Source organism: Mesoplodon mirus (genome assembly GCF_964341445.2).
Source record: "Mesoplodon mirus genome assembly, chromosome: 3".
Taxonomy (NCBI): domain Eukaryota; kingdom Metazoa; phylum Chordata; class Mammalia; order Artiodactyla; family Ziphiidae; genus Mesoplodon; species Mesoplodon mirus.
The window spans coordinates 103,511,106-103,652,685 of record NC_138978.1 but is presented as its reverse complement, the minus strand read 5'-3'; the positions used below and the strand labels follow the sequence as shown (position 1 = coordinate 103,652,685).

The 141,580-nt window shown below is 51.6% G+C and overlaps 3 protein-coding genes across 7 annotated transcripts; 1 reads left to right on the top strand and 2 right to left on the bottom strand.

Moving 5' to 3' along the window:
• Positions 1-27,883: 27,883 nt before the first annotated feature.
• On the top strand, positions 27,884-28,721 carry LOC309801117 (large ribosomal subunit protein uL22-like). The gene has a single exon (XM_082615563.1). The coding sequence runs from the start codon at positions 28,016-28,018 to the stop codon at positions 28,454-28,456; it is 441 nt and encodes a 146-aa protein (XP_082471689.1). The 5' UTR covers positions 27,884-28,015; the 3' UTR covers positions 28,457-28,721.
• Positions 28,722-35,977: 7,256 nt separating this feature from the next.
• Positions 35,978-58,106, bottom strand: KCNC4 (potassium voltage-gated channel subfamily C member 4). Of its 3 annotated transcripts, none has more exons than XM_082615355.1 (4): positions 57,142-58,106; positions 45,279-46,215; positions 43,046-43,249; positions 35,978-37,066 (listed from the first exon to the last, which is right to left on the bottom strand). In XM_082615355.1, exons 1-4 carry the CDS (start codon positions 57,808-57,810, stop codon positions 37,005-37,007), a joined length of 1,872 nt encoding a protein of 623 aa, XP_082471481.1. In that variant the 5' UTR covers positions 57,811-58,106; the 3' UTR covers positions 35,978-37,004. The 3 variants fall into 3 exon arrangements, with proteins under 3 accessions (XP_082471481.1, XP_082471482.1, XP_082471480.1); XM_082615356.1 differs by having other exon boundaries at positions 36,994-37,128; XM_082615354.1 differs by lacking the exon at positions 35,978-37,066 and adding an exon at positions 38,296-38,655.
• Positions 58,107-67,407: 9,301 nt separating this feature from the next.
• SLC6A17 (solute carrier family 6 member 17) lies at positions 67,408-122,223 on the bottom strand. 3 transcript variants are annotated; one of them, XM_082616447.1, is made up of 12 exons: positions 121,849-122,223; positions 103,271-103,632; positions 99,724-99,881; positions 97,935-98,061; positions 96,991-97,172; positions 95,182-95,292; positions 77,679-77,920; positions 77,195-77,387; positions 74,778-74,970; positions 74,033-74,192; positions 71,982-72,144; positions 67,408-71,276 (listed from the first exon to the last, which is right to left on the bottom strand). In XM_082616447.1, the coding sequence occupies exons 2-12, from the start codon at positions 103,542-103,544 to the stop codon at positions 70,908-70,910; spliced, it is 2,172 nt and encodes a 723-aa protein (XP_082472573.1). In that variant the 5' UTR covers positions 103,545-103,632; positions 121,849-122,223; the 3' UTR covers positions 67,408-70,907. The 3 variants fall into 3 exon arrangements, with proteins under 3 accessions (XP_082472573.1, XP_082472575.1, XP_082472574.1); XM_082616449.1 differs by having other exon boundaries at positions 67,408-71,120; XM_082616448.1 differs by lacking the exon at positions 95,182-95,292.
• Between the last annotated feature and the right edge of the window lie 19,357 nt (positions 122,224-141,580).

The window sequence follows — 141,580 nt, the reverse complement described above, 5'->3', positions numbered from 1 at the left end:
TAGTGCGTTTTTTCTCCTGTTAATCTGTCTTGTGTCAATTTAATTAATAGACCAGCCAAAGAACCAAGAAGGGAAAAGGGGAAAAGGTTTCCTCCCCTACACCAGCCAATAGATAGTTCAACATTGAGACAGGATCTGATTCTGGTCCAATCAGCTGTAGTTGGGGGTTGGGGGTGGGGGTGGGAGGTGGAGTCACATGGGACAAATATGGCAGCTTGAGCTTGTCCCTTCTGTAGGGTTTATAGAACAAGAAAGAGCTTGGCGTGGGGCGGGGCGGGGGGAGTTCTCCAGAAAAAAAATAACTATGTTAGATCCATCTTGAGGTCATTAAAGGTCCACAACTTTAGGGAAAATCATGGCAGAAGAGGGGACATGTCCAGGTCATGGTGTAGATAATTTAAAGAAACGTAAGGTAATTGCGAGCGATTGTGTGGTTTGGCTTCAGGTCACTCTTAGCCTTTTATGTGTGAGCAGAGCCTCCTCCTCCACCACCAGCTGCCTCCCTGAGTCACTGTACAACTGTCAGTGAGAGGGAAGATTCCTGAAGCATGTGGCAGGGACAGTCTCCTCCTCCATCCCATAACCCGCCCCCCTTCTGCCATGCCCTAAACTAGAAACAACCCCACATGGTTGTCTGCTTTCTGGCAAATCTGGGCCTAAATATTTCCAGGAACAGCTAGCCCTCTTTTCATTGCAATGTCCTCTAAAGAAGGAGAAACTGTCCCCTTGCACCACACTCGCAGGCTTAAACCCCTGTAGCCAGAGGCTACACAAGGGCAGGTATTTGGGGTAGGAATGAACCAGTCCAAACAGATCTGAGCCCAAACGCGTTTTGCTTCCTATTATTAGCTTTTTGCTCTTCAAGAGAAGTTTTCTATACTGGATTTTCCTGATGAACAGGCAGGTTTCTGGATTCAACACTCTTCTAAGAGTCCAGAGACCTAGGTTCCAGTTTTATCGCTATTACGTTAGTCATGTGACCAGGGCCAAGTCCCTTCCCCACCCTAGACATCAGATTCTTCATCTCTAGGAGAGGGAATTTGGAGTAGGTGATCTCTACGTCTCTTTTCTTCTTGACCATCAGTTGCCCAGCCTTTACCGGGACCACACGTCAGTACTCAGCCTCCTTACCTCAGCAGGTCACCCTGAACTCACAGCCGCCCCACCTCTGAAGGTTTAACTGCTCTCTTCTCTGCTTAATTTCTCTGGCACCCGGGTGGCCTCTGACCCTTGGAGCCTGCACAAGGGGATCGGAATGCTCTTGACTCTGGGGAGTTACTCCTTGCTTTGTTTTTCTGCCATTTCTACCCTCCTGCAGGACTGCAGTCTTCAACATCCCTCTGCTTGCCCCCATGCCCTCTTGAAAAGATCCTTCAAGAGTTCCATTCAGCTCCCTGGTGTCTACACCTACTGAAGGGCTGATCTTCCATAGCAATAGACTCCTCCGTTGTCCCAGATTGTGTAACTCTGAACTGAGGTGACTGCAGAGCCGCAGAGTCTGCAGAGGATGAAGGATGCACTGCAGCTGCCAGGCTAGGCCCCGCATCCTGCAGTCAGGCCCTCAGGGCCCTGATTGGCTGCTGCCCTCTGATGTTGTGTGGGTGGATCAGAGGACCCAGGCCTACTCTAGCAGGCAATCCCTCCCCCACTTGCAGCCTTGGTCCCCCATCACATAGTGCTTCTGCTTGTCTTCCTTGTTTCTCTGGGAGTGCATTTGTTCACACTCCCAGTTTGTGCTCAGACCCTCCAATGAGCAGCTTATCTCACTGAAGAAGCCCAGTGGCCACACTGTGGGATGACTCACAGGACTCATGGTGAATGTGTGGATTCAGGGTCATCAGGCTGCTGGGCTGCCTCTCTCTCAGTCCACCCTGAGGTATCAGTATATCCTCACCCAGCTCCTTGGCTTTGGTTTGAACTTTCCTGGCAGAAGCATCTGTCCTTCATTATAGTTCCCTCTTAATCCCACAGTCCTCATATCTCCCCAGTAGCTCGTCCTCTGGGGGACCCACTGGCCGTACCTGGTACTGGAGGGTCTCTCTACATTCAGTTTATTCTCAAAGGAATGAGGCTAATAAGTGGGCAGTACCCTAAGAGAAAGGGACCAGGAGGGGACTGTGTGGGTGGCATGACTTCAAGAAGGGGTGAGGAAGAGGTGGACCAGGTATGGCCCCATCACTGGAGGGGAGGTTGTCAAATCACAGTTTTCCAGGTGAGAGTGATGGAGCATCAATAGCTCTGTCCTCTAGAAACTTCCAAGCAACCTGGAAAGTGTTCATTCATTCATTCATTCATCCATTCAAGATTTACTGAGCTCCTGCCCTGATGTAGTTTGTGTAGGTAATGTAGAAATAAACAGATCCCATCTCCTGCCTTCTAGGCTGCCACTTGAGGTCAAGAAACACAGAGATAGATGATTAAAGTACCATGTAGCACATCTTTAGCATGGAGGAGGGTGGGCTGGGGAAACTGGCAATACCTGATACTGGTGAGGGTGTGGAGCAACTGGGTCTTTCACACAACACTGGTAGAAATGCAAAATAATACAGTCACTTTGGAAGACAGTTTGGCAGTTTCTTAAAAGTTAAATATATGCTTACCTTACAACTCAGAAATCCCATTCCTAGGTATTTACCCAAGAAAAATGAAAACATATGTCCACATAAAAATCTCTACATGAATGTTTATAGCAGTTTTATTCATAATTGTCTAAAACTGGCAACAACCCAAATGTCCTTCAGCTGACAAATGGATACACAAACTGTGGTACATCCATACTTTGGAATACTACCTAGCATTAAAAAGGAATAGATTTCAGATACATGCAACAACTTGGATGAATCTCAAAAGGATTATGCTGAATGAAAGAAACCAGGCTCCAGATTCCATTCATGTGACATTTTGGAAAAGGTAAACTAGAAGGGAAAAAATAAAGCCCACCCAGATTGGTGGTTGTGAGAGGCTGGGGGTGGGAGATGTGGTTGACTACAAAGGTGTACGAGAGAACCTTTTGGGGTGATGGAACTGTTCTGTATCTTGATTGTGGTGATGGCTACACAATCATTTGTGTTTGTCAAAAATCGTACAGCAGTACACTAAAAAGGGTATATTTTACTCTGTGTAAATTGCACCCCAATAAAACTGACTAGAAAAAATATGATATGGTTTAGATACTATGCTATAGGAAGACCTGGGGGTGTTTGCTTCCTCAGAAGGTGGGTGGCCCTGTCCTGGAGGTGAGGTAGATGGGAAGTGTGTCAAGGAGGATTAAAAATGGCCACTGAATTTAGAGGGTCACATCCTGCTAACAGGAAGAGAACAAGATCGTGGCTAATGGCATGGCCAATCCTAAGAGAGGCTGAAATGAAATTTCCCTATTCAGGGAAGGAAGCAGGAGCCAGATTCTACGTGTATTTAGGAGTGTGTTCCTGGGGGGCGTGGGGAGACTGGTAGTATCTGGAATGTACAGATTTAGGAAGGACCCATGTCCATAAGCAGTGAGGGGTGGTGGGTAAGGATGGGCCTTGGATCAGCTGAACCCATGTGTGTGAGCACAGCAATGAGTCAGAAATGTACTTTCGTGCCTCAGAGTTTACCGCTGCTTCAAAGAAAACCCCTAGACAGCACCTGCGGTATAAATAGCAAACAAGCAAACACGACATTCTTCCACATCAGAATGGAGCAAAGATGTTGGCACTGAAGCAGCCTGAAGGGGTCCAAGAGCAGCCCCACTCATCCCCAACCCCTCCCAGTTGCCCCCTCAGCTCCCAAAAAGCTAGCGTCCCTCATCCCAGCAGACCCCACCCCACATGGGCTCCCGAGCCACCTGCAGCCAAACAAGTGATGAATGGCAGCCCTCCCCAAGGGCGCTGCCTGCGGAGGCTTGCAGGCTGCTTGCTAAGTGGAAGCTTCAGAGGCCTCTGGGGCTGCTGCCGTTTGTTTTGCTACAGGCCCCTTGGCGGATGTTGTTTGCTTGGTCTGCCCAGTGAGCCAAGGAGAGAAAGTGGGGTGCCCTGGGGGGACTAACCAGGCGATGGTGAGGGGACCTCAAAAGGAGCAAATGCCGCCATGACAACAGTGCATCAAGGCCTGGGGACCTCAGGGGTGAGGGAAGCCAAGATTTCAGATATCTCCCAGTAGTGAGGTCCTTTGGGGTACAAATGCCAAGGACTTCAGGGGGAGAATCGGGGCCCATCACCAAGAGGGAATTTTAGCAAAGGGGCCAATCCGGGCCAGGAATAGGAACAACAGCTGTGAAAGTGTCAACAATAGCTGAGAGTAGACTGGAGCTAGGCTGCTTGAGTCCAAACCCCAGCCCTGTCCCCTATGGGGTTTTTGCCCCTAATGCCCCGAGGCAAGTTGTTTAACGAGTCTCCGTTTTCCTCATTGGCAACATGAGGATAGTCATAGCACCTACCACCCAGGGCGGCTGGGGAGACAAATGAGTTATCCTGTGGAAAGTGCTTAGAGCAAACCCAGCCAATAAGAAGGACCCAAGGAGGGTTATCCACAACGAAGGATGATGCTGGTGGAGGAGTTCCAAGCACATTCAGGAGTTGGATTTATTTGTGGGACCAGATTTGTTCTGCACTGTGGCCCCCCACCCCTACCCCAGGCTATGAATATTTCAAGGTCTGTTCAGTTCAGTTCAGCCTGCAGCAGTGTGGGAATCTGGAGGACACAAAGCCTGATCGGCTACTTAAATTTCTTAGCTCGTCCTTTCTCCCCGCTGTTCCACAGGCTGGAACCAATCGAGTGAATTGCACTTAAGCATAGGAGTGCCTGCTCCATGGTGCTCCTTCTGTCCTCACGCAGAGCTGGGGAGCCAGTCCCCATTCTGTCCCTAGCTAATACCCCTGCACCACAGCCTTGCATCACCATGTTTTCAGGAGGAGAGGGTCTAGTTCTGGGCAGGACCTAACCTGTCCTACCCACCTCCCAGGGCCTCTCTGAGTTCTTCTTTGGGGCCCAGAACAGGCTCCCTGGTGCCGAATGGAAAATGATGTTTCTTTGGGTTCTCTCCCCAAACCAGTGAAGGTTAACATTTTGACATATGCATGTCATAATCCAAGGAGCTTCAAGCAGCCAGAACAGTGCAGGGTGAGCATGCCCAGTGCTGCCTGGGGAGAGGGGACCAGATGAGCCTCTTGGGCAGCCCTGTCTAAAAGCCCCTTTGGGCTTTTCCAGAAGCCTTCTGTCCCAATGGCTAGGGGCTGTCCTCTGGGTGGGATGGCTTTTTTTTTCCTGCTGCTGGAGACCCATCAAGACTGATCATTCTCCTGTTTACCCACCTGCCATTTACAAACCTGTTTTCCAAGGCTTCCAGCTTAAGACGAGCCTAAACACTACAAAGGAGAGATTTTTCTAGGGATTTTCAAAGGAGTTGGGGGGAAGGCACAGGGTAACACAAGTTCTAGTATAGCATCAATAAATTATATTTGGATATTACAACTGTTTGTGTACTTATTTTCTTTTCCCCTTCTACTTTTTAAAAAATTTTTTGGTCAAATCCCTTTTAGAATTTCAACCAGCCTCATTGTACTGAGTCCAATTCATCTGACCAGGAGAATGGGGTAGTTTTGTACTCAAAGGGGAGGCAAAGCCCAGAGGTAAAGAGATGCTTGCAAGGTGGCCTCTTCCGCACCTCCCCTTCATTGATCACCTTCCCTCACTCAAAGCTCCAAAGAGCTTGGTTTTGTTTTAGGAAGGAAGACTGTTCCCTTACAGACCTTCTTTCTTCCCCCAAAGTAGACCTCCCCACTAGAAGAGCTGTTTCTTATTCTATGCCTAAAATTAGATTTTGAACCTATCAGTCCCCCACATGAAATGTCCCCCTCTGACTGGTCTCCTTTGTGTAAGGGCCACTAGGAACACCAGAAACAACCGTGGGTCAGATGATGGCCTGGTTTGGCGTGGCCCACATATTTCTGGGCGTCTGTCTGTCTGTGTCACCCAGACGTGCTCCTACTTACCCTTGGTAATCCTTTCTGGACCAAGAGTGTCAAAATAAATATCACTCATTCTATCTCCAGCAGCAATCTTAGATGGCCAAGGAAACGTCAGCCTTGGAAAATAAACAGCCCTAATATTATCCCAGACATGTGGACATGTTTCCCCAGCAGGAGTGGAAAAAAAAAACCCTTAAATTCTCATGTATTTTTTAAAGCATGCCTCCTGCACCCAAACCTCCCATGGTGTCACTAAATGTATTTTGGCCCAAACAACAGTAACTCTTAGCCAAGGGACGAGCCAGCATCCAGCCCTCAGTTCCTTGGGCTCAGGGCAGGCAGCTGTCCCCAGAACAGTTTGAGCAGTTCACGTCTTCTGAACCCACATGTCCCCTCTGCTGGTGGGGGGCAGGGTGCAGCAATTCTAGGGTCATGGCACATGGCCTCTCCCTCCATCGTAGAAAAATGTACAAGTGACAGATGAAGACAGGTCACTGTGAGGATCCCAGACGGCACGCTGTCACCAATGAGCACTCACTGCATACAATAGCAGTCATGCACAGTGAGTCATGAGGCCTGGGTGCAGCATGTGCCATTGTTCACAGGGCTCTGTTCTCAGCACGGAGGCTCTATAGAGGCTCACAGCCCAGTGTTCATAGGTCTGACAGCCCAGTTGAAGCAGCAGGACATCCTTATCATGATAAGAGCTGATAGTGCCTGACTGTGCACATAAGTGCTGGAGAAAAGCTCTCAGAGGAGGGGCAGCCCAGGGAGGACTGCAGAGGCCAGGGCCAATGAGGGGCAAAAAAGAAATGAGATCTGAGGTCTCAGTGCAAACCTAGACCTCAAGTAAGTAGGGAAGAAGAAGGTGCCTAGAGCAGAATCAGGAGAGGCAGTTTTTTTTTGGGGGGGTTGTTTTTGTTTTGTGGTACACGGGCCTCTCACTGTTGTGGCCTCTCCCGTTGCGGAGCACAGGCTCTGGACGTGCAGGCTCAGCGGCCATGGCTCACGGGCCCAGCCGCTCCACCGCATGTGGGATCTTCCCGGACCGGGGCACGAACCCGTGTCCCCTGCATCGGCAGGCGGGCTCTCAACCACTGCGCCACCAGGGAAGCCTCAGGAGAGGCAATTTTGATGAGTCTAATAGAAACCAGGTAAGGCAGAAGCACAGCACTACTATTGGGTTGGCCCAAAAGTTCGTTCGGGTTTTTTCCCTAAGTTGGTACATGGAAGCTAGACTTTATCCTGTAGACAACAGGGGGTCAGAGTAGGTTCAAGAGACAGGTCTCAGAATGTAGGCTACAAGACTCAGGCAGTCCCTGCTGGCCTGAACTTGACGTTTGCATTAACAGAGAGGCACCTGCAGAACAATGGTAGGCACCAGGGCAAAGGTGGAAGGAGAAAGGGGAGAGGAGAGGCCAGGAAAGGAGAACATGTATATAAGAAACAGCAAGCTTCCAGTTAGGTCAGAAGACAAAGAGCACTCCCATGGGGTAAGACAACCAACAGTATAAGGCAGTATACAATAAGCGTCACATAATTGTTATAGTACCCAAAATCTGTTCTTTTAAGCAAGCAGAAACACTTTTAAAATAATTTATTATATATTATATAATTATTATATTTTTATAATTTTAATAGCATGGAGTCAAAACTTACGGAACTTTCTTATTTAAATAATTTTAAAACAAGTTAGAAAATTAGAACATTCTGTTCTAAAACAAATTAGAAAATTTCTAAAACAAATTAGAAAATTCTGTTTCCAATTCTTTTTAAAGTGTACAGATACGAGAGATTTAAAGGTATTACAAGCAGGGCTTTAGTCAAAACGGTGTAACAATGGAAACATCCAAACGTGTTTTCAAGTGCTCTTTCCTTAGCATTGAGTTTATTTTTTGAGAGGATAAAGCGTCACTTTTATCTTGAAGGGACAGATCAAGAGTGCTTATTAAAAAAATCTGACAGCCATTTGTCATCCCAGAGAAGGGTAATAAAAATCGAACATTTGTCTGCATAAGAAAAACGTGATCCATCTGTAAGCCTGGTAACTCTCTTAAGCAACTGTTTTGAGAAAACTGGAGAACTTCTATGTGATATGAAAGATCTTCCTGTTCACTCCATATCCCATTCCAAAGTAATGTAAAGACTCTATTACATTTTAAAGGCCTTATTTTTACAAATTAACAACATCAGTGATAACACTTCACCTTTTGTGCACGTCTGGCTTGAACTTCTTTGCTGTTGAGTGAATGTCTATCAGGTGTGTTTCTATCTTTGTTAACATCGCCCCAGGTTCCACTTTTTATTCCAGTTAATAGTTATTATTACTAACAAATAATAAAGCACTTTTTAAGGAAATAATTTATCTTCTCTCACACGTTTTTCCTTTAGTGGTTCAAAAATAGTCCTTTCTCCTGTGTTTCTAGTATTTAAACAAAATCTAGCAAATTCTATTAACTGAGATGTTAGAAATCTCTATACTTTTAACCAAACAAAAAGCAAACTTCCTATAAGGCATATTTTGCCTTAATATTTATTTCTTTTTAAATTTCTTTTAAAATTAATTTTTATTATTTTTTATAGTTGCTTTACAATTAATATTTATTTCTTAAAATTTTCAGCAATGTTTTCTATGCATCTTTCAATAACCATATTTTTTTTGTGCCATATAATTTTTTGTGCATTATTTCAGTCTTTTTTCATGGTAGAAAAAGCAAAGGTTTTCCTAAGGGCACGTGGGATTTTTGTGTTTTGCAATTACTAAGAAAGACCCAAAGACTCATATATGTTTATCATTACATTTAATGAAATCTGAAGTACTGGGGTAAGTATTGTAATAACTTTGAGCATCAATGAAATAATTAAGGAAGTTTATGTTCATGGTCTAGATGCTTAGTTTTTAAATAGCTTACTAATTGGATAGCTTTCTACTATCATTAGCTAATATCTCAAGGTAAAAACTCTTAGGTCAATAACCTTTATTAACAATAATAAATGTCAAACATATTTCAGGGATTTATTGCTTCATATCCAATTAGTTGTCATTGCTTTTGCCTTATAACTAAGAAAGAGCTTAACCAAGAGGAGAAAGGCCATTCCAAACATTTTCTTATTGTTTCTTATGTTTGCATTATTGATAATATCTCTAATCAGGTTCCTTGGCAGGTATCTTTTAAAGCATTTGCTCATTTGTGAAGATTATATATATACATAGTAGGCACTCAAAAAGATGGTGGTTGAACTGAGGAAAATCTGACAGATGATACAGTCATCAAGTCATCATTTCCTCCTTAAAAAGCCTTAAGTCCTTACAGATCCCAAAGGGTTGAGATTCATGTTCGACGGAGCCATCAGTGGGGAGCCATCTCATACCATCAATGGTTTGAAACAGGGAGAGAAAAGATTCTATCCCTGGGTTTGGGAAGATCAACTTTTTAATTCTCAGGGACTTTTCAGCCAAGAAGCATTTTCCTGGATGCTATATTCTCCCATGGGAGGAGTAAAAGCAGTTCATGAGGCTTAATTCTTCACTTTCCCCCTGAGTGATATATACAGATGAACAATGGAGGAAGAGCTTGGCCGAGGCTGAGATGCACGCCCAGGCCAGCTGTGAGTTCTGCGGGGAGAATTCAGCTGCAGTTTCACTCCCTGATAAATAGGGTGACCTGATCCGAGCTGACCCGGAGGAAGTGAGCCTAGGGACAGAACCAAGACGGGAACTGCATATTGGTTGGCAAGGCTTCGAACACACAAAAAGGCACAGCCCTCTGGCAATCTTCAGGCAACAGTTAGGATTATATTTGCCTTCCTGTGTAACAGAAACCCATGTTGGCTTACCCAAATTGGGCTTTTATTTTTGTCACATAACAAGAAGTCAGGAAGTAGGGAGTCCAGGGATGATGTCAAGAAATTCCCGAAGGACCTCAGAGCATTCCAGCTTCCGGCTCTGCCATCCTAGCGTGAGGCTCTTCTTCCCAGAGTCATGAGCCAGCTGCTCCATTCCCACTCATCTCCTCATTCCAGGCAGAAAGAAGGGGGTGGGGGCTGAGGCCCAAATGCAGTCTTCTTCTCTTGGGCCCTTGCCTTTTATTAAGGGATGGACAGCCTTCCCAGGGACATTTACCTGTATCTTATTATCTGTCCCTGTGTAAATCTGCAAGTGAGCCTGAGAGATCAGATATTTCAACTGAGCACATTACTGCCCCCAAATAAAACTGGTGTTCTTTTAGCAAAGATTAAGGGGAGAATGGATTCTAGATACACTAGGAGGGTCTGGGCTATCTCGTGAGGGGACCACCCATACTTCAATTCCATACTGAACAGACCAACCCTTGCTTTTCCACAGTCCCCTCTCAAAAACCTTTTCCTCATGCCTTGGACAACATATTACTTTAAAATCTTGTCAAGAAGCACCACATGGGGAGAAAGTCTTGCAGGGGGCTCCCAGTGGGTCCAGTCATGCCCCTGTGTTGACCCGTGAATCACTCCTGAAATATTTCCGGGGCCGTGGCAGGAGACGGGATGCCTGGACCCAGGCTTTGGTTTACTGTGGGCCTCGTCCGTGTCCCCAACCTACCTTGCAATTCCTTGAGGAGGACAGCTCCAGTTCACAGATAACTGGAGCCACCTGCGAGAGGCTGGGCAAAGGCTGAGCCTTCCTGGCAGACCCACAGGGCCCACCCCTGCTGTTCAGCAGGCTCCAGGCGGGCGTGCAGCCCAGCAGCCCCAGAGGGCATTAGGTTTCAGCGTCCAGGAGACTGTGTGTGGGAGGCGCTCCCAGACAAGATGACCTGGGGGCTGGCAGCAGTGGAGGCTCAGGACCGAGGGGCTAGCGTTGCATAAAGCTATGATTTTCTCCAGCTCCTTGGTGGATTGCCGCTTCTACTCCAAGCCCCTTCCAAGGGTGATATCTGCAAAATCTGTAGTTTGCTGTAACTGAATTGAATTGATATTAAGTTTGTTCAAACACTGTTTTAAGAATTTTTGCTCTATCTTCATGAAAGTAGCATAACATAGATGACTCTGAGCCTGGCTAATAATCACCCATGTGGATAATTAAAAGAGGGATGATGGGTAGTGGTTTTTTTCCTCATTGTCAAATAAATATATACACACACTGCTGAAAATTTAGAAAGTACAGAAAAGTTTTAAGAAGCAGGAAACAAAAACCCTTTATAAATCTTAGGACCAATATGTAGCATGTATACACACACATATGGATATGTATATCTATGTATGTGTGTGAGTGTGTGTGTGTGTGTATATATACTGTTTGTGTGTGTGTGTTGTATTCCCATACAGTGCCTAGAAAAATTCTGCTCCCAATATCATTCTCCCATTCTTCATTCCTACCATAACTCCAATGTTATTTAGGGTGCAATGTACCCGGGTAAAAGATAACATTTCTTAACCTTCCTCCCTTACAATTGGCAAGTGCTAATGGGTTATAAATGGAACTTAGATGGGCTTTCAAGAAGACCCCTAAAGGAGAGGAGGGGGCAGACAGGGCTTGCATGTATGCACTTTTGTTCCTTTCCTATCTCCCTTTTCCTTCCTGGAATGTGGATATAATGGCTAGCACTCCAGCAGCCATCTTGGGTGTTTTAGGATTGAACTGTGTGCTAACAACAGTGATGCAGAAAGCTAGAAGGAACCTGTATGACTGATGACCTTGTTGACCTATCATACAGCCCTGGAATACCTGCTTCTGGACTTCTTCTATGAAAGAGGATAAACGCTTAGTTTTTTAAGTCATTGTGATCTCGTCTCTGTTAACAACAACCAAAAGAAATTCTTAGCTGATCCAGTGCCTGACACAGAGCGAGCGTCCTGTAAAAATTTGGGACAGCACATTTCCCTAGAAAGAGCTTCTGATGATGAGAAGCAGAGTGGGCAAAGAACCGTGGCCCTTGCTCTATCATCAGCTCTCTGAGTGACCAAGTTTCACACTCTCTCTGGGCCTCAGTTTATTTTCCGTGAAGTTCAAGGATCAGGCTAAATGCTCTCTAAGAACTCCTTTGAGCTCTTATCCCTCTGAATCTATGGACTGGACAGAACTGGGGGTTCTTCTGGTTCTACCTCTTACCAGTTTTGTAACTGTCTGTGGGTCACTTAGCCTCTTGTAGCCTCAGATTTTTAAATCTCGGTTGCCTAGCATATCTGGTACACAGGAAATATTTGTTGAATGAATGGGAAAATTGGGGACCATGCTACCTGTCTTGGCTGCCTCCCTGCATGATATCAAGGATAAAATAAGATAATCCTACCCAGTGCCACTGGAAGAGTGGGTTCCTATGATTCAAATGGTTCCAGGACTGGGTTGACCTGGCCTCCCCAAGCCCCACACAGAGCTTGTGTCTAGGTATTTGCCAGAACTGGCCTCTACTACAAAATGGCCCTGCCACCTTCCTCCCCAAGCAGTTTCCAGACTTCTTTTTGGATGGCCAAAGTCCTTGGGCAATGGAACACAGAGAGAACTAAATCAATCCTATGACAGGTGTGAGGGAGAAATAGAATCAGTATCAATCCCCTCCTGAATGAAGTTCCAGACACAGCATCCTCTGTCTCCCCGCTAACCCCTTCTGAGAATACCAGGGACTCTGCAATCATTTGCCTTCAGGAGAAGAAGCTGTGGCCATCCATGGAGCTCCTTGATTCCCATTGGCCCAGAGCTTTACCTGTGCCGCTCTTTCCCAACAGGAAGTTCAGTTGCCCTGCAGCTCAATCTCCATGGCAACCCTTGCTTTTGAGACACTGAATGGAAACTGCTGGTGTGGGGAGGCCAGTAGCAGAATACTGATTTGCCAGGGTGTCTGTAACAACGACTGCATCTCAATACCTTTCCAGATACCCAAAGAGCTAAAAATACATCCGGCTCTGTCTAGGGCTCTCCAGCCAGGCTAAGCATCTTAAAGTGCATCTGTGCTGACTCTGACCTGCTAACGTTAGTTATCTTTGGTAACCTGGGCTTGGGGGACAGGGAGTGGAGAGCTGAATGCAAAATTGCAGAGCACAGGTCTGGGGGTGCGTGGTATGTTAGAGAGAAAAAGGTAGAGGAGTGAGGAGGATCTCCTGAGAGGAAACCAAGGGGTTGTGGAGGGACAGCCAGCAGAGCACATTGAATCCTGACTCTCTGCAGAGCGCCCGTGAACTAGCTGGCCCAACTCAGATGATCCAGGCATTTGTTCATTTGTTCATTCAGCAAACGTACATTAAGTCATACTCCGTTCCAGACTCTGTGTCAGGCACAGGGCTTACAGGTGTGAAAAAGAATGCATATGCTCCCTGTTTTTAGCAGAATTTACAGAATGTTTTGAGATTATCCTGGAAAGTGCAGACATACTACACGTACACCTGGAGTGAGCTTCTTCAACTTGAAGATTATTTTATCAATACATATAACCTTGGCAGTGTTCCCAGCATATAGCAGGTGGTGAGTGAATACTGGATCGAATGTCGTGGGATGGAATCTAACGGCGTTGCTGCCGTGGCTGTGGCCTGTTTACCCCAGTGCAGCAGCCCTCTTTGTGGGCCTCCCCGAGTCTCTGGCCCGCTCTGCAATATGCGCTCGGGCTATGGCTATGATGTACTGTACTGGGGATAGATGAGGTGACTGCACCAGTCACCTGCTAAGGGAACTCAGTGTAAGTGACAGGTTGAATTAATTCCTGGTCTCCTTGGCAGGATCTACAGACAGTCCTCCCCTCACCCCATTGCTTTCCCATAATCACTGCACACGTCATTCAGTTAATCCTGCATTTCCCAGAGCAGGAATCTGTGCAAAGTTTTTAGCAAGCAGTTCATGCCAGGGCTGCTCTCAAAAAGCAGGTGTCACATACCCAGCCCTGGTCCCCGCTCCAACACTGGCCTCCTCCACAAGGCAGATAAGCCACAGACGGAGAAATGGAAGGTGAACACAACTCTTTGGGGCTGTTCTTGGATACACAGTAGGGGCTAAGCAGTCATATGAAGAGCCCACAAATGATGCACCAGATCATGTGAGGATGCCACCATGACCCTTACTGCCTTCCTGAGCCTTAGGGGGTCAGATCTTGCAGCTGACTGGTTGGCTTGGAGCAGAGAGAAGGGGCTGCGTTCCTGGATGCCGCCCAGACCCTTTGGGCTGTCTGGCTGAGAATGTAACCATGTAACCTAATTCTCTTTTTTGGCAAAGCAGCTCTGAATATGCCCGATGGGAGCATCCACTGCCCGAGGGAGCAGCTCTGCTTCTGGTTCCCTCCTGCAACTCTGTGGACAAAACCGCAGTGGCGTCTCCTTCCGCCTTATTTCCTCTTATGTGTGAGGTGATAGCAGGTCTTGGAGGGTTTTCCTTCCCCACCCCCTGCCCCCCGCTGGAGGAAGCATCCTGTGGCTACCTGGGGATTGGTCTGGAACTGATCACCTGTGCTTACTGGTGGCTCCCTGCAGGGCCATGGGGTGGGACAGGGACCCTGCAGACCAAGACCCAGCATGAACCTTTGGGGGTTACTGGGAGGGTCCTCACTTGGACCAGGACCTCAGCCCTGCCAGTTGCTAGACTCACTGGGGGCTTCACCTGAGATGTTTCTTACCACCCCCCACTCGCTGACTCAAGCTGCCCTCAGAGCCAGTCTGATGACACCCTCAATAAGACACCAGCAGGACCCTTCTCATGGCTGGGGTCCTGGGGTGGAGGAAGAAGCAGTAGAGAAAACTCAGCTGACCAGGGATACCATTTCAGGAAACAGATGATCCTATATCTGTGGCCTGGCAGAGGAAAGAGCCCTCCACATGGGAACAGAAAATCTGAGTCCCAGTCCTGCTCTTCAACTAACCAGCTAGTCACCTTAGCTACAGCTAGTCCCTCAGAGCCTGTATACCCACCTCACAAGGTTCTCAGGAAAATTCATCAATCCAATGGATACCCAAATGCTTTGAACAGTAACACACAAATGTGTGGAATTTATTCAACACCTGTTTTGTGGTTGGCACTGTGCTGGATGATATGGTAGATACTTGTAATATCTAGAGTTGACTTCTCAGGGCTGTAAGCAACATGACATCTCAGATGATTGGTTGTTGCTCTTTATGAAACCACACTCCTTCTACAGTGGGACTTGAATCCACAATCCCTGACTTAGGAGGAGACTCGAACTCACTGTGTTTTGTTTTGTATTTTTTAACATCTTTATTGGAGTATAATTGCTTTACAGTGTTGTGTTAGTTTCTGCTGTATAACAAAGTGAATCAGCTATATGTATCTCCAAATATCCTCCCTCTTGTGTCTCCCTCCCATCCTCCCTATCCCACCCCTCTAGGTGGTCACAAAGCACCAAGCTGATCTCCCTGTGTGATGCAGCTGCTTCCCACTAGCTATCTATTTTACATTTGGTAGTGTATATATGCCCATGCCACTCTCTCACTTTGTCCCAGCTTACCCTTCCCCCTCCCTGTGTCCTCAAGTCCATTCTCTATGTCTGCATCTTTATTCCTGTCCTGCCCCAGGTTCTTCAGAAACACTTTTTTTCTTAGATTCCATATATATGTGTTAGCATACAGTATTTGTTTTTCTCTTTCTGACTTACTTCACTCTGTAGGACAGACTCGAGCTCCATCCACCTCACTACTACTAACTCAATTTCGTTTCTTTTTATGTCTGAGTAATATTCCATTGTATATATGTGCCACATCTTCTTTATCCATTCATCTGTCGATGGACACTTAGGTTGCTTCCATGTCCTGGCTACTGTAAATAAAGCTGCAATGAACATTGTGGTACATGACTCTTTTTGAATTATGGTTTTCTCAGGGTATATGCCCAGTAGTGGGATTGCTGGGTCATATGGTAGTTCTATTTTTAGTTTTTTAAGGAACTTCCATACCATTCTCTCTACTGGCTGTATCAATTTACATTCCCACCAACAGTGCAGGAGGGTTCCCTTTTCTCCACACCCTCTCCAGCATTTATTGTTTGTAGATTTTTTGGTGATGACAATTCTGACTGATGTGAGGTGATACCTCACTGTAGTTTTGATTTGCATTTCTCTAATGATTAGTGATGTTGAGCATCCTTTCATGTGTTTGTGGGCAATCTGTATATCTTCTTTGGAGAAATGTCTATTTAGGTCTTCTGCCCATTTTTGGATTGGGTTGTTTGTTTTTTTGATATTGAGCTGCATGAGCTGCTTGTATATTTTGGAGATTAATCCTTTTTAAGTTGCTTCATTTGCAAATATTTTCTCCCATTCTGGGGGTTGTCTTTTCATCTTGTTTATGGTTTCCTTTGCTGTGCAAAAGCTTTTAAGTTTCATTAGGTCCCATTTGTTTACTTTTGTTTTTATTTCCATTTCTCTAGGAGGTGGGTCAGAAAGGATCTTGCTGTGATGTATGTCATAGAGTGTTCTTCCTATGTTTTCCTCTAAGAGTTTTATAGTGTCTGGCCTTACATTTAGCTGTTTACTCCATTTTGAGTTTATTTTTGTATATGGTATTAGGAAGTGTTCTAATTTCATTCTTTTACATGTAGCTGTCCAGTTTTCCCAGCACCACTTATTGAACAGGCTTTCTTTTCTCCACTGTATATTCTTGCCTCCTTTATCAAAGATAAGGTGACCATATGTGCAGAACTCATGGTTCTTTTAATTGAAACCGCTCACCTGTGTCAGAACTTACTGAAGCTCAGGTTCTTTTGTCTTGGTGCAGAAAGAATTCAGCAAGAGGCAAAGTGGCAGGCAAAGAGTGAATTTATTACCATAGGATGCTCGTGAGAAATACAAGCGGGCAGGTGAGAAGGCTTTGCCCCAAGGACTGAGAGGACTTTATTTTTATAAACAAAAGAAAAGTGGGAAGGGGGGAAGACCACTTCTTCCTCATTCTTGGGCAGACATCAAAGCTTACATCATTAGTTCCTCCTTTGACCCTACATGGTTTGAACAGGACTGTCATGGCGCTATTTAAATCATATGTATATTAGCAAAAGAGTGGTGACATATACTAAAATATGGTAATTCACCTCAGGTTTTGGAATAATGTCCCCTTTCCCCCTTTTTTTTCCCCTTCACCTATATTTCTGTCTTGGCTACATGCAGAAATGCTGCTCTTCAAGGACTATTAACTCCCTGACTTCACGTACAAGATTCTCACCCCAAATCTATTGTCTTGTGTTTTAACTATCAGGGTTTGTGGCTTGAGTGTGCCTGGTGCTTGGATGCACCTGGTCTCCCTTCAAGGCAGTGTAGATTGTTGCTAGGTTACTGGATTCTTTTCTTGAGTGGTCATTAGCTTACAAAAGTCTCCGAAACTCCCTTAAAACTCCCTTTCTGTCCTTAATCCCCTAGTGGGATTTCTAAACTGACTATTTCATTATCCTACTCTATCCCTATCATTTAGGGAAGGCAAGAGGGGGCAGGAACAAGGCCTACACATGTGAAGTAAGCCAAAGCCATAATGAAGTGCCCTTATGTTTAATAAAAACAATGGGAGATTGGGAAGGAGAGAAAGGGAGAGATGGACATGGCCCAAAATGTCAGGGAAGGTTTTGTGGAGAAGCCCGTTTGAAACTGGGCTGTGAAGATACTCAGTGTTGGCTTCAGCGATCTGGCTGAGAGGATGGGGGTGGGAGAAGGGTGTGAGGGTGGAGAGACCTAGTGAGCACAGGTAAGGGTGCTGTGAGGGAAGACAGCCTGCCCAGCAAGGAGACAAGACTGTAAAGGCTAGGCTTTGGTTCTGACTTCAGGTCTCTCTGTCAGCAGTTGTTTGCCTTGGACGAGCTTAATTAGGCTTAGTCTCAGTTTCTTGACTGAGGAAAAAGTTGCTAACAATACCTGCCTGAAATGACCAGTGTGAGGAGTATGTTAGATCCAGGCCACAGTTCTGCGGCTCACTAGCTGCCTGACCCACACAAGATCACTTCTCTGAACCTCAGACTCCTCGTCTTTAGAGAGGGGATCACACCTCCTCCAGAGGGTGATGTTAGGACTAAAGGAGCTAATGTCATGAAATATTTGGCAGAATAAATGTCCAGTGAATGTGATAAGACACCAGATTCACTCCAGGGAGGTGGGCTGTTGGAAAGTTTTTGATCAGCGAGGAAGGGTTTGAGTCGAGCCCTCCTCCCTCCCCGCTATGACCCAGGGAGAGCATTTCTGAGTGTCCAGGAGGGAAAGCCCAGTGAGTAGCAGAGCTGCTGTCCACCCCATCCCAGGCGGAAGCCAGCAAGTTAACCAGGCCAACCGCAGTCCTGCAGGGCGCACTCTCATCCCCTGAACCCAAGTGACCAATTTAATGACTGTAACCAACGCAGGAAAGGAATTCAGAGCAGACTGTCCTCTGGCAGTCACTGTTGGATTACATTTCTTTGTTGGAAGAAAAAAGAAATCATTCTGGTGGATTTATTTTCCTGCCGGCACACTGAATCACAGAACCTGGACAGCCTTTCCCAGCCATGAAGCCTCTGAGTTCAACGAGTGCCCCTACTGAGACCTGGGAAAAGCAATGCACTCAAGCTGCCGGGGCCACTGGACTCTGGGCACCTGGACCAAGAGCGGAGGTGGGGGCAGTGGGCTGCACAAGCCCCAGGTTGATGCAGAGCCTGTCCTCCTCGCCCTCCCTTTCCTGTGACCACTCCTCAGAGAGCCACCCATAGTGGGCTTGGTCTCAAAGTCCCCCTGATGGGGGTTCCCCCCTTTCCCTCACTGGGTCAGGAGAGGCAGCCTGAGGTGAACATGGACCCTGGACCCAGAAACACTGATGTCAAATCTCCCTTACTGATGAAGTATGGAGTGACCAGCGAGAGCCTTAACCTTTCCGTGCTCCGTTTTCTTTGCCTGCACAATGGGATGCTGTCCTGCCCTGCTCGTCTCATGGGGTTGACATGGGGACCATTTGGGTTAATGCTGTCTGTCATCCTATCACCTTACAAATAATCATGAATGACCAAGTCACTTAAGTGCTTCCTTCTCTCTTAGGCAAATAATCCCAAATCCTTGCCCTCCAATCAAATTTGAATCCTGTCTCTCTGCAAAACATTTTCCTGTTTGTGACCTGTGGAGCTTGAAGCCCTCTAAACAGACAGCCCTCTAAGCCAAGCTGGACTAGTGCACGGTTGGGGGTGGGGTGGCGGATGGCTTCACAGGGAGGTCCTGCCGTGACTCTGGCCTGGGCTCCCCTACCTGCTGGCACTTCCCCCTACCCTCTGGCTGTGGGCAGCTGCCACCCCAGATAGCCGGCTCTTTCTCTCTCTTTGCCCACCGCTCCAGCTCCCTCCCTGCCTGCTGTGTGGTCCTCATCCACTTGTCCTGACATCAAAGACTGGAGTGTTAGCCAAGCCTGCAGGTGAGGCCAGCGCATCCTGACAATCCAGGGACTTGGCTTCAGGAGCAGCCACTTGCCTCCCTGCCCATGGGCTGGCTTGAGCCTCCCTTTCCTCCTCCTAGAGAAGCCCCGTGTCCCTCCCCGGGGACGTGGCTTCCCCTGGCTGAGCACCTCAGGAGAGGGTCCTACTTTCCTCTTTTCCCTCAGGTTCGAGCACGGTGTCCAGGTGCGTGCCTCCCTCAGAGGAAGTGTGTGTCTGTGGGATGACTGGGTGAATGAATAATTGTGCTGAAGGCCTCACAAAGAATTCCCCCCCTCCTTGGGATCTGGTTTTCCTCAGACATGAAATTCCGACCAACACTGAAAGCCCCTCCTCCCCTTCCTTGGGCCAGCCATGTGGGCATATTTCTCCAAGAGGATAATTCCATTGCTTTTCCTGGGAGTTTCCAACCCCAAAATGGCTCAGGCTTGCGCAGTGATGCCAAATGTAGCACAAAAATTATTCTGAGCAACTCACAGCCTGGTCTTACACAAATAGTGAAGTAGAGGAGGATGATTCTGGCTTTCTCTTTCTTCGTTCCTGTCTTCCGTACTGTCACTGATTGAGTGAATCACTCATTGAATCATTGATTTAGTTACAGAGCCCCAGGCACTGGTAGGTATAGGTTATACAAAGGGACGACGGAAACTGCGAAGCCAGGAGGGAGTTTGTCTATAAACCAATAGAACAAAGTTCAGGGCTGCCTACTCCAGGGAGGCCCAGAAGCCCAGGGAGGCAAGGAGGAGGGACCCCTCCTGGGGATGTGGCTGGGAAGACTTCTGGGTGGAGAAGAGTCTTTCGGGGCAGGCGGTCATGTGGGCCTAGCCAATGAATGAGGGAGGTCTGGTGATGTGGGAGGGGAAAGGGTGGGAGACCAGGGAGAGAGGAGCTGTCTGGGAACCATCTGGAAGACAGGTTTTTGTTTGACAGGACAAAAGGGGGAGTGATGACCCATTCTTCTGTCAGCAACTGATTCCTGCTAAGGTGTTAACTGCTCATTAAGGAAAGTGTTAAATGTTAATTAAAGGTGTAATTGTGAATTAAGCTTTAAGGTGTGGCGTCCTTTTGAGGACTGTATTTGTTTTCATCACCTGCTGCCTGGGAAGAATGTGGCCTTGGAATCAAGCCGACCTGGGTTCGAATTTGATTGCAGTCACTACCTATAACCTTGAGCACATCATTTAGTTTCTGGAACCTTCACTTTCTATAAAGTGGAGACAATAGTCTTCACCCCATAGGATGGTTTTGTGGGTTAAATGAGATGTCATATGGAACCTAGCTCACAGCTAGTACAACACAGGTACTCAGAAATCTTGCTTTTACCTCAAAAAATTAAATACAGAATTACTATATGATCCAGCAATTCCGCTTCTGGGAACATACCCAGAAGAACTGAAAGTTGAAGAGATATTCACACACTTATTATTCACAAGAGCCAGAAGGGTGGAAGCAACCCAAGTGTTCATCAGTGGATGAAGGGATAAACAAAATGAAACAAAATGTGAGATCTCTCTCTCTCTCACACACACACACTGGAGTTTTTTCAGCCTTAAAAAGGAAGAAAATTCTGACACATGCTACAATATGGATGAACTTTGAGGACATTACGTTAAAATAATCACAAAAGGACAAATACCGCATGATTCCACTTAAATGAGGTACACTGAGTAGTCAAGTTCATAGAGACAGAAAGTAGGGTGGTGGTTGCCAGGGCTGGGGGGCGGGTGGAATGGGAAGTTGTTGTTTAATGGGTACAGAGTTTCAGTTTGGGGTGATGGAAAATTTCTGGAGATGGATAGTGGTGACGGTCGTACAACAATGTGAATGTATTATACTTAATGCCACTGAACTATACACTTAAAATAATAAATTTTGTTGTGTATATTTTATTACAATTTTAAAAAGAGCAATGTTGCTTCTATTCTTATTCTCCAGCAGCAGAACCTCTACCAACTTCTCTTTTCTTTGTAAGGAAAGTGGACTAGGACAGGCCTGGTGTGACACTTCTAGAAGGTCACTAACCTGAGCTTGATGCCTAATTCTCAAGGGATCCTGCCCAGACTCCCAGAGGGGATTGATGAATCAATGTTCTGTCGAGGCTAAGGAGTCTATAGATCAGGCTCACTGGAAGGAAGCTGGCTGCAGGCTGGAGTAAAGCTGAGGGAGGGGAGGTGGATGAGCATTCACGGAGTGTCCACTGTGCGCTGGGCAGAGCACTCAGCAGGTGCTATGCATGCAAATGACAAGCTTCTGCCCTCAAGGAATTCACAGTCAACTTTCACCTTTACCTGCCGGCTGGACTTCCCCACTGTGGAGATGGCCAGGAGGGTGAAGGGGAAGAGACACCATTTTGCAATTGTCTACCTGGACTCAGGGCCCAGAGATTTAACCAGGGCCCCCTAAAGACTTGGCTTCTGAGGCTAGAAGTCCTCTGTGTCCAGACCCTAAGGAGTAGTCAGAGTTGTCTGGGGGGATCTTCACAGTGCTGAGTCTGGCAGGAGCCCAGGCCATGGGGCAGCAAGGGAAGGGAAACCTACCTGGACGCCCTGCTTCCTGCAGCACTCTGGGTGGGTGGGGCTGGGAGGACCTCCCCTTGAGCTGATTGAAGGAACTTGCTTTGGCCAGCATCCACTTAGGATCACAGGCCCCAAGAATCGAAAATCTTCGTGGAGATCACCTAAATAGTTCAAGGTCCTGGAAAGATCTCATTTTTCCTACATCCCCAACTTCCTGGCATATGGCAGATAAAGACCCTACTGCAAAGTGTAGTTGGCAGTTTAAACATAAGGTCCCAATTCTATGCAACTGCTTTTTATTAATTCAACAAACATTTATTGAGCCCCTACTTAATACCCGGCATGTTAATAATTCAGTCTCTATACTTAAGCTGTACAAAAGATAAGAGATATAAGTATAATTTCCAAAAAGTTAAAAGCACAAGTCTCATACAGATATAAAATGAACATGTGTCAAAGACTTTACTAAACTCACTAACTAACGAGGGAACCAATAAGATGACAAAGCTGGTTCAAAGAGCATTTAAGGGACTGAGCTTTAAAGGAAAGGCACACCAAAATAAAATTTTTTTTTAAGTTAGAGACAAATCTGGTAAATATCCTACAGGGTAATAAAACAGGGATTATCTCTCTTATTAGACAGAAGTCATTTGAATCTCTACCAGCAAAAATCTACAAGTTAACATGTATTTCACGGTCTGAGCCCTTCATTAATAATAGCAAATGACAGGGCTTCCCTGGTGGCGCAGTGGTTGGGAGTCCACCTGCCGATGCAGGGGACGCGGGTTCATGCCCCGGTCCGGGAAGATCACACATGCTGCAGAGCGGCTGGGCCCGTGAGCCATGGCCACTGAGCCTGTGCTCCGCAACGGGAGAGGCCACAACAGTGAGAGGCCCGCGTACCGCAAAAAAAAAAAAAAAAAAAAAAGAGCAAATGACAAAGTCAAACGATGAACTTGTCTTCTAGAGCAGTGCTATCTGACAGTATGTAACGTGGGTCAGGTCTATAATTTAAGTTTTTCTAGTAGCCACATTAAAAATTAAAAGCAAATAGCTGAAACTAATTTTAAGAATATATTTTATTTAATCCAATATGTCCAAGATATTGTCAGTTTGACATATGGTATTAGCCACATTTCAAGGGCTCGATAGCCATGTGTTGATAGCACAGTTCTAGACAAATAATCTTCCTGTAGGTCTGTTATACAAAGCTTCAGTATGACACTGAAGGAACATACAGTCATCCTCTTGACCTTATCTAAATTTCAGATAATTTTTCCCAACATACCTACTTAGGTCCCTGTGACCTAGTTGGCAGGGGTATGGGAAAGGTGAGTCCAAACAGTGGCCCTTAAAAGACAGCCATATAACCATCCAGTGCAACAAATGGTCTTGGACAGGTGTATGGGGGCCGTGAGGGCCCAAAGTTTTGCAGGTGGGATGGGATGGATCAGAAAAGACTTCACAAAGGATAAGTGGCTTTCACTCCAAGCAAGGGGGAGAGTGTAACCAAAAGCAGGACAGTGCACAGGTCAAAGAACAGTCTTGCTCAGGTGTGTAGGCAGGGAGGGCAGGGACTGAGCCTCAAAGTTAGGCTGGGACCAGATGGTCAAGGGTCTTGGGCATCTCACCTCTACCCAACAGGGAGCCATAGAAGGGTTTTCTGAAAAGGAGGGACGTGCCCAGACTCATCTTTTAGGAAGACACCTCAAGGAGCTGTTGGCCCTGTGGCTGGCAGAATCTTCTCCAATTCCCTACCCTCTCATTGCCCCAGTTGTGAATAGGGAAGAAGTCATGGTTGGTAGCTAAAAATATTTCCTAGGCTCAAGTTCCAGATATGATGCCAAATCCAGAGTGAAGAAAGCATTGGTGAAGGAGGCAAGGATGGATTAAGACTCCTCTGGGTCTGAGGAAGGCTGCAAGATGACTTTTATGGATTGGTGATTCAGTCGCTGATAACCTGGCAGCCTTTAGGGCGAACTTAGTACAAGCTAAGAGAGATCTCAGCATGGAATTAACTCAGCCACTGGCCAAATGAGGCAAGAGAGGGCACGGGTTTGGCTGTTTTGATTCCCATCCTCTGGATAGAGATAAGAGCTGGCTTTGATTTCTCTTTCCCTTTACATCTTGAGAAGTTCAGAGTACTTCACGGGCATGCCCTAAGATGCTGTCTCTCAGTCCTGCAAGAGGCAGGTCAAACAAGGGCAGAGAAAGCTGGAACAGGCACGGATAGTACAAAGAAGAGCTCTTGAATCTTCTGAAACTTCCTCCCTGGTCCCCCACCGCACCAATGTCAGAGAAGAGCGACCTGACTTCCTTAACTTCTGGTTCTACCTGAAATGCACAGAATAAGCTACTTCAGGCTGAGAGCCTCTGGCCTACAGGAAGAGGAGAGGCAGTGTGGGGAAGGAGGGATTTGGGGATAGCTCTTCAATCAAGTCATCTCTCTTGGTGGTGTATACAGGGGCCGAGGGGTCTTAAATCAGCTATTTTACAGCTGATGTGTTTCCAAGTGACCAGTCTGAGAAGGCAGACAACTCTAGGGTCCTATTTCCACTGGGGGTTATATAATCACCATGTGCAGGACTAACCACCCAGTCACACAGGAAAATTCTAATCTAATCTCCTTGGAGATAAGACTTCCCCTGGCTTTTTGCCATGAATTGATCACCAGCTGGGGCTTCGTGTGAATGTCTTCTGATGAAAACTGAAGCCCAGAGCAGCAGAGAACTGAACTGGAACTTAGGAAATGGACCCAGCCCCCAGCCTCCTATTTAGAAATGAGCTGGACAAAATGTCAAATATTTGGTTAAAGCCAAAATCCAGTCTGATAACCAGCTGTGTTCCAAATATCAGATAGGGGTTTGGTTGCCTCTCTGCCACAGTGGGGACCTTCTGCTTACTCAGACCTCCCTCTCCCAATCCTCCACCAGATCTAACCCTCCAGCCCCAGCTCCTCGTGGGCTGTGATCTCCTGTGTTCTCTCTCTCCCCAGTTTAGTTCTCCTCAAAGGTCCTATGGTGGAGTCTACGTATTAAATGTAGAAAGAGCCTTAGAGTTCATCCAGGAAAGAAGGAAGAGAGGAAGCAAGGACATTAAGCTTCATGAAATGTTAGTGGCTAAGCTAAGTCATAGAGACATGGGATCTCACTTGAGCCTTGTGAGAAACTGCTAAGGTGGGCAGTATTATCCCCAAGTTTAAAAATGGAGAACTGCCGCTCAGCCAAGTTCAGCAAGTTGCCAAGGATTGCACAGCCAGTGGTGGATGCGAGGCTGGAGCTCTGGTCCCCTCATTCCTGTCCACATTCAGTCCCAAGTAGAGCTGATCTGAGCTTGAGAGAAAACGGCGATGGAGCAAAAGTCCCAAAGTGAGAGGGATTCCTTGGGCCAGGCTAAAAAGCCGTGCCAAGGGCCACCTGGCTCCAGCTGCCTTCATGGCCTGTGCTGGCCCAACATCTAACTGCTAGACTAAGAGTTCTTTGTATTGGCAGGGGGATTGGCAGGGGGTGGGGTGGGAGGTGGGTGCAAACTCCTCCGAGAATCTGATGAAAGCTCCGGATCCTGTCTCTAGAAAACGTACATTCACCCTCACACACATACAGCTTCGGCTGCAAGTTCAGGGGGTTCCTGGGCCCCAGAAGTCAGCCATTCTCTCTGAAACCCCAGAGTCTCCATGGGGGCCAAGGTGGGGAAAGAGGGAAAGGGTTTGGAAGCGCAGAGGAAGATTGAAACAGTGTGCTCTGCGGGGTGGGGGGAGGTGAAGGAGCAAAGAGGTGGGGTGGAGAGTGGTCAGGGAAGGAGGCGCCCACAGCAGAAGTTCAGGAGGCCTGGGCACTTCCCGGGGTGACATTTGCTACCATGGAGTGAGCTCATCGAAGGGCATGGTGGTGCTCTGGGAGGGCTGAGGCAGATGGGCCCCCAGGCCAGTCCTGACCCATCCCAGAGCTGGGTTTTGTTCTAATAAGGGAAGTGGGATTCTGTGACACAGCTCAGATTCCGAAATCTCCATTTGGAAAGTGAATTCAGATCCCTTCGCCTGAAGCCAGCAGCGTCCACAGTTAGAATAAAAACCCACAGTAGTCTTGGTCTCAAAGTAACCAAACCTTCCACCTGCCAAGGACAGGGTGGCGTCAGGCTAATGCAGCCACCAAGCCAGCCTGTTAAAAATAATGGTTATATAAAGAAAACATCCTCAGAAAAGAACCCTGACTAATCTGGTCTGGGCTAGAATAAACGTCTCCTGTTCTGACCTACCCTTGAGGTGATGATTTATTTCTTCCTTGAATTACTCCCCCAGTGTCTGCGCATTCACATGCTTGCTCAGCAGACCCCCAAACAGAGCATTTTGGGTTTGCCCAGCTGTTCCATTTCCAGCCTGTTCAGTTCATGTCAGGTTCCACCGCTGGGCTTGGTCCCTCCTTCTCCCTGCCCCCTCGTCTTCCCCTTCCTGGTTTTTCTCTCCCTCCTCCTTTCTCCCTCTTCTTCCTCCTTCTCCTCCTGCTCTGAGATCCCCGATTGGCCTCCCTTCCAGGCTGCCTCTCACCTTACCGCCTCCTTGGCTCCCATTCCCAGGGGCCCACAGGTGTGTGGAAACGCCCTGGGGGCAGCTCCTGATCCTGGGCCTTGAAGGAGAGACGAGGAAGGGAAGCTGGAAGAGGCACCGGCAGCAGGCTGCTCTCTGATTTCTCACTGCTTTGGGGAACAAGCACGCGGGTATCACCGTGTCACCAAGAGGGAAATGGCCATGCCAGTGAGTCATCTCACGAGCATCCATATCCCCAGCGCCTGCATCAAACAGGACACTGCCTCCATCCCATCATCCCACAGTGAGTGGCCCTAGCAAGGCATTTCTGGAAAAGGGTTTCTGGTGTTTTCTGTTGTGGAAGTCAGCCTTGCCACCCCGCTCCCGCCCCCCCGCCCCCCCGCGCTCCCCTGTTTCCCTACATGTAAATGGGGCAGGACACTCGTTGAGTACCATTCACCTGCCTGAGTCGGGCTAGCTGTTTCACGTATTCATCCTCCAGTGATTCCTCCTGGTAAAATTTGCAGGAGATGTAGGATTATTCCCATTTCCTGGATGAGAGACCATGCTCAGAGAGGTTGTCATTTGCCCAAGGTTGCACAGCTCATAAGTGGCAAAGCCAGTGACAGCCAGAATCAGCATTCTGAGTGTGAGTAGTAAATTGATGGCAGTGGTAGTCCTGGTGCTGAGGGGCCAGCTGCTACCTGTGACTGTGTGAGGCCATAGAGCCAGTGGTCAGGAGCATGGGGCCAGGGCCCAGCTGAATGAGTTCAGGTCAAACTCAGGCTGTGATGTCCACTATCTGTGGGACCTCTGAGCCTTGATTTCTTCATCCATAAATGGGAGTGTTTAAAAGAGCCCTTTCGGGCTTCCCTGGTGGCGCAGTGGTTGAGAGTCTGCCCACCGATGGAGGGGACACGGGTCCGTGCCCCGGTCCGGGAAGATCCCACATGCCGCGGAGCGGCTGGGCCCGTGAGCCATGGCCGCTGAGCCTGCGCATCCGGAGCCTGTGCTCCGCAACAGGAGAGGCCACAGCAGTGAGAGGCCCGCGTACCGCAAAAAAATAAAATAAAATAAAAGAGCCCTTTCCTCCTGGGTTTGTTCTGAGGATTAATCCACATATACGGCTTAGAGCAGTGCTTGGCCCGCATAAGCACTGGGTGCTAGCTATCACTACTTCCAGAGGCACCGACGCTTTGATTCTGGAGGAATACCCCAGCCTCTGAGAGAAGGTTGGAGGAATGATAACTTTCACTTCAGGTAGTGCTTTAGAGGATCCAGAGGCCCCATCCACTGACTTTCTCGTTCAATCTTTATAACTCCCTTGGATAAGGGCAGGGTTGGTTTAATTCCCATGTCACAGATGTGAGCTTGAAGCCCAGCAATATCATGGGACGTGACTGGGTCCCTGCAGAAACAACTCCTACCAGCCTCTCTCTATATGGCTTATTTTGTGGCAGGACTTGTGCCCAAGAGTGCACACCTGAGCAACCAGACTGGCACTCAGAGAATTGGGGAGGGCATGAGGCTCATAAAAGAACACCCTGATGCTTTTCCGGTCAGCGGCCTGAGGTGACCTCTAAAAATGGTTCGCTATTCACTTGACCCAGAAAACCCCACATAATCATGCAAGTCGAGAGGTTCAAATCTTCGTGTTCACTTTAAGAACACTCATGAAACTGCCCAGGCCATTAAGGGTATGCATATCCAAAAAGCCACCAAGTATCTGAAGGATGTCACTTTAAAGAAGCAATGTGTGCCATTCCGTCATTACAATGGTGGAGTTGGTAGGTGTGCCCAGGCCAAACAGTGGGGCTGGACGCAGGGTTGGTGGCCCAAAAAGAGTGCTGAATTTTTACTGCACATGCTCAAAAATGCAGAGAGTAATGCTGAACCTAAGGGCTTAGATGTAGATTCTCTGATCATCGAGCATATCCAGGTGAACAAAGCCCCCAAGATGCGGTGCAGGACTTATAGAGCTCATGGTCGGATCAACCCATACATGAGCTCTCCCTGCCACACTGAGATGATCCTTACTGAAAAAGAACAGATTGTTCCTAAACCAGAAGAGGAGGTTGCCCAGAAGAAAAAGATATCCCGGAAGAAATTGAAGAAGCAAAAACTTATGGCCCGGGAATAAATGCTGCAAAAAATAAATGCAAATAAAAGTAAAAAAAAAAAAAAGAACACCCTGATGAAGGCTGAGAAGAAAGATGGAGAAGAAACCAGAACATAAGCCCCTGGCCCTTCCAAGTGGACTCCACTGCCAATCTAAGCCATTAATGTCAGGAAGGAAAAACCCAGCTGGTCACAAACAGGGAAGCCGAAAGGAGTGGAGGACAGTGGATGGGAGCCCTGGTGGCAGGGGAGGAGGTGGGGAGACTTGGCTGGCACAACCAAGGAGCCCAACATTCCAGGGAATTGTTCTGGACAAATTCTGGAACCAGACATGGGTTAGAATGACAGGTGTGAAAGACAAGAGTCAGCAATGAGCAGCTAATTCTTTTGCTTTCTACCCCTTCCTCCCATCCTCCCTCCCTTCCTTCCTTCCTTCCACATTGAGCTCCTAAGCCCTGAGCAGGGGCTGGAGATAAAAGTGTTAAAAAGGTGAAGCATCCATAACTGAGTAAACAAGCAACAAGCTATACTGTGATAAGTACTATAATGGAGGGGCAAACAAGGAGCAGTGAGAGCATAAAGGAAGAATCCAAGAAGGCTTCTCAGAGGAGGTGACAGCTGTATGGACCTTGAGAGATGAATAAGAGTTTGCCAGGAAGAGGACTCAATATTGGAATGTGGAAGGGGGCAAAAAAGAGAGAGAGGATCTTCTGTCTAGAAGCAATTCCTATTGCTTACCACTTCAGATTTCCCTTTTGTGTTCCATTTTCTTTTTTGTTAATCAGAGCCAAAGCAGAATTCCTTATAGAGCCCTGGCCTCTAATTTACCTCACACAAGAAGCTCCTGCTTTGCTTCTCCTCTGAACAACACAATTATCTACCCTGTTTGGCACTCTCTGGTGCTAGGGTTTCCTATAACAGAGAACAAGGCTCTCATTCCATAAGCTGAGATGAGGTGTAGTAATCCTACATCCTGAGAAGTAAAGTATACATGGACTCTAATTTACACTAGAGTGTGGATGACTGACACAAGATACTTACCTATGCATAGATGAGAACACAAAGAGAGAGTGAAGAGAACAGAAGGACCCTGGAAGTATGCGTGTGTCATTAAAGGGGAAACAGTAGTGAGAGCCCCTGACAAGGGTGGAGAAGAACCCAGGAAGAGAGATGGTGAGTACTAGATTAACAGTCACAGTCCAGCACACTGAGACCCAGAGGGAGAGTGGTACCCTCTGGAGCCTTCTTACTTGCCCCCTACTCTCACAATCCCACCCCCAGACTCCCTGGCAAATGATCGCTACCTCCAGTGGGGTCCTGAGAGAAAGGAGGTCCCTAATTGACCTGCCAGGAGTACGGCATTGTCCCTTCAGGGGAGAAGGCGGTCCCAAGGCATGAGGCTGGATGCAGGTGGGGCACTGGGAAGGACGCTGGTTCCGTCCTGTTCCTTGGTCCTGTGTCTGCCTGGTGGACTGAGAGGACGGCACAGGCTGGCCCCCAGGCCAACCAGCCAGCAGCCTAGGAAGGGTTAAGGATCCCAGGCAGCTTCTACACAGAGCTGGTGGTGGCAGTGGCACAACTCTGCTCTCCACAGCACCTTGGGTACCACCACCCCTGGGAGGGCCACCATGGCAACAGCTAGTGTGGGAACAGGTCCTCTGGGTCTCCCTGCCTCCTGGGCTCGCCCAGGTCCTCCCGAGGGGCAGCTGGCCCGGCCTGGGCCATGAGGGAGAGGCAGGCCACCTCCTCTCTGAACCCCTCTGGGGCCGAGGGCTGAAGGCATGGAGGAAAGTCTGGTTTTGTTTGTTTCCCTTTGTTTGCTCTGAACTTTTGATCACTGATACTGCGTTGGAAGTAACTGTCCTTAGACCTGGGGTCTAAAGATGAGGAATTGTGGGGGGAGATTTAACGGGGAATCTCTGGGGACATTAGGAATGGAGTCGTGCCACAGGTTGAGGAATCCCAGCCTCTGGTCCCTGCAGAGGTCCCCTCGGGGCTGGTCACCCCCAGGAGGCCTGAGCAGGATCCGGAGGCTCAGAGTTCAGGAAGGAGCCCATGGGAGGTGAGGGGGGCACTGGCATGAAGGCCAAGCTGGGCCAGCAACTCCTGCCTCAAGGTTTTCCTTCTTTCCCTCCATCCCAACCCCACTCCCTCCATCGGTCTTTCCTCTCTTCATCACCCCTTCCTGCCTCTTGCTCCCCTTGCCTTCTCTTCTTCCTCACTCTTCTTCCTTTTCCATCTTCATTCACTTAAACATTTCCCTGAGCACCTACTATGCAGGGAGCGCTGGGCTAAGCCCTGAGGGGGCGCCGGGATGAATCAGCTCGCTGGGGTAGCTCACAGTCAGGGGAGGGGAATTCGACAAGCATCCAAAACACCAGGAAGAGATGGTTAAGTTCTGAAAGGAAGAGCTATGGGAACTCTCCTCTCAGTCCCTCTCTTCAGCCCTCCTCATTATTCTAACAGTTTCTCAGGCAGGAAATGCATAATGTAAAGAGAAGAGCTTTCACGTCGTTATTCCCCAAGGACTCCCAGGAACGCCCTAGAAGTGAGGTGCCAGCCAGAGACATTTAGGAGGGATAAGGGAGGACACAGTTGAGCACTTACTCATGCCAGGCCCACCTCTGCCCCTTCATTCATTCATAAAACATTTATTTCACACGGTGCTAGGCCCCAGGTACTTACAGGAAGGCAGGCAATAGACAAATACAGTTACAAGAAAGTACCATGAAAAAAATGAGCAGCTGCAGTGACAGAAAACAACACAGAGGTAGCGGCAGGGGGCAGGGGGCAGGGGGCGGGGGGGGGGAATCACCAGGGAAGAGACACTTAAAGCCGGACCCAAAGAGTGAGAACTCAGCCAATCAAACGGGTCGGGAGAGGTGGGGCACAGTGGTCTACATGAGGGAACAGCGTGTGTAAACTACTAAAGGTGGAAGAGGCTGGTACGGGTAAGAAAGTTTCCCGGGGGCAGAGGGAGGGGCAGGAATGATTTGCTGAGGCAGGAAGAGGCCTGATGAACAGCAGGGCCTTGAGGGCTCGCCTTTCTTTGAAGAAGTCTGGATTTTATTTGAAATACAGTGGGAATCCAGCCACTGACGGTTTTAGGCAGGGGTAGCACGATCTGGTTTCTGTTTTAAGAAGCTCTCTCTGTCTGCTGGGTGGAGGCTGGGTGGTAGATGTCAGTGGGACCCAGGGAGACCAGGAAAGAGGAGATGAAGCCCACCTTCAGAGTTGGAGGGGAGAGAGTGGGAGATGGAGAACGTGTGAAACACATTTCAGAGCTTGGAATGATAGAACTCGCTAATGGCTTGGAATGGGGGCAGGGTATTGTTAGATATTTTAATCTACTGGTCTTTTGGCCTACCTCCTCTATTAGAATGTAAGCTTCATGAGGGCAGGGATTCCGTTGGTCTTGCTCACTATTGGTTCCCCAGGACAGAGTATAGGCATTTAATACAGATGTAATGCACGGCGAGTGAGTTGAATTAAGGAATGAGAGGGTGGGATTCATGATGACACCTCAGTTTCTGGCTCAGCCTCAGGGAGAGGAGCCACCCCCTCTCTCCACACCAGGTATTGCTGATTTAGGAAGCAGAGACCCTAAGCCAGCAAAAAGCAGAGCCCTGCAGTTCCAGGAGACTTTTATGGAATAGCCCTAGAAGTAGGCAAATATGGCAGGCGGGGGCCTGACAGAGCTATGGGGAAAGGAGAGGCTTCCAGCACCAGCAACAGAAGGCCCCTCTGACCTGGAGCCACAGCTGTCCTCCTGGCTCCCTCTCAGCCCATGATGTTGTGTTCAAAGCCAACTGTGGTCTCCCAGGACAGAGCAGGTCTCAGAACCCCTGGCAGCCCTCGTCGGCCTCTGGAACAACGTAGGCAGTTGTGGCATGGGTGTGCTTACCACAGCCTGAGGTGACTGAGCCCACTCGTGTGCCCCCTGTTGTGTGGGTACCAGGGTGGACACGCTCAGGGGCCTGCAACTGGGAGATGAAGGTGGGTGCTCGCTGTGGTGATGCTGTCGGGGCCCCGGGGGGCTATAGGGGTGGGCGCTGGGTACATGTCGTCAACACCGAGTCACTCTGGACTGGATGCACCACAGATGCTGGTCTCTGCTCCAGCCTGTGCAGAGGGGAAGGGAAGAGGCAGACAGGGAGTCTTCTACCCTAGAGTTAAGGACTTTGAGGAAAATCATGCTGGGAAACGAGCTTATCTGAGTCCTGTTCAGAAGACCTGGGTTCTGGACCTGTCCCCACCATTAACAGCTGTGTGGCCCCATGTAAGTCAGACCATCTTAGAACTGGAAGGGGCCTTCTAATTCCACCTTCCAGGCTGGGCAGAAATTCCTCCCACGAACCCCTGGCACACAATCATTCGGGGTCTCTCTAAACTTCCAGGATGGGAACTCCACTCCAGGACAGCCCATTCCTTTAGGAGTTTTGTTAGGAAGCCTCTCTTTTCCAAGAGGCCTGGAAGGACCCAACACCAGAGGTTAACAGTGTCACCTCCAGGGAGGACAGTGGGATTGAGGGTGATGAGGCTTCCCTGTTGACTTGGTTTGGGATGCTTTCGGTACCATGTGTTAACTTTGTAATGGCAAGGAAAACAACAAAAAAGTCAGGTTTTTCTTGATTTGAAGCCAATCTGCCTTCCTAACATTTCCACCTACTGGTTCTAGGTCTGCTCTCTGGGATCAGAGAATAATCTAAACCTACTTCCCCTCCGATACCCTTCAAATACGTGAACTTGATCCCCATCAAATTTCCAATAAGCCATTTCCAGGTTGAGCTGCTCCTCATGTAACTTGGTTTCCAGACCAGTCCCCATCCAAGTACCTCCCTTCGGAGCATCAGAAAATAAAACTCAGTGAGTTGCAGAAGGAAGGAATCAGTCACTCCAGTTGGGTGTTACCTTATGCTAATTAATTAACGAGGCTGAGAAGACATCCTTCTCCCTTTTCTGTGTGCATGTGGGGGCATGATCAAATCACTTACTTCCTCAAGCCTTGGTTTTCTTACCTATAAAAGGGGAAAACAATACCTTTGCTATGAGAATCAACAGAGGTTAAGGAAATGAAAAACATTAAAAAGCACGAATCTATACTTTAGGTATGATGACCTAGGAGCCTCATTCCATTTAGACAGCAGCTAGGTGTAGGGCTCACAGAGCCAGATGGCTTGGGTTCAAATCCCAGCTTTACCGCTTATTGGCTGTGTGACCTTGGAGAAATGACCTAACATTGCTGTGCTACAGTTTTCTCCTCTGAAACAAGGACGATGATAACACCAAGCCCAGAATGGGTGTTTAGGAGCATTAGATGTATTGCCTGGCACTTAGTAAAGGTTAGCTGTTTGGTATTATCCCCCGACTCTTATTCCTTCACAGGGAGATAAGGGGCTCACCGAAACGAGGCGAATTCATGGCACCTATCTGAAACGTGAGGCCATCAAACCAAAGCGGTCATTTGTCACTGGAGAGAGTCGCTCCCCCGGCCAAGTACTTGTAAACAATGTTTTGTGCTAGGTGCTGTGCTAAGGGTGTCACAGGCCCTGCCTCACTGAACTCTCCCAACAGCTTCATGAGGCAGATACCATTATTGCTCCCATTTTACAGATGAGGAAATAGAGGTTCACACAGATTAATTAACTTACCCAAAGTCACATAACCAGGAAGTGAAGGAGCCATGAGTCAGACTCCCAGAGTCAGTCTCCATCACTATAGCATCCTGCTCTTTTAACCAGCTCCCTAGTTTGGGTTCCACTCCAGCTTCGGGGACCAGAGGGAGCCAGAGCCTTTGCTTCCTTGACAGCATTGCCTGCTGTTTCTGTGAGGTGGGGAGGAGGGGCGGTCCCCTGCTTCTCTCACTGAACTCTGCCCTCCTGCACACTGCCCCCTCCCCCTTCCCCTCCAGGGGTCTGAGGGTGTCATCGGTGACCCCAACTGCATCTCCTTGGGTCCCCTCAGGCCCCCCGGCATTGAGTACCCTTGGGCTGCCTGCTGGGTTCTCAGCCCCTGGCCATGAAACTGTTCCACATTGATCAACAACAACAACAATAAAAGTAAAAGAAAAAGAAAAAAACCCCAAAATACCCAAACACCACTTTGGACATGGGCCCTGATGCATAATATCATTATGGAGTCAGCAGCGCATCCCATCCTCTTATTGCCCAGCCAAGCTTCTCTGAGGCGAGCCTGGCTGCAAATGGCTTTCTCCTGTCTTGGGGGGGCGGTAGCCTCTACTTGCCCTCCACTGCTGGAGGAGAGATTTTATCTTTAATTGACAACTGGCTGCCTGCCATCGCCTTGCCTCTGCTGGCCCAGGCTCCAAGCGCGATATTCTCTTTGCTTCAGGGACAGGCTTCCCCTTACTTCTCCCCTCCCCTCAGCCCTGCCGTCCTCACCCCCTGCTCCCTGGTGTGCTCTTGTCCTTTCCTGGCGTGACTGGACCAGGCAATCTCAGAAATGTGGGGAGAAAAGCTGAGAGCAACAGGAAATGGGTGAGGAGGGAGCTAACACTTACTGTGCATCTAGTGCATGCCACATGCAGACAGATGACACTGGGCCAGGCCTTTACACTCACTGGCTCTGAGACAGGGGCTATCATTATCCCCATGCTACAGGCAGGGAAACTTGAGGTTTGGCCAGTTGCCCCAAGTTACCCAGCTGGGAAGTGGCAGATCAAGACCCTGAACTGAGGCCCCTTTGACGTTAAGTTTACACCTGGGATAAAGAGTAAAGAGAGCACCCACGTGCCCAGGCCTGGCTACATAATCCGCAGAGCCCAGTGCAAAATGAAAACACAGGGCCCTTCTTCAAAAATTATCAGTAACTTTAAGATGGCAACCGCTGAGCATTCAGTCAGCTGTGGGCCCTTCTGAGTGACTGCACGGGTGGCACGGCCCTGAAGCCAGCCCTGCTCATGCCCTTGTGTGAGTGTGAGAGGGACAAGAGCGAGGGATGACGTCTGAGCATCACTCACCGCCACCCCCATCCTATCTAGGCCCAGGACCATTTACTCCCCAGCCCTAAGTGGTCCCAGTTGTGCTCCCAGCCCCTTGTCGGCCTCAGTTCATCAGCCATCCATCCAGTCATCACAACGACTTCGGCATCCCCAGGGCCTTGGCCAACATAGAACGGGTGCAATTTCAGGGAAGAGAAGATGCCCCCTGAAAAACAAGCAGGAATACAGTGGAACCCCCTAAACAAACCACAGTCTCTTCTTCCATGTTACTGCTGGGGGTGGTGGTGGGGCGGTGGCAGCAGTGGAGATCACTGCCCAGAAGCCCGGGGTCCCAGGTTAGTCCTCTTGGCGTGACCTTGGCCAGATCACTTTTCATCTCGAGCATTCAGGTCTGGCTCTAAATGCAGGGGTTGGGCTGCACTGGTAATTCCTGGTGGGGGCGGGTTAGGAGTGTGTTGCATTTCTCGGGTGTTGGGGGGGAAGCCCGGGGAGGTCCCCACAGATACAGAAAGGAGAGGCGGAGGCAGTCACTCACACAGCGAGCACGGCAGGACGCTCCAGATGTCTTTATTGGGGCTTGAGCACAGCATGACAGTCAAAGGCATGCAGACAGGGCGGCAGGGCCCAGCCTAGGCATGCCTCAGACACACGAGGGGACAGCTTTAGAAAAGGACGACCAACACCAGGGAGGGGCAGGGCGGGCTGGGAGTGGGGAGGGAGGGCCGACACAGGGGCAGAGGCCAAGGTCGAAGGGGGCACCTGGCCTCGGCTATTGCACGCATACTCTGGCCACCAGCCAGGAAGTACTGTATTGCAACTGGTCTCCGCTCGCCCACAGCATTCCCTTCTCGGACCCCTGAGCCAGATGGGCAGACAGACCCCTTCCCTGCCCGTCTGCCCAGCAGCATCTTTGGAAACAAACGGACGAAGGCGACAGAACAAAAAACCAGAAATAAAAAAAGACAAAACACCCCCTCAGTCAAGGACACAGGGAAGGTGGAGAAAGGAGTGGAAGAAGGTGCAGCGGGAAGTCCCCCAACAACTGGGGCGTGGGGTGGGAGGTAGAGCCCCAATCTGGGATGGGGTGAGGCTAGTGGGAGCAGTGGCTCCAGGGGGCAATCTGGCCTTCCACAGGCCTCTGGCCCACAGGGGAAACACTTCCAAGAGGGAGAGTCTAGCCGGGGACCACCCAGCTGGACTGGCAGTTCCCAGGTACACTTTTCCTGGGATATTTCACACACATATTCAGCAGAAACAAGGAATCAGTGAAGGGGAAGGGAGTGAGGGTGGGGGCGGGGCGAGGGCCTGGGGAGACACAGCCTAACGAAGAAGACAGACCACCAAGAGCACATGCACTACACACGATAGTATAGTATGTATGAATATAGACACTATATGTGCATATATATCTCTTCAATGTACAACAGAACAAGAACATCAGACCCAATGGCTCTGGGCCCCGAGGGTCACATGGGAGGTTTCCCATCAGTCCTGTGCAATCAAGGATATCTGAGTCTTTCCCAGCGAAAGATTCTTGCCTGGGTTCCAGAGTTGCCCTAAGCCTCTGGCTTTCTGTCTGTCTGCCTGTCTCTCTCACGTTGGTGCCGCTTTAAGAGAGGGTGAGGACTTCAGCCTGGGCATAGTTGGACGAGAGGGCATCTTGGCAGGTCTCTGTGTTTAAAGAGCACAGGTGTGAGACACTTGGACACACACTTTCGGCTCAACATTGCCTTCTTGGGGGGGTTGGGGGGGTAAGGAGTTCAGCAAAAGAAAGGGAGAAACAAAGAATGAGATGTTAGAAGGAAGGCAGCTGCTGACCTATAGGCGGTGGGCTGAGGAGTAGGCCAGGAGCGGAGCTGGAAGGCATGGGGCCCAGAGCTAAGAGTCCAGGAAGAGTGGGGATAGGGAGGAAAGGGGGTGAGCCCTTCATCACCCCTCTGCCAACCCAGCACTGGGCCACGGTGACCCATAGGTGATGTTACAGCTTATCTCCGTGCCTGTTAGGTAATGAGCTCCAGGAACCAGGAGACCTCAGGTCCTCAAAGCTGTAGTGCAGTGGGAAGAGGGACCACAGTTCTGCAGCCTGGCATGGAGGCAGTGGGAGAGGTTCCTGGCAGGGTGGTGGCTCACAGCCCACAGGCCATCACCTGGGCTGCTGCCTGCCCAGCCTGTGCTCCCCCCTGACACAGCTCCATCTGCCATCACCACCTGGGGCTAGTCCATTGTCCCAGGGGGCTGGTGAGGAAGGCTCCTGAGTGTGCTGCCGTGTCATGCCCAGTCCCCTTCCTCAATCTGGCAGGAACAGAGTCCCAGCAGCTGGAGGGTGGATGCTGAAGGGGAAGGTCAGGGAGGATGACTGTGCCCATCTCAGGAGAGACAGCAGGAGACCCAAGCCCTCAGTGAGCCCTTCTTGGCGTCTCCGCCTTAGCCTGGGACGGCAGTGGCCTGGGCCTTCCCTTCCCCTACCTTCTCAACTGGGGCACAGGTAGGGCAGGCAGGAGGCTGCTGTGGGGGCAGGCATTATGCCAGAGAAGGCGATGTTCTCTGGCCAGGGCAGAGGAGGCCCTCGTCTTCCAGAAAGCTCTGTGAAAGGGCAGCCGGAGCTGTTATGCAGCCTCCCCTCTGACTCCCATGCAGTCTGGGCTCTGGGCTGAACAGGTACCTTCCCCTCTGGCTCCAGCTCCCAGCCACCCCTCTCAGAAGCCCTGGGGGCTGAGAAGTGGGCTCTAGGGTTGTCAGCAGCCCTGGTACAAACTGGAGGGGCAACAACTCTTAACCGGGCTGCTTCCCTGCTCTGCGGGGAGTGGCTGGGCCCCAGCTGCAGGGGAAAGGCTGTTAGAAGCCAAAGTAATGGGTGGAGGTCCAAGTCCAGATCCAAGGTAAAGCAAACTGCACTCTCAGGTTGTGGGTGGGAGGGAGAGCCCTCTCCTGAGGAGGGAGGCCCGAGGCCTGGGCAAGCCTGAGGCCCATGCAGGCAGCCGCCTCCCCAGGCAGGGCCTGGTGTACAGTGGGGCTCTGTAAACTCCAGGGCTCACTTTGCCCTTGCCAAGGGCCCTGAGAGGAGCTGGGGCAGGCAGCCTACTCAGCTCTCCCGTCAGCTTACGCTCAATCCTGTGTCAACCCTACAGAAGCCAGAGAGACAGGAGGGGTGTGTGGGAGCCCATCTCCCAAGGCACTAGGGGCTCCAGCCTGGCACTCCTGCATCATGTCGCCCAGAGACATCTGTGCCCACCACGGGGGTGCCGTGAGCATGCCCGTCCCTGTGGGAGGGAAGAGAGGGAAGGAGGCGGTGGGTGCCGTGGAAACTTGGGCTCCTGACAACTTGAGGGCTGCCACAGAAATAGCCGCCTCAGTTCCCTGAACCAGAAAGACAAGTGAGAGGAGAAAATAGCTGTGGTGCCCATGCTACACCGGACACCCAGCTCATTGTGCCCGTGTCAGAGCCAGGACCCCTGCACCAGGGAGCCCAGCAGGAGCAGGACCGAACTCATCCTCCCGGAAGAGAAGCTGGGTTCTCAGACTGGGCTGGAGGGGTAGAAGGTGCCCTGCTCCCATCCTGCTCCCCAGGGCTTCCCTGTCCGTGTCCCCTTCTGAGGGGCAGTGGCATGGATACCCCTGTATCTTCTCAGCTCTTCTTCTCGTCATTCTGAAAGCAAGCAGGAGGCAGGCCCCACCGACCACAGCAGGGCTGGGGGAGCCCAGGACCCACCTTGAATAGACTTTTCTGGAAGGGATACTCCTGTGTCTGCCCAAGGCTGAAGAAGGCACTGAAATGGGAATGTTCCTGGAACAGGCTCTTCATCACCCCTCCAACCCCATGAAATTGTCGGACCTTTCTGTCCAGCTCACCTTTTGGGGTGGCCTCCAGAGTCCCCAGCCTCCTGCCAAGTTCCAAAATGCTGTCTGGCGGTACCTATCTCTGCCCACTCTGGAAGGAGCAGACATGGACTTTCCTTAGTCATTCCCTCGACAAAGTTGCATAATCTGACTCTAAAAATTGCCAGGCACACGGCTCTGCTGTCAGGTCTAATTCCCGTCAGGTGAAACAGGCAATGTCTTGGCTGAGCTGTTCTGAGTTCCTGGGCTGAGGAGGTCCTGGAGAGCCTGGCTGGTGCGCTGGGGAGGGGCCCCCTGTGGCTCGGCCCACCCTGGGCGCAGCAGGCTGCCCGTCAGGGAGCTGGTGGGGGCAGGATGGCTTCAGTCCCTACACTTCCCCTCAGCTGCCCCTGCCCAGGGTGCACCCCTGCTCACTCAATGACTCACAGACCTGTTGTGCTCCCTGGCTCGTTAGGTAAATGAATACACTTAATTATAGAAATTAGATGAGTCTCCGGTTCTGGCAGCGATACAGAGCACAGAGGCTGGGTGGGAGCGGCAGGTGACTCAGAGGCAGGGCTGGGAGCTGGAGGGAGCAGCAGAGGAAGAAGAATTGTCGGGGAAGCAGAGGAAGCAGCGTGGCAAGCGATACTGCAGCTCGGGGTGCAGATGGGATGCTGGGCTCCGCTGCTGGGCGCCACCCCGAGAGGAGGACATCCCCGCACCTACGCAGCCAATCCTGGGGCTCTGACTCTAGGAACTCCCACCTGCACCCCACGGCAGGGCTGGAGAACATCAGGTGGCACCGCTCCCCCAAGGAGTCAAGCCCTCACACACCGGCAGAGATGCCCCAGGGGACAGCCTTAGTCCTGGCCGGTCTGGGTGTGGGATTGACAGACAGACAGACAGAGATGTTCAGTTGCAGGCTGTTTGGTTACTGGTTGAAGGCCCCGTGGGATGGAAATGCATTTGCTGTGATCTAGGTGGGACCCTGATGGGCGAGGCAGGGCCCAGAGACACAGTCCTGGGGGTGACGGCACCCTCAGCTCAGGACGGGAGTGAGCGGAATAGAAGGCCTGCAGGTAATCTCTCCCTCACTCTCAGGTCCCAGAGCTGAACATTTTGGGGAGCTGGGTGCTGTGGAGGAGAGGCCTCGGGGCCTGAATTCTCCTGCATCCTGCCTGGCTTCCGCAGGCCCCAGGAGGAACGAGGGCTGGAGGCATGTGAGTGTGCCTGTTTGCGCGCGTGCGCCCAGGGGCGGGGCGAGCCGAGGGTGCAGCTACAGGGCTGAGTGTCCAGGGGGTGGGCTGGTGAGGGGGTGGAAGGGGTGGGCGAGCAGGAGCTTTCTTGGAGGGTAGGGTGAGCTGTACTGCGATGCCAGCTGAGATAGCCCCAGACTGGTTCCAGCAGCTCCTGCTGTGTTGTTTAGACTCCGGCACTTTTCACAGCCTTGGTGAAGAAAAGGCACGTGGGTCAGAGGGGCGCAGCTCCTTGCCTGAGATGCTCCATGGGATCCGCGTGCCGGGAACCCTGCAGGGCGGGCAGCCCCGGGACTGGGTGGAAGGATCTGGTCCACCTGGGAAAGGCTCCCTGACTTTCTCTGGTCTCTGGATGGACCCCTGGGCCCCACACTCAGCTGACCTTTGCCCTACCATTGTCCCCAGGTAGGTTCCCCTCCAGCTGCATGAAGCCCCTACAGCCCTCAGTACCCTCCTTGCTCAACCCTAAGACGCCCTAATTAGCACTCACCAGTTTCCTTCCAGGGAGCTCACCTTCAGTCACACGTACCTACAGGGTCACATGGGGTCTGTGCTGGTGGCCGGAGGAGGCCTGGGCCCACTGACTCCTGGGCCTGAATGTAGCCCAAGTGCAGAGAAGTGTGGCGTGGTCTGGCACAGGGAAAGTTGCCGAGCGCGCGCTGGGAGTTTGGCGATGCTAACTGCCACGCTTACTTAGCAGGACCTGTTTCCCAGCAACCCACCTGTTCCCTCTCGAAGGTCACTCTAATTGGCTGAGCTACATGCTTGTTGCCAAGAAGCGGTGTGGAGGCATCTTGAAAATAGAGCAGCCGGGCCCCACAAGCAGCCAGAGAGATACGACATGGTAGGACGCAGGCTCCCCAGCCCCATGCACGCACACACACAGTCCCCTCCTCAGACGGGACCTGTTCCCCAGGCCCTCATGGTCCCTGCTCTGACTTGCAATCTCACAGCCTCCTGCACTCCACTACTTCCACTGAGCCCCTCACCACTCTGGATGAAAACAGGGGTGATCAGGACTCAGTTCTGTTTGCTCAAGTCCTACAGGGGGGTGGGGTCCCCTTCACCCCACCTTCTACACCACCCGCTTAGCATGCTCCAGCCAGAGCAAGACTCTGAGCCTGAACTAGGACGCAGTGGAAGCCACAGCATGTTTGGGGTGGGGGCAGGAGGGAGAGGCACATCCAGAGCCCAAGGAGTGGGCTACACAGAGGCCAGGGGTGACCAGAAGAACACAGAAGAGGGTGTGAGGAGTCTGAGCACTGTCCATCTGCAGCCCTTTAGCTGAGCCTCCGGGCCACCTCCAGATTCCAGGTTGCTGCTCCTGCTTCTGCCACCCAATAGGACACGTGCCCAGCAAAGCAGGATGCATACCTCTCAGGTCTTAGTTAGGGTCAGGGTGCCCTGGGGATCCCTTGGGGACAGTGGCGCTGAGCAAGCCAGGGAAAGGGCCTGGGAAGGTGTCCCTGGAGGCTGCCTGGGCTGGGCAGGCCAAGGGACATCCTGCGGGGACAGAGACATCACAGGCTATTCCTACAGCAGCCACTGCCCCTGCCTCACTCAACCTGCCTTTGGTCTGGGGTTTGGGGATGGTGGGAAGTGGAGGCGGGATGTTGGGCTGAAAGAAGGTTAGTTAGGAAGTGGCCTGCAAACCCAGGGAAGAGCTTTTTGCGGGGAGAGTTGGGGTTTATCCTGAAACTAGGCAGGCTGTTTAGAGAGATTAGGTCACAGGGACAAGGCAGGAAAAACAAAAAAGTGATGAGGAGCTGGGCAGAAGGGACACTTGGCCTTGAGAGCCCTGGCTCTCAGCCACTACTGGCTCTCAACCATCCCTAATCATTTCGGTCCCACTCTTTCAGGCCAGGAATCCCTAGCTCCACTGACCAGCTTCTGCACGGGGTCTGCTAATGGAATTTCAGCCTTCCCTTGAACTCGCCAAATCCTTCAGAATGCACTTCAGAGGGGACCCACTCTCCCTGTCCACCCCTCCCCCTGGTCACCCTTCTGGCTCTACCCGGAGTGAACAGTCCCATCTCAGGGGCTTACAGATTTGGGCTGCAGAACCCCCAGTGTAGGGCAGAGGAGGTGGGGCCTGAGCCAGGCTCTCTGAAGACCTCACACCAGCACCCCATTCTTACCCTGCTTCCTGAATGTGTTGGCATCCCCCAGGACTACTTACTTGGGGAAGCCTGAGCTGTGTTTAAGGGAGGCCTAGGGGAAGGCTGCCAATGGCCATGAGGCACCAGGCCTGAACACCACTGCAGCAACCAGAGGAAGAGAGGCAATAAAATGGAGGGGACGGCAGGAGCCATGATCTGGGGTCCCCTCACCCTCTAGCACTTGTCTTCCCCGTGGGCACCCAGGGGGCTCTGTGTATCTTCTGGGGATGCTGCAGGCCTTTCTAATCCGGGAACTGGAATATCAGGGGACCCATCCTAAAAGCGAGGGTGCATCTGAGGCAGAGGAGATGGTGTCCATGGCCTCAGAGGAGGAGGGGACCTCAAGCTCCATGGGGGACACTGGGGAGACTCAGCTCCGTGGGGGCTACACCCCTGCCCAGCCTGGGGAGCCATACCTTTCCGGACACTACCATCGGCACAGGCAAAGTCCCCAGCGCTGAGCAGGAAGCAGGCAGCTGCCTTCTTGTTTCTGTCTCGGGTGCCGGAGCGTCGCAGGGCCCGGCGCTCCTCCGGGGTGCGGGCGGAGGCCAGGGGCTGGGTGAGGCCGGCTCCCTCCTCGTCTGACAGCACCGCACTGGCATCGCCGTTCTGCTTGGAGTCTAAAGGGGCAGACAGAAAGAAGGCTGCATGAGGGCTGATCCCAGACCTAAAGCATCACTTACCCAACCTGAGGGGAGAGTGTTGCCAGAGCCAGGGAGTGGGTCTGGTCCTGGGGGGCAGGGGACAGGATGCGGGCTTCCCTCCCAGCCTTGGCCAGGGCCACAGATACCCTAAAAGCAGGGATTCCCCAAGTTGGCCCTTTGAGATCAGTCCAAGGCAGGCAGCAGAGTCAGCTTCTTCCTTGGGTCTGGCTCAGGCTGACACTCGGATGAGTCTGCATTCCCTAGGAGAATGCCTGGCTTATTGGGGTGAGGGGTAGCACTGTCAGGGCTGAACTGTTAGTGTGGCTTCTGCAGCTGTCTTCCTGGACCACCCGAAGGCACTTATTCTTGTTCACCAGGATCCAAGCCAGAGTCAGTGCCTGAAGGATTTAGAGCCCTCTGCTCTCGGGGCTCCCCTGTGTCTGGGGGGGGGCGCTCCCCTGTGTCTGGGGAAGCCCCGAGGGGAAGAGGCTCCAATTCAGCTCCTACTGCTGTGGGCTCTTAGTCCCAACCCTGCTCTGCCAGGCACGCAGCAGCACAGATGAAGCTGAGCCCTGGGATCTGGAGAAGGGGGGGCTCCTTGGTCTGAAGGCAGTGGCCAGGAATGCCCTTTCTGTGACCGAGCAGTTAGGATCAGGCTAAGGAATGGCTCATGGCGCCATAGGTATTGTGGAGCCAGCCTAGGGACTTTTACATTTTGATATTAAGTTACCCTCTGAGCCCTGAATGGACCTCAGGGTACAGCTGAAATTCCCTGGGGTACTGGCTGGGAGATTTATGTTCAGGGATTGGGGAAGAGGGTACCATTTTGGTGGGGGAGAAGAGGGGGGCCTAATGGGTGCTGTTCCATCAAGGTCTTTGAAAGACCCGGGCCCTTGAATGACCCCAGGGAGTGAGTGGCTCCAGCATGTAGGATGGGCACCCACCAACAGGCCACAGGTGAATGTCCCAAGTCAGGCACCTCCCCACAAGGACGAGTCCCAATTTGCCCTCAGAGCCAAGACAGGAGCTGCTACCTTAGTCTCCTGGTACCCCCCCAGCTCCCCAATGGCCTGGCATCCGATGGCCCCCCATGCCCCATACCTCCCTCAGGAGCCCATCCAATACCTAACAGTTGGATTCCTACTCTTCAACCTAACTTCACATTGCTGTGGGTGAAGCCAATTTCCTTTCACTCTTGACTCAGGTAGAAGGAAGCTTTCCTGGGGTGGCCTTTCTCATCCTTGAAGAGCACGATTCAGACCCTCAGGTCCTCCCGTTCCAGGATGCAGCTATCGGTTTCTTCCACCTTTCCTTTCCCCTCTCCCAACACTGTCTGGGCTGCTCCCTCTTGGTTCCCTTCTGTCCTATGTTAAACCCCGAGCCCAGGACTCAGTCTAGCTTGTGCCAAGCAGAAGGCAGACTCCCACTGCCATTACGTTATCACATTTATCAGGCCAAGAGACACTAGACTGGAACGTTTGGAAAGAAATGATTCATGTGTTGATTCTCCTCAGAAGAACAGCTGCCCTACTCTCCAGCTAATAATGACAGCGCCTGATATTTGTAAAGTGGTTTTAACTTCTTAAAGGACTTTCATATCCATCATTCGTTTGGGTCTCGTCAAAGTCGGGGTAAGGCATTGACAGCATTCCTGTTTTACAGGTGAGGAGTCTATGCCCAGAGAGGGTGAGTAACTGGCCTACGGGCACACAGCACAATGGCCAAGATGGGATTAGAAACCCAGGCTTCTAATTTACAGCCCCATGCGCTGCCCATAGCAGCCTAAATTTAGGGGGATACTCATTCCACAGAGCCTGATGTTCAGGAAGCTATCAGAGAATAGATATTCAGCCTCAATACTGTGCCCTCATAAAGGCACGCCTTATATTTAGGGAAGCCCAGGGCAATAAAAGCACAATCCCAAATTCCAAGGGCTGAGTTTCACCTGGGAACTCCCCTGGCCACTGGGGGAGAGGTGGCTTTCCTTCCCAACCCCCAATCTCACCTGCCCGTTTCCTCTCAACCACACCCTCTTCTGGGGCAGGGGGGCTGGCATCACTGTAGGTACTGTCCCTGGGCGAGGTCTCCTGCGACTTGCAGTACATGGGCGACTCCAGCTGGGGCGGCCGAGGTACGTGCTTCTTCCGTTTCTTGGGCAGCTTCTGCTTGGCCATGGCCAGAGAGTAGTACATGCCGAAGTTGTTGACAATGACAGGCACGGGCATGGCAATGGTGAGCACGCCGGCCAGTGCACACAGCGCCCCCACCAGCATGCCTGACCACGTCTTAGGGTACATGTCCCCATAGCCCAGCGTCGTCATGGTGACCACGGCCCACCAGAAGCCGATGGGGATGTTCTTGAAGTCGGTGTGATCATTGCCCCGCGGGTCGGAAGGCCTGGCGCCGATGCGCTCCGCGTAGTAGATCATGGTGGCGAAGATAAGCACGCCCAGGGCCAGGAAGATGATGAGCAGCAGGAACTCGTTGGTGCTGGCGCGCAGGGTGTGGCCCAGCACACGCAGCCCCACGAAGTGGCGCGTAAGCTTGAAGATGCGCAGGATGCGCACGAAGCGCACGACGCGCAGGAAGCCCAGAACGTCGCGAGCCGCCTTGGACGACAGGCCGCTCAGCCCCACCTCCAGGTAGAAGGGCAGGATGGCCACGAAGTCGATGATGTTGAGCAGGTTCTTAACGAAGTCCAGTGTGTCGGGGCAGCACACGATGCGCACCAGGAACTCCAGCGTGAACCACAGCACGCACACTCCCTCGATGTAGGTCAGGATGGGCTCCGTTTCCACCTCCCGCCGGAAGCGCACACTGGTAGTATTCCCCACTCTGTGGATCTCTGTCACGTTGCGGTCGATGTTGAAGGCCTCGTGGGTCTCCAGGCAGAAGGTGGTGATGGACACCAGGATGAAGAAGAGAGAGGCAAAGGCCACCACCTATGGGCGGGGAGGAGAGTGAAGGCAGCTGTCAGGGACAGATGCACCCAGCAGGGACAGGGCCCTCAGCCTGTAGAGGGTGGGGCCGTGGGTCACGAGGCAGTCTGTTAGGTGGTGAGAGGTGGGATTAAGGTACACGGTCAGGGGCTGGAATTCCCTCCCCAAAGGGTCTTTATCCCTCTGCTTGCGTGCTTTAAGGCAATACGTCCCAATCCTTGTCATGGTGCACAGAAGTTAGAGGCTGCCTTTGGCTGGAAGGAACTGAACAGAGGACTGTAGCTGCCTGGCCCTGCCTACTGCCTAGCTCTGCCCACCTCTAACCTGACCGTGCTTTGAGGCTTCTCAAACTGGAATGGCTGTATAAATCCTCTGGGAACCTTGTTAAAATGCCATTCTGATTCAGGAGGTCTGGGGCAGGGCCTGTGATTCTGCATTTCTAACAAGCTTTCAGGTGAGGCTGCTTGTCCACAGGCCACACCTCAAGTAACTAGGCTTTAAGGCAGTATTCCGCAAAGTGAGGACCTGGACCAGCAGCATAAGCATCACCTGGGAACTAGTTAGAAATGCAAAGTCTCGGGCCCCCCCAAACCTACTGAATGACAAATGCTGGGCAGAGGGTCCAGTAATGTTTCAACAATCCTTCCAGGTAATTCTGATACACACTAAATTGCAAGGGCCACTACATTAAGGGATATGCCTAGAGGCAGGGGGCTGGCATTCTACCTATTAAGCTCCGGCCGTGACCCACCTCCTCAAGCCCCAGGTCCCAGCCCCTCCTGACTGCCTCTCACCCTAGGATGTCTGAGCCGACTGCCCAGACAGTGAGAAGCGTCTGAAGAAAGACAACCTGCTCCAGGGCAGGAGACAGGGTAGTCTGCCCAGAATAGCCACCCTCCCCTTCCCGAGAACTGACATTTCCTGGGACACTGAGCGCCAACAAAAAATAAACTGCACCCATTGGGATCAGAGTGTGGCAACAGCTGATCTGGACAGCTGCTGGGATCTCGGCTAGAATGATGAGAGCAGCACTCAGCAGAGGAACGGCTGGGTTTAAGTGTCCAATCATTATGAATGGAGATGAAATGCATGTGTAATGACACCAATTATGGAGCCTTCATCTGTTATTCATGTGATGCCATTCACCACTGTCAGGGTGCTCCTTGCTGGAGTCCATGCCCCCTGCTGTTGTCTGTCCTGCTTGGTGGGTGGGGATGGGCTTCCTCCCTGAGCAGTGGCTGAGCTGATAGATGAGGGAGGACTGTGGCCCCACGACCCCTTGGCAACCCCCACTGCCTGCCCCACTCTGATTTCCACCTGGCCATGGCATTGCCCTGTCTAATGATGCCTCTCAGAGATGCTTTCCTCCCTGGGAGTCTGCACCAAGACGGGTGAGGTGGGTGGGCACAACTTCTTCTTAGTACTGCAAAACACCAATGGAGAATACGGGGGGATCTGGGAAAATAAAGCAAGAAGTACCTCCAAGAGCTTCTGGAGCAGGAGCGAGTCTGAGGAGGGAACTTTGGGAATGAACATTCATTAGCTGTCTATTCTGTGCCTGCCATACTTGGGCACTCTATACGTGTTATCACCTTCAGTCCTCCCTGTGAGGTAGGCCCCATCATCCCATTTTCCAAAGGAGGAACTGAAGATCAGAGAGGTTATATACTTGCCTAAGGTCACACAGCCTGGAAGGGATGGAAACCAGACTTGAACTCAGCACTGTTTAACTCAGGGGCCGTACCTTCTCTTCACACCTCCCAGGCAGGGTCAATTCATAGACCCAGGAAAGTCTTCTCTGAATTGTCAATACTGCTCCCAGCCAGCTCCCTGATGACTGCTATTTCACTCTTAGGAATGTGTACCTTTGGCTTGGGACAGACACCCACCACACAGTAAGACTTATACTTGAACATGGACAGGTTGATCAGATACGGCAAGTTAGGAGAAGCAGGGTAGCAGACCACAGACACACTTTTCCACTTGACAACTCTGCCTGGAGCTTCTCTTGCCTGCTTCTCCCCCCTGCCCCATGAAGGTGAATTTCAAGTTCCCTTGCTGGTTTCAGTTTTCTTCCCCTGAGAAATGGGCTGTCAAGACAATACGGGCTGACATGGGCATTAGGCAAATAGCTCCAGCCTATGGGCTCTCGAGGGCCATCCAGAGATGAGCTGGTGGAGGCACCTGTCCAGTGGCCATGGTGATGCTGGGAACCCCGAGTCCTGGCACCGCCCTCCCAAGCAGAGGGGATTGGGGTAAGGGGTGGGGTCAGCACATCCCAGATCGGCCAGGAAGCCTGGGAAGCAGAAGCTTGTGCTCTTCTGAGGAAAAGTTAGCCAGGAGGGTTGGCCCACCTGGGAGCTCAGCGTGAAGTTAATTGGTGATTTGGAAAAACAAGTTCAGGAAGAGCTGCCAAGGGGCTGAGTAGAGGGCGCAGGGAGGGAAGGGGAGGGCAGGGCGGGTGCTGTGGCCAGGGCCACTCTCTCACCAGCAGGGCCAAGGTGCCTTCCTCAACTCCGCCCCAAGGGCTCCTTCTGCAGCAGGCCCAGTGGGTGCAAACCACTCCTCCCTCCTGCATTAGGGAACAACCCCCTGAATTCCTGCAGTGTTCACTCATTTTTTTTTTTTTTTAAACACAGAACCATCCCATCTACTTACTTCTACCTCTCACGGCCACCCTCTCAGAGGATGCGGACAGGGAAAGGGGAGCCACATGTGTCCATTTCTCAGGGGCAACAGAGGCACGAGACAGGGCAAATGACTTGTTGAGGATTAAACTGAGGCCAGGTCTCTTAACTCACAGCTCAGAGCTCTTTCCTCTTGGCCTCTCTGACCAAACAGATGGGGACAATCCACTCCTCCCTGATGAAACCTACATGGGCCCTCAGTCTCCCATATGGCCCCTCCAGCCTGGTCCCAGGAAGCCCTCACTCCCTGAGCAGACAGGTAGACCTAAGGCCGAGTGGTGATAGATGCAGTGGCCTGTGCTCTGGCAGGCTGCCCCAGGTGGGTCCCGAAGTTACAGGTACCCCTTCAGGGCCCTAAATTAATTCCCCAAGCCAAGTTATTTTGTAAGTGGTGGCCCTGCTTGCAATCGGTGCCTTTCACCAGGGCTTTTCCCTTTCGTGGCAGGGATACTGCTTTCATTCTGCTTTCAACCCTTGACTGGGACTTGAAAGGGACCAGCGAGGAGGCGGCGGCTGCAGCAGCATCACCCAGCTTAGAGGTCAAGTCCTCACACCTGAGCCTCCTATCCAGTGCCCGCCGCCCTCAACCCTGGCCCATCCTGCGAGGCTGGCAGGGCCCCTCAGTGTGCTCCCCATCAGCCTCTGCCACACATGGGGCTGTGCAGCCTCGGGGAGCTGAGACTGAGGGCAAAGGAGAGCTAAGGAGCCCTGGGGTCAGCTGCCTGGGTGCCTCATCCCGGCACTGCTACTCAGTCAGGGAAACGGTGCGCTCTGTGCCCGTTTCCTCGCTACAATGGGACACTACCAGTGCCCCAGTAGTGTTACTGAGGGACAGCAAGTGCCTGGCACAGAGTAAGTGCTCAATAAATGGTGACAGAGCTGAGGAGGTGAGGGGGCCTCCGTGAACACTCGCGTGCAGCTTCTGAGGACGAGTTGGATCTGGAGCCCAAAATATCACAAAGCCTTTGCTTCACAGAAGAGAAAGGGACTCGGAAGGTCATTGAATTCAGTTCCCTTTCTGCTGTTTTACAGGTGATGAAACTGAGGCCTGGGGAGAAGTGACCTGCCTGGTTCCCATGGCCGAAGCTGTCCGTTCTTTCCACTGTGTGTGGACAGAAGGCATGGATTCTGCTGGAAGTCAACACTGCCCAAGCAGGGACTTCCCTGGCGGTCCAGTGGTTAAGACTCTCCGCTTCCACTGTAGTGGGCGTGGGTTCGATCACTGAAGGGGGAACTGGCATCCCGCATGCCGCACGGTGCAGCCAAAGAAAACAAAAACCAAAACTGCCCAAGCAGAAAACCGCTTGTGTGAACTAGTTCGGCCAGCAGCAGCCCCTCCCCTGCCAGCTGGAAGGATACAGGAGGGTCTCGCCACCCTGGACAGGAGGGTCCTAGCCTCTGTGAAGGACAGTGCTGCTCCTTCGAGCTTCCTGCTCCCTTGGGCCCCTCACACTGGCTGGCTGTATCCTGTTGGGGACCCATCTGTCTCCAGAGACCCAGGTGTTTCAGCTGGTGGGCCAGCCCTGTGACCAGCCTCCTTCACTGAGCTCATCCCACGACTGTCCTTGGCGGAAATGTAAAGTCACATAGTTCTGGACGCAAGTCTGGCTCCGCAACTTACTGCCCAGACCTTGGGCAAGTTACTTACCCTCTCTGAGCCTTAGGATCTTTGTTCGTAAAATGGAAAATTGAGTACCTACTATGGCCAGACACTACTGGGTGCTGTGGAACAGCAGGAAACAAAACACCCCTGCCCCTTAGACCTTCTATTCCAGTGGAAGGAGACTGTCAACAAAGAAGTATAGTATGTCAGATGGTATAAGAGGGAGAAAAATAAAGAGAAAGATTAAGAGGTGTGAGGGTGGGGGAGCTAATTCAAATAGGGTGGTCAGGCAAGGCCTCAGTGCCAAGGTGACATCGAAGCAGAGACCTGAAGGAGTGAGGGAATGAGTTATGTGAAGATCCAGCAGAACTCCAGAGGCAGCGGGAACAGGCAGTGCAAAGGCCCTGAGGCTACCAGCATACTTCATGTATTGAAGGGATAAGAGTACCTGTCTTACAGGGTTATTTTGAGGATTAAAAGAAATGATATTTGTAAAACTTAGCACCGAGCCTAGAGTGGCTCAGAAATCTGGCAGAGGCTGGGTTGGGGGGGGTGGGGAGGAGGTGACAGACACCAGTCATTGGGAACTGAATACAATCAGCAGGAGCAGGGGAGGGGAGCCCAAGGAGGAAGGGCCAAGGAGACAGATGGACAGATAAACATAAGAAGACTCATGCCCAAAAACCTATATTAAGGATGAAGTGTAGGAGAAGAGAAATTTGAGAACACAGCCAAAGACACTTGCAGAGGAAGATCTGAGGGGATGGGATGAGGAGCTGAGCCTTCTGGGGAAGTGAGATCCTAGTGCCCAGGTGGTGCTGGAAAGGGAGTGGGCAGCCCTGCAGGCTGAGAAGCAGGGAAGAAGAGGAAGTCTGCCAGGCAAGGCATCTCTGAGCCGTCCCTGGGCTCCTAGGTGAGGACCTGTACTATGATGCCCAGGTCCCAGCCGAGGGACCCCAGCTCCTCTCCCTTCATGGGCTGCCCCAAAGCAGAACCTGGCTGGCCCTGGGCCTTCCCATCCTGAGCCAGGATCCTCTGGTTCCGGTGTCAGAGCCAGCCTCTACCATGCCCAGCCCCTGCCAAGCTAGCACCTGGGGTCTCTCAGGGCCACTTGGCTGCCTAGAGCCGATGAGTCCCAGAAGGAATTCAGTCCAGTCCATATCACTGGCCTAGAACTTATCCAGACAAATGCAATTCCAGGTTCTTGCCTATCCCTCAAAACACCCCTGCCCCTTAGACTTTCTGTCCCATGCTGTCCTATCTCTGCTCTGGCTGGTCCCCTGGCCAGGAAATTCCCTTCTTCACTAACTCTGCATGGCTAAGCACTACCCACACTGAATATTTATTTATATATTATAACTGGCTTCCTTCTAAAAATTATTTAAGGAAGCTAAGTCACTATCATGCAGGGCCTACCCAGTTTAACTTCTATTTCCTTGTTGAAGCTTCCCTGCATACCAACCCCCCTCCAAACAAATAAACCCTCATCTCACACAGAGGTGGGATTTATCACTTCGCCCTCTCACCTTCTATTGAACTTCATTTTTTAAGACTACTGTGGCCCCTCTCCTGATCTACCTTGTATTATTATTACCATTTCTTGTCACTCAATTTTCCCCAACTGCCACCTACGCCACCTGATCTGGTTCTCTTTAGGAACAGGGACCACCTCTAACTCGTCTTTATATTTATAGAGGCCAGCCCGGCATCTGGCAGGTAGTAAGTGCTCAATAAATGTTTTCTGAATGACTGAAGCAAAGGTGACTGCCTGTTCCCTCTCCTGGTCCTAGGGAGCCTGTCACGAGGAGAGATCATCAGCCTCACTAACTGGGACTAGAGGTGACAAAGGGATGCCTAGGAATCCTTTCAGGCACCTGGGCTCTCAAGACTCTGCGGCTCTCAGGGGTGAGTCAAGCCATTTGCCTGATGTGGACCCCTGCCAGGGGCCAGTAACCTTCACCCAGCCCAGAGAAATCCCCAGCAGGGAGCTGGGCCAGGTCGTGGCAGGCTGGCTGCCAAGGAACAAAGTTGGCTTGAGTACCCTTGAGCCCAGCATCCCAGGCTGACACTGACCACAGGTGGAGGTGAAGGGCCTGGGGGCTCCCAGTTCCCAAGGCCCAGCTGCCTAACTCTGTTCCTGCCTGCTCTTCCCCCAACTCTCCAAAATAGCCCAAGTTTATTTTATCCCTTCCCCCACTTTACACCCCACCCCAAATGGTGACAAACAGAAACACCTCATCATCCAGAGACAAGATGTTCAGAGACAAATGTTGGTCTGTTCAGAACAAGAGAGGAAAACAGAAAACAAACCCAGGAGACTGGGAGGCTGCCTCAGGGCAGAGGTGGGGGGAGGCCTGCAGCCCTTGGCCTAACACTGCTCCCGCTTCCCGGGAAGGCAGTTCCTTAGGAGGGCAGTGCCAGCATGCCCCAGGGCGGAAGCCCAGAGGGGCTGCCCTGGGGCATGCTGGCACTGCCCTCCTAAGGGTGCTGCGGAAGCTGGGGCACCCAGTCTCCTGGGCTCAGGTTCCTGGCCCTTCCTCACCCAGAGGGCATGGCACTGCGAGTCCTGGCCCTCACTCAGAAGGCTGTCATGCCCACCGACTGGCTGGTCCCAGGCAACAACCAGGCCGGAGAAGCTGGGGCCTTCAGATGGGGTGAGCAGGAAGCAAGCTCTGCATTTCCTTCCTAGAAGGCCGCGGTTTCATTCCTCTGCCTGGGCCACGGAACACCTAGTCTCTTCTCTTAACCAAGCCCCCTTTCTTTTTGTCCTATAAAAAGCCCCACAGTGAGGGAAAGAAAGAGAAAGCAAGCTCAGGTGTGAGCAATTCTAGGGAGCAAGGAGACGGGGGCTTTAGTTTGGAGGGAGAAGTGAAGGAAGGGATGCAAGGAGAGCAGAAAGGCCCTCCCTCCTGAAGTCAGAGGCCCTTTCCAAGCAGAAGCCCCAGGAGGCGGCCAAAGCAGGGGACAAGCACAGACGTGGATGCACAAGATCTGGGCTTGGATCCTAGTTCTACCACCAGCTATGCGACCTTGAACAAGCCCCTCTGGGTCTCCGTTTCCTTCTCTGTAAGCTGAGGTTAATAATCCCTGCCTCACATGGGTCAGATATTAGAAAAAAGTGCAGGTGCGCTAGCACCTGACAACTGGCACAGTGGATGCCCAAGCAGTGTGAAACCCCAGCTGCAGCTGCCTCTTGGGGCAGTGGGATCCTGCAGGGTCACCTCCTCTACTCAGAGGGGAAACACCATGAGAAAACTCAATCTAGGTACTGATTTAGCCAAAGGAGAACTATCATCCTTAATAGGGCCGATAACTGGACTAAAGCCAGCTCAGCCCCTGGGACCTCTGGAGACTGGGGATGAGGGAGGTGAGTGTCCCAGGGTCCCATTCATCAGGCCTCCGGTCTGCCCTCAGAAAAGGAGGAAGGCCTGATCCTAGAGCTCGGGTTGCTGCCCAAACCCTGACTGGTCCGCCTCAGTCTGGGAAGCCACCCTCGCCATTGCTGAGCCCTCCCTCTGCCTGGGACCACGGGCAATGGGCAGAGGGGGACAGGACCAGCCTGCCTCTTGTGCTTGCTCCCAGGTCAGGCCATGGGAACAGAACCACAGCAGCAGCAGCCGTCCATGGACCCTGCCGCTGTGAAGGGAGCAGGGTGAGCACCCAGGCTGGAGCCTGCCTGAACAGGAATGGCTCTGCGGGCCAGGCCGGTAGCTAGGCAACAGGCTCCCATAATCAGCTCAATTCACTTTCCGTTTGTATCTGTTTTGTTCCTGTCATAACGCACTACTCAAATGACCAGCTGCTGTATGCGAAGAGATGTCTGGGGCAGCGCTCCGCTCCTCTGCCCTTACTGGCCCTCGGTGAGCGCCCCAAGCCCACCGCAGTGCTGCAGGCCCCTCCCCCTCTTCCTCCAGGGAGGCCGAGGGAGGAGGCCGAGGGAGGGAAGGTATGTGCACAGACCCAGGGGACAGCACAGGGGCAGGGTGTATTACTGGCCTGGGGTAAACAGAGCAGGGAGGGCATAGCCCCAGAACCCCAGCACCTCAGACCCTCAGGCCTGGAGGTGTAACCGAGTAAGTGTCCCTTCTGATGTCCCCAACTGCCCCTGGTTTTCTGATGTCATCCACAGGAGGTACAAAACCTCAGGCCACCTCCCAGACCAGAGTAACAAATGATCCACCTCAAAAACAGCCGCCTTCAGTGGCAAGAACATGTTATCATCCAAGGAGCAAGGGCTGGGTAGTGAGGGAGCCCTGGCTTTAAGTCCCAGCCCAGCACTCTCTAGCTGTGTGACCTCAGGCAAGTTGTTTACCCTCTCACAGCCTCAGTCTATTAAATGGGGATAATACCTCCGCTGTAAGTTTACCGGGAGGATTAGAGATTAATGCAAAGTACCTGCATAGTGTGCTCAATAAATGGCAGTTGTTTATCAATTAATTTTTTAAACTTGTATCCTCCCTTGTATGTCCCAGGAACAGCTGAAGGCTTGCCTTTGCCTGTGCCTCTCAGCAGGAGGCAAGCCCCTTCTGGAGTGAGTGCCACCAAAGCTGCATATGGCTGTGCACATCAGTATTAACAACCAGAAGGCAGGATACTTGGGGTGATTTGCCGGCTCTATTATTTATTAGTTAAGGATCTGTGATGACACTTAACACCCCTGAATCCTGGTTTCTTCCTTAAGTGGGAAGAATTTACCCAACCCAGCCCCAAACTTCTGACCTCAACTGGATTGCCCTGGCTGCTGTGATTCTACACCAAAAGGGCCAAGTATCGTGGGCTCCTGGAGGATTTCCAGGGGCTAACCAGGCTCTGAGCTTACTCAGAGAGCCCCGGCTGGACCACTCTGCAGTGAGTTGAGGAGAAAATAAACTCACTGATGGTACAGCCCCTTGGAATCAAAGGGGGAGGAGGCTGAGCAGATGAAAAGTCCTCAGAGGCCCCGGAATGCTCGGAAATAGGGCCCCTAACCACCTCATCTTATTCCTGCCTCCCTGGCTTGGCCCCTTTGCCCCACTCCATCAAGCTAAATCTGCCTTCTCCTCCCCCACCCCCAACTTCGAAAGAGCCTGAAGGATCTGCACTTGTCTCTGCCCTCGTGCACACAGCCAAGAGCGAACACTAGCAGGATTAGAGGACTGCATGAGAAGCCCATGGGACTCACAGCCAGCCAGGGCCAGGGCCAACAGAAACAGCACTCTAGCTTTGCTCTCAGTAATGGAAAAAGGTCCCTACCTTCCAGTGGCTGCCCTGGGATGGTACGCCTCAGCCACTGAACCCTCTGCTCTTCCCTCCTCTTCCACACAGGAGATGCATGTGCCCTGGTAGAGCATTTATGCCAGCCTAGCCCCTCCCTGCAGCCCTGTTTCCCAATCTCCCGCCCTCCCCTGGGGGGGTAAGGGGAGTGTAACTTTTTCTTCCATGACTGGGTTGAGGCCCAGCACAGGGAGTGCGGCAGGGCTCTGAGACTCCCTAACATGACGACTTGGGATGCCAGAGGAAACTACCAGCTTCCACAGCAGGGGGCAGTCCCCAGACCCAACACATCACGCTGCTCTTTCCTGTCTCCCAGACAGACCCCAGCCAGGCTTCAGGCTGCCATCCATGAGATCAGACACCAACCCCCAGGGGTCTCTTTTTTTTTTTAAAGAATCTAAAGCCATCCTTCATGGGTGTTTTTTTCATTTTAGATGCCCAAGCCTACCTTCCCCACTACCCGCTTCCACCTAAGCGGGTTAGGGGAAACTGGATTGACTTGGGGAGGGGATGGTGGGAAAAGACTAGATCTTGCCTAAATCAACCTACACTTCTCCCCCCTGCACCCATCCCCATCACCTATTTCAAGCAGTAACCTGAACCAGGGCTTTCTGGGAAGCCAATTTGTGCTGCAGTAGGAAGAAAGAAGCGGCAACAAATCTGGGATCATCACCAGGCAGCCTGTGGCTGGCCACTGGCTGCGGGAGCCCGAAGGGCCCGCAACATTAGGCTCTTCCTGTCTGACTCTCCCCTCATCCCAGCAGAGGCCCGGACAACCCAGGTGTCCAGGAAGCCTCAGGGGCGTGGTGTGGAGCAGGCATCTTGACTTATCTTCCTGGGAAAAAGAAGGGCTCTCCAAACCTGGATGAGAGGTCTGGGTTCTGGTCCCAGTTCTGCCTGTTATGGCTGAAGAGGCTGAAACCCACATCCCCTTCTCTAGAACTCATAGTTCCTAGCACACTGAGCTGCTGGGAGGATTTCAATGAGATGGGACACAAGGAACTGCCAGAGTAGCCACTTACACTCTAGTTTTTTCCCCCAAATCCTGCCTGACCCCAGCACAAGGCCCCATTCCAGTTCTCCAGGACTCTGTCCTTCAGAGGAATTGGGGGTAGATGTAGAGAGGCCACCTGTGCAGGAAGAAGGGGGTGGAAGAGCTCAGCTAAGAGCACCCCACTCGCTGGGAGGGGGATGCCTTAAAGCAGGAGCTGGGATTAGGTCCAAGTAGTAAGTCAGGAGTGCAAAAGTGTGCAATCTCCTGATGAAGCGTTGGGGGCGAGGATGATTCCCCTGGGGGCCCATGGAAAGCAGAGGAATTTGGGAGGGAGGCGGTGGTAAAGTCGGTCAGTCTCGGTCCGAGAGAAGACCCAGGCTCTTGACACTCACCCTGGCCGCCCGGGAGGAGTAGGGATCCTCGAAGAGCGCCCACATGCGGGGCTGCCAGCCGCGGCAGCCCCCGGACCCGGCGCCGGGGCCCGCGCCTCCCTCGTGGGGCCCCAGGCGCTGCAGGGCCAGCTCCCGCTCATCGTCGCCGGCCTCGTCGCCGGGCCCCGCGCCCCCGCCGCCTCCGTCTGGGCTCTCAAAGATGTCGAGCGCCTCCTCGGCGTCGCGGTGCTGCCGGTAGGTCATCCAGCAGCAGGGCTCCACGTCGGTCTCGTCGATGCCCCAGAAGGTGAGCTCCTCCTCAAACAGAGGCCCGCACACGTCGGCGGGGCAGTGCAGCTTGCCCGTGCGGTAGTAGTTGAGCACGTAAGCAAAGACGCCCGGGTGCCGGTCGAAGAAGAACTCGCAGCCACCGCCGCCGCTGCTGCCTGCACCACCGCCATCGGACGCGGGCCGGCCCCCGCCGTCGGGATCGGCCAGCCAGGCGAGGCGGGTGCCCGGTAGGGTGCGCAGGGTGCTGCGGTAGGTCTCATGTCGCGTGCCGCCCACGTTGATGATGATCTTCTCCGACGCCTCGCCCTTGGCCATCTCCTCCTTCAGACATGTTTTGGACGGAGGCTTGTTCCCCGACTTGCGCCCGCGGTAGGAGGAGACACACACCGAGCTGATCATAAGAAGCGCTGCGGGGCTTCGGCTTGGGGCGGCCGCTGCCCTCCAAACACCCTTCCAGAGGAGGCAGCGTCAGACGGGGGAGGGGGAGGAGACCAGGAGGAGGCAGGAGGCCGCGGCGGCCCCCTCTGCGGCGTGGCCCTGCCCCTGCCTCCCCCCCGGGGCGCGGAGCGGGAGGAGTTGGATTTCTCGGGGGGCACAGGTGGTTGGGGTTTGGGCTGGCAGCGCCGGGGAGGGAGGCAGGAAGGTAAAAGGAGAGCCGAGGACCCAAGCGAGGCGCCCGGGAGGCAGGGGTAGCACACACACACTTCCCCCGCTAGCACTGGACACCCAGACGCTCGGGGCCCGGGACACGCCCCCCTGCACCCCCCAACAGACGGGGAAGCGCACTGTCCAGGCGCACTGCGCGCGCTCACACTCACACGGGCCACCCTCTGGCTCCCAGTCCGCGCCGAGACCCGGGAGCTGCGGCGGCGGCGGCGGAAGCAGCGCAGCAGCAACAAGTCCTCCAAGCGGCTGCCGAGGCCGGGCCGGCGCTCTCACGGCAGCCGGAGCTCCGCGGGCCCGGGCTGCGTGCGGTCAACACAAGGCGGCGGCGGCGGCATGTGGCCTCTTCCCCCCATTCATAAATCCAGCGCAGGGCACGGATGGCGGGCGGGGCGGAGCGGAACGCGGCGTTCGGGCGGGCGGGTGCTGCGCAGAGCGAGGCGGCACAAGGAAAACAAGCGCGCCCGCAGGAGCGAGCCTCCGGTCCTGCGTCCGCGGCTCGACAGCGGCGGGGAGCTGCGCTGCGCTGGGCGCTGCGCTGCGGGGGCCGTGCCGGGGCGGGGGGGCCTCGGACGGGGCGTCCTGCGCGGCGCCGAGCTTGGGGGCGGGGCAGCTCCCGGGAGCAGGGTTCTGGGCACTGCGAAGGAGTCTCCCGGGCGGCGGCCGAGCGGCCAAGGACACCTGCAGGCTTCCCGGGCTGCGACAAGCAGGAGCCTCAGCGCAGCGCCCCGGCGCCTGGCTCCTGCGATCTGGCGGGGCTGAGAGCCACGCCATCCACGCTTCTACCCATCTCCGGGCGGGGTGCTGGCCTTGGCCCGCAGCAGGGGGTGGGCGAGAGGTGGCCTAGGGGCGGGGGTTGCCTCCACGCCGGTGGGCTGCGGCTCTGGGCGCTCTCCGTCTCCCTCCGGCGTTGGCAGCGGACGCCGCTCTCTGCTGGCGCCTTTTCCTCCCGGCGCCGCCTAGCCCGGGTGCGCCCTCCGCGAAGCGGAGTGGGCGGGGCGCGGCGTGGGGCCGACCTGGCTCGCTGCAGGGCCCCGGCGGCCGAGCTCTGCCTTCCTCCGCGGAGCCGAGCCGAGCCAAACCAAGCCAGGCGCGTAACCCCCTCGCCGCCTGCACGCCTTGCGCGCCTCCGCCGCCGTCCCCTCCCGCCCCCTTCGGCCCGGCTCCCCGCCTCCCCCGAGCCCAGAGCTCCTCCCACTGCAGTCCGGCTGCCACCCAAGCGCTCTCGACCCCTGACCTCTGACCTCCTCCCGCCCCTTCGGGCAGCTCCTGTTGCCTCGTCCCCACCAAGCTAATCGCTTTGTTGCCGGTTAATTGTGGCTGACTGGAGGCCGGGGAAGAAAGAGCGGAGAGACAGTGTCGCTAGGAGGAGGCTGCCCCCTCCTGCCCCAGACACTGTTGTTAGGGCCTCCTGAAGACTCCGCCGCCAGCTGGGCCCAAGATCCCCGTGGTCTTTATGTTTGCGGCCTCTGTCACAGTCACCGAAGTCCCCGTGGTGGAATAAGGGACCCGGCGGCCTTGGGCAGAGAAGCAGCTCCTGGTTTAGGCGGGCGTAAGGAAACCGTAGCCTTGGCGCTGTTATGGGTGTGGGGCAGGTGGCCCTGAAAGATCATTAGGTTAAAGCCGTGGCTTATCATTATCCTGGGGAGCAACCTCCTGGTTCTACTGTTTCACTCATTGCAAGCTGACTTTGCCCTTTCCCTGTCTCATCTCCCCTCTCTGACCCTGAGCTCTTCCAGACCGGACTGCTTTTTCACCTTAATAGCTCCCACAGTTCCTGCCTCTGAGAACCTGTTTGCTAAATGATTGAGAAGCTGCTGTACCCAAAACATTAGGCACTAGCCTGACCTGACTGGCCTCATCCCAAGAGCAATGTCCAGATTCTTTTTTTTTTTTTTTGTATTTAAGTCCAGACCTCTTCCACATCTTTAAATTAATCCTCTTTTTCTTAATTAAAAAAAAAATTTTTTTTTTACAGTTTTAGGCAAGCTGCCATGTCTGTCCAGATCACCGTAAGAAGGATTTTAAAGCAGAAATGCAAGGTGATTAACACACCTTCCCTGGACACCTGTGCATCATCTGTTTTCCAGATCAGGCAGTACCTGGCTATGCTGGGAGAAACAAGACAGGGGCTTGGGGGTGCTCTGAGGAAAGGTTAGAAGGAAGGTTAGAGGGAAGGTTAGAAGCCCAGTACAAATATGGGGAATTCTTATAAGCAAAATCTTTTCATTAATGAAGTCAGAAAACCAAAATAATGATGATGATCTGTGATCTGTACTAACATGCAGAAGAGGTAAATAGCATCCTGAACTGTAGTCAGAAACACTCATTTGCTGGCACCCATTTTGTGTCCAGTCTCCCTACCCCTTGGACCTGATGTCTGCATTTCAGAGTTTAGCTGGCTGAGTTTGCTGCAGTGGAAAAGAAATCTCCTAATTGTGACTGGGGAGAGAAGACCCAGGACTGGCCAGAAGCTGGAATGAGGAAGGAAGAACCACAGCACGGTTATTAAAGAACTGACTGTAATGAATAGCTTTAAAGCCCTATCTGGTTGTGTCCTGGCAAACTCCCTTGAGGTCTCTCCCCCACTTTCCATTCTTCAGGGTGGCTGAACTCAGTCATTCCAAGAAAAGGGAGAGGTTGGTGGGGGTGGGTGGGAGAAGTGAAAAATACCATCCCAGCATCCCACTCCTAAGTCATTTGTTCATTCAGTAAAGATTTCTTGAGTACCTACTATGTGCCAGAAGCTGTTCCAGGCACTGAAAATCAACAAACAAAACAGAGCTCCTACAACCTTGCCCTGGTAAATCTCCACCCTCTTGGTGCTTTCACTCTGTGGTGTTTATAGATGGTGAGAAGCATGTGGGGAGATAAGTGGAGGGAGAAAACTGCCAGAGAAAAGGAGGCCTGAACAGGAGGTCAGAAAGCTGGGGTTGGGGTAGGGGAACCCAGGAAGAGTCACTGAAAACAGAGGGCCCAGTCTGGGAGAGGCAGCGGGGTGAAAGTGCACTGGGTGGGAAGGCCCCTGACTCAGCACACTGCCCGGCTCCTGGAGAAGGGAACTCAGCCAGACCAGAGGCCTCCAGAGAAGACCTCACCACTTGCTGAAGGTTTTATCCTAGAGCTCTGGGCTAACCTGTTACCTGGGCCTCTCTGGAATTTTCTGGAGGATTCAGCATGCTGCAGCTGGCCTCATAGGGCTTGTCTCCATCAATTCTGTATGTATGAGGTCCTGCTATTTCCGAAAAGCTCAGAACCCAGGAAGGAGAGAGTCCCCCCGACCAGACTGCCATGTGACAACCTACTGTGGATGGGTGGGTGCTGCCCCCTGGTGGTGCTAGGAGACCCTGCTCCATACCTCACTGTTCGGGCTGTGGTCATGGGAGAAAATGGGGCTGATAGGCTTCTGGTCAATTCCAGGACCTCAGGTATCTCTCCCATCTGGGACTTGGCCTGATCTCTCCCTTTTCCTTTCCTCCAAGATCTTGATGACCAACAGGCTTAAGCAAGACCACGAAGCAGTCACAGCTGGAAATTCCAAATTCCACAAGCTTCTTTCCCTTTTCTCCACTTTCCTCCTCTGGATACTCAGGTTTCTTCCAGCTGTCTGGAAAGAACATCCATCTGGGAGCCAGTTCATGCTAAAGTGTCAGTCACAGTGGGTTTTCCTCAACAGGAATAAAGGTATAGCAAAGAAAAGGAAAAGAGAGCAATGTTTGATCCCAGAGTGGAACAGATGGGGGCTCTGTCAAGCACCTGTAGCCTTTCTAGAGCCCCCTCATATGAGGCCCTTGCTCTCTGAGAGCTGAGGCTGATCTGGCCAGTGGGAGGCTTGAGAGCCTGACATCAAAGCCATTTACCCTTCCTGTTTGTCCACTGGGAGCTTGGTGTGGGGCTCAGCCACTTTGAGGTGACAGAAGCTAGCCAGTTTCCTCTCCAATTTTTTTCTGTGGACTCTGCTTGTTTTGAGGGGCTCCAGGCCTAGCAGCAGGCCCAATGGCTGCCAAGGCAAAGTCCTAGCCATTGATATTCACACCTCCCCCTTTTGGTATTCCAGCTCCTGCCAAGAACCAAACCCTCTTCCCTCAGGTCCAGGTCAAGGAGCCAGCATCCTTTCCCAGCCTTCCCTGCTTCCCAGACTGGTTAATTGAATTGCTTTATCAGTCATCATCATTGGGGCAGAGGGTGATAGAGCTTTTCCCCTCATGGAGGGAGAGAAGGGAGGGTGAGAGGAGGCTGAAACCTCCCGTGTGCTTATCACTTCACTTTATCCTGCCTCCCACCCCCACCCCCAGGCAGCCTGTGGAGACTTGCAGGCTCCAAATCAAATGCTGAGAGCCTTCCCAGGAGGGGTCTGGGAAGAACCCAGACACAGAGGACAGCCCACGGGGCCTTGCAGAGGTCAGCTAGAAGGGCTCGGCACAAGGGATGAAGGCAGGGCTGAGTTGCTGTGAAAATCCTAGTGAAGGTGTATTTGGGGCTCTGGGGGAACACCAGAGATGGCCTTTGATGGCCCAGCTCTTAAAGGGAAAAGACCAGAAGGGTACAGGCTACAAGCTCAGGCCTGGCCAGGACACAGAGCCTCATAAACCATGGACTTGGAGTCAAAGGGCTAGAAGGGACCTGATTGTCAGCTCACAGGCACATTCTCCTTGACAGATTCCAGCCCTGTGGAGCAGAGTGAGTGCTGGGAGACTGAGCTGGGCCACTGAGCTGGGCCTGGGCTTGGGCCAAGGGTCAAGAATGATAGTGGGCCCACGTGGCCTCTGCATGTAGAACAGTGTTCATGGGATCACAGGATCAGGGCGGCTAAGGGGACTCCCGGAGCCCTCCTGGCTCAAGGCTGCTGAGATAGAGACCAAGGCCAGGTGCAGAGAGTGAGAGCATGCGTGCACACCTGGTAGCTCAGGGCCCAGCTGGCAAGGCTCCTTGGCACTCAGTGCTTCTCCATCTAGAAAAGTACAGCTTCCTCCCACCTGGGCCAAATTCCAGCAAAACTGGCTTATTCCATTAGAGTGGTTAATTAGTCCTGATGGGCCCAGTCCCCTCCAGCAGTGTCACGGGGAAAGGAAAGCAGTTGTCTGGAGAGGGAGACCAAACTCTGACTCCTCTTGGACACTCACGAAGCCCAGGGATTCTTCCCTGCTTGGGTCAGCCCTGGGAAGAACAGACAGACCCAGAAGCCAGCCAGCTCTGACACAGGGAGCCCCAGGGTGGAGCTTTGCTCTACAGCTGGCACTGTGGCTCGCTTGGAGTAATCCTAATAATGGTTGGGTGGTTGTTGAGTGACACACATGGTCTTCTCCCCATTTCCCAGGGTTTCTTCCCATGTAAGACCATGTAAGTAAACGCAGCAGTGTGCCTGGCACCGGTGACTATGACAGTGACAGGACATGCCAAGTCAGATTATTACTGCTTCTACAAGGCAGTAGAGGTACAAGGCAAGGGACCCCTGCCTGATCCTTCTTTGTATATTCCTAGTTCTTAGCACAATCCTAGGCACTCGGAACACTTGGTTTATACTTGATGCATGGAATTAATGAGGCAGTGGGGTGAGGGTGGGATGAGGGTGGGAGAAGGTGGGAGCCCTCCCTGTCAGCATCTTGCTATACTGGAGGGTGCACTGGATTGGGAGAAACCCAGTCTTTGACCCCAATTTTGCCCCCGCCTGGTTGACACTCAGATCGCTTCCAGCCCTTTGACTCCAACTCCGTGGTTTATGAGGCTCTGAGTTTCCCATCTCTGGGCCAGTTTCTCCAACTATTCTACGAGGAGGCTGGGCCAGATAAGCCCTAAGGTTTATAGTCCGGTTACTGTCGCTGTGAAACAAATTACCCAAACTTCGTGGTATAAATCCAACAAGTGCTGTATTTTGCTCATGATTTTATGGGTCAGAAGTTAGGAAGGGCTGTTAGACAGTCCTTGCTTAGAGTTCTTCACGCAGCTGCAGGCAGATGTCAGCCGGGGCTGCAGACATCTGAAGCTCAGCTGGGCTGAATGTTCACCGTGGTGTGTGCATGTGGCTGGCAGTTAATGCTGGCTGTTGGCTGGGAGCTTGGCTGAAGCTGCCAACGGTACACCTGCAAACACATGGCCTCTCTGGCACAGGCTAGTCTCAGGGTAGTTGTACTTCTTAGATGGTGTTTGGGTTTCCCCAGAACTCCCAAAGGAAGTGGCATGACCAATTCTAATCTAGCCTCAGAAGTCACATAGCATTATTTCTGCCATACTCTGTTGGTCAAAGGAAGTTTTTGCTCACCCAGATTCCAGGGGAGGAGCATGGACTCCATTCCCTTGAAGTGTTAAAGAATTTGGGGCCTTTTTAAAAAAAGCTGCCGTATCCCTATGGTCTGTAGAATCCTTCTCCTCTAGCCCAAGGCCCTGTGGCTGGAGCTGGCTGAAGCTGTGTAGCTGTTTATGGCTGTTTGTTGAGGGGAGCATGATGGTGTGAGGGATTGGGGAGACACCCACACTCCTGATACTCCCTTTCCTTAAAACAGTGCCTTCTCTGCCCTCCTTCCTTGGCTTCTTTGAGTTTTAGGCTTTCAAAATAGCTCTGGGAGAATGACTCACTGCAAGGGTGATGGGGCCCCCAGAATGAAGCAGGCCCCATGGACTTACTCCAGTTGCAAGAAGGAAGGAAGCTAATATTTAATGAGCACCTATTATATTCCAGTTTGGAAAGAATTCTATACTGGATTCCAGTAGGTTTTCCAGAAGGAGTTCATTTTTTCCTCCCAACATCTCTGCAAGGAAGCGTTTTTATTGTCATTCTCCCTATAGAAAGTGGAGGTTCCGAGGGCTCAGGGACTTGCCCCAGGTCAGCCCCTGGTCATAGGTTTGGTGATAGAGTCATGATTCAAGCCTACTTCACGCTACCTGCCCCGGGCAAGCATGCGTCAAAAGAAGTTGTCTCCGGAGCTTCCCTGGTGGCGCAGTGGTTGAGAGTCCGCCTGCCGATGCAGGGGACACAGGTTCGTGCCCCTGTCCGGGAAGATCTCACATGCCGCAGAGCGGCTAGGCCCGTGAGCCATGGCCGCCGAGCCTGTGCATCCGGAGCCGGTGCTCTGCAACGGGAGAGGCCACAACAGTGAGAGGCCCGCGTACCGCAAAAAAAAAAAAAAAAGAAGAAGAAGTTGTCTCCCATGCCCCCCTCACACCCTCCTCTTCCTCCCTGTCTGCTCGCTATACCCAGGGCCCGAGCTTAGCCATTCACTTCCCCATCAGAACTTAGCTGTTTGTGCCCCACTCAGGCACCAGTGACTGAAGATCTCTGGCACTCTGGAATAGGCCTGTTTCGTGGGCAGCCACAAATTCTCTGGCCCCCTTCCCATCAACAAGCGGGATCTGTATGTCCTCCCATTAACTCTGGGCAGATGCTGTGACCCACAGAATATGGCGGAAGTGTCATTATGCCATTTTCCAGGCCCAGGCCTTAAGAAATTGACAGCTTCCATCTCCTATCTCTTGAATCGATCTCTCTGGGCACCTTGAGCCATCACATACAAGTCTGGCCACCCAGAGATGAATTGTGCTGTGGAATCCAGTTGTAGATGCTCCTCTGGGGACAGTCTGAGCCCAGGCTGCCAGCTGTTCTCACTGAGGCACAAGCCATTTAAATGAATTTGAGCGAGGCTGCCTTGGACCCTCCAGACCAGCTCATCTGCTGGTTGAATACCACTGAGTGACCTCAGTTGCCACTAGAAGAGCCACTCAGACAAGCCATACCTGAATTCCTCACCCCCAAAACCATGAGATATAATAGAACGGTTGTTTCAAGCCACTAAGCTTTGGAGTAACTTGATACACAGCAACATGCATTATCTCATTCAATCCATTCATTATACCTATCTTACAGACTAGGAAATTTAAGCTCAGAGAGGTTAAATAACTTGCCCTAGGTCTTTCAGGAAGCAAGAAGCCTAGCTGGCATTTGAACTTGAACTTGGGAAGTCTGACTCCATAACTCCCTCAAACCCAAGTATTTGTGATACCACTTTTTAGTGGATCTATGTGTCCCTCCTGGCAGGAGCGTTGGCATTTCAACCCAAAATATTACCTTTAAACAAATAATTGAATTAATTTTCAAGGAGTGATATTTTTAGCACCAAGACATTCTCCTGTTTGAGAGATATATAGGGAGATTTGAAGATGGGGGGTGGGGGAGGAGGGGTTCCCTTACCCAAACTCAGGACAGTGAGTGCTGCTGATTTATTTATCTTTGTGTATCCATAGTTGGCACAGAGCTTGTTCATGGTGGATACTTAATAAACGTTTGTTCAAGAATAAATTAGCCCACAAAAGAGAAAGTGATGGAGTTGGAGAGGCGGTTAAGTGGACCAAGACCTGGAGAGAAAGGCTTTCCTGCCATCTGGTGGCTATTCCTGGAACAACACTTTCTTCTCTGTGGCAGGAGAAGGAAATGGAACGTTCCTTGGGGGACTTTGGCTGTGTCAGGTATCAGGTAGCATCATTCTAGACTGGAGTAGAGTGCCGTGTGGTGGGGCCTCCCCCAGGATCCAGACTTCTTGTCTCTTCCAGTGTCTGTGCTCCTCGAGGGTAAGCAAAGAAGTAGTGCTTCCCCTACCCCCAGCTCATTCTGTTCTCCAGAGCTAAGCATTCAGTAGGTGCTCAATAAATGCTTGAGACTGAAATTTGTGAAAATAAGCAATGAACAGTCTCATATTTCACCTTTACCTTCTACTGAAGTTTGCAAAAAAGATAGCTACCTTGAAGAGAGGGGCCGTTCTCTTAGAACTTAAGTGGCCTGCTCCTGGCAAACCCTCAAGTCCCCAGCCATCCCCCACCTCAATCTCAGGTCTCTGGACACTGGTGTCTTCCCACCCTCAGCCCCTCCCACAGCCCCCCTTGCAGAACTGACAGGCCTAGATGGCTGTCTTCCTGGCAGTAAGGCAGGGTCGGAATTTTCCCTACGAGGTCCCATACACGGACACAAAACAGCATCCTCACATCAGACGAAGCCTCATTTGCCTCACCTGGAAAAACTTGGACAACAGCTATCTCCCTCAGAGAGCTGTTGCTCTGTGATCACATGAGCTTAGATGTGTGAAGTACCTGGAATCTGTAAGGCTTCCTACCAGTGTATGCAGTTACCTATCCTGGACAATTCCTAGGAAAATAAACACATGCCCCTCTTCATCCTCCTCAGCCAGACAGCCAGGCAGCCCCCAAAGTCCCACAGGGGTCCTCACCAACCCACCCCATCCAGGCTTTCAACCCAAAGCTGTCCTCGGGATCCGCCTCTCCCATCCCCTCTCCCTGATCCCAGAGCAGGTCAGAAAGACAAGAGGGGTTTGGGAAGAACAGACACTTTATTGTACACCATGGGGGGTGTAGAGAGGAAGGAGGGGCTCCAGGGGTGACAAAGCCTCATCCCCTCCCCTGGGCTGAGTGGTCTTGACCCAGGGCTCTGAGCAGCATGGGGCACGTGGACTAGAATTTTTCTGAACTTGCGCCAGAACCGAAAGTGACACCTGGCATGTGTGCTTAGGATGAGAAGGGACGCTGGGCCCTTCTCCCCCATCCCCAGTCATTAGGCTCCGGAGAAGGGGCAGCAGACCCCAGTCTGGGGGACTGGTGGGCGCTCAGGGAGTCGGGTGCGTCCCAACATGTACTCCGGTGGGAGGGGGATGTGCAGCTGTGAAGAAGGCAGACGGCAGCCCCCTCCCCGTACTAGTGCAGGCCTGTGTGGGCCTGGGACCACACAGCTTCTGACCCCCAGCCTCACGGCCTGTAGGCTGAGTCAGGAGGGCCTCTCCTAGCACTAGTCCCCACAGACTTTTTGCTCGAGGGCAAAAGCCAACCTGGCTGGCATCAACCTCTGTGCCCATCCGTCCACCCATCTGGGCCTCAGCCTTCACGTTGCCTCAGTGGAGAGGGCTCCCTGAGCAAGAAGCTGGTGACTGGGGCTGGAGGGCGGGCAGAGGCAGGACCAGGCACCAGGGACTCTTTCAGGTACACCCCTGGCCTGCCCTGCTCTGCCCTGGAGTCTGCTCTGTCCCCTGTGGGCACTGCATGGACAGCACCAAAGTCAGTGGGGTGGGGACCCTGTGCTGGAACATAGGGCCTGCCCCTCTCTGGCCACGTCCTGCTCCTCCAGGGAATCGGGGCTGGATCTCTCTCCGTCAGATGCCCTACCTGCTCTTGACCCCATCGGCCCCATCCACTCCCAGCTCCCCTGAGGAGTGAGCAGAGGTGTGTGTGTGTGTCAGAAGCACAGGGGAGGGGTGGCTGTTTCCCCTGAACACTGTCAGGAATGTCTCAAGGACAAACGCAGGACAAAGGCGCGGTGAGATGACGCCCTCTTGGGGTCTCACCATCTTAAGAAACCCAGCACTTTCCCTGGAGCTGAAGACATTGTGTCTCCAGTGGGCACAGCAAGAAAGTAAAATAAATGTGGGGACTTCTCCCATTCCCCTAAGATGCCTCATTCCCTGTTTCTGGCAAGCCCAATGGGATGAAGGCAATGAGTCACCAGTGAGAGGCATGTGTCTTTCCCAGGACGCGGGTTTCCCACGGAACCCTGCCCTGAGGCCTCGCCTGACGGAGTTGAGAGGAGGAGGAGGTGGCAGGAGGGCAGCGTGGCCTTCAGGAACGTGGTGAACACGGGCATCACAAGTCAGCACCCTACGCACACCCACACCCACACCCACATATGTGCACGCACACACACACACGCACACACCAAGCTCGGGGCCCTACGTCTAATGGCAGAGACGCAGCAGGACAGGGCCCCGGACTACAGCAGCCAGCTACGAGCACTACCCAGCCCACGAGGACCAAGCTGACGGCCCCAGCTCAGCCGCCCTGTCACAGGCTGGCGTGATGGGGCCTGGTCCAGCCACACGCTACAAAATTAAAAATATATCAAATATACAATGAAAATAGATCTTTACAGCACTGAGGATGAAAATAGTCCACCAGCCACAGTATAATATTGGGTTTGTCATTTAACAGCATTTACACCCACATGTACAGATTGAATATACAATAGAAATAGAATATATAGAAGAGTATATATAGTAGTGTCTCTCCTGGGGCCTTGCTTTTCCTGTTGCTATTTCTGCTTGGGATTAGGCACAGGGCCAGGTAGGAGGTGCTGTCAGGTGAGGGGGCCTAAGGCGTGATGTTGTGTCCCAGAAGCTCATGTCTTTGTGGAGATGTGCGTCTCCCCCTCCCCTCACGCACTCAGGAAGGATGGGTGGGGCTGAGAGGGCTGGAAATGGGAGCACGTGTGGGAGGAGGAAGAGGAAGGGAGTTGGCGAGTGGACCCCAAGGGGGGCGGGGAAAACCAAGGGACTAAGGGGTGGAGGAGGGACCCCTGGGCCTAGTGTGTCCCCCCGCAGTGCTGAGAGCAGTCAGAGGCACAAGAGTGACTCAGGACGCCTGGTGAAGGAGCCAGGCCTGCCCCTGCCCTGCCCACTGCAGCTCTCAACGATGGAGGTTTGCTGTCCCAGCCAGTCTTCCTTCCTCCCCCGCCTCCTTCCTTCCATCCACCCATCCTTGCATCCTTTCGTCAGTCCATTCATCTCTCTGCAGACTTCTGACCTCCAATCAGGTTCCAATCCTCTTAGCCTGCACTCCGAGGGCAGCCCTCTTCCGGGGGAGGCGAAGGTAAGCGTGGGTGGGGTGCCGGAGGGCTGGGCCCCAGGACTGAGGCCCGGCCCTCCCCCTGGGCAGCTTCCAGTGGCCACAGCACGGCCTGTGCCCCCCACACCCCGCCACGGGCCGGGCAGCTTGGGAAAGGTTTCCGAGGTGTCCACACACGACGTGCACACTGGGTGGCTGTGCTTGTACAAGGAGAGGGGTGGTGGCCCAAAGGGGCAGTGAAATTATCTCCTTCCCAGGTGTGAGCCCCTGAACTCCAGGGACTGCCGTTCCAGGGCAGAAGCTGCCGCTAGCTAGCGAGAAAGTCGGGTCCCTGGCGAGAGGCGGGGGGGGGGGGGTGTGCTTCAAAGCTGTGCTCCAAACCATCTGACTTGTGCTATGAGCCATCAGGTGTGCTCTGGAGACTTCTCCTCTCTCGAGGACAAAGTCAGAGGCCACGACTCTGGGCTCCCGGATGGGGGTGTAGGGAGAGGGCAGGCTAAGCCCTAATGGAGGTGGGAAGGGCTCTGGGGCCAGTCACTGCCCTACCAGGCAGGATGCGGGAGCACACACCCCCCCACCACCCCAGGCAGGGCCAAGAACACTGGAGGGTCCACCTTGAGCCTGGGGCCAAGGAGCCCCCTCATCCCACCACCCCCGCTGCCAAGGCTCATGCTCTAAACCAGAGGGCACCGTCTGCCTCACCAAACAGAACTTGGGGATTTCTGCAGACTCCATCCCAAAGTCTGAGCCCTGAGTCCTGGCACCTTTGCCCCATCTCCAACTTTAAACTGGGCACCTCTGGAAAGGGACACCCCACCCACCCCATCCCTGCGCCACCACCACTACCTGGCAGCACAGACCTAAGGGACTCCAAGACCTAAGAACTGCAGGAGAGAGGGAGTGTGGAGTGACCCCTGGAGTGGCCACTTGGAGTCTCCCCTGTGCTGGGAATCAGGACGTCTGGGTGGTTCCAGTTACTCAGCTGTAGTTTGGTAAAGAGATCTCTGAAGGTTAGCTGGGTTGGGGGCCTAGACTGGGGGACAGAGCTTCTCCCAGCCCCCACTCAGATCTAGGAAGCAGAAGTCGGCTGGGACTGGGGTGGAGGATGAGGCAGGGCAGACCCCCTCCCCTTGGGCAGAGGGCCTGGCCTGGAAGGAAAAGCCAGGCTGGGACACGTGGGCTGGCTGGGTGTGGGAGGCAAGGCGGGCAGGGTGGGGTGGTGGTCACAGCTCCGACTCAGGGGTGCTGGCCAGGAGGTAGCCACTCCCATAGCGTCCATTGGGGTTGCCACTGGTCTCCAGGGGCGATGTGCTGCCGGGCCCCAGGTAGGAGCGGTGAGTGGGCATGGGGGAGGGTGCCTCGCTGGGCACCTTGCTGAGGATGAAGCGGGTCTCGTCGTTCTCCTCCAGGTTGGAGATGTCCTTCATCATGCGGCCCTTCTTGTAGGACACGGAGAGGGTGTTGGAGCCATCAGAGAGCAGGTGGAAGTGCCGCAGAACAAACACCACAGGGATGGGCAGGACAGCCACGACAATGAGCGTGATCAGGAGAGCCATGGCCCAGTTAGGGAAATACAGGTAGCGCTCGGCAGCCTAGGGGTGGACACAGGTGAGGGCTGCTGCCCGCCCTGCCGCAGCCTCACCCTCTCAGACTCCAGGACAACTTCCCCGCTGCACTCATCCTGGCCAGGCACTGGTAGAGATGGGGTTCACTGGGGGCTGCTCCTTGGGTTAGCTGGTCCCCTTGGCTAAGGGCCTGAGCCTCCCTGGGTCTCAGTTTCTGCACTTGTAAAAAGTTGCGGCGGGGCTTCCCTGGTGGCACAGTGGTTGAGAGTCCGCCTGCCGAGGCAGGGGATGCAGGTTCGTACCCCAGTCCGGGAAGATGCCACGTGCCTTGGAGCGGCTGGGCCCCTAAGCCATGGCTGCTGAGCCTGCACGTCCGGAGCCTGTGCTCCGCAACGGGAGAGGCCACAACAGTGAGAGGCCCGCGTACCGCAAAAAAAAAAAAAAAAGTTGGGGTGGTTCCACTCCATGGACTCCACAGGGAGAGAAAACATGGGTTAGAAAGACTGGACAAGTGCGTTCACCTTTCTGACCCTCAGTTTCCCCATTTGTGTGACAGCGATAACACCACCTCTCTCTTTGGGTTGTTGTACAGGTTACAGATCAGCTGTGCAAAGCCCCTGGCAGGGTCTGGCACCGAGTAGTTGCCCTATAAGGGGTTATCTCTACCACCTGTGGCATTAAAGGCCTGGGAAGATGCCAATGTCCCTGGAGTTTCAGGCCCCCACCTCTCACCTCCTCCTTGATCCAGGCGCTGTAGCCCGGGGGCGTGACCCCCAGCTGGATGATGCTGGCTGTGGTGAGCACAGCCATGCACAGTGGAGACACGAACTTCCACATGTAGAAATAGAAGCGGTAGGGCTGGAAGCCCAGCATCTCCGTCAGCTCCTGCATGAACCTGCCAAGCACAGCACAGGGTCCAGAAGTTGGCACCCCCACTATGCTGGCATATGCCCCCCAGCCACCTCCTCCAGGAAGCCTTCACTGACCAGTCCCTCCCTCCCAGGCTCTTACACTCTTCACATTCAATACATTATTCTGTGGCCCCACTGGCCTCTGAAAAGGCTCTGTTGTCCTCCCCTAACTTCCTCTGACTATGTCACGTCACACCTCACCCAGGGATATGATACAGCCCACAGGACACGCCCTGGGCAGGTGGACAGGCTCCAGAGGGCTTTGCTGGGCACCCAGCCCTCCTGGTGCTGGCCTGGCTCTAGACTCCCCCTGCTGGAAGAGAGGTAGAAGTGCACATTCCTAGTGTCCAAAGGCAGAAGGCCGTCCTGACTCTGGGATGCCTAACCACTGGGCATGTGGGTGAAATTCCGGGAGGCTGGCAGGCTGTGTACATGAATGGCATTAAAAAAAATCATCTTTACCTCAGTAACACCTAGCTGAAAGCTTGCACTTCTTTCTGTTATAAGTGCAAGCAATGACAGTAGGGTTAACAGTACCCAAGACGCTGCAAGCAATTGATTAAATCACAGATATTTCCCTATCACGTTACAATTGAGATACTGACAAACATCATTTATACTCATCACTGCTTTGAAATTACCACTGTTATTAGACCCACAGCTAGATCTTGTAACTTAATGCAGTAAAAATAAAGTACACGTATATTACTGTATCACAGATTTTAAACATTATTTTGCTAATTTTCAATATAGTTTCCTATATAATCTTATATATTTTATCTTATGCATTAAAAAATAACAGTCTGAGGGCTTCCCTGGTGGCGCGGTGGTTGAGAGTCCGCCTGCCGACGCAGGGAACACGGGTTCGTGCCCCGGTCCGGGAAGATCCCACATGCCGCAGAGCGGCTAGGCCCGTGAGCCATGGCCGCCGAGCCTGCACGTCCGGAGCCTGTGCTCCGCAACGGGAGAGGCCACAACAGGGAGAGGCCCGCGTACCGCAAAAAAAAAAAAAAAAAAAAAAAAAATAACAGTCTGAGAAGGGGTATGGGGCTTCACCAGACTGAAGAAGAGTGAGAGACTTTCCAGCAGCGTGTTCTAACCCCGGCTCACAGGGCTGCTCTCTGTCTTATCAGCCCATTCCCTCCTGCACTCTCCTAGGAAGTAGATGGCTGTAGCAGGGCCTGTGAGAGTCTGATTCTGAGACCAGGTCTAGACATCGAGGTGGGTCAGGCTGAGTGGGTTAGGGGAGCCCTGGGTGTTGCTGAGTGAGTTAAAGGACTTCCTGGGGACACAGATTTGTCCTGAAATGAGGAATGAGGCCAGGGGCTGACAGTGTGTATAGGTTTCCCTGAGGCTCAGGCTACGAGACCCAATCCTTTCATACTGCTGAATTCTCTTACCCCACCCAACCCCAAACTTAGGGCCCAAACCACATCTCGTCTCACACTCCTTTGTAACTCACTCTAGAACTATGAGTCAGGCTGCTGAAGTCAATGGGTTCTTTGAGGGCAGGGGCCTCTTGTGCACCCACTAAGTGCTTAATGAGCTTGACAGAATTCTGAGGAGTTGGTACCCAGGAAAGGTGCTATGGTAATTTAAGCCCGTTCAGGATGATGCCAGCGCCTGAATCCAGAAGACTTGTGTCCTCAGCCTGGCTCTCTCTCTCACCAGCCCAGTGGCCTTGGACAGTCGTGTCCTCTCTCTGAGACTCAGTTTCCCTAAGTGATCTGTAAGGGCACTCTCTGGCTGACATCTGACTCTGTGATCTCCTGCCCCACTCATGAGCAGCCCTGGGAACACAGCACTCTCCAGGGAGTCAGGATGAGACAGACCCCTCCTCCTGTCCCCAGCTCTCCCCCACGTCCCCCTTACTTCTTGGTTCCATAGATCCAGGCCACAGCGACATTCTCAAGGATGACGATGACGGTGAGTGGCAGGGTGGCCGAGTAGTCATCAAACATGGTGACAAAGTAGTTTCCGGAGCGCTGGACGAACAACAGCCCCACGAAGAAGGCAAAGACACAGCAGCCCACTACAGAGAGCCGGGAGGCCGGTATGGGGGCAAAGGTGCAGGGTGGGTGGTGCCCCAGGGGTCTTAGGGGCACCCAGGTCCCTCCCATCTCACCCCTCCTCACAGCAGGCCTGCAGCCCACCCTCTGGTAGGCCCAGCCCTGCGTGGAGGTGGCGAGGGGGTCCAGATGCTGAGGTTCTGAGTTCCTACTCTACTAGGCAGGGAACACCCTGGGGCTGGGAGTGACAGGGATGGAACAGGGTGCAGGGCCTGCACGGAGGAGGCCACCCCTGCTAAGACACCTCAGCAGGCCCTTGGGGAGAAGGGCAAACGAACCAAGAAAGAGGCCTATCTCCCAGCCCAGGTTTGGCACAGCTTCCCAAACAGCCTTCTCCCTTCCGGCTCTTAAGTGCTCTTCTCTGGGTGGCGTGGCCAGGCTCCAGCTGTGTGCCGGGTTGGGTGGGGGGTGGGGGGGGTGGAGCTTTCTAAGTATGGAGTCATGAATAATCCAGTGGGAACCCAATCTTTCTACAGTCAGAGTCACAACCTGTTCACTGTTCCCCTGGACAGCCCACAAGCCCAGTGGGGGCTGCCGGGAGGAGTTACCTGTGAACATCTCCTTGGGCACCTTGAAGGTGTCGATGATGGGCGTGGTGATGCCCGCCATGGTCCCGATCATACTGCCCAGGCCCAGGTTGATGAGCATCAGGAAGAACATGACGGACCAGAACGGGGAGGCGGGGAAGTGCGTCATGGCCTCGGTGAAGGCGATGAAGGCCAGGCCTGTGCCCTGCACGGACTGAGGGTGGGTGCGGAGGGCGGGGCTGAGTGAGGGTCCACGCCCACCTGGGAGCCCCCTGCTTCCTTATCTCTGCCCTCAGAGCTTTAGGAATATAGCTGTTCCCTCCTTCACAGAGATCCCCGCCCCCCTAAATCCTCTTGCTTTCAGCCAGTGGGTCTCAAATTTGAGTGGGCATCAGAATACCCCCCAGGGGGCTTCCCTGGTGGCTCAGTGGTTGAGAGTCCGCCTGCCGATGCAGGGGACACGGGTTCGTGCCCCGGTCTGGGAGGATCCCACATGCCTTGGAGCGGCTGGGCCCGTGAGCCATCGCCGCTGAGCCTGCGCGTCCGGAGCCTGTGCTCCGCAATGGGAGAGGCCACAAAAGTGAGAGGCCCGCGTACTGCAAAAAAAAAAAAAAGAAAGAAAAAAAGAATACCCCCCCAGGGAGTAAAACATTAATTCAGGACTTCACCTCTGGGGCCTGGAATCTACGAGTTGTCCAAGGACCCCAGGTGATTCAGATGAAGATGCTCACTTTTAGAAACACACCCAGCTCAAGACACTCCTCCTCTAAGCAACACAGCCGCCCCCAGCTCCGAATGCCAGACTTTACCGAAGTGGTCTCAGCCTCGGCTGCCCCATGGAAGCACGTTGGAGCCTTTAAAAAACACTGATGCCTGGGTCTCTCCCCAAGGACAATGATTTGTTTGGCCTGGGGGTAAAGCTGGGTATCAGGGTTTTATAAAGCCCCCAGGTGACTGTGATGGGCAGCCAAGGTAGAGAACCACTGCTTTAGTGCCCAGGTCCCTGCTCACAGGGAACTGACCACACACTGTCCGCTGACATCACTTCTGTGCTATCCTGTAGTGTCTGCGGACTGCGAGGGAACACCTCCCCAAACTGTGAGAGTGTAGTTCTTGTCACTTAGATGTTATCAAGATTGTATTATGTAAAAAAACTGCTACGGGGACTTCCCTGGTGGTCCAGAGGTTAAGACTCTGTGCTCCCAATGCAGGGGGCCCGGGTTCTATCCCTGGTCAGGGAACTAGATCCTGCATGCCGCAACTAAAGATCCCACATGCCGCAACTAAAGATCCCGCACGCAGCAACGAAGATCCCACACATGGCAATGAAGATCCCTCATGCCACAACTAAGACCCTGCACAGACAAATAAATAAATAAATGGATTTTTTAAAAAGCCTGCTACCATCCTACTTCTATTCAGAGGACCAGGCCACGCCTGTGAGAATGGGGCAGGGTCTCAAGGAAGGGCACCGTCCTTTATGCTGCCAGTTACCTGGGGAAGAAACCAGGGCAGGGGTGCCCAGACATGGCCCTTTCACTCTTGATCACATGGGAAGAGCTCACAGGCGACACAGTCCCTCAGCATTAGGCTGGTGCCAGTAGAATGCAGCTGACTTTTTCACGAGTGCAGGGGAAGCGTCAGCTTCCCTGGCTCCACGGAGAAGGGGAGGGTTGGTCGAGGCTGACTGAGGGGAGCTGGCTCAGCCCCATGTGAACCCTGGCACCAGCTGGATCCCAGGACCCCATGGGTATGTCTCTCTCCTGTTACCCCTCCTAACAGAACAGTCACTTTGAAAGTTTCCAGCTGTGTAAACGGGGATAGAAGCAAGGTGTCCAAACTTGGGCCTGCATGTTAATGAGGGGCAGCATTGCCCTGCCCTCCCCAGGGGCTAAGGGTCATTGTGGCAGTGGGAGTGGGGAAGCTGGGGGAGGGGCAGAAGCATCAAGATTTGAACCCTGGCTCCCCTACTTCTTAGCTGTGAGACCTCAAGCAGGAGACAACATTAATACTCGGCTCACGGCTCTGTCACGAGGGCCCAGGGGATAGACAGCAAAGGGCAGACGCTAATGTAAACACTTATTTTCTGCGTGCTGTGTCCAAAGCACTGTTCCAAACGCATTACACATGGCAGAGACGGGTGCGCAGGAAACCCATTCAAGACACGTGAAAGCCGTCCCCATTCCCGGTGATTTCTGGGACTTGTGCACCTGCCTCGTCTTCTCAGAGAGACTCAGCCTACCTCAGGGCAGCGGTTTTGGCCAGCACCTTCCCTCTGTCCTTCTCTGGGCACATAGTAGGTCCTCACTTATCAAGTAAAAAAATGAGTCCCTGGAGGCTTTCTGCACCCAAGCTCCAGCCACCCATGGCCTATCTCTGGGTCCTGCACTCCCACACCTGCCTTTCTGCCCATCCTGGAAGGACAGCCTGCCCCATACCTTGTCCAGCTCATCCTCCAGAAGGCAGGGATCAAGGCCCAGTGCTGAGAAATGGTCCTCCTTCACGGTCTTGATGACCTTGTACATCTCCGCGTAGTCCTTAGTGGTCAGGTGAGAGAAGTTGACGTGAGGAGGGATGAGGGCCCGGCTCAGGACGTCGGTGTTGAGGTACCCCAGGATCTTCTCGGCATTCCTGCAGCACAAAGGGAAGGGTAAAGTCAAAAGGTTTAAAACAAAAAAGTCGAAAAAAAAGGTAAAAAAAAAAAAAGTTCAGGTAAAAAGGCAGGACTGGGCACCATCCTGGGGGTACCTCCTAGACACCCAGGCAGGAATCGACAGAGACATCTCTGAAGCTGTCCCTGTGGTCCAGGGCTGGGGACAGAGAGCTCCTCTGATCTCCATCACCCAGCACGGGTGGAGGGGGACTCTCCCAGGGGAAGGTGGACAGCGAGAAAAAAGGACAGGAGGAGAAAGGGCCACCTACTCGACCACACACTTCTCGTTCAGGATGTTGGCCTTGAAGCCCAGCACAGCGAACACCACGAGGGTGGCCAGCACCGAGGTGAAGAAGTTGATGAAGGACACCAGGGCGGCGTCGAAGTGGCAGTTGTTGTCCTGTTTGTTGTAGCTGGAGAAGGCGATGACACCCCCAAAGCCTAGCCCCAGGGCGAAGAAGACCTGTGTGGCTGCCTCTCGCCACACCTGGGGGTCCAGCATCTTGTCCAGCTGTGGTGGGGGAGGGGCGACCATGGCAGGGGAAGAAAAGAGACACAGAGATCATGGCTTAGGGAATTCCCTGGCGGTCCAGTAGTTAGGACTCGGTGTTTTCACTGCCGTGGCCCAGGCGCAAACCCTGGCCGGGGAACTAAGGATCCTACCAGCAGGCGACGCAGCCAAAAAAAAAAAAAAAAAAGATAACAGCTTTATTCTAGTGTGGTGGAATTCCCACCACACCCCTCTTCCTCAGCCTCACAGAGTCCAGAGGCAGCGTGGCACAGTGGTAAAGAGATACATGTGGCCTGGGCAATTCCCCTAACCCCCCCTGAGCCTCAGGTCTCTGATGGGTAAAACACAGATAACAAGAGTATCAGGAATCTAAAAAATACAACAAACTAGTGAATATAACAAAAAAGAAACAGACTCACAGGTATATGGAGAACAAGCTAGAGGTAATCAGTGGGGAGAGGGACAGGGGAGGGGCAAATAGGGGGAGGGGATCACAAGGTACAAACTATTGTTTATCAAATAAGCTACAGGGATATATTGTACATCACAGGGAATATAGCCAATATTTTATAATAACTATAAATGGAGTATAACCTTTAAAAATTGTGAATCACTGTATTCTACACCTGTAACATATAATATCGTATATCAACTACACTTCAATTTAAAAAAAGAGTATCAGCTTCAGATGATTGTTGTGAGCCAGGTAAGATAAAATAAATGCTACATGCTTACATAGTAAGTTCTCAGTTAATTTTAACTGCTACCGTTGCTTACCACAGAGCTATCATACCAAGGAACATCTTCAAGGCCATCAGGAATGATGTGTAGGGCAAACTCTAGGGAGTGACGTTCACTTAGACTATAGTGTGAATGGTGCCTCCTGGAGTCGGGCAGTATACAGCCTGCACAACTGTACAAGACAACTAAGAACACAAATGTCTCTCTCCTCCACCTCAAACCATGAAAAAAGATACCAACCTCTCCCTCCTGCTCACCCAAACTCCCTTTCCAAAAAAGAAAAAAACCCTAAGTTCATTCATATACATCTACAGGCCCTAGATCACAGAAGAATCACCCCCAACCCACCCAGCTTGAAGCACAGAACCCAGACACTTCCTGGAGAGGGGAGCCCCTACCTGACCTGTCCATCTGCCCTCAGACCCAACAGGAGCCAGGACCTCCACAGTATCTAGATGGCTTGGGGCAATTTCTAAACGCTTTTCATGTCTGTTTTCCTTTTTTTATTTTTATTTTTTTGCGGTACACGGGCCTCTTACTGTTGTGGCCTCTCCCATTGCGGAGCACAGGCTCCAGACACGCAGGCTCAGCGGCCATGGCTCACGGGCCCAGCCGCTCCACGGCATGTGGGATCTTCCCGGACCGGGGCACGAACCTGTGTCCCCTGCATCGGCAGGCGGACTCTCAACCACTGCGCCACCAGGGAAGCCCCATGTCTGTTTCCCTTTTACTGTTTGTTCCTCAATGCAGGGACTAGGGCTTGGGCCCAGCATAGGGTTTTAGAGTCAGAAAGACCCAGGTCTAAGTCTGACTCCCTCTTTAAATAGCTGAGAAGGCTTAGGCAGGTGATAGTGCCTGTTTTATGGGCCTCTGTTTTCTCATCTGAAAAATGGGAATAATAGAGTCTCCCTCCAAAAATGATTGTGAGGACCAAAGGTACAGTCTCAAGTAATGCCTGGCGCATAGGGGCATTTAATCCTGACAAAATGCCTCTGACCTGGTCAGGACAGAGGTGGGTTTTGGGTTTTTTTTGGGGGGGTTGTTTTTTTTGGTGGGGGAAGGAATTGTTATCCACATTTAGAAAGAGTAAACTAAGACCCAAAGGTGAAATAACTCACTCAAAGTACCGGAGCCAGCCAGCTGGGGCAGAGGAGTTACTAAAACACAGATCGTCTGACATGGGGCTATGGCGCCCTCCTAGCACACCATCTCCTGACTCAGCTGGTCTGCCGCTATACTCCTCAGACCACTTTCCCTTTGGACCTTTGCTGCTGAGGTGGACCCAAGTGACTTCACTCCAACCAGAGGAGGGAGGCAAGGAGAGAACTAGAGAATCTACTCCCCCTGTGGGCACAAGCCCCAAGTGGTCCTGGCCCAGTTGCCCCTTGCTGCATGCCTATAAGAGAGTCTGTTCCTTGTGTGTACAGTAAAGTGATGGGCTTAGGGTCCATCCAGCTCTAATATTTCAGTCCTAACATCTAGGACAGAGGCTCACCATCTCAGCAGCTTCCCAGGGCGTGTCTGAGCACCAAGAGTCACTGCCCAGCTGAGAAGGCGTTGGCAAGCTTGGAGGCTGGCAGAGTGATGGGCTAGGGGAGGAGGAGGAGGGAGATGGTAGTAGAGCCCTTGGGCTTTGGGTCCTGTACACGAATGCAGGACCAGGAGGACTGCCTGGTTGCTATTATGTGCATTCCAGGGGAGATTACAGTCCCTCAGTCCACACAACATAGGTAAAGCCATCTTTGGCCCACCAAGAAAGCCCCGAGCCCAGACCTTAAGGAGCCAAGAGCCCCTTGTCATTCATGCGGAGGTGACACCCTCCCACCCCCTCCCCCTCGCTGTACACTCAACAGCTGTAACGTGTATGGGCTCCCTGAGGATACGACACACAGCCACTCATCCAACAAACCCTGAGCACCTACTGTGGGCCAGGCCTGGTACTGGGTGGTGGGGAGCCACGCGGAGCAATAGCAGACAAGGTCCCAGCTCTCGTGGAGCTGACATTCTAGTTGGAGAGATGGACATTGGTCAAATGACCCCATAAATAGATATGCTAAGTTGCAAAAGTGACAAGGGCTGGGAAAGCCAGGTACCTAATGCTGGGAGAGCCTGTGATAGGGGGATTTGAGCGAGTCAGGAGGTCAGGGAAGGCTTCCAGAGGAAGGGATCTTTGAGCTGCCCTCGCTAAAGGGAAGGAAGAGCATTCAGGCAGAGGGAACAGTGTGTGCAGAGGCCCTGAGGGGGGATGGAGGAGGACACCCTCCTCACACGGGGAGCTATGTGTGTAGGGAAGCGGTGAGGACAAGGCAGGAGTGGCACAGGCGAGGCTGGGAGAGTCAGAGGAGTCACAGCAAAGGACCGTAAGGATCTTTGTCTTGATCCTAAAAAAGCACTTAACCAGGGAAAGCATGAAGAGGTGTGAAGGAGGAGCGAAACAATCGGATGGGCATTTCTTAAAGAAACCAGTGGATGCAGCAGATCTGCGAGGAAGCACATCCTGAGATTCAGGTGGGAGGTCATGGTGGCATTGCCTAGGGTCAGGGTGGTGAAGACAGAGAGGGTATAGCAGGAAAAAACAAGTCTACCTTAGTGACGGACTGGAGATGGGGGGCGCTGGAAGGGGAGATGCCAGGGTGACGGCCACAGCTCTGGCCTGCAAACCTGAGTGGGTGGATGTGGAAACAGCGGAAGAGGGGCCGGTGTCGATGGGGTTAGAACAGGGAAGATCAAAGCATCCCTTCTAGAAATGCTGAGTTTAATGCGTCCTTAAGATATCTACAAGGAGATGTCAAGCCGGTAGTTAGACAAATGAGTTTGGAATTTCGAGGAGAGCGCTGAGCTGGAGGTATAATGTGTGCGTAGCAGGTGTACAGGCAGTGATTGCCCTGAGGCTGTGGGTAGAGTGAGAAGAGGCAGGAGCCTGGGGCCAAGTCAACATCTGCAATTTTAAAGCAGGGAAGAGGATCTTACAGGGAGGGAGAGGAGCAACAGCAGTGGAGGCCGGAGGAAAAGCAGGAGAGGGCTGGATCACGGAGGCCATGGGAAGAAAGCCCGCCGGGGAGGAGCGGGGACCCCTGCTATGGAGTGAAAGATGCTACAGCCACAGGTCATGGGTGAGCTTAGTCGGAGCTGTACAGGGAGCAATGGGGCCAGAAGACAGAGAGGACTGAGGAGAGTTGAGAAGCACAGGGGAAGAAATGGTGGACACTCTGGAGAAGCTAGGCTTGGAATGAAAGGGCAGTATCGGGGGAAGGCTACGAAATCTGGAGCGTTGCTTTTTGATTTGTTGCCTCGTCTTTGTTTTTAATGCAGTGACTTGACGATACCTAAAGGTGATGGAGGGCAGGAGACCTAGAGGAGGGGAGATGAGCTGTCTGCCATAGGGGACCCTTGAGCTGCTCACCTGGGAGACGAGAGAAGGAGGACGGGATGGGACAGCTGTGGGCAGGGCTGTATACATATTCTGTTTCTGTCTCCGCCATCTAAGGGAGTTTTCGTCTTGGTGGCTTCTGTTTTCCCCATAAAGCAGGAGGCAAAATCATCTGTTGGGGGTAAAGTGTACTGAGAGGAGAGGTCAGAAGGTTCAGACAGTGGAAAGGGTTGAAAATGTTCCCCATGGAACACAGGAGAGAAAGATGGCCAGAGAAATGGCACAGGGTCATCCCACACTGTTGAGGGCCCGTTGCTCTTGCAGTGTCACCTTCTTTACAAAAATGGTACAGACCTGCATCTCCTCATCTAAAAGCCTTGGGACCAGACTGGTTTTGGAAACCAGGCTTTGTTTCCAATTTTATTGTAGAAAGGTAATATGGTGTATATGCCACATAATTACATAACACCCCCACATGGGGTCTGGGGCAGCACCCTGTAATCAGACACATTAGTATTTCTGAGCAGAATATGAATATTCACACCAAGTGAATCGATAAAGACTATAAATAGTCTCACATCTGTTCAGGTCATTTTGTCACCAAATGAGTTCTGGGAGAAAGAAAAATTTTTTTTTTTGTTTTTCAGGGCTATTTGGATTTTGGCATTGTGCATAAAGAAATAGGCACCTATACATGCTCCTAATAGAAATCTGGAGATTATTTTAAAAGGGAGAACAAAATAATCATAGTTCCACTAGGAAAGAACTTCTGTACCTCCCTTCTCCTGGGTGGGTTTTTGTGTTTTTTTAAATGATCCTCTCAGAAGGTTCCAGAAATGGGTGGATTACTTATGTCTGGAAGGCGTGCTAGTATTCACTGAAGTTCATGGATGTCAGTCATGACAGTCCTACCAATCCGCTGGGACCTCAGGCTAGAAACCTGGACCTAGTGGGAGGGCTCCGGGTAGTTTGGAGAGTTCCAACTAGGAGGAAGCATAAGATTTTGTAAGAGGAGACCGGTTGAGGGCTTCCCGGGTGGTGCAGTGGTTGAGAATCTGCCTGCTAATGCAGGGGACATGGGTTCGAGCCCTGGTCTGGGAGGATCCCACATGTCGCGGAGCAACTAGGCCCGTGAGCCACAACTGCTGAGCCTGCGTGTCTGGAGCCTGTGCTCTGCAACAAGAGAGGCCGCGATAGTGAGAGGCCCGCGCACCGCGATGAAGAGTGGCCCCCGCTCGCCGCAACTAGAGAAGGCCCTCGCACAGAAACGAAGACGCAACTCAGCAAAAATTAATTAATTAATTAATTAACTCTACCTTAAAAAAAGAGAGAGGACCGGTTGAAACGGACATAGCGCTGGCAACATCATTTGCATGTTGAAACATCTTTAATGGTTCCCCACTGCCTGCTGGAAAATCTTTTTCCATTCTGTGTTCTGAACATCCTAACCACTCTTCAAAAGCACTGTGGGTTATACTTCTGGCCTTTGCCCAGGCTGTTCCCTCTGCCTGGAATTCCCTTCCACCTACTCACTTTCTGGTGAACTCCTATTTATTTCTCAAAACCCAGCACAAATATCACCTGCTCTTTGAAGCTTTTCCTGACTGCCTCTGGCAGAGCTACTCGTGGTCCCTGGACTCTCGCAGTTCTTGTCCATACCCGCATTTCAGGTTTATGTGTCTGTCTTCCTTTCCACACTTGGTGCTTGTTAGGGGTGGAGCACATCTCCTGTTCATCTTTGTGCCAGTGCTTGGCACATAGGAGAGAAGGAAAGAGTGGGGGGCAAGAGAGAGACAGACAAAGGCTGACCTGTGTCCTCGAGGTGAGCTGATCAGGAAGGAACGCACCAGGGGCTATGAAGTTGTATAAGCCTTTTTGTGCTAAGATGCAGTCTTCTTGGACAGGAAGATCCTTAGGACTTTAAACTTCTACTTTCTAAAACAAGTCTATTTTAATGCTGGCTTCCTTTCCATCTCCTTTCTTTCTCTTCTCTCTCTCTCTCATTTTGAAGTAATTATTTCCTTTTTGATATATGTCAGTCATTACCAAAGTTTTTACAAAAAGGTCTGGGCCATTTATGAGACTCAAACACATGTCATCATTAGGATTTTCACCACTTCCTAAGCCTAAAACTAAGATGTGGATAAATTCCTAGGCCCAGGCACCATCAGGGCCAATTTCATAAATGGAGGCGGCCAATTTCATAAATGGAGGCGGCCACTTCAGGGAGGACACCATAATCCCAAACTGTGCCATCAGAGCTGACCCTATTGCATGCGGGGTTTCTCAGAGGACAGGGTAGGATTGTCTTACATGCAATGATTTTGGACGGAAACAAAAACTGTTTTTTGTTTGTATGTTAAGATGGTATTTAATTGCTGTTATTTTTCCATTTTTAAGAATTGTAAAACATTGATTACAAAAGTGGAGAGGATAGTGATATGAACCCCCGTGTACCCATCACCCAGCTTCAACAATTATCAACACATGGCTAATCTTGCTTCCTCTATATCCCCACCCTTCCCCCCGCCCACCTCTAGATTATTTTGGAGTAAGTTGATGGATCCAAATCTGACATTAATAAGCCCCCGGGAAAGCAGCTGAGAGGGCCAAAGCTTGGCCTTTGTGTGAGTGGTCCCTGGGCATCCCCCCTTCCAGCCTGCAGTGTGGAGGGGCACTCTTGCCGGTGGAGAGGACCAGAAGCCCAGTGCACATCTTGGGGTAAAGAGATCAGGCACCTTCAGGACTGAATTGTCGGAAGCCATCCTGGAGCCATGGCACCATGACAAAGTCATGAGCAATGGAAGGCGAAACTGCAAGGCAGCGCCGTGCCAGGAAGGTGGACTACAGCTCCGTTGTTATGTTTTATGATAATAAATTTACATACAGGGGCAATTTTGGGGGGATGTTGCTCCACGTGAAAGAAAAATTCCTCTAGGACTCCCCCTCCTGAAACTACCACAGAATGGGAAGTACCCACTAAAGCTCTGGGGAAATAGGTAAAGAATTAAGAGCCTGGAACTAAGGGGATGTTTTTATGAAAAACACCCTCTAGTATGGAGTTATGGCCATGGGCCGGAGTTCCTGATGACGACATAGGAAATTTATGGTTCTATTATAAAGGAAGATTAATTATAGAAAAACAAATGACTAGAGCAGAATTCGTTGCCAGGATAGGGAGAAAACACTGTCTCAGTTAAAGGAAACAACGAGAAAGAGCATGCAGGTACATTGTAAATATTTTCATGGAACCATTGTAAAAGGTTGCTCATGCAAGAAGAAAAATAGGAACAAGTAGCTTTAACTTGTACAATTGAAATAATCACATAACTGCTTGACTTGGTGACTAAGAAGCAACCTGTGATTAATGGGAACTTGGGGAAATATTTTAAAAGGACATCTAGAAACTAGGGGATATTTGTTTTAAAAAATCTTTATAGAATATTTTGAGGTTTGATTGTGCTAAGGTTGTTTGGCCACGTACCTGGTAATGTAATCAACTACAATATATAAACCTGTGATTGTAACAAAAAAAGAAGAATGAAGAAGAAGAATCAAGAATAAAGACATGAGAGAAAGAAACATGCAATGCTGAAGTAATAGAATTATTTCCTTCGCCGACGCTATCCATCCCTCGGGTATCCCTGGACTCGCTGGAGCTGGACTCTGGCACTGAATGCCTGTGTTCCTTGAATTTAAAGGGGCTCTTTGAGGATTTCATGGATGATAGTGCCTGATCTCAACAAGGTCCTGGTCACAGTGTCAACAGGGGATGAACCCAAGACCAGACCTCAGGAAACCCAGTGTCCTTTCTGGACATCAGGATGTGACTGCAAGAAGAGAGGTGGGAAACGGTCTTTCCCCACTGAAAACAAGGCTCAAACCTGACTCAGGGTGCCCACCCTGAAACAGAGCAACGGCTTCCTGCCATTCCCTTGGCACACGGCTGAGTCACTTCCTCACACGGGGAGCAAGGTGTTCCACGGCATTTGACTCAGCAGCATGAAGATGCTTTTTGAATCGACAAGCAGCTGCTGAGCCCTAGCCCGGGCTGGTGCATGAGAGGAGCGCACGCCGCCCTTGCTTCTCAACGCAGACGGGCCCGCAGACACCAGATGGCACTGGGGCACCTGGTTCCTACCGCCCAAGGGCAGTGTCACCTTCACGACGGAGAAGAAAAATAGCTAATGCTCACCATGCACTCCCTGCACCCCAAGACAGTCCTATATGCTCTCCTGACGATGCGGTGGGGGAGCTGCCGTGGTTCACCCCATCTTGCAGCTGAGGAAACTGAGGCCCCAAGAGGCCAAGGAACGTGCCCTCCCACGACTGAGTGATGAGCTGGGATCTGAGCCAGACTGTCCGGCTCCAGAGCCCACCTCTGGGAACAAGGCTGGGCTGCTCTCACCACCCTGCTCAGAAGCCTTACGCTAGTTGCGGGGGTCACGGAGTTCCTCCACTAACCGCTACACCTGGGCCTTTGCAGGGACCCTACTTCTCCTCTCTGAGGGTGAACGCACAGCCCTGCCCCTGCAGCCTGTCCTCACCGGGCAGGACCACTCGCTCGTCTAGACCCCAGAGGCCACAAAGAAGATGCCCGCAGCTCCCCCATGGCTCAGGTTGTGCCAGGCCCCACCCCTGAAAAACTGGTGCGGCTTCCATCTTACTGATTATAGGTAACGCGGTTACGTGGTTTAAAACTCAAAAGGCATAAAAGGGTCTCCTTTTTCTCACCCCTGTATTCCAGATACTCAGTTCCTCTTCCCTAGATGTAACCACAGTACCAGTCTCTTGCCTACCCTTCCAGTGATATTTTATGTGTATACCAGCAATATAGATATATGCACGCACACACACACGTCACACACATGCATATCTACGTGTGTGTGTGTATTCCTCCCTGTTTCTTCCCTACTGTTCACCAGAGATGTCGCCCCCAGCCTTAACACTTCCTCATCCTGCTGAGTTGGGAACCCAAAGGGTTCCGGGGCTCCTGGTAAGCTGCCCCCACTGCCCCTGCCCACTCATAGCCTCGTCCCCACAGTTGGCTTAAGGGACCACCAGGCCAGGTCCTCGGTCCCAGGGCCCAGTTTAGCTCCGCTGCTGCAAGATGTCCACGACTCCAGGGTCATCCTTCATCTGGCCTTCATCCCAAGAGGGCCAGGTCTGCCCCCTGCTCTGACTCAAGCCTCTGCACCACCGCCCACAACAGCCTGCACCCTACCACTGGGCCCTGTTATCAGCACGATCCCCCATTACTACAACACATCTCTGGATGTTCTCTTCACCTTCTTGCTGTGACTCAGCAGCTCTCCATCCTGGCTACACATTAGAATCACCTGGGGAGCTCTGATGCTCTACTGACATCTGGACACCACAGCCAGCGATCCTGATTAACGAGTCCGATGGCTGGATTCTGATTAGTCGAGGGTGGGCCTGAGCACTGGTAGTTTTTCCTGGTCGTTACAGCTCCCAGGGGAGCCTGATGTGCAGGGAAGGGCTGAGCAAGGGGCCCTGAGTCCGAGGCGGACCCTGCAGCCTCTCAGGGGGAAGGCTGTTTTCTTGCACACTTAGGAGCACTGGGCCTGAGTGGACAAAGTGCTGCCCGCTCTCCCGGCCGCGCCCCACAGTCCACTGCCCGCTGTCGCTCTTCCCAACACTACTGCTGCTGCCCTCTGAGTGATTTCAATATCTCCATCAATGTCCCCTCCAGCAATCTGCCTCTGGGTCCCTTTTCTTCCTCCCTTCTGAGACAGGAGCAAAGGGGGCAGGGCACAACCTTTCGAAGAATCACAGAGCTGTTGAGGATACGAAAAAAACTGGTTAGAACGGATTAGGCCCAAGATGGCAGAAGATTCGACTTCCAGTGGACTTTTAAGCCTCATGATACATTCATGTAATAGATTAGCTACATGACACACCCACAGGCGCCAGGACAGTTCCCAGGTCAAGCATAAAAGGCCAAAAGGTGGGTGATGGCCCAGTTCCTGGGAATTCCCGCCCCTTTCCCAAAATAGTTGGAATAATCCTCCCACACGTTAGCCTATGAAATTACCCAGCCCATAAAAACTACCCACCCCACCCCTCGGGGCCTCCTGAGCCCCGCTGTGTATCTCAGTAAACCTGCTTTCACTTTACGATGGCTCGCTCTTGAATTCTTTCCTGCGTGAACTCAAGGACCCTCCCTTGGCAGGGACTCACCGGAGACCTGGGCCATGACCATCCTCTCAGGCCCCATTTTCCTACAACGCTTCCAGTACTCTTTGTCTCCCCCACTCCTATGGTCATGCCATGGCCTTTGTCATGACTACTAGCTGTGCTCCAATTAAACCTCAGTTTTTAAGGGTCCCATACTCCAAAGCACCCCATCTTTCCAGCTAACCTCTAGTATCTAAACTCTAAAAATTCTTCAGCCCTGCTGGGGCCTCCAATCCTTTGGCCTACCTCCATTTCACTGCCCCTCACCCTGTTTGTATCCTAACTTTCCTTCATCACTGGCTTAGTCAATGTCCATCCTTCTCATCACTCCTCGCTTACACTCTCATCTCCCCTGCCATCTCTCCATTGTCATCGCTCGATAAGCTCCTGACCCTGGGGATGACCAACCCCCCATCTACTCTGGGCCGGCCCCCAAGCAGCAAGCATAGCTGGACACAGCGCACACCCTGGGCCCAGAACACATGGGACCTTGAACTAATTATTTAACTTCTCTGTGCTTCAGTTTCCCCATGTGGAAAACGGTGATAATAATAATACCTCTAGAATTGTCATGAGTTTAAATGACTTAATATACGTAAGGTGCCTCACATAGTAAGCAATGACTGCTGGAAAACATGTGATTGTTCTAAGTGTCTCACTGACTGTGAGAACAGCCTGCTTTCAGAGATGATAAAATATGAAGAACTGTCCACCGTGGAACTGGAACCACGCTGGCTGCCTTCCCTGCTCCCCCGACCCCTGACCTCCAGCTCCTGTCCCCTCCACCCCCGTGTGCATGCATCCCCATCTCGTACACAATTACGTCACACTCACCCCTCCTTAGGCCTCCAACCCCTCCCCCACCATCCCTACTCTCAGCTGATGACCTTGCTGCCTACTTCACAGCGAAAAATGACCCAATGAGAAGAGAGCTCCCACAGTGAGACTATCCTCGCCACCGCTTCTCAGCTGCCAGCGTCTGTGCCACAGGCTGGCCCATCCCTCCTGCTCCTACGGGGACAGTGCGTGATCCAAGCTAAGACCAACTCCTCCACCTGGGCACTGGGTCCCATCTCTCCTGCTTATTCAAGGACTTTGCTTCCCTCCTCTCCTATAGCATCAATTTCCCTCTCTTTTTTGCATTTTTTAAAAAAGTGTACAGTTCAGTGGTTTTTAGTATATCACAGAGTTGCACAACGTTCCCACAATCAATTTTGGAACATCTTCATCACCCCAAAACGAAAGCCCATACTGTTACTCCCCATTTCTCCCCCAATCTCCCCACAAGCGACCACTAATCTGTTTTCTGTTGCTACAGAATCACCTATTCTGGACATTTTATATGAACAGAATCACACAATATGTGGTCTTTTGTGACGGGCTTCTTTCCCTCAGCATAATGTCTTCAAGGATGAATTCATCCATATTGTAGCACGTACTTCATTCCTTTGTATGGCCAGCTAATATTCCATCGTATGAACATACTACCTTTTATTTTTCCATTCATCAGCTGATGGACATTTGAGATGTGTCTACTTTTGGCTATTATGAACAATGCTGCTATGAACACTTGCGCACAAATTTTTGAACATGTGTTTTCAGTTCTCTTGGATATGCGCCTAGGAGTGGAGTTGCTGGGTCATCCAGTAACTTTGTGTAACCTTTCGAGGAACTGCGAGACTGTTCCAAAGCGGCTGCACCATTTTACATTCCCACCAGCAATGTATGATGGATTATTTTTATCATCATATGAAATTCTTAAATAACACCTTTGATCCCATGGTCCTCTCTGGTTACCACCCCATTTCCTTTTCCTCTGCTCCCATAACAGCAAAACTCCTGAAACTCAGTGGTCTTTGTTACTTGCCTCCAGTTCCTCCCCTCCCATTTTCCCTTGAACCCACTGTTACTAGACTTTGTCCCCAGCATGCCACCAAAACAGCTCTTGTTGAGGTGCCAGTGACCCCGCCCTGCTGCCAAGCACATTGGCCATTTCTCAGTCCTCATCACTGACCTCTCGGCAGCTTTGGACTTGGCTGACCATTCCCTCCTTCTTAGAGCACTTTCTCCACTTGGCCTCTGGGAGGGACCTCTCTCTCTCTCTCATTTCTCCTCCACCCTCATTGATGATCTCTCCCCCAACCTCTAAACACTGGGACCCCAGTGTTCAGTGTTTAGTCCTCTTCTCTATGTTCACTATGTGACTGTAACCAGTCCACGACTTTAAATTCTCAGACTCCCAAATTTATACTTCTACGCGACCTCCAGACTCATCTATCCAACCACCTACTCAGCTTCTCCACTTGGCTATCTCTTAGAGGTTTGAGACCCGCCATGTTCAAAACAGTACTCTCGGTGTTCCTCACCAAACCTGTTTCCCCCAACCACATCCTTCTGGTTGCTCAGGCAAAAGGCCTTGCAGTCATCCTTGTCACCCTCTCTCTCACATCTCACATCCAATCCAGCAGCAAATCCTGTTGACTCTGCTTTCTGAATATAGCCTCAATCTGACCACTTCTCATCACTTCCATTGACATCACCTGGGCTCCAGCCAGTCACCTCCCACCTGGATGAATTCTAGCACCTGGGTGGAGGCTTCTCCCTCGTCTACCCTTGCTCCCTCAGATTCTCAATGGCAACCAGAGTGATCATCAGAAGACGGAAGTCAGATCATGTCACTCCTCTGCTCAGAACTGTCCAATGGCCCCCATTTCACCCCAAGGAAACAGCAGAGTCCTTACCTGGCCTACCGGACCCTCCTGGTCTGGCTCCCCATTGGCCCCGTGGCCACAGGTCCTATCTTTCTCCCCTCCCACTCCAGCCACAACAGCCTCTTTGAGAATGACAGACACGTACAAACTTAAGGGCTCTTCATTTATTGTTCTCTCCGTTTAGAACGGGATGTGCTACTTCCAAATACCCACATGGCCTGCCCCCTCCCCTCCATCGAGTCTTCACTCAAATATCACTTTCTCGGGGAGGCCTTCCTTGAGCACACTAGCTAAGCAACCCTCTCCCCAGCGCCCCGAATCCTTCTTTCTCTGCTTTATTTTTCTCCTTAGCAACACCATCCAACAACTCCTTTGTCTTACATTATCTGTCTCCTTTTACTAAAATATAAGCTCCAAAAGGGCCAGGAAGTTTAGCTGCTTTGTTCGCTGCTGGATCCCAGAACCCACAACAGTGCCAGAACGTAACAGGAATTCAATGAACCTTTATCGAATGAAGAAATAAATAAATGATGGTCATTCAGGTTGTTTTCACTCTTTTGCTACTAAAATAAATGCTGCAATGACCAATATTATGCACAGATCATTTTGTTTGTGGGTGAGTACATCTGTAGAACAAATACCTAGAAGTGGAATTGCTGGGCCAAGGGACGTGAACAGTTGTAATTGTGATAAATATTCCCTGGAAGTTTTGGCGGTTACAAAATCTACTATAATCCATTTTATATTGAGCAAATCACATGGTTAGTTGTATGGTATCCCGTGGTGACTCGGGTTTTTAGCTGGATGGAAAGAATACTCCAGAAAGAAGTAGCCCAAGGAGTTCAAGAAGTTCGTTAGCCATTAACATGAGCTACTGTCCCATCAAAACTGCTAGCGGGCCATCATGGTATCCTGGCCACACTGCACTCATCACACTTAATAACTGCTTGAAGGCATGGACTGAGAGCCCAGGTCCTCTAGCTTGGATTATTTCTGATATTGGAAGACTTTATAGCAGGGGGCATCTTCCTGGTTATTCAGCATAGCCATGGAGAGCCTAGGCTTCTTTCAGGTGGATTCTGAGATGCCCTGGCCAAAAATCTGCTTGGACTGTCCCATGGCTGCCAAATGGCATGACCCCTGGTGATGTTATTTACATTGTGGTCGATATGAATGGAGCAGTGCACAGGCTGGGCAGCTGTGTGCAGTGACCCTGGCACTCTACAGCACTACACTAGAGCCAGGACTTGAAATGGCTCCCAGGTTCCTCATATCTCACCAATCCCATGCTGAAACAGTCCCAGCTCTCCAACAGTAGCTTGCCATGTATGGACAGTCAGACATCTGTGTCTGAGAGTGGGTCCACACTTTTTGCAGATGACTTGTAAGGATTTGTAAACAGGAACTTCACCCCAGCCATCACTACTGGGCCTCACCTGCCTAAAATGGTGACACAGGCTGTGAAGGAGATCCTTGAGGGAGGCGTTTGGCCTCTGAAGCCCTCAAGCCTCCCCTTCCCTGCTCAATACATCCCTCCAGGGTCAAGGGCAGGAGCTGCCCCATGGCACTGCTCAGTGGGCAAGGTCTCAAGATGGGCCCCATAGGCTCTATCCCTACCTGAAGGTCACAAGAGCTAGATGGACCAGGGACCAAACCTGCTGGTTCTTGGTGACCTGGCTCCTCTAGGGCCTTCTGGATTTGATTTAAGTTTCACCTCATGAAGACTTGGGGCCTCTGCAAATGCTAAAGTGGAACCACACTGTTTCCTGAACATCCAGGAAAAGCTTTGGGAAAGGAGTACCCCTGTTATTCAAAGTGTACATCAACCTTTTTGCATCCACCTGATTGGCAAAAATTGCAGTGTAATACATGTGGAGCAACTGGGACTCTCATATACAACTGGTGGGAGTGTTAATATCGATAGGTGCAACCACTTTGGAGAGCAACTCGGCCAACACCTAGTAAAACTGAAGACACATATACCCTTTAAGATGGCAATTCCACTCCAAAACATATACGCCCGAGAGAAACGTGTGCACATGAAGACCTGTGTCATAATGTTTATTAGCATTATTAGCAATGGTGAGAATTGGACACAACTTAAATGACCATCAGCTAGAGAATGAATAAATAAATTTTAGTTTAGTGCCACAGTGGAATACAATACAGCCATGAAAATCGATGCACTAGAGCTCCATATATCAATATAGCTAAAATCTCAAAAAAGAGTGTTTAGCAAAAATAAAAGTAAGTTGCAGAAGGTTGCATATAATACAAAAAAGATTAAAAGTACGCACATAATGCTATATCTTGTTTAAGTATACACATATATGTATTATAACATTTTTAAAATGTATGAGCAGGTTAAACCCCAAATTCAAGATAGTGGTTATTTTAGGGAAGGGAAGAGAATGGGATGAGGGCCGGCTACACAGGCACTTTTATGACACCTGTAATATTTTATTTCTTAAGAATGTTTGTTATATTATTATATGTGTGTTTATATGTCTGAGATGTTTCACTTTAAAAAATGTTTTAAAGAGTGTCTGAATCAGAAGGGGAACAGTATTGTGTGTGCTGGGACTGGCAACTGATCTTATGAATCGGTTCCACTGGCTTCTAAGTACCAGGCTCTCTTAGCACCACCCAAGGGACCATTTGGAGACCTGTGTGAATCTCCATGTTTATCAACATCTCCAGAGTATATAATTTTCTCATAAAGCTCAATAAAGTATAACAGAAAGACTCAAGTGAACACATTAGACTGGTCACGGTTCTAGAAATACAGTTGAATTCATTCATAAAAACCATCGGCTTTCATCTCACGGCTGTTTTCCCCCAAAGAAACCAGGTTTGCATTTTTCTCTTCTTTGTCAGACATCACATGTTCACAACAACCCTGCCCCAGCCAAATGGCTCGGTAGTCACACTCATGCCTCGGGAGATTCACTAAGTGCCCCATAGAGCGGACCTCCGTGCTTGTTCACGTAGAAACCTCATATGTTACATCCAAGAACGCTGAGGGCCCATTATGCTCTGTCCAGTGGATATGGAGGGGTCTGTGCCCTGCCTATTGCTACCCACCTCCCCCACCCCCAAACATCAGGAGCTGTTTGCAGCTGCGGAGCAAGGGAATTGGGAGGGAACGGGGATTTCAAACCCCACTAGATCTGGATTCTTCTCCCTGTGCCATTTGTATGAACTTTCTGTGTAAGCATTAATGCGTGTGTGTATGTGCGTATGGGTGTGTGTGTGTGCACACACACATGAGTGAGATGGCACTACTGAGGGACAGTGTTGAGGGCCTTAAGCTGGCCTGGCAGGGTTCTGACCCTGTGCCTGTGGACTGGAGCCTCACTAGGCCCCTGATGTTGCTTACTGATCATCTGGCATCTGGAGGTGGACTTCCCAGCCTGCCTGCTGGGGCGACTAATGTACTTTGCTTAGGGTTACATTGAAGGGCATGCCGTTTCTGCATCTGAAATTCTCTTATTCCTCGGTGGACTGGCTCATGCCAGCTGTGCCCAGTGGTCTGGAGGGCAACAGAGAGGCAGGGCCACCTGGTGGGCAGAGGCCACGCTTAGGGAACTGGCTGTTTCCATTTTCCTAAGGAGTATAGGTGTCCACCTTCAGGACTCCATGCACCATGGTCCTGCTCATCCCTCACTGGGCTACTAGGAGAGATGTGGATAGCTTTGGTAAGGGTAAAATCTCTATCCACGTGGTCTTTTATCTTTAATAAGATAGTAACCTCATTCCCCTGATTGGGGTACAAGTTGGGATTCCCAGGGAGCTTTCTTCTCTTAGGCATCTCCTTGGTTCCTGCGGTCACAGATCCACTCAATGAAACGCGCCCCGACCCCCACACCCGAGCCCAAACTGACTTCACACCATGGCCCCAAGCACGCCCAGTGCTTTTCCACACTCTTGCTCATACAGTCCCTTTGACTGCAACGTCCTACTGCCGCCCACTGAAACCCTATCTGCTCCCTGAGGCTCGTTTCAGATATCATCTCCTCCCTGAAGCTTCTTCTGATTTCACCCATACCGATGTGGTGTCCCTGCCCTGTCCCTCTCCTTGGGACCACGGGGGCACGGCCCACGCCCGCTTCCCTGGTGCCTCCCTCTGGCGCCCACCACAGTGTCCGCCACACAGCACGTCCTCAGGCAGTGTTAAACCGCGTGAAGCAGACGAGGCCCAGAAGAGCTGTCCATGTTCCTGGGGAGCCTGAGACCCTTACCTTGGGAGTGAACATGTGTAGGATGCCGTCGACGGCCCCCCGCAGCAGCAGCCCCCGGACCAGGAAGCAGGCCAGCACCACGTAGGGAAAGAGGGAGCTGAAATACATCACCTGCAGAGAGGACAGGGACCCACTGTGAGCCAGAGCCCCTCCTGCAGCTGGCATCCGCCTCCCTGCTTGCAGCTGGGGTACACGCGCCTCCTCTGATGGCAGCAGAAAGCAGAGCCCCGGGACCCCTGGGCACGGGGCCAAACCCACTGCACGTTTGGCATCGAGCCAAGGCAGAAGCAGCGACACAGACAAGCTGGAGTCAGCATGGCTGTGCCTGAGGCTTGTTTTCTCCTTTCAAGGGCTGGTGGGGCTGGGCTCGCAGCCTCCGCGCCCCCAAGGGCCGCCAAGGGGGCGAGGAACCCTTTTCTCTCCCCTCTTCATTTTTTCATATCTCATGCCTGCTTTTCTGTCCCTGACTCCAGTGGACCCCCTAAGGATCTCCCCTGTCCTTAGAGCTCCTTTGACAGAAGGCATCCAGGAGGTTATAGGCACGACTCCCAAGCAAAAGCATCAGAAGAAGGTCCTGCCTCTTGTGATTATAAATTAAATGCTACTTTCTAGCACATGCATTTCTTGAACATTTCTATATCTCCATGGGCCTGGCACAGAGCCTCCCACAAAGGAGATGCTTACAAAAAGTTTGCTGCACTGAAACAAACCAAGAAGGCTGCTCAGGGAGAATGGTGTAAAGGTTAAAAGCACGCATGTCCAGAGCTAGACCACCTGAGTTCTGATCCTGACTACCATTTTCCAACCACATGACCCTGAGCTATTTATTTAACTTCGGGGTGCCTCCATTTCCTCATCTATAAAGTGGGTAAAATAACTCCTAACTCCTAAGATTGTTGTGGCCCAAACTGCACTCATACATGTGGCAGTGCCTGATCAGTGCCACAAAGTGCCAGCTACTATTTTGGCCTTTGGAGACAGAAGAAGTGGTGGCTGAGACCACGCTACCTTTCCAGGGCTTAGCTTCCCTGCTCATCAAATCCACCAAAGAGCCTGGAGCCTCAGACAGACAGACAGCCAGGATTCTAGCTCCAGCCCTGGGGCTGACTGGCTGCCTGATCTCAGGTGAGATATTTCCCCCCTCCTCTGGAACCTCAGTTTCTTCATCTGTAAAATGGGCGGATTGGGCTATAGGATCTCTAATATCTTTTCCAGCCCTGGCAGTCCATGAATACTGACACATGACAAAGAAGAAAGTGTCCTTATTTGAAGGGAATCTGACCTACTGGGAGAAGCTGTGTGGGGGGCTTGGATGGTCTGCACCCTCAGAGGCCCCCAAAGCCCCCTTCACTCACAGCACCCACCCGTTCACAGAGCTCATTAGTTGTAGATACACTGAGCTGTTGGCTTTCACCAAAAATTGCTGAGCAGGCTCTTCTAGGGCTCTTGCTAGGGAAGCTGAAGGGCTAGGGTCTAGCCGAATGTCCTAGCTCAGTACTCCCGGTTTTCCTTCCCTTTAAAGTCTGCGGGAGCAACCCAGAGTTATGGGAGCACGGAGGCAGCTGGGGTCAAGGCAGTGATTTTCCACAAGCCCATCCCTGGCGGGCTGTCCACAGGGAACAATACTGTGGCTATGATGCTCCCATCACCTCCTCAGGGGCCTGTGTCCTCATCCTGAGCCATCCAGAGGCCAAGCCCACCCAAAGAACCCTGCAGGGGCGACCCAGAGTTCTCCACCCCTGCCTTCCACACTTTTCTGTGGCACCCCCTTCCCCGTGTAAGTGTGGGTGCTCCCCCCCCACCGCTCACCTTCCCCGAGGACTGGATGCCCTTGACGACGGCCATGCCCACGATGCTCCAGGCCACGAGGAGGCACAGGGTCATCTTCCAGTTGAGGCCCCCACTCTCTGAGATGGAGTTGGAGATGTCCAATGCCTCTCGGTACCAGAAGTAGGTAGTGGCCGAGCTCTTCTCACACTCTGGCTCCACCACTGAAACGGCAGCAAAGGCCACAGGGCCTCCCTCGGTGGAGGGGCCTGTGGGACCACCTCCTCCACTTGACCCCCACCCAGGGCAGCTGAGCATGGGCAGCAGGGAAGAATGATATTGTTCTGGGTTAGCCAGGATCTGGCAGACCCTGAGGACTCCTGGGCTCCCAAGGGGCCTGGGAGGCTTCAGGATATACTGATCTGACTGAATTCCCACTCATGTCATCCCCCTGCCCACATCCATCCATGGAGGGCAGGAAGGATTAGGCAGAACTGGCCTCAAGTTCCTTGGGAAGGGTTCTGAGCGAGGAGCTGGAGACCTGCATTCTCATCCTCGATCCTTGGTTAAGTCAGTGGTGTGACCATGGGAAAGTTGTTTCTGGGCCTCAGTTTACCCATCTGTGGGTGGGATAAGTCAGCCAGCCCTTTAGGGGACTGGCATGCAAATTAAGGTTGTTTCCAGATAGGATGGTATTAGAGTAACATAGGGTAGTTAATCATAACTAAACAAAAGTCACAATCTCCAGAGTTATATCTACACTCACTATTTCATTCAATCCCTGTAAGAACTCTGTGGGACAGGCTGGCAAGAGATCACCAGAAGGGGAAATGAGGATCAGAGAGGGTAGGTGGCTTATCCAAGGTGGCACAGCAAGTCAATGAAATCCCAAATCTGTGCCTTAGCCTCTTAGGCTCCTTCAGCTCCTTCCTGGGACAGAGCTGGCTGGAATCCCCAAGTGGTTTCCTCAGAAGAACCATACTTGCCTGCCACGGTCCCATTCCTGGCGACAGGGCACTCACTCCAGGGCAGCGGGTACTGGAAGGACTTGAAGAAATAGAAGATGCTCCACCCGATGATCACATTGTAGTACAGCCCAACGAAGAGGCAGACCTGCAGACAGGGGTCCATGGGGGTTACAGAGGCTACAGGCAACTCCACCCCCACCCCCCTCCCCATGCACAGCCTTGGAGGAGGAGGAGGAGGGATGGGATGACGGGACAGTGGCAGCTGAGGGCCTGTTCCTAATCCTCCACTCATCTGCTATTTGGGGAATCCACAGAGGAATGTTTCAGATATTAAAGTTCTCTCCTTTAAGCAGTAAACTCTTAAAATGTTAATCCTCTCCAGTTTGAAATTCTTCTAAGATGCTTGAAGCACTTCCCCATCATTTCCTGATGACTCAGGATTACAATTCCAGAGCTGCCCTCCAGGGCTATGGAGGCATGTACAGCTACTGCCGCTACAGTAAATGGCCCCAGACTGCTGCGCTTTTTGAGGTTTTGTAAGTGCTTCTTATTGGTTTCCCATGTCTTTCCTTCTCTCGGGATGCTACTTTCTCTTTGGTACTGTCAGCAGTCTGCCTCTAGAAAGACATCACTTCTCGTTCTTGGAAACATGATAACCAACCTTGGTAGAATTGTATTTAAAATAGGAGCACATGGATTCTGACTGAGGGTTCAAGGGGTTTCTTTGAAAGCAATGCGTTTACATGCAGAGATTTGCTGCATCCACTTTGGATGTCAAGAGATCCCTTCTGTCTCCAGGGGCCCAACTATATGATGCATCAGTGACACTGCTGGGCAGTGTGAGAGCTGAGAGCCCCTTGCTTTGTTAATTTCACCTAAGCCCGGGTATGCACAAGCAGACACTCCTACAGCACACCTTACGTGGAATACAGAAGGAGAGACACCCACTACCTTTACTTGGATGCTTTTAGTCCAAGGGGCAGACGACTCACACTCATGCATATACACCCGGCCAGCCCCAGTAGAGGTTGCTGTATTCAGCCATGTCAACCTGTGTAGAGGTGATCTCTCCCAGGCGCTGAGTGAGGCAGGTTTGGACTGGCCCTGCTGCCGGGGCTGACAGATCCTCAGTCCCTTCCAGAAGCAGATTCCAGTTTTTATCCCAGGTGTGAGCATGGGCACCTGTGGGCTTTGCCCTTAAGGGAGGCTCGGTTTCGTCACCTAGAGAGCCAAGCAGGGCCTCGTCTGCTGCCCTGTGGATCAGCCCGGAGCTCTCATGGAGTTCCCCATCCAGGCCAGTGGGGTCTCCCTGTCTCCCATTGTTCCAAAGCCTCACCCCCTCCTGGGTGAGCCCCAGGCTCCTGAGTCCTTCTCCTGTCCGCTCATGCGCACAGCAAACTGGCAAGGAGACGCCATACCCCAGGGCTGCCTTTCCTCGTGCCACCCACTTACCCAAATAAAATACTCTTTAACCCAGGAAAAGGACAGGCCTCCCTCACAGAGAGCTGATGGGCTGGTGGGCAGAAAGGGGAATCTGGGATGGTCCACGTGTCCCCAGAGAACTCTGGCGGAGATGTCCCAGGCCTTTCCTCCTTCATAATAATCCCAAATATTAGACCATCAGAGAGTGGTGCCATCTTTCGGTTTAGGAAGTATGTGGCCCTGAGACACCAGCTGGATGCAATTCTCATGATGAGGGTCTCCCTCCCTGCCCTTACCCCCCCCCAGGACTCTGGTCTGTAAACCGTGTGCCCAAGAGCAGCCCCTCTGCCTCCTGGCTAGTGCCCGCCAGCAGCCCCCAACTCACTATGCAGCTGGAGAAGCCGATGCCGCCCAGGCGGGGGCACACGCAGTGCCACGCGCCAATGCTGCCACGGCGGATCCTCTGGCCCACAGCCAGCTCCAGGAAGAAGAGCGGGATCCCAATGACGATCAGTAGCACCAGGTAGGGCACCAGGTAGGCACCTGGGGAGGAGGGAGGGAGGTCGGAGGGTGTCTGAAGCACAGCAGCAGGGCAAGGGGGTGGGGGGTAGCCAGGCCCTACAGCGTCGGCCACATCTCCAATCATCCTCAAACCGTCACCAGTCCCTGTGCTCCTCCAGGAATGGTCTGGCTCACACGTGCGACCTACCACACACTGGCCGCCCAGACCTCCTTCTAGCCCTTGACCCGAAACGCTAAAGGAGGATCCAGATGCATGTCAATGCCTCCCACTCACAAGGCTAGACTCAGAGACAGACACAGCCACCTCCTGACATACTCTGTGGTTACCTGTCCCCCCAACATGTGCCCAAACTGCCAATGAGTCCAGGGGGTCGGGCATCTCCGGGGCGCACGACCCGCCACTTGGCAACAGTCAGCTGTTATCTACTCTGTACCAGGTGTGTGCAGTGGGGATATCAGGGCAACAGAAGGCACAGATGCTATCCCAAGAGAGCTGCGGGACCCTCAGGTTCACACGAGCAATGTCAGTGCATGCACACACATCACGCACAGCCAACTGAGCACATGTGTCCTGAGGGAGGGGTGTGAATCCCATGGAGCTAATCAGGAGAGGCTTCCAGGCGAGCAACCTCCCACACCTCATATAACAGCATCTAATACATTAAATACACAGGTGCACAGGGTCACATGCACACGTAAATTCCACTTGTCACTAACAACCTGCTGTATCACGATCCTAAAAGGAGGAGGGCCTGAAGGACCCCTGGCTCTGTCTTTTAACCTAGTTCTGTCTCTTGGTCTCCGGCTCAGGGACGCAGAAGAGGAGAGAAGTGATCTGCAGGAAAGGACAGGGACACATCTTCCTGCACATGTTGCCCGACCTGAGGACTTGCGGGTGAAATACAAAACCCGGGAGGCTGTGTGACATGTCTATACATGTCTCGCTTCTTGCAAACCCCAAGGTTATTCCTGGGCCTTGAAAGACCATCTCGATCTCAGCCTGTTGAGATGCACACTGAGTGGGGGTTAAGATCCAGACCACGGAGCCAGACCTCCTGGGCCTGAATCCTGGCTCTGCCACTTACTACCTGTGTGACTTTGGGCAAATTGCTTGATCTCTCTGTGCGACTGTTCTGCCATCTATGTAAAGAGGATGAAAATATTAAGTAGAATCATATGAAATTGCTGATATTTGATCACTTTTGACTTATGAAAATGGCCATTTCATATGCTTCAACTGTATACCTACTGCACAGGGCTGTTGTGAGGATTAAATGAGTGACTTACCCATACTACGCATCTGATGACCATTTGCCTCCTTCTCATAAAAATAAAGAGAAAAAAAAAGCAAACTGAGAGGATGCAGAATAAACTGTCAACATCTGGCAGAGCTAGGCAGAGTTCCAGAGTTTCCATCCCAAATTAAGTAATTTTGACTGGATCACCCAGGGCTCAAAACCAGAGTTTTGACTCTCAGACCAACCATCTCCTTCCTGTGATAATTTGCCTCCTTCCAAAAAACATTTAAGATGACTTACTGTAAAAACAATAAAATATTGGAGAGTTAAAGGTAGAGATAAAGAGGGATTCCAGGAGTCAGAAAGGATGGGAAAATGAAGGTAGGAACATGGGATGGGGAGCTCAGAGTCCTGAGACCCGACAACGCTTTTCTTCCGGGAGTTGTTCGTGATGTCTGGTGCCGTGGCAACTGTCTGGTGACACTGGAAACTAACAGACTTTGGCAAGAACGCTGCCCAGGGGAGCGGGGGTACGGGCAGAATGTGTGGTGGAGAGAAGGACTCTGTGATTCAGCATCAGTGCTCAGGCAGACTGATTATCTCGGCCACAAAGGACAAGGCTGGAGGTTGCCAGCCGGAGTCCCCAAATGCAACGTGTCCTCCAAAGTTGTTTCGGGTACTCTGAGCTCTTAACATCTCACAGCACTTAAGGGAACCACACACTTCCATTTGTATCTTTGCTTTGGGCTGGTCTTATATAAACTCAGTGACCTGGGCCTGGCCATGCCATACAGACTGAAAGCTCTGATTGGCAGTTATTTATTGGGGGAGAAAAAAAAGATCCTTCAAAGCACGGAGAGCATGGGGGGAATAGACTGTGCCCTGGTGGCAAGCTGGAAGTTTCTGGCCTAAGTCAGGTGGGCATTCTCACTCCCTGCCCTTCACTAGAAACTGCAAAGGAGGGGAAGCCTCCAGCCAGACTCTGCCTTCTGGACCAGGGAGAGTGTCCCAGAGAGGAGGGAGGGTCCCTGAATAGGGCTCCATCACTGGGAGGAGAGTCCCATGGGGCAGCGAGGGAGGCAGCAGGGTTCAAAGGCCCGCAAAGCGGCAGCCACACCTTCGGGCTGGAGTGTGCAGGCCTAGGGCACAGGGACTCGGGGGCATGAAAGCTCTCTTCTGACTCAACTCACTTTCCCAGGACCAGAGGTCTGAGCTTGGAAGCGTCATTTTTTTCAGTCCATGTTTGCCTTGCTTATTTTTGGTTAGTTTCCCCCTGGTTTCAAAGCAAGTTGCCTTTGGAACTTTCTAGCCTGCATTCAGGTGCTGGGGGATAAGGCTTGGGGGCTTCTACCCTCCCTGGGAGCTAGAAGTATTGAGTAGAAGGGGTTTGATACCTCGGGCAGGATCCTCTGGGGGGACTGAAACTCAGGGGGCAGTGTGAGGACCCTTCCTACCTGGGAGGCTGCGGGTATACTGATTAAGTGCTCAGGCTCTGGGGCCAAGCTGTCCAGGTTTGAATCCTGACTTTATCACTAGCTGTGTGACTTGAGCAAGTGATCTAACCTCTCTGTGCCTGTTTTGCAGTTTCTAAAGTGAGGATGAGAATAGTTCTGCCTCACATAGGCTTTTTGGGAGGATATGATGGTTGAACCACATGAAATTGGTGCTTTGGCTGTTCCAAGACACTCACATATCAGCAGTTTCATGTATTTCAGCCTAATATCCAGGAAGTGCTCACAACAGTGCCCAGCAGTTATACGCATTTAGTAACAATGGCCAATAGTTACCGTGTCAGATACAGTGGTAAGCATTCTATGTGTAAAGCTCATTTAATTCTCCCAACTATCCTGTGAGGCAGGAATTACTATTATTCCCATTTTACAAATGCAGAACAGCAAGGCATAGAGAAATTAAGCAACTTGCACAGGGTCTCAGTGGCTGCACTGGGATTTGAACCCAGGCTGTCTAGGGCCAGAGCCCACATTCTTATCATCATGCCTACAGCCTCTTGAGAGCTGTTAGCTGTTAGCTATTCCTGGGGAGTCTCACTCTGGAGTTCTGAGCTCCATCCTACGAGGGCTCTGGTTCTGCCTCACAAAGGGGTGTTTCTTTTCTCCCCTCAGCCCAGCCCATTTGCAGGGCACCCCCAGGGCAAGCAGGGCTGCCTCTTACCTCCTCCATTTTTCTGGCACAGGTAGGGGAACCTCCAGATGTTGCCAAGGCCCACGGAGAAGCCGATCTGGGCCAAGATGTACTGCAGCTTGCTGTTCCAGGCCGGCCGGTCCTCCACATCCGCCACCTTCTGCTTGCTGCCTGCTTCTCCGGCCACATTCAGGATGCTCTGCTTATAGTCCACAGGCTCCTCAAGGGCCAGCAGGTCGGCCACCGACTCCGTGACATGCTCATTACTGTGCTCGCGCTGGGTCACCTTGCTGTTCTTCGGCATTGGGCCACCTGGGCGAAGCAGCCCTGCTCCCCAGCACGCAGAGAAGGTGGGACTCGGCCGCTGTCAGCTCCTTCTCATCCAGGGACCTCTGAAACCAGATGAGCAGGAGAGGATGAGCTGACCACACCAGAGAGGTGGGGAGCCCAAGTGGACATGACCCAATCAATTCATCAACTCCCCATCATTCACTCAGAAGCTGGTCAGTGGCCTTGAACATCGAGCTCGATTTCCTCCCCATTGAGGTGCCCACTGAGGAGCTCGAGGTCTGCACACTCAGTTTCCCCACTGGCCTTCTTATCTGAGCATCATCAGAAAGGCAAGCCTAATGGGACGAAAGAAGCAACACCATACACCAAACCCAAATAAAGGGTCGTCCATGACAACATTGACCCCTTTCATAACCACAGATCCTAGAATGTTCAAGAACATCTGGAGGGCTCCACGGCCTTTCCCGCCCAGGGCAGCACAGGGTATAGCCAAGTCCTAGCCCTCTTGTGTTCTATTTAATCAAACCACCTGGTGGGACCCAGGAAGCCAGCGCCTGCATTCAAAATGCAGTTTTGGGGCCAGTGGCATCATGGGAACTTGTCAGAAACACAGACTCTCAGACCCACCCCGACCTACTGAATCATTCTCTGTATTTCTACAAAACCTTTGGTGATTCAGAGGGACTTTAATGCTTGGGGAAAAAATGGCTAGAGCTCTTACCATGGAGCCCCTGGACACCAGCATCCCAGGCAGGAGCACCGGCCAGGATCAGCTAAGGATTCTGGCAGCAGAGCCCTAGAGATGTTTGCTCAGTGCCAACAAATCCTGGGTCATCACTCAGCAGTGACATTATCTGAAGGCCACCACAGCCAAGAGCCAGTTCTCCATCCTTCAGTGACAGTTTTACAGCAGATAATGTCTGCACAACGTGGGCGGGGGAGGCAAAACCCTCCCTACTCCTGCAATTCCCCATCGTGTATCATGCTTTCCCTTAAACAAATAAAGCACCAAGGAAATGAGTCCTTTGAAAGATCCCAACATTCTGCTTGTTTTGAAGCACCTCCTCATTAAGGGAAGGATGGAGGATTTAAAATTAAACCACATACACCCCGGCCTGCAGTTGCCCTGCATCTTTCTAGGGATGTAAATTATCCGGCTCTGCCATTACTAAGGGAAGGAGCTGCCTCTGTTCTCCTCGCACGTGCCACCTGAATTCTTGGGCAAGGTCCCTGTGTAGCGGAAGCGTGCAGGGAAGCCCCTCCTGCTGGGTTTGACCCAGACCTCCTGGCTGACTCCAGCCACAAGGACCTTCAAGGAGACCTGGATGGCCAGATCCCGTTACACATGTAACGAAGCTAGGAGGCCTGGCAGATGGGGACAACTGTCCACCCTGGTCTGCGGGGTTAGCCAGCCCTCCCCAGGCCAGGCCTTGGACCACACAAGCAGGTGACACTTCCCTGCTCTCCTCATCTAAGGGGGACAGTGATTCTTTAGGGACTGTCCCCTTTCACCTCAGGCACAGCCAGGGTCTTGGGCTTTGGAGTGACAGGGACAGAGCCAGGCTGCCTGAAAGACCTCAGAATTCCCTACAAGAAATGTAGCTCTCTGTTGGGACTCAACTTTAGAGTGGGTCAGCCGAACACTCCATCATGTCCTGGAGGGTGCTCCAAGGTGGGACTCTGTGTCTGTGGCCCCTCCAGCCCTCAGCCTCCCCCAGGGCTGCTACGGTGCCTGTGCTACAGAAGCCGATGGTGCCCCCAGGAGTTGTGCAAGGGGGAGGCCTGTGTTCTTGCCTGGGCTGCCAGGACAAGCCCCTCCCCCTCCCCAGTCAGTAGGTCCCTGTCCCCAGGCTCTCAAATGGAGAACAAAACCTAAGGCACGTGCAGCGGTTGCTTGTCCAGCTACCCCATCTCTCCTCAGCTTACGTCAAGAGTTTTATTAAAAACTAGAGATGGGGAGAAGGGTGAGGGTGGGTCCCTCCTGCAACCACAATCACTCAGGTACCTTAGCCCAGAGCCTCTCTGCAGGTACTCAGCCTGCAGCAGGATTTGGTCAGAACACTCTGCTGTGTGTTAGATATGACGTACTGTTCATCTTGCCACAACTGGAGAAAACAGAGGGGGATTCCTGCAAGTCTGCAGAATTTATCTTGAGGCTGACCAATTAGAGAACATAAATTCTCTAACTTCCCCATAAATAGATTAGTGAGTGGCAGCTCTGGTCACCAGCATGAGAAGGAGGGCGGAGGGGAGGAAGGCATCATTTTAAACTAAGTGGGCTCAAGGACAAAATGAACACCTTCTGGTAAATCCAGAGAAGGATACCCACAGCAGCATCACAGAAACCATAGGCATCAGCTCAATATGAGCTTCTTCCTCCTTCCCAAGACATCACTGATGTGCACGAACATCCTGCACTGCAAGACGGGGGCCCGAGGTCCTCCTAGGCCATTGGGTTTGCAGGAAGCAAGGTGCTGGTGCAAACTTGCAAGCTGAGACACTGGGCTGGGTTTCAATCATGACTAGAACCGTCAGTGCCCAGTGAATATGCTCATGTGACAGCAGGGTCCAACATTTGGAATAGTAAAGTTTGAGGGACCCTAGCAACATTCTCATTTTATATATGAGGCACCTGAGGCCCAGAGAGAGGAAGTGAATTGCCAAAGCCACTGGGTCAGACTCAGCAAGGGGGGTGGAACACTGGAAGAAGACAGTCGTCTCTCACGGTAAAGGGCAGGGGCTTTGAAGTCAGAGAGGACCAGGTTTGAGGGCCCATTTCATTCATTCATTCATTCACTCACTCATTCATTGACTTGACATACATTAACTGAGTGCCTTCTCTGTAGCAGGCTCTGTTCCAGGTGTGAGGGACACAGCAGCAAACAAAATAAGCCAAGGGTTTCCTCTTGTGGAGGTTATATTTCTAGTAGAAAGGCCAGATACTAGAGAAAGAAATAAACAGATAAAATAGCCAGTGGTGATTTTTGCTATAAAGACAATAACATGGGGTAGAGAGTGGGGTGGCTTGCGAGCTGGAGGGCTGCTATTTTATGGTCTGGAAAGGCATCTCTGAGGAAGGGACATCTGAGCAGAGGCATATACATCAGGAGATGTATGTTAAATGTGTGAGTGAATGAATGAAGTGCCTGTCTGACTTCAAAGCCCCTGCCCTCCACCCTGGACGCCTCCACCCCACCAACTGTAAAGACAGTCTCTTCAATAAGTGGTGCTAGGAAAACTGGACAGTTACATGTAAAAGTATGAAATTAGAACACTCCCTAACAGCACACACAAAAATAAACTCAAAATGGATTAAAGACCTAATGTAAGGCCAGACACTATCAAACTCTTAGAGGAAAACATAGGAAGAACACTCTATGACATAAATCACAGCAAGATCCTTTTTGACCCACCTCCTAGAGGAATGGAAACAAAAACAAAAATAAACAAATGGGACCTAATGAAACTTAAAAGCTTTTGCACATCAAAGGAAACCATTAAAAAGATGAAAAGACAACCCTCAGAATGGGAGGAAATATTTGCAAATGAAGCAACTGACAAAGGATTAATCTCCAAAATTTATAAGCAGCTCATGCAGCTCAATATCAAAAAAACAAACAAGCCAATCCAAAAATGGGCAGAAGACCTAAATAGACATTTCTCTAAAGAAGATATACAGATTGCCAACAAACACATGAAAGAATGCTAAACATCATTAATCATTAGAGAAATGCAAATCAAAACTACAATGAGATATCTCACACCAGTCAGAATGGCCATCATCAAAAAAATCTAGAAACAATAAATGCTGGAGAGGGTGTGGAGAAAGGGGAACACTCTTGCACTGTTGGTGGGAATGTAAATTGTTACAGCCACTATGGAGAACAATATGGAGGTTCCTTAAAAAACTAAAAATAGAATTACCATATGACTCAGCAATCCCACTACTGGGCATATACCCTGAGAAAACCATAATTCAAAAAAAGTCATGTACCAAAATGTTCATGGCAGCTCTATTTACAATAGCCAGGACATGGAAGCAACTTAAGTGTCCATCAACAGAAGAATGGATAAAGAAGATGTGGCACATGGGCTTCCCTGGTGGCCCAGTGGTTGAGAATCTGCCTGCTAATGCAGGGGACACGGGTTCGAGCCCTGGTCTGGGAGGATCCCACATGCCGCGGAGCAACTAGGCCCGTGAGCCACAGCTACTGAGCCTGTGCGTCTGGAGCCTGTGCTCCGCAATGAGAGAGGCCGCGATAGTGAGAGGCCCGTGCACCGCGATGAAGAGTGGCCCCCACTTGCCACAACTAGAGAAAGCCCTCGTACAGAAATGAAGACCCAACACGGCAAAAATAAATAAGTAAATTAATAAACTCCTACCCCCAACATCTTCTTAAAAAAAAAAATCCTCTAAAAATGTTAGCCAGTACAGACAAGCTTTAAAAAAAAAAAAAAAAAAAAGATGTGGCACATATATACAATGGAATATTACTCAGACATAAAAAGAAACGAAATTGAGTTATTTGTAGTGAGGTGGATGGACCTAGAGTCTGTCCTACAGAGTGAAGTAAGTCAGAAAAAAAAAAAAAATACCATATGCTAACACATATATATGGAATCTAAGAAAAAAAAAAAAGGTCATGAAGAACCTAGGCGTAAGATAGGAATAAAAACACAGACCTACTAGAGCATGGACTTGAGGACACGGGGAGGGGGAAGAGTAAGCTGTGACAAAGTGAGAGAGTGGCATGGACATATATACACTACCAAACGTAAGGTAGATAGCTAGTGGGAAGCAGCCTCATAGCACAGGGAGATCAGCTCGGTGCTTTGTGACCACCTAGAAGGGTGGGATAGGGAGGGTGGGAGGGAGACGCAAGAGGGAAGAGATATGGGAACATATGTATATGTATAACTGATTCACTTTGTTATAAAGCAGAAACTAACACACCACTGTAAAGCAATTATACGCCAATAAAGATGTTAAAAAAAAAAAGGAAACAAACAAACAAAAAAAAAGACATCAGCTGGTGCCGAGTGAGGGGGCAGCCACCTCACTTGAATTATGCGAGCATCAGGCTCCCTCTTGGGTGAAAATGTTCTATCTGATGACAGTTCCTGCCTCTCAGGCAGGGCTGCGTGAGGTTTCCATGAGCAGATGCATACAAAGTGCCTAGTGCAGGGCCTGGCACCAGGAAGGACCCAAATGACAGAGGCTGCTACCTGGAAGCCTGGTGTTGTTTGCCTTTATTCATTTAAAAATATGTAAGTCCCCCTATTTTTATTTTGTTACATAAATGCCCTGTTTCTCCTCAGGAAAAGCCAAAATGAGTTTGCGGGCGGGGGAGTGGGGTGGAGGGTGGAGAGCATTTTGCAACACCACCAGCTCAGAGGTGTCTTTTTCTGTTTGCGAGAAGTGGCAGCACCCTGAGGCTGGTGGCGCAGCACCCTGTGAAGCCCAGGCCCACGCACCTGCCCCAGGGTCAAAGGGAAGCAGGTAAAGGCCATGCGGCGTCAGATCCTGGGCCCAAAGATCAGTAAGGTTATTACTGATAAAAACATGGCCTCGGGCTTCCCTGGTGGCGCAGTGGTTGAGAGTCCGCCTGCCGATGCAGGGGACACGGGTTCGTGCCCTGGTCCGGGAAGATCCCACATGCCGCGGAGCGGCTGGGCCCGTGAGCCATGGCCGCTGAGCCTGCGCGTCCGGAGCCTGTGCTCCGCAACGGGAGAGGCCACAACAGTGAGAGGCCCGCGTACCGCAAAAACAAAAAACATGGCCTCATAGTAAAGTCTAGCAGTATTATTACTCAAACTATAGCTCATATTTGGAATAGTTTGAAACCATTTAAAAACATGTTTTACACAGTCTATGGGCACAGTATGGGGTGATTCTGCTCCGAAGCCGAACTGCCTGGGTTCGAATCTCAGCTTCGCTCCTTACCGCCAGCCTGGGAAGCTTCTTCACCTTACTGAGCTCGTTTCCTCAGCGTCAGGGAGGACAGCAGTGCTCATTCTGCAATGTCATGAGGAAGACAGGTTGTACAGGTCTCAGAAGGGGACCGGCCCCCACCAAGTGCTCACAGACGTCACCTCTTCTTATCATCTCAGATTCACAGCCTGGCCCGGGAAGTGAGCTGGACAGCTATGCCCCAGGGTGGGACAGGGCATGGTTCATGTCACACAGCTGTCAGCACCCAGGTGTCCTCACTCCTGTGCTCTCACCGTGCCTTTAAAGGGAAGGTGGCAGCGGCGACTCAGAACAACCCTCCCACCCTGCACGCACTAGTTCCCTGAAGCCTGGAGGCCGTCTGTGGGGAAAGGTGAACTTTCAGACCAGGGCCCAGGAATCCAATGTGTACCAGCCAGGGACCCCGAAGCACTGCTGGGGACAAGCACCAGGATCAGAGAAAACCCAGGGTGGGGAGATTCCTCTCTGCCCCTGCCTTTGCGGACCGTGGAGCCAGCCAAGATCCAAGCAGTGGGAGGCTGGCTCGGTGCTGGTCTTGACCAACCACCAGCCAACCGTGCAAGTGGGCACCATCACCCTGACTTCTCTGGACCTCAGTTTCCCTGTGTGTGAAATGAGTTGGTCTGGATGATCTCTGAAGCCCTTTCAGCTTTGCATCTATCCAGGGAGTGCCCCTCCTGCACGTGCGTGTGAGCAAGGTGTGACCAGCCCCAGGCACTAGACACTGCAGGTCCTTGGGCTGGTCTGTCAGGCCACCCTCTGCCAGCTGAGAGCTCACTGGTGCACTGTGGGGATGCTTTGACAGCCAACCCAGTCGTACTCAGATCATTGCCCTGTAGTAGTTGGGGGTGGGTTGTAAAGTTGCTTTCCCAAGCAGCGCATCAGTCCATGGTACTCTCGGAAAGGAATGCCTCAATTACTTAAAGCACAATGCAGAGGGGCTGAAATGCCAAGAAAGCCCTTGGTGCCAGATCTGTCACTTAGCAACAGATGCAGCTTACAGCTCAGAATAGCACATGTGAGAGGAGCAGGACCAGTGAGTGAACTGTGAATCTTCTTAAAAAGAGAAAAAAAATAGTGCCACTAGGAGGCAGACAGGTAAAAATATCTCCTGCCAGAGGACTGATGGCTCCACAACTTTTCAAGCACAGCGTTCAGCAATTACCCCAAGGGGGTGGCTGCTCACCCTGAAACCAAAGCCAAGCCAGAGGCCCCTCCGCTCGACAGCAGCCAGAGAGGGAGCGGTGGACCCTCTGAGCACCTGCCTCCTGGGGTCGGTAAGTTTGTATCAGATACCTCAAGGGACAAACTCAAGGGAGTCACTTATTTTCCAAGGGAGACCCCCGGGGAGCTGAGCGGACAAGCCGCCATCTTGCGGAAAACAGAGCCAAGGGGACCACAGACCTCGAGTGCTGGCTTCACTGAGCCCCAGGGGGCGTGCCCAATTTTGCTGCTCTTGGGTTGGGGGGCTCTGGAGAGTGCTGCACATTCGTAAATGCAAACCTCCACCACAGGGAAGCTGTGAGAGCCCCCAGCAGAGGAAAGCCGTGGAGAACACCCAGCTCCCCCCACCATACTGCCAAGGTCCAACTCAGGACTAAGCGGTGGTGAGAAGGAAGCAAGGCAGGCCCCTTTCTCTCAGGGAACTTGACAGCTTCCTGATTTCCAGGTGACAAGCGGTGGTGGCCCACACAGTTGTCCTAATTACCTCAGAGCCTCTGGGCTTCCACTGAGCCTGAAACAGGTCAGACTGTTATCAGAGACCCAAATTATCCTCCAAATTATTTTTTTCTTTTTTTATTTTTTTGCGGTACGCGGGCCTCTCACTGTTGTGGCCTCTCCCGTTGCGGAGCACAGGCTCCGGACGCGCAGGCTCAGCGGCCATGGCTCACGGGCCCAGCCGCTCCGCGGCACGTGGGATCTTCCCGGACCGGGGCACGAACCCGTGTCCCCTGCATCGGCAGGCGGACTCTCAACCACTGCGCCACCAGGGAAGCCCCCTCCAAATTATTTTTAATTGTCTTATTGGAACCTCTGGCAGTCACGTGGGGCAAACTGCTCCTGATGGGCGTGGTGGCCACCCGCCTTGAGTTTTCTTGCCCAGGACGCACAGCCAGGGACCCAGCACCATTCCTGGCCTCTCCCTCCTTCACCCTTCATGCCCACATCGCAAATTCTTGTCAGCGGGTTCAGATCTGTTCTTTCCCACCCCTCGTGCTCTAGCTCAGAACCTCTCTCCACTAGAGGCCAGCGACAGGCTTCCAGCTCACTTCTCCTCCAGGCCTTCGGAGGCCGCTTCTTGGGTACCACGTCCTCTGCACCCACTGCCAACGCACTGCCCTGGCCAAGACATGTGCAGCTCCTTCTCTAGGCCCCCTTCCACCTCCCCAGCCCCGGCTCCCCCTTTCCTCCCCTGCCCACCCACCACTCCCCATCCTCTGCCTCCTGGACCTTCTAGTCTTTGAAGGCCCAGTTCGAGGCCCACCGTCTCACCTGTGACATCTTCCGCAGTCCTCTAAGTAAGAATGAGTATCCCTTTCTCTCTCCTCAGCACGCTCTTTATAAGACTATTTTACACTTTTACCATTTGGCTTTCTAGTATGGCTAGTTGTTTACAGGCCTGATTCCTTTTCTAACCACAAGGCTCCCTGAGGGCAGGACCCAAGGTGTATTCAGCTTTGTGCCCCTCCTGCCTGCCCCGGGCCCAGCAGGGCCTGGCACACCAGACAGAATGTGGTATATACAGATGCTCCAGGGTCTCTGCCTGACTACCCTCCAAGAACAAGCCGCTTCCTATGTTGAAATCTGAACCACTGCCTTTGCCTTTGAAACAAAGAGGCCGGGGCGAAGAGCTAAAAGCTCTGACTAGAGAAGAGGCGGTAAACCTCCCAGAAGCCGCCTGCCCAGCCGGGGGCTCTAATCCGGCACAGCCCTGCAGCACATGTCAGGGGGACCCCAGGCCTTGGAAGACAGCTTTCTGTTCCTTATTCATCTGGAAAATAGGGAACAGCGCTTACCTACCAACTGCATCTGGTTACCACATGGATAGAAGGAGAAAGAGAAAGAAAAGCTTACTGAGAAGTCAAATCAATAGGATGGTCTGTGCTGTGGTCGCCTGTCCTTATCCAGATTGACAGCATCTTTGCTTCTGCAAGGCCAAATCCTAGTGACTTACTACCACACGTGCTCAACAAATATGATATGAATGAAGTGAGTGCGTGAATCAATGAATTAAAGTATTTTGAACTCCCCAAATTTTCTAGAGTCTGATGTAATTTTCCAGCTTCAAATTTTCCCCATTTTCTGACAGGACATCCTGATCCCAAGAGCATCTGATGCCCCAAGCGGCAGTTTAAAGCTAAGGTAAACTAAGAAGCCTGACCGGCGCTCATTGACTTTTTGCCTTTTATAAAGGAGCCATGATTTGTGCCTCCTTTTCTCCACTTTGCAGACAGGATCCACCCTCACCAGAGAGAAATAAACACTGGACGGGCACAGTCTTGGCATGGAGCGTCTCTGAGGCTGGTGGACCATTCCAAACAACAAACAGGCAAAGGAGCCAGTGGAATCTTCTGCAGCCCGTCTCACCTTCCTGTTGCATTTGCTGAGCGTGTTCTCTGCAGCTGGTATTTTGTTTTCTTAGTCAAGGAGGAAAGAAAGCAGGAAAAGGGGCAGATGGTCCACAGGGGGAGGAACTGGCACTGGAAAATATGGGCGGGGCCAGTGCCAACAAAATCTTTTGGTTCAGTTCTACCATATCATGTGAGGGGGAAATGTACGCCCAGTGGGTGTACAAGCAAGAGCAGTACCACGGCTGTCCCACAGATGCCTGAGCCTTGCACTAGAATTTAGGTTGCTGAGGGCAGAGTGGGGTGGTAATAATGACAATGACAACAGCAGCACATAGGTGATACTTCTGGAGGGTCAACTCCATAGCAGCCACTGTGTAGAGCAGACATCATCTCCTTTAACCCCACCAATAACTGTGTGAGGCTGGTGCCTCTCTTATCCCCATTTTACAAATGAAGAAGTAGAGGCTCAGAGGGATTAATTACCCATATTTCATCGAACTTAAGATCCTTTGGTGCTGGTACTTTCTTGAACTTACCAGAAAGTGTCCATGGAAGGTTTTCACCCAGCTAGGTCACCACTCCACCTGACCAACAGCCAATCTGAGACGTTGTTGATCGCACATCCTGATTTTAAGATGTGACACTGTGCAAGATTACACACCTTGGAATTGATGAAATACGGCACACAGTCAAACAGTGGAGGCCCGGAGTCCCAACCAACACAGGATGACTCTGGAATCTCTCAACCACCACACTGACCCAGAAAGATCATGGGTTTTGGACCCAGGGAAACTTGGGTCTGAGTTCTGCTGCCACTTACAAGTTGTGAGTCTTTGGGGAAGTACACCTTCTCTTTTGGTTGCAGTTTCTGGACCTGAAAAGATGGGGATGGGGCTCTGATTTCACAGGGTTGTCATGAGGATAAAATGATATAACGCAGGGGCCACACCATAAACCCACACCAGCTGCCCCTCCTCGTGAGAACATGGGGGGAAATGGGTCCAACCAGGAACAGAGGCCCATCCACCCACAGTCCCGAAATGGCCAGGAACTGGTGTGGAACAAGCATGCAGGTACCTGAGGACATGTGGGGCTGGTGGGGGATACAGGTGCTTAGAGCTCCAACTGATTTCCCACGCCCCTCTTGGGCTGAAGGAGAATGGAAAAATGCCCAGAAACTCCCACGAACTAGGGATACTGCTGAAATATGGGACTTTAAAAATTCCGCTCTATATTTTCCCTCCCGCTGTCTCTCTCTCCTGTCCTTTACTTCCTTCAACAGATATTTACTGAACACTAACTATGCACCACGTCCTGTCCTAGTACAAGCAGAGAACAGAGCAAATACATCCCCCTGCCCTGGGGGATGTATATCACAGTGCAAAGAACAAATAAAAACCAGACAAATGTGTAATTAATATTGTATATATAGGCATAGACTGTATCCATAGTGATAACAAATAAATATGTAATACAGCAGGGATGGAGTGAGGTAGGGATGCTAAAATATGTAGGGGAGTTAGGAAAGCAACTCTGATAAAGACCTGATAGTGTGAGAGAATAAGCCATGTGGATATCCTGGGAAAGCATACAGGGCAGAGGGAACAGAAAGTGCAAAGGCCCTGAGGCAGGAGCAGCACTTGGTGAGTTCAAGGACTAGAAGGAAGGGCCCTGCGTCTAGTGCATCCTGAGCCAGGGAAGAGTGGGAGGTGCTGAGACAGGAGGATAACTGCCATCCTGAGCAGGCAGGACCCGTGGGCCATAGAAAGGAGTTTGGGTTTCCTCTCAAGGATAACAGAAAGCTGTTGGAAGTTTTCGAGCAGGGGAGTGATGTCACCTGTTCTTAAATAGATCAGTAAAGTACAAATTAAAAAGCACATGGATTGGGAGTTTGAGATTAGCAGGTGCAAACTATTATATATAGAATGAATAAACAACAAGGTTCTACTGTATAGCACAGGGAACTATATTCAATATTCTGTGATAAACCATAATAGAAAAGAATATGAAAAAGAATGTATATATATATATATATATATGTATAATCGAAGCACTCTGCTGTACAGCAGAAATTAACACAATGTTGTAAATCAGCTATATGTCAATAAAATAAATTAAAAAGGAAAAAGAAAAAGGGGGGACGGTAGGTTAGAGATAGTGGTGACCTGGGCTGGCTGTTGGATAAGGTTTAGGTTTTAAAGAGAGAGGGAAACAGAGGACTCCAGGGTGCTGAAGTGCACAGAGGCCCCAAACAGAAGATCCATGAGACTGCCCTGATTTGGAAAAAAAATTTTTTTTAAATCAGTTGTGAAAATAAAAAGTCCAGGAGCAACGAGTGAAGGCCTCACTCCCTTCTTTTCTTATTCATGGGAGGCCCGTGGTGGTGACAGATGGGTCCTCACAGCTACTGCCCAAATCCACTGACCTGGATTTTCTTAAAGGCACTATTTTCTCTTGTCTCAGAGGGAGACAGAAGGAATCAAGGGTGTCTAATTACCTGAGTTACCCACCAGACTGTGAAGAGCACTTGAAGGAATAGTGATCAGAAACCCTTAATTACACTCCCAACATGATGTCTCTTTCCTGAGAACCAGAAACGTTTGTGTCTCTTTCCTCACCAGGCTTCAGTGCGGCTTTGTGGAGGAGTGGGCAGAAAAGCACTCCCAGCAGGACACCTGAGATCACAGCGGAGGGAGCACACATGTTTGAAGACCTACTGTGCTTACATATGTTATTTACCTCCCCCCCAAAAAAAAACAACTTGGGATAAAATGGAATTCTCATTTTACAGATGAAGAAGGCTAAGCTAAGGGAAGCTAACTACCATGTACAAGATTACCCAGCCATGAAGCGGAGGAGAGAGAATCCAAACTGTGGTCTACCTCACTCGATAGCCCATACTCTTTCCAATACACTGGTGCTTTATACCCTTCCACATGTGATGACACACAGAGAAGAGAATACGGCTATGGCACACTGGGGTAAATGGAGGAGGCTTCACCTCCCTAGGCCACTCAAGGCTATTCCAAGGAATGAAGGCATCATTATTTCTGGGCCTCATGCCACCCTTCTGGGGTCCTGGTTAGGAAGTTCTCCAATGCACCATTGCCACACTGCAAAGTGACATACGTGAATCTCATTCAGCAAGTCAACAATGGAACAAGTCCATCTACCATCATTCCTCCCTGAGGTCAGGAGCTTCCTCACTTGGCTGGGCCCTTTCCCAAAGCTAGAGGCATAATACAATTTGGGGACTGGTCAAGGAGATTCCTTCCAGCGGTTCTAAAGGAGTCCCTGAATTACTAGCAGGCAGGTTGTCTCAGAGGTGTGCCAGGACCGTGGACAGCACCCACCAGGCCATCTGGGAGCCGGTGCCGGGTTGCCCAGCACAGGAGCACGCTTGCTCTCCGCCCTGTAGACCCCCAGGGAGAGGAGGTCCACGTCCTCCCTGAATACTCACCTGGCAGCACCTGCTGGAGCCATTCCACCAGGTGACTGTTCACATCTCCTGAACGGTAGCTTTCTCAAACAGCACTCCTGACCTGGAGCTGGATTTAAAACCACAGAGCCCAGAAGTCTTATAATTAAAGACAAAATGCAACCAGCAGGAATTTGGGGTGGGGACCAACAGATTCTATTTGCAAGTGAAATAATAGGTGGCAAAGCAGTGGTGCAAAGAATCCAGTAGAAGTTCTAATTAAACCAGTAATTAAATTAGACATGATGGAACACCTCGAGAGGCAACTTAATATCTTCAAATGAACTGTGAGCAGGCCCTGGAAGACAGAGTGGCAGCTCAGTGGGTCAAATGCAGCTGATGCGATGACCCCGGGGCCTGGGAGCTGGGGTGTTACTTCCTCTGGCCCTGCTCGCCCCACCCTCACTCCACAGGAGGCCTCAGAGCAAAAGCGCTTTCGGTCTCAACTCCCAAGTTGGGGACTCAGGCTGCCCAGGCCTCACCTGACCCAAAATTATTCTCTAACAATGTATACCTGGTTTTAAATGTGAGGATAATTTGGTACAGTAATCCATCTTGCATCTGAGTTTATGTTCTCACATGTGAGTTTTCTGTACACAGCGAATATCTAATTATATTTTTCTTAAATAACTGGATTTATCCAGAGATGAACCATGTTTTAATTTTTAAAATTACTCATGGGGGATTGGAGATGGGGGGAGAGAATTACCCAAAGGCTGTATCTCCTCAAAATGGCTGCCTGTGGAGCAAGGGTTCCTGGGAAGACCTCTTTGTCTGCTGGGGGTGGAGGACAAAGCCATGCCAGGCAGGCTAGGACAGTATGGGCCTATTCCTCCTGGCTAGGACAGTATGGGCCTATTCCTCCAGGCTAGGACAGTATGGGCCTATTCCTCCAGGCTAGGACAGTATGGGCCTATTCCTCCAGATGATTTCTCAGAGAGAGAGAGAAGAGATGGAGAGCCAGGAGGATGCCAAGTTTCCCAGAACAGCCAAGGATGCAAGTGGTGGAGCCCCAAGGATAAAGAGAGTGGGCTCCACAGGACAGGACCAGGAAGCAAGCAACATCCCTCTGGGCAGCCCATGCCACAGCTGCTGTAAATAACCTTGGAGTGTTAGCAGTTTTGCTCTGGGGTCTGGGACTTCACCAGAAACTGCTGCAGGTCCCTAGCACACCCTGTCCAGCAGAGAAACCTGACACAACAGAGCTCCCACCAGCGACTGGCTGTCCTTGATTCTGCAGACACAGAAATCCTCAGCGCAACCTCTAATCTGCTCTGACTCTTCCCTCACTGCTCCCAGAACCAACCCCAGACTTGGACAAACTTTAAGGGAATGAGGTCAGGGGTGGTAGAGGCCAGGAAGAGAAAGATGGACAGGACAGTAAAGCACCAAGATGGAGCCTGGGATGTTCTTCTGGATTCCAATCTACCTGGAACCACATACTGTATTCCCCAAAACTTAGAAACTGAGAAATGTTCATTCTCTACCAATTTCCCATTAGTAGAGGCTCATACCCCCTTCTCAGGGCACCAGCTTAAAGAACCAAACTCACAGGTTTAGACAAGCTCATTTGGGTAAATGCCTAGGTTGTCAGCAACATTTATTAAGAACTTATTACAGAGACACATCACATAGACATCAAGAGCATGAAGTCTGGAATCTGACAGACCTGAGTTCAAATTCTCAGGTTGCCATTCACTACTGTGTGACCTTGAGCAAATTATTTAACCTCTCTGAACCTCAAGTCCCACGTCTGTAAACTGCTGAGAGCAATAATATGCCTCCTGGGACTGTAACGAAGGTTAAACGAGATAGTGTATGAATAAAGCACTTAGCACAAGCCTCAATAAAAACCTGGATATTATTACTGTGTGCCAAGCACCGAGTGAGCTGCTGGAACCCAGCACCTGGCCCTCCTAAAAGCAGGCCAAGTAGGTATATCCCCACAGATCACCATCCCACCTGCGTTCGGGACAGTGCACTAATACAGATCTACCTGCGGTACTGTGCTTCTGACCTCTGGAAGCCTGGGATATCAGTCAGGAGAGGGCTGCTATAAAAGGACTTTGTACGGGCTAACAGAGTTTTTCCATTCTGGTGCTCCAGATATTTTGTTGTGAGGACTTCTTGCAGCCCAGCCTGAGAGCAAGCAATAACTCAGACCTGGTTTTCAGGAAAACAAAAACAAAAACGAAATCCATCTTCCTTTTAAACTGTTCTGCTGCTTACCTTAGCAGCTTTGAAGGGATTAATGATGAATTGTCCTGCTGCAGCAAACCTGGACAGGAAGGAGCACAGGGAAGGGATGCTGCACAGGCAGAAGGAACTTGCTTCTTAGGAATCCTCCCATCTCTGTATTTATCATCCTTGGAATTTGCTCCCAGATCCAATTGGGAGGGCAGTGATTCCAGGGTTCACGTATCACCCCCCCACACACAAACACATGCACATTTCCAGAAGCAGACTGGAGTCCCCTGGGTCAGCATGGCTTCTTTCTTGCTGCCCTGGGGATCCCCGTATTTCCTTTGCTCTTAAGGTGCACACATCTTAGCTCAGCACCAGGTCTAGACATATTACAGGAGGGAGCCAGTGGCCCAGGATCTTTCAGGAAAGGCAGGAGATATACTCCTTTCCTCTCCAAGAAGGCCAGCCTAGCCTCTCCTGGGCTGTTCTTCTGCAGCTCCCAACTCCATTATGGACAGGACAGGTGCGGAGGGGGATGGCAAGACCTGATCAAAGAGCAGGGACCCCTGAAGTTTAGCGAGTGCTGCAACTTGGGTGTAGGCCACAGCCATGAACAAGCCTCAGGAGTCAAAGTCTGTGCTAGGGTCTCACCCTGAAGCAACTGCAGGCAACCAAGGGCACCCAGCAGACCCAGCACAGCCCCTCTCACCCCCTACCTTCCACTCCACCCACCATAGCACTGCTCTTACTCAGGCTTCCCCATTCAGGGTCCCCCAGGGGAGACCTGAGGGTTGGAAATAGGTCAGTTTGAAGCTGAGTTATGCGTCCTTCTTAACCACATGGAAAGCCCTGCCACTTTCATTTGTCTCCACGTCCCCTCTCACACCAAGAAACAAGGACAGGAACAGAAAGAATCACTTCTGATTAAGGCCCATAAGGAAAGGGGTGGGGAACTAACATTTAACGAGCATCTGCTACATGTCTAGCACTGGTTTCAAAAATAAGCCTGCAGAAAAGGTGCCACTGTGGGGCTTCCCTGGTGGCGCAGTGGTTGAGAGTCCGCCTGCCGATGCAGGGGACACGGGTTCGTGCCCCGGTCCGGGAAGATCCCACATGCCGCGGAGCGGCTGGGCCCGTGAGCCATGGCCGCTGAGCCTGCGCGTCCGGAGCCTGTGCTCCGCAATGGGAGAGGCCACAACAGTGAGAGGCCCACGTACCGCAAAAAAAAAAAAAAGAAGAAAAGAAAAGGTACCACTGGCATCCCTGCTTCACAGCTGAGGAAACCAAGGCTCGGGAGGTAAAGGGACTTGCCCAAGGTCACCCCATGCTGGCACATGGCAGAGCACTGGGCCAAGTTCTCACTGAAATTACAGGGCCCCCCCGCCAAGCCTCTCCTCCAGCACCCCCCCAACCCGGCCCTGCTCACTTTCCCCATGGGGTCAGAGCTCCAGGACCCTTGCCCAGCAGCTCAGGCAGCCTGAGCTCTGCTTAGCTCATTCTAGAGACTTGCTCACCTTTGGTCAGTGACTCCAAAACACTGAGAGCTTGGGTCACTGCCACTCACAAGTCCTGGTAAACTCCATTCAACTCACAAACAGCTGACACATGACTCTGTGTGTGACTCAGGCCAAACACATTCACTCCAGTCAGAGCTGGTGGGCACGATTTGCCTTCTACACTGAGTCACCCTCCAGGCTGAGATGCAGGGATTTGCTGAAATTCACCACCTACTTAGCCACAGCTGCTCTATTAGACAAAAAGCCAGCAGAGGAGCTGAGCTTCTCATGGTCCCATGGATGGGCCATGGCCAAGGACAAGCAGGTGTGACCTCAAAGCTCTTCCTGCCCAGGTGATGGGTCCACCTCACCAGACCATGGGATAATGCAAGCACAACATGAGACGAAAGAAGCCCTCTGTTAACCTCCACACACTCTGGCCTTGTTCTTCAGACATCAGTCGGTAGGTCCAGCACAGCATAACTAAAGTTTTGGTTGAATTTTGGGGCGAGCCATTACAGGATTTTCTTAGTTCCTGAAAGTTCCTGTTAACAGGCAGGGGCAGTGCCCTCAAAAGAATCTTCCTTCTCTACACCCCTGACTTCTCTCCCCAACCCAACCCCACCTGCCTCATACTCACAGCAGAATTGCCCCAAAGGTAGCTCTGGTTAGAAATTTCCTAATCCAAAGGGTCCGTTAAATTTTTTCTCAAAGAACGAAAGAGGGGTGGGAACAAATTTTTTTTAACTCCGCGTCACAGCGACTGGGTCCTGTAAGGTGAGTGGCCTCCGGCTTTCTGAACACTTGCAGCCCTGACAGGGCTGTTTGAGCTTTAAAAGGATAGAGCAGGAGACCGCGCCCCTGCGGGAGCGGCCCTCCCCAGAGCACTGTGCGCTAGACACACTAGCATCGCTAGAGAGCACGGCGCGCACAGGTATAAACGTGGCAGAGGCCTCTCTGCCGAGGCGGTGCCCCCTCCAGACCTGCACCCCGCGCACGCCCCCCATCTCCGCCATTCGGTTCCCAGATGCGCTTTCCTCGAGGGAGGATGGGCTCCCCGCTAGCTCCGAATTCAGCGAGGACCAGCCCCAAGACTGGGAATTAAATATTCATCTCGCGCGTGAGCGCTCTGCTTCTCTTGCCAATGTTACTGTCAAGGTCACAGGCCTGAAGCCGAGCGGCTGGGGCTGGGGTCTCCTGCCGCGCAGGAGCCTCCCCGAGGGAACTGCGCCCTGGGCGCGCAGCTCCAGGTGGCGATTCTGGCCGGGCCTCCTCCCCGGTCCTCCGCGGGCGCTTGCCTCTGCAGCTCTGCCCGATTACCTCCGGAGTTCTTGGGCCCTCTTAGCCCCGGAAACGGGAGTCCGGTGTCCAACCGTGAGCGCAGCGCAGGGCACCCCCGGAGCGCCCGAGAAGCGCGGGCCCCGGGGCTCCGTCGCCAGGAAACGGCGGCTGGAGGGGCGGGAGGAGCCCGGGGCCCTCGCAAGGCTGGGTCGATACCCCGGCAGCGCCGCCTCGCACCTCGGTCCTTAGGCCTCCCTGGCTGGGGCGGGGCCGGAATAACTGAAGTTGCGGTGGCTGGTCCCACAAAGCCAGACGGGGCGCGGCCGGCGACTCACCTGTCCCGCGTGGCCGTCGCGCGGTCTCGGCCGCTGCACTCCGACCGAGCAGCTGCGGTCCCCGACGGGTCGCGGGCGCACAGCCCCTCCCACGACGGGCAGTCTGAGTGTGGCGGCGATGGGCCCCGGCCAGGGCTGGGAGGGGACCCGGGGCCGCGCGCCGGCGCACGAGACTCTGCTCGCTCCTCTCTCCCTCTCCTCGCCGCTTGTCCCTGCCCGTCTCCCGCCCGCGGCGCGCTCGGGCCTCGGGGGAGCGGTCCGGGAACCCAGGTCCCGCGGCGGAGGTAGTGCGTGAGGCTGCAGGCACCGGGACCGAGGGCCACCCTCCCTGCGCCCTGGCCGCGCCGGCTCTGCGGAGCGGAACGGAGCGGGGCGGAGCGCAGCGCGCACTGTTACCTCGCTTTGCGAAAGGCCACCCTGGCGGCGGGGCGCCGTGACGCAGGCTTGACTCACGCACGGGCCCGCGTCAATGCGAGGCTCTGGGGCCGTGAGCGAGGCTCTGATGGACGACGCAGACAGAGGCGGGTGGGCAGGGAGAGGCAGGGGGCTGCCCCGGGAGCAGCCTCTGGAGGCCCCTGACCAAGGGGCCCAGATTCTGGAGCATTACCAGGTTCTAACCTCAAAGAGGAATGGGAGCCCCATAGCCGAAGCCCTCCTGAGCCCTGGGCCTCACTTCCTTCATCTTTCAAGGCGCATCTCTTTCGGCCTCCTGGTATGAACTCAACCCCCGACAAAGTGGTTATTCCCCTGCCCTAGCCACTTCCACCTCAATGCCTTTGTTCACTCTCTTCTCCACACTTTTCCACTCCACTGTCCTTCCCTCCTACCATTCTGCAAGACCCTTCCCTGTGCCGTTCAACTCCTCTATACATCGCCCATCTATTGAGCTCCTACTGTATGCCAGGGGCTGCAGGAGTTGTGAAGATCACCGCTCTGGGAGATGAAGGCATGGAACCTCGGGGAGAGGCAGAGTGGGATTTACCCAGGAGGCCACAATTCAAGACAGAAGGATGGGAGGACCCTACAAGATGAGTAAAGTGAGTGAAGCTCGGAGAGTGACTGAGCTCTGGGCAGGCCTTATGGAGGAGGTGAGACAGGATCCTGGCCGCAAAGGGTGGACAGGATTTCAATGGAAAGGGTGAAGGATGACCCTTGTGGAGGGAACAGCATGATAAGGGCAAAGGTGCAAGAGAGTGGAGAAGGTGTGCAGCTGGGATGACTGCCTGAGCTGGAGCAGGGGTGGGATGAGCGGAGGTGCAGTTAGGGAGGTAGGAGTCATCCCTCAGGGCCTGGGAGGGCTGTGTGGGGAGTCTGGATGAATTATCTCGGCACTAGAGGACACTAAGGGGACCTTGGCATTAGAGGCCAGTGTCTGGGGGGGATGGGAGGTGGAGGCTGTATCAGTTGCTCTACTGAAAGGCAGTAGGACCATTGTCATGAATTCTGAAGGCCCTGAGATTTTACCCTTGCATCTCACTCCTGGGCCAGAGACAAAGGACTTCCGTACTCATAGCACAGCAGGTAGCATGAGCTTAGCATCCAGATCAGTTTCTCTAACCCCCAAGTCCCATGGGAGGGATGTGCGGCTGGGCCCAGGTGATACTGCACATGCTGAGGAGCTCCAAGCTTAGGAAACCCCAGTCTTTTTTTTTTTTTTTTTTTTTTTTTGCGGTACGCGGGCCTCTCACTGTTGTGGCCTCTCCTGTTGCGGAGCACAGGCTCTGGACGCGCAGGCTCAGCGGCCATGGCTCACAGGCCCAGCCACTCCGCGGCATGTGGGATCCTCCCGGACCGGGGCACGAACCCGTGTCCCCTGCATCGGCAGGCGGACTCTCAACCACTGCGCCACCAGGGAAGCCCCAGTCTTTTTATAATGCAAGCAAACCTGCCAACCTTTGCTCCTGAGGGAGACATTATTATATTGGATGGCAAATATACCTGGCCTCCAATGGGGGAGACACTATCTCTGTCTTTCAAGGCTGTTTGCCATGCAACCTCCTCAAAAAGATAGTCTGGAACAAAAAGCCATCAATGCCTCTACCCATGAGACGTGGAAACTTGAGTCACCCATGGAGAATTATCTTCTGATAGACATTTATCTCTTGACTCAACCACTACTTAGTGTTTGCCTACACTGTTTTAGGCCCTGAGGATACGGCAGAAAACAAGACAGATAATGATCCCTGCCCTTGTGGAGCTTCCACTCTGGTGGATCTAGCCAGCGATGCAGAGTGGGGTGGAGGGGCATGGCAGGCAGTAACAAGTGATACAGGAGGCTTGATGGACGTAAACCAAACGGAACGTGATGACTGACCCTGTGTAGGAGGGAGAAAAAGGAAAGAATCCAAGATAGGTGGTTATAAGGTGGGGAACTTGAAGGTGGTGCAGTGAGGAGAAAGGGGAAGGACTTTGGATTCATACAGACCTAACTTTTCATCCTGACTGCCATTTACTAGAAACCTTGAGGAAGTTATGTAACCTCTCTGAGCCTCAGTTTCCACATCTGTAAAATGGGTAACACATATTCCATAAAGTTATTATGGTGATCAGAGGAGATGATTCTTTTAAAACATCTGGTGTCACATCTGATATCACCTGCTTAATAAATTACTGTTATTACTGATATTATTGGGTAATTGTATTGTTGTTAACCAAGGTAAGGAATCTAGAAAGAGGAGCAGATTTGGGGAGCATTGGGGAAGAAAGTAATGAGATAATGGATTTGAGGCATATTGAGAATGAAGTATCCAGGGATATCAAGACATAAGCAGGTGTCCTTGCCTCTCTGCCTTTGTATCACGTCTATCCAGTAAAACCCCAACCTTGAGTGAACTCGATACCTGGTTTCTCTAGACCAAGTTCTCTAGAGAAAAACACACTATGGGGGTACATGGGTCTCCCTCTGACTTCATGGTTTCCAACCTCAGGTGGGCTGCTCCTGCTGCCTTCCTATGACCTTCCATGACCTTCCTATGACTCCCTGGTCGACTTACTTCCCTACTCTGATGAAGGTCACTCCAACCCTCTCCACGGTCCTCGAACACCCACCCTGCTCTTTCTAACCCTAACCCTTTCTTACTCCCTCACAAAAACTATCACTAAATCCTGGAGATTTTATCTCCTAAGTACCTCTAGAATCTGGCCAGTTCTGTTTAATTCTGCTGCCACAACCCTAGTCTAGGCAATAATCACCACCCGCGTGAACTCTCACAATCGCCTCCTGACTCAGACTTCAGTCCCGTCACCTTTTCTCCACGTAGCAGCGAGCGTGATCTTTTAGAAGCACAGATATGCTCACACCCTTCTCCAGCTTGCAGACTTTTGCCCACATCTTTAACATGTCCTTCAAGGCCCCTCGTCATCTCCAGCCTCATTTCACACCCCTCTCCCCTCAGCCTTCCCTGCAGCCCACTACCTACACGACCTTCTCAGCTCTCCTGCTCACCCACTCCTTCCTGACTCAGCCTTCAGTCCCTGTGCCTTCTCCACCCCAAGCTGCTACATCCCACTCCTCTTCCCCTGTTCCCCATCCACTCCCCCACAGAGTTCACCTCAAATCCTACTTCTTCATGCCTCCCCTGACCTGGAGAAGAATTCAGTCCACTTCCCAGGTAGACATGCCTTCTCCTTTGTGGCCCTCATCATGATTGTAACTGAGGACTTAGTGGTGTGACTGGTGGCTGAGTGACGGTCTCCTTGGCTGGGGTGTAAGCTTCATGGGGCAGAGACCATCTTCAACACAGAGCAGACACTCCATAAAAATTTGCTGAAAAAATAAAGTGTGGTTAGAAATATGGGCATAAAGTCCAGGCAAGAGGGTAGAGATGCAGACTGGGGAGTCATAAGCATAAAAGGGGTCGTTAAGCGGAGGAAAAGATGGCAGAGGAAGTACATAGAAGGCGGTCAAGAAGATAGAATTTTGGGGATGCAGGGCAGTGCTCACTTCTAAGGGGCAGGAGAAGCAAGAAGGGTCAAGAAAGAAGACAGAGAGGAGGAGTCAAGAGGTGAGATGACAACGTCTATCACAGAAGAAAGACATTTGAGCCTAAAAACTTGGTCCCTGCAGTCGAGGTGCCAGCATTCATAGTTCACCCCATTATGACTAGCTTGGGAACTCTCAGGGCCAAGCCTCCTCATCTGTGAAATAGGGAGAATAATAGTACCCCTTCGCGGGATATTGAGTGTTAAATGAGATTTTTTCCCCAAGTAACACGTTTCTAGGAGCAGCCTGGACCATAGGAGGACTCAGTACACGTACCTGCTGCTGTGTTGATGATGATGATGATGGTGATGATGGTGTGAAGATACACAGTGAGGAGCTGGGCCAGGGGCTTGGAAGGGGGGCTTCAAGCCAGATCCCTTTGTCCTGGGGTCCCATGCAGATGCAACAGCGCCTGGAGCTTTGCCTTGCAAACCAGGCCATCCAGGAGGTCACCTGTCCAAATGAGTCATGTGTTGAGGGAGCAGCGAGAACCTGAATGGGGAAGGGATTTCCCTGGGCAGAGTCAGGACATGCAGGCAGCTGTCCCTCCTCTCCTGCCTCCCCTGGTGCCAACCTTGGAGGATGTCAGCCCTTCATGTAGCTCTGAGCACACCTGCTCCTGTCTACAGGCAGTGATCTGGTGTTCCAATCCAATGACATCATATGTGGGGAGAGCTAGTCCATGTCGGGCACTGTACTAAACTCAGTAGCTCATGGCTGAATTCAGAGGCAGGTTTTATACAGCCAGTCAAGGACAACTTGGAAGGTGTTAGGAGCTAAACAACTTTCCTCTGCCTAGGCCAGAGCCTAACGAAAGCCCCAAAGCAGCCCCAGATGGGAGAAGACAACTATGAAATTCATCTTATGTCCATAAGAGGAAGCAAATGTTTCCTGAAGCAGTGAAAAAGGGACTTTGTTAGCACCTAGGGGTTTGTGTTGATTTCAGTTTTTGCTCTGAGTATTATGTTGTTTGGAAAAGGGAACAAGACTCTATCGAATCTTCCCCCGCCCCCAACCTTCTCTGTCTCTGCTTGGGCATGTGCAATATATATATGATTCATGTAAGAATCTTTGTAGAAACAGCACAGATGATTTCATTCCCTTTTACATTTCTGTTTCATGTTTCTTCTCAAAATCCATCCTTCTCAGTTCCATCAGAGTTTATATGAAAAATAACTGGAGTTTTATTTTAAGCTATAAATATGAAGCCAGCCATGTGAAATGCTGCTAAAGTAGCTAATGTTAAGTTTGAGCTGCACTAATAGAATTATCATTTTCAGATGAAAGGATGGATATAACCAGTCTATCTAGCTTCCTCTCTGGAGCTAGAGGACCACTCTAAAAGAGTAGAGAGCAACCATTCCTCCTCAGCTTGTGAAGGAATTTACCATGTCCCCAGCCTCACAGACCTAGGTCTGGATCCAGCCAGGACATTTAGAAGCTGTGGGCTTAGGGGACAAGTGAGAAATAAAGCCAGAAGGCAAGTTGGATTTGCTAATGTGGAGGCCTGACATGCCAGGATAAAAAAGCCTCTACTTATTTCAGAAGGTAATAGGGAGCCACTGAAAGTTTTACAGCATGATAGTGACATTATAGGGATGACTTCCTATCTAGACTTAAATGGGAGGTGGCAACCCCAGAGCCCTTCAGAAGCATCACTGCTCCCTGAAAGGAGACTGCAATTTCTATTCCCAGGTCCCACCTCACAGCAGCTCTGAGAGTCTCTTCGTTCTTGACCTTAACTCCCCAGGCTGTAAAGTGGAAGCCTCACTTCCGGGCCTGAGAGAACCCCAGAGGTGAGCAGGGTTGGGGAAATATGAGGAGAGAGAGAAGCAGTGAGAGGTCAGAGGCCCAGGAGGACCGAGGGGACCTCCAGATTTCTTCCTGCACCTCCACCTGATTTTCCCCACGTGTGACTCAGGTGATCCTGTGAACCACTTGGTTCCTCACGTCCCCCCGCCCCCTGGCATCAGCATCGCGAGGTGGTCATGTGCTGTGCTGGAGGAGAGGAATGGACAGCTCTTCACAGGAACAAGAGGCGCAATGCAAAGGCAGACCAGGCCCCACTGTCCAACTCCAAAGGCAGCCCGACCTTCTGCTTATTGGAACTCAGTGGCCTAGAATGCTGGCCCCGGGGCATCTGACTCCATAGGGCCCTTATCAAGCACGGTGGGTGCCCCGACTAAACACACCCCTTCGTAAACGTCCAAAACACAAATCAAAACCCACCTGTGGGATGAGCGATTCTAACAGACCCTTCACGTGACAAAAGGACTTGCCTTGTTCTCTTTCTCTGAGACAGTGTTATGTATACAGTCAGATAAACTCAGGTGCCAATCCAACACTGCCTTGCCAGGTGACCTTTGACAAATTGCTTAATATCTCTGACCTTCAGATTCTTTATCTGGAAAATAGAAATAATGTGTTCTCTAACCTCATGGGGTCATTGTAAGAATTAAATGAGATAAAACCCTGTGAAAACTCAAGGCATATTCCCACTGTTGCTATTAGCTCTTAAGATGTGCCCAATGCTACTCTAAGCATCTTACACCTATTAACTCATTGAAGGATTAAATAGCCGTTTACCCTGGAAGTTTTAAAATATAATGTGCTTTCTTTCCTTAAAAGCTGAAAACTTCATTTAAAAAATAACTCAGAACTAAAAATCTTAAACAATATAATTCAGTAAGTGATTGTTTGCAAAATTAACATGTAGGATATCTATAGCCTTCAGATCTACAACAACCAGTAAGAAAACGTAAGAAGTGCTTCATTTGCAATAGCAACAAAAAAAAAGAAAAATACTTAGAAATAAACTTTAAAAGATGTGTAGAAAGCTCCTGAATGCCACTGAGAGCTCCAAAAGGACATTTGACCATAAGAAAAGAAACATGTTCTTAGATTGGAAGACAAAACATAATGAACATGTTAATTCTCTCTAAATTAATCTATGTTTTAAAATGACCCGTGAAAATAACAAAGGGGTTTTATTTTTCTTTTTAACTAAGCAAGCTGATACTAAGCTTCATCTGAAAAAAGAAACCAGCAAAAATATCCAAGGAAATTAAAGGAGAGAATGGGTGTGGTGTGGGAATTTACCAGGTGGTAAAACATAGTATAAAGCTACATGTTTAAATTAATGTAGTCCTAGTTATGAGAAATACATGAAGCAGAACATAGTCCAGAAATAAACCCAGATTCAGTCATTTAAAATATAATAAAGATTACATTTCAAATGAGTAGGGGGAAGATAGATTTTTAATAGACAGTATTGGTTTGGCCATCTGAAAAAAAGTAAATTTGAATCCCTGCCTTACTGCTTATACCCACATACCTTGTAGATGTATTGAGATAATAAATGAAAGGAAAAAATAATCCATAGGCGGCATCAAAAGCAGTACTTAGAGGGGTATTTACAGCCTTAAATAGATATATTAGAAAAGAAGAAAGAGTGAAAATCAATGAATCAACCAACCATCTCAAGAACTTAGGAAAATAGACCCAAAGAAAGTAAATGATAAAGACAAGGTAGAAACTGATGAACTAGGAAAGTAAACATACAATAGGATCATCAAAGTCAGAAGTTTGTCCTTTTAAAAGTCTAATTTTTTTTTTTAATGAAAGCTAAAAGTACTAAATGAAAGCATGGGGGAAAAAATTGTCACAATGTGGAGTGGGGAAGACCTTTCTAAGTCTGATATAATGACTGGTACTCCCTTTACCTCCTTCTGCTTTATTGTTCTCCATATCACTTCTCACATCTGGCACTCAATTCACATTCATGTTTATTTACTTGTTGTCTGCTCCCAACTAGACAGATGAACTCTGTATTCCCTAGAACAGAGCCTAGAACAGTCCTGCCATATAGTGGGTGTTGAGGGATATCTGTGGAGTGACTGTTTAAAAAGTGGAGGTGGTATTTTTTTAATATATAAAGAGTGCCTAAAAATCAGTAAGAAAAAGAGAAAATGATGTGAATAGAAAGTTCATGGAAAATAAAATACAAGTGGCTCCTACATATATAAAAAGATGTTTAGTTTCATTCATAATAGAAGAAATGCACACTGAAAAATGAGATATGTATTTTACCTAGTATGTTGGCAAATTTTTTGTTTTTAGTAAAAGAAGGTTGATAACACACATGTTGCTAGTGGGAGAAGAGTTAAATTGTACAATCTCTGTGGAAGATAATTAGACTATATTTTTCAAAATTACAAAGGTGCATCCCATTGCCCATTAGGCCACATCTGTCAAAATTATGGAAGCACACACTCATTTTGCATATGTGTTTGTTTAAAGACATTCATCTAAAGATTCTCCTTCAGCAGTATTTGTAATTTAAAAATGGAAACTATTTAGCTGTCTATCAACAAGAAACTGTTTACATAATTTATGGTACCATCACACAATCAAACTTTTTGCAGCCATTAAAATGAACAAGTCTGCTCCATGTTCTGATTTGGAAACATCTGCAAAATGTGTTGTTAAATGATAAAAAGATGCAGGATAGCTTGGAGAGGGTGTGACCATTTGTGTATGCTGCACATACTTGTAGAGGCATAAAATATTTCTGGAATGATACATAAGATACTGATAATAGTGCATGCCTCTAGGGTGAGCATGTCTGTGGGCAGGCATGGGAGAAAGATTTATTTTTCACCGTTTGAATTTTATACCTTATGTCCGTACCATGTCGATTCAGTATATCCATATCTGCTTCTATAGTGCATGTGAGATCTCTAGAAAGGGACATCTGAAACTGGCCATGGTGACTTCCTCTGCAGAAGGAAACTGGGGGCTGGAGGGCCCTGGGAACAGAAATTTGGCATTGAACTTACTGAGTTTTGTTGTAATTTTTCTTGACCGTGGGCATGTATTACCTGATCATTAAAATAGCAAAATGAATTTCTCCTTGCTCCCCTAGACTGCAACTGTCTGCCGCGCTCTCCTCGGCCCCTTCCTCCCCTCTATCCATTCCGCTCAGGCTTGCTCTGCCTTCTCCACAGCGGGGCACGGTGGGAAGGGCGGGGACTGTGGAATCAGATAGGTTGGGGTTCTCATCCTGACTTGGAGCTTCCTCGTCCGCATCTGTGAAATGGGGATAACGGCAGTATCTATGTTCTAGGGCGTGTGAGGCGGGCGTATATGAGATAACATGTATAAGGTGAGTGCTCAATAAATAATGGTTCCCGCTAGCATGAACTTGCTTTTCTGGAACACGGCTGTAACATCCACGAAGGGCTGGGTAGCTGAAGCCCTCCTCCCTTTGGCAGCTGTCTCCAAACTTTGAAGGAAGAAAGAAGTGGCAAAGGCTTTGAGCAATGACAGTATCTTTTAAAATTTATGAAGAGCAGCAAGGACATTCTTCTGGTTTGTACTTAGGGTGGGGGGGTAGTGAAAGAGGGTGTCCCAATCTGCCCACATGCCCAGCATCCTGGAGCCCCAATCTCCCAGCCTGGGAAGAAGCCTTGTTCCATGTAAACAGAAGGGAGCGGGGCTCTGCTCTACTAGGAGCAGCATCAGCTGGGCGTGAGGTGGGGAGGGGAATGTGCCAGGAGACAATAGGAAGGCAGGGGGCTATCTGCCTCACCCGACCTGGGGAGGGAGAATCTGGTGCAAAACCTGCCTCGCCCCAGAGCCAGCATGAAGTTTTCAGTACCAGAGTCAAATATAGACCCATTTCCGTAAAAGCACCAGCCTGCTTCTATAAATACCTCAGCCAGTTTTCTGGGGTTCTCATGTGACTTTGATGCCTACCTCGTCTGCGGGGATCCGTCTCCATGGTGACCAGGCCATGTGACCAGCCACTCTTCATTCAAGGCAGGTTGCCGAATCCGGGGTTGGGGGTGGGGTGATGAAGGGGGCTGGAGGGAGGGCTAAGGAGAAGAAGAAAAGGGATGAACAATGAATAAAGATAAAGTGCCTAGTCTCGGGGAAAACTGCAGAGTTCCAGCCTTACTGCAAGGATGCTCTGACAGAATTATTGATCTCCCAAGCTGGCTGTCAGGAGAGGAATATTTTTTTTTGAGAAGCAATAGACATCTTTGCCTCTGAGTCAGAGAAGCAAAAGTTCAGAGCCATAAAGCACCTTAACAACCCTCGAGGACTGTTACAATCCCCTTGTTGTCAGATGAAGGTAACCAGGCCCGGAAAGGTCGAGGGACTTGTCCAAGGTCACGCGGCGAGTCAGTTGAAAACTGGGGCAAGAATCAGCATGCGTGTCCTTAGCAGGCTCCCCCCCACCTCACTGGGGCCCCACTCTGGACTGGGGACTGCGAGGGGCCACTGAGATATAAGTGTGACTCTGGTGAGTGGGGATTTCGGTACCTTGGCTCCCAGGTTATCCCACCTGGCTGGAGTCAAAGGTCCTCCAAGGAAGGAGGAGAACAGAGCTTAATTATTCTGTGCCGAGACTCAGCCCTGGCCCCTTGGCTGATACATGTGGAGAGAGTGGCTAATATATCATGAGAAGTCCTGCAGTGTCGAGCAAAGCCAGATGTCATCCATGGTAATCTATGGAAATCTTTTTTTGATCAGAATGTCCTAGATCTGCCCCCATCCAGCTGAATCCCTTAAATATCACCAAGTCCTTTGCCCTTCTTTGATTGGTGCTGAGGATGAGATGAAAAGGCAGGAAAGGACTCTTCCTGCCCTTACAGAGCTGCCCTGCTTTAGGTACATATGGATAAGTGAATAGAAGAGAATCTTGTTAACCATTAGCTGCGCTCTGGGGACATTTGGGTCTGGAAGTAGGGTTGGGCCACAGAAGTCAGGGAAGGCTTCCTGGAGGATGAGAAGGGAGAACACAGCCAGGCAGGCAGATGGGGAGGAGCATTCCCAGGGGATACTGGGTGCTGGGATAGGACCTGGGGAGGGGGACAGTGTTCTGACTGAGGTGGGCTGAGGAGGAAACACTAGCCAAGTCTTGGGATAGGACACTGCCGACCACAGAACTGATTCACATGGTTCAATCCCGTGAGCTCAAGCTGCCAGCAGTGGAGGGTCCAGGGGGAGGTGGATTCAGAGAAGACAAAGAAACTCGTGCATTGACGTATTCTTGAAGGAGACAGAAGAGAAAAACAAACGTCATCACAGGGCTGCCTCTGTCAGCATCAGCCATGGGCTCTGTCACCACCTGGCCTTGGACGGGTGTCCAGCAGGCTCCACAGAGGTTAAAATCCACCGGGCTGGAGGCCAGTACCAGCCAAAGTGGCTCAGGGCGAGCCTCTGTCTCCCTAACTCTCTTCACCTGTGCAGTCTCCGTGGCGCTCAGGACAGATTGCCCCGCCTGTCCCCGTCCCACCGGCTCTTAGCCGGCCTAACAGTGGACTGACCATACCAGCCCATGCCCAAGCTCACGGTGGGGGGTGTGGAGAGCAGTTACTCTGATCCGGGAGGCCGTGCCATGCAGGCCACGCTTCCTCTGTGCTTCACCGCCAGCCGAGCACCCAAGCTGTGTGTGTTTCCTTTACCAAGGCCACCAGCTGCTGGAGTGCAGAACCAGTGCCCAACCTGTTTCTAGAAAATCCTCCCCTGGCTCCTAGCAGGGGGTGAGGGATGGAGGCACACATTCATTCAGCGCTGGTTGGTAGTTAGCATGGCAGGGTGTCACAGCACCCTGGGGAGACAGACCTGAATCTGAGTCCTGGCTCTGTCACTCACTTGTGACTCCCTTGGAGAGCTTACTTAGACTCTCTGGGCCTCAGCTGCTTATTTGTGAAAGGGATAATGTTATCTACTTTGAAGAAAGTTGTGAAAGTTAGAGTGATTACAAAGTGTCCGGCACATAGAAAGCGATTTTAAAAAGCAGTCGACTCTACTACAGTGGGCGGATGAATGGAAGCATCTCCTCATGGGTTCCAGCTTCCATGCTCACGGGCCCCAGCATTCTCCTGAGTCTTTCCCCCAGCATCATCTCTTCTGCCTAGAAGGTCCTCCCCCTTGGCTCCCCTCATCAGAAGATTTTCTGTCCTTCAAAGCCCCATCTCAGTGTCACTCCTCCCCGCTGTCACACCTGATCACCCACAGGATGTTCCTCGGGTAGACTCTGCCCACACTGAGGACTGGCCACACTGCTTCCCTGAGAAGTAGGTGATGGATGATTCTTCTTCCATTACTGCTGTAAGATAGTTAAACAGGAATCACAAATTCCATTTTACAGATAGAGCAGTAAAAGCCTGAGGTATCAAGTGACTTGCCCAAGGTCACAGCCAGCTCCTAAGAGAGTCAGTTCTGGAACTCGGGGCTCCTAAACCCAGGGCTCCACTTTCTCCCTCATCCCTGCTGCCTGTGACTGAGATTCTTGAGATGGAGACACCAGGACTCTGGGACCTTGGCCAGGAAGTCGGCCACAGGTCTCAGCCTGGGCCCAGGACGACTCCAACCTGGGAGAAATCTGCTTTGAAGACAAAAGATGATTCCTGGCAGGGAGAGTCGCTCCTACTTCTGCTCCAGACAAATGGGAAGCTGTCGCAGTTTCCATGATAAATCTTTTTGCTAAAGATGATGCTTCACTTTGAGCTTGTTATATGCACGGAGTCTTTGGACATCATACAAGTCAATTACTGAGACCAAGTTCTCAGCACTGAGCAGAGATTTGCATTGAGTGCCTAAAACAGAGCCACAGCCTCCCAGGGACCTGGCTGGGAAGCTGGTCGACTTCAGGTTTGATGCTGGGGGGTGACTGCAGAGTGCTGAGACCTGCCCCAGGAGCCCAGTGGGAAAGGTCCCCCATTCCCATTCTAATGGCCTGCACTCTGTTTGCCCTGAGGCCACCACAAGTCTTCTGGGCAGGATTATTCACAGCCAGGATTATTCTGCCTATTTTATAATCCCCAGCCTCACTCTCAGCTGCCTGGACTTGGGGAAACCCCAAGTACAGAGCTGCAAACTGGGTCTTGCTTCCCTAGCCCTGAGTCTCAGAAGCACTTCCCTATACCCCGAGGAGCTCCTTACCTGAGCCTGGAACACCTCCAGATCAGCTCTCTGCCCCCCAGAACTCCCCAGAACCTCTCACGCATCACAGCTTGCGGAGGCTGGCCCCTGGGAACTGCTCCAGGCCAGCAGATACAGCTTTCCCTAACTCTCAGACCCTAAGAGAAGCACATGGCTGGTCCTCTGAGGCCAGGAATTTTAAACCTAGTATGTTTGTTGTTCCAAGAGGATCTTTCTCTGGCCTGAGCCTGGCTTTCAGTGTTGCAGAACCAAGGTTTGAGGTCCTATCAAGAACATAGGGGATGTGAGTTTCACTTAACCTCTGCGTGGCTTTGGGCAGGTCTTTAATCTCTCTGGACCATAATTTCCTCACCTAAAAATGTGACAAATGGTCCATCCTAGCTCCAAAATGCTAAGAGTCATTCTCTGGGATTCCAAGTAGGCAGATGGAGATGGCTGGAGCGTAAGAGGAGGGGGCTGGGGATGGTAAGAAATAAGGAGGTGAGAGATTAAATGGAAAGGGCAGAGGTCTGAATCACCCTTGAATGTCATGCTAAAAAGCTTAGATTTTATTTTAAAGATAATGGAGAACCAGGGGGAAATTTTAAGCATGGGAGAAGAGTTGCCAGATTTAGCAAATACCAAACATCTATTTAAATTTAAACTAGGCATCTTGTATTTTATCTGGCAACCCTGCATGGAGTGACAGAGAAAGCTCTCTGGCCACTGAGTGCAGAATGTATTGTAGGGGATAAAACTGGAAGCACAGGCCACTGAGGAGGTGATTATATTCCAGGCAATAATTACAAAAGTTAATATTTGTTGAATGCTTGTTTTTGCCAGGCACTGTTCTAAGTATTTTGTGTATATAAATTCGTTTAATTCTCATAACAAGGTGTAGTATCTAGTATCATTTCCATTTTACAGGTGAGGAGATGGCAGCACAGAGAGGTTAGGTCACTTGTCTAGGTCACACAGCTAGTTAGTGGCAGACTTGAGGTTAGAGTCTAAGGCCCACATGCTTAACCACTGTGACATACTGCCACTCCTGGCGGCCATGAGAGCCCAAACCCAGGCCCTGTAGTGGCAGTCAGAAGCTGTCTTGTAGCCCCAGCCCCTCGGGTAGGGGTTGGGACACTGTGACTGGCAGAGAAGTGAGAAGGGAGGCTGTACCACAGTGACACATTTTCAGATCACTTGATATTTTCAAAGCAGGAAGAGGGGCTCAGAAGAAAAAGAACTAGCATCTCTTCAGCATCTGCCAAACACCAGGCAGGGAGCACAGCAATCCTCGAGGTATTTAGGAGGCACAGTCAGCGGGGTGCAGTGGTCCACTGCACATGGAGTGAAGGAGGACCCGACGGTTCTGGTTTGGGGTGGCTGAGGGCCACATTAACCACAGATCACTGGGGACAATGAGCTGCAGGGCATCTGGGCCCCAGGTGTGAGGGACTGGAGAGAAGAAGCACCTAGTCCAGGACATGCTCAACTTATCAGGTACAAGACCATGAGGCAATTGGGGCCCAGAGAGTTTAAGTAACTACACTGGATTCACACAGAAGGTAGGTGTCAGGGCAAAAACTGGAACTGAAGTCTCTTGACTGTGTCTGGGGTGCCTGGCGCAGATAGAGCCCTGGTCTAGGTTCAAAGATGGGGTGGGGATGGAGACACCCCAGAACACAAGTCATGACCAGTATTTAGGGGCCACTGTTTGATGCGGGTTCAGGCGGTGCCTACACGCTCAGCTCTCAGAGCAGACTGTGCCCCTTCAACTCCGAAACGAAAACTGAGGGCAGAGCTGGGCTGAGCCAAAACAGTCTCTGCAACGGTTTTCTCCATCTGTAAAAAGAGAACAATATCCACAGCAAAGTTGTTTTGAAGATTAAATGAGGTTAAATAAATAGGAAAGCCATGAGCCATGCAATGTAATCTGTGATTGTGCTATTATTCCATTCTTCTGCTTCTGCCACTACTCCCCCACCCTTTCCCTCCTCCTCCATCTTCCTCTCTCTCCCCCACTCCGCCCTCCCATTTTCTCATCTTTTCCTCCCTCTTTTTAGGCCTTGGGACAGAGCCTGTTCCAGGGAGTATCTGCAGATAAGCAGCCTAGAAACAAACGTGCAGCCTCACATCTCCACCAGCCTAGCTCCCTCCTCCTGCCTCTGGCTCTCCACCCCCGACACACACACTCACACGCCACACAGGACAGCCCACCACATTGGAGACCAGTCCACCTGGCCTTCTCTCCAGCTGACCATCAACTCCCCTCCCTGCTTCCACATCCATGGGCCTCCCAGGGGGCCCAGGGAGCCCCACCTGCTGTTGTCCAGGGAGTGCGGCCAAAGATGGCAGTAGGGACTGCAGGGGCAGCATGAGAGGCCCAAGAGGATGGGGAGGCTCCGGCCCGGACAGCCTGGAAATGCACAAAGCGGATCCCTAGGGACTGAGCGAGAGACTGACGTCAAACCGAGGCTGAAAATATAGTTTGGAAAGTCACGCAGCACAGGGAAAAAATGAGCCACTCTCCTCAGCCAGAGACATGGGCGGTGGGGAAGGGACATAAATCCCAGCTCTTTAGAGGCTCCAAACAGCAGGCGTTGCTAGCCTCTAGACTGCCTGTTGAGAGGTCTCAGCGATTCCCAGTGTCCCATTCAGGGACCAGGGCATCTGCAACCACCCGCATTCCTGAGAGCAGCCAATGCCCTGAGAACCGAGGGCCACCAAGGGAATCTAGGGGTGGTCCTGGCCGCCTCCCCCACACCCACCCCTGCCCAGGGCATCTCTGGCTAAGCTGTGGTATGGTGGGTGACACAACCTCCCAAACCGCACCCAGTGTGTTCAGAGAGCCAGGGCCAGTGCCTTGGTGTGGAGGTCAAGGCCCCTGATGGCACTAAGCTCTGACATGCAGCCTGCCCAGGGAGCCTGTCTTCCCACCCCATTTTCTCCACCCACCCGCCCTCACAAGTACATAAGAGTTGCCCCTTTAAATAGGAGAAACTGAGGCCCAGAGCTGTGTTGGGTGGCCTGGTGTCCACCCGACAGGCAGTTTGTGTCAGGGAGGGCCCAGAATCCTCTGCAGTATGAGGCTGTCAGAGACCAGACGTCCCATCGCCCTCAGATGCCCAAGCGTCCCCCTCAGACTGGTGTGAAAGGAGCAGGGGAGCCCCGGGCCTTGAGGGCTGGTCATGGGGTTGGGGCTTCCCAGGACAACCAGCCACGGGCCTCAGGGCCAGCGCTGCCAAAGGCAGACATCCCTGCCCCTACCCGTCTTGGCTCTCCATAAGCCCCCAAGAATTAAAGCAGTCCCAGGGAAAGTGACAGGGGTTCCCCACCAAAGCGACAGAGGTTACATTTTCCCCACGTCGTGGCAACAGAGTCAAAAGAGAATTTGAGCTGTTGTAAGAAAATAAAGAAAATTTGATTCATCTCACCCCTGAGTTGGAGATTCAGATTCTTACCTTCCACACACTTTCCTATCCCTGTGTCTTGTTCCCTCTTCTGGTCTGCCCCTCAGACCTCTCTTTTTAGCACCCCAGCTCCGGTGTTGCCTACTCTCTGAATGCCCCCACCTCATTCCCTGCCCCCAGCAGCCCAACCCCTCCAGGACAAACCGCTCTCTCCTCTGAGCTTCTCCACAGATGGACCTCCTCACACTGCGTCTTAGTGTGTCACACATATGTCTGTCTCCTCCTGCAGGGCTCCTCCAGGGCAAAGAGGTGCCTTGGTCCTCTCTGCAACCATCAGGGTTCAGCTCAATCCAGCCAGGAGGGCTTGGCTCACGTTCACAGAATCTAACCAAACAGGGTTCATTTGTATGTTATCCTCACAAAGACCCTAAAAAGACAATCAAGGGCTGGAGCCCTAGGCTGGGAGTTGGAGGTGTCGTCAGACTCCCCTTCTCTGGTTGCCGGTCCACAAAGCCCAGAACCTCAGGGCTCTGACAATCCTGGGTGGCACTGGGTGGGAAGCAGAGACGTTTGCATGAAAACCTAAGTCAGAGCATATCCTTCAGCTCAAAGTCCTGCCCTTGTTCCTCACCTCACTTGGGGTAAAAACCAAAGTCCTTAGCAAAACCCAAAAGCCCTGTGTGATCGGGTCCCCGTTATCTCTTACCCTGTCTCATGCTGTGCTCTGCCTCCTTCTTCCTGTTCCAGCCACAGCAGGTCTCCTCCAGCACCCACCTCAGGACCTTTGCACCTGCTCGGTCCCATGGCTCAAGTGTCACCTCTAGGGAGGCCTTCCCTGATCAGCCTATCTGAAACCACACACACGCACACATACACACAATCATGTTCCCTCTACCTCTTTCCTGCTTTCTTATCATTTATCACCACTGATACCTATATATTTTATTTGTTTGTTTATTATTTCTCTCCCCCACTACAATGGAGACTCGATCAGAGCAGGAACTTTTATCTGTTTGATTCTCATTCTTCTCCTAGTTGATTCACACTCCTCCCTTCAATATCCTGTAACTTAAATTCTGAGATATAAAGTTACCTACTATTTTATGTTATGTTATGTTAGATGGTGAGAATGAGAGAGAGAAAAAAAGTAAAATATTTGCTTAATAGAAATATACATATAAACACATTCATAAGGAAATCCTGTCCTAGTGTCTACAACTGGCAGAGTATTGATAATTCCCTTCCTCCACCGGACGGTCCTTGTTCCCTTCGCCCTCAGCAAGTTTCTCAATCAGCCATAGTCCTTGCAGGGTCGGGATGGAGGATGTGGGGCACATAGCAGGCCCTCAAATGATATTTATTGAATCCATGAGGAAGAGGCTGATCTACACATACCATAGGAAGTAGAAAGGAGCCCGTCTCTGATTTGTGTAGACAACCAGAATAGATAAACCGACTAAAAAGTTATACTCACAAGATAACTACGTGACTAAAACACCCAGATCGGGGGATATTCTCTTGTTGGCTTTCATTTCCCAAGGTGCTAGGACACAGAGTCAGAGAGCTGTCACTCTGGCTGATGGTGCAGACCTACCTGCCTCAGTTTCCCCACATCAGTGGAGGGCTCCTTCAGGCTGGATGGATAGGAGGGCTTAGGCCCTGGGAGGCAGTGTGTGGGAGGGAGATGAAAGGCAGTCCCTCATGCCCCTGTGCATCTCCTTCCGCATCTCCCTCTGGATGGCGTTTTCCAGTGCCCTTACCAGTGCCTCCAACAAGGCCCAGGGAACCCTGGGAGACTGCCACCAGGGTTTCTGCTCGTGCCCTGATAGCTCTCCACTCTGTCTGCAGGCCCAGAGCACCTACCTCTGCAATGGCTTCTCCTGCAGGCTGTGAGCCTGGGTACTGCTCAGGAAAACCAGGTCCAGGCAGGAAAGCCAAGTCCAAACCACAGCTTTCTGAAGGCCCAGCATCAGCTGTCAAACAGCCGTAGGCCCCAGAGAGATGCCTGGACTAGGAGCTCCATGAGGGCAGGGGAAGAACCCGATCATTCACTATTAGGTCTCCATCCCCAGCCCTGGGGCCTGGCCCCGAAGAGGCACTTGACACATAGATGCTGAACAGTTGCAAAGGCAGCTAGCAAGACAATGGGTAGTGCTGCTGGGAGGGGGCTGGGAGGGCCCCTGGGGACCAGCCAGATCTCACTTCTGCCACTTAGTGGTTGAGTCACTTGAGTTCTCTGAGTCTCCAGTTATGACTCTTTATCTGAAAGGTGAGAATAACAATGCTTGTCTCAGCCACTGTTTAAAGGTCGTGATGTGACCCTGTGTGTACCACCGGGCCGGGGGCTGGCAGGAGCACCACAAATGCTGCAGTGCAGGCAGAGGAAGAACTCCCACTACCACACCTTCATGACACCCTGGTACCACTGCAGAGCTTCCACGGGGGCCTCTTCCACCAAACACACCTCCCCACTCGTTCACCGATGCTTCCTGCCATGCTGTGTGTCAGCAGGAGCACCCCGTATCAACCAATGAATCAGACCCAGTAGGAGATTTATATGAGTTTATCACATGGAATTGGCTTACATGAGTGTGGGGCTGGCTAAGCGGGTCCAAGGTCTGTGGGACAGGCAAGCAGGCAGGAAGGGAAGATCATGGGCAGGCTGAAACCCACAGGCACCAGCTGAAGCTGTTGGCCACAGGCCTGAGTCCCTCTCAGGGAAGACCCAAGCCTTCTCTGAAAGGGCTTCCAACAGAGTGAGCCAGGCCCAGCTAGGATAATCTCCATAATTTAAAGTCAACTGATTAGGGACTTTAATCACCTGTGCAAAATCCCTTTACAGCAGCACCTGGGTTAGTGTTTGATTGAATAACTGGGAGATGGGGAGTGTATGCTACAAAATAGCTGCTGCTTCCTTTCTGTTCTCCAACTCCATGAGAGAGCACATGGGAATTCTAGCCAAGCCAGGCTACCAGGAAGCCATCACATACCCCATGGGCTTAAGTCTGCATAAAGGCACACTAGTCAACATACAGTCACAGTTTACAAAGTACATTTAAATTCCATTGTCTCACATAATCCTCCTGACAGCTCTCTGAAGGAAATTTAATTATTTTATTTTACTGGTGATTTACCCAACCTCACACACAGCTGCTAAGTGACAGAGTTGGGACTTGAGCCTCTGCTGACCTGATTCATTCTCATCCTCACCAGAGAGTGAGTCGGATAAGGGAAGGGAGGAGAGAAAAGCTTTGGTTTCTGGATGCATTTTAGAGAAGGACAAAGGAATAGAGACCCAGGTTTGCAAGACAATCTTTGCCTACATTTTGGTTTTGCTGGGATCTATTCTGGATGATAACAAGATAAGATGTCACGATTAGGGGATTTTACTCTCCTGCATATGGTGCTA

Excerpts from the sequence above, each read along its gene's own strand:
- LOC309801117 (XM_082615563.1), top strand. The coding sequence starts at position 28,016 with ATGCATATCCAAAAAGCCACCAAGTATCTGAAGGATGTCACTTTAAAG.
- KCNC4 (XM_082615354.1), bottom strand. The coding sequence starts at position 57,810 with ATGATCAGCTCGGTGTGTGTCTCCTCCTACCGCGGGCGCAAGTCGGGG. Across the intron at positions 43,250-45,278 it reads GGTTGAGAGGAAACGGGCAG|ACTCCAAGCAGAACGGCGAT; the intron begins GTGAGATTGGGG and ends CTGCCCCTTTAG. Across the intron at positions 38,656-43,045 it reads CGATGGTAGTGTCCGGAAAG|GGACGGGCATGCTCACGGCA; the intron begins GTATGGCTCCCC and ends TCCCTCCCACAG.
- SLC6A17 (XM_082616447.1), bottom strand. The coding sequence starts at position 103,544 with ATGCCGAAGAACAGCAAGGTGACCCAGCGCGAGCACAGTAATGAGCAT. Across the intron at positions 77,921-95,181 it reads TACACATGTTCACTCCCAAG|CTGGACAAGATGCTGGACCC; the intron begins GTAAGGGTCTCA and ends CCCCCACCACAG. Across the intron at positions 74,971-77,194 it reads TGGAGGATGAGCTGGACAAG|TCCGTGCAGGGCACAGGCCT; the intron begins GTATGGGGCAGG and ends ACCCACCCTCAG.